Source organism: Numenius arquata, chromosome 12 (assembly GCF_964106895.1).
Source record: "Numenius arquata chromosome 12, bNumArq3.hap1.1, whole genome shotgun sequence".
Classification (NCBI taxonomy): Eukaryota; Metazoa; Chordata; class Aves; order Charadriiformes; family Scolopacidae; genus Numenius; species Numenius arquata.
This window is the reverse complement of record NC_133587.1, coordinates 32,481,072-32,625,250: the sequence shown is the minus strand read 5'-3', so window position 1 is coordinate 32,625,250 and position 144,179 is coordinate 32,481,072. Positions and strand designations below refer to the sequence as shown.

Genomic DNA, 144,179 nt, shown 5'->3' with positions numbered 1-144,179 from the left:
TTAAGGATTTAACTGTACTGGTAAAAAAGCAAAAAACAGCCACAAAAAGGTCTGAGCATTCTATATGCCTCACATCAGCATTTTCCTGCACCGAACACAAGCACCATAGTAGTCAAAATGCAGTATACAAAGCAGCCTGTAGAGAGCTACTAAAATTACGCATAAATCAATAAAAAGATAATAGATACTTCAGGTTTATGGCTATATCTTTAGTGTCTCCACAGGTTCTACTTTGATCTGATTTAAAAAGGTTTTAAATAATATAGGAAAATACTTAAAATATGCTCAGTAAAGCTATGGGAATAGGTTGTTATCTAGACAATTTCACCCATCTGCCACCCTAAAACCAAACACTTAGTCTATCATGGTTGGAAGAGGAGTGACCGATATAAATTCTTAGGGTCTTCTTTTAAAATTAACACTAAAAATATAAGTTCTAGATTTCAAACATGAAAACATACAAAAAAAGAGTGGTCTGACCAGTGGGTGGGTAAAGAAGTAGTTTTTGTATTTTATTACAGAACTGATAGCTTTGAGAATTTTTTTATGCTATAAATTATATTTCCCTACTACAACATCCTTTGTTTTCCATTTCAAATTTTGTTTTCAAATTTTCAATTTGTCCTAAGACAAGGAAAAACCCTAGACACTTTTCTTTAACATGTTACATGCTATTTTGAAGTCCAGTATTTTACACTTTATTTTTGTTGTAGACTGAAAAAACCAAAAATTTCTGTGAGAACAAAAAAACTCCTCCAGGAACAAAGACATATATGAACACAAAATGTGCATTATAAGGTATGAGGGTTCCCTCTGCTGGAATTTTAAGTTATTCCAGTTCTGAGATAAAATGCACACAGAAGTTCATACTGCATAGTTCGAACTATTTCTGAAGCATGCAGCAAAGAAGTTAATCTTTCTGCTAGTCTAATTATAATAACTCTTAGATTGTTGAAATGTGCGCTGATATGGAAGACAGTAAAACATACCACGGCTGTTTCTGAGGAAAATGTATCAGCCACATTTAAGCTATTGTACAGGCATTTAGATTTCAACTTCAGAAAAAGTTATACAAGTTGTAATACTTCTAAGCTACCATTCTCAAGGAATCCATGCTAGTTGAGCACTGAAGATATGCCAGTCAGGGATTTAGTATTCAGTTTTTCAGTGTTATAGAAGAAAAACAGAAAAACAGGCTCATCTGTCTCCTTTCAGACTACTCAAAATCTTAATCCCAGATGGAATTTCAGCATTAGGATGCTAAACATGGGGGAACTGGTGTTGTTTAGACGGGAGAAAAGGAGGCTGAGGGGAGACCTTATCTCTCTCTACAACTACCTGAAAGGAGGTTGTAGTGAGGTGGGGGTCGGTCTCTTCTCTCAAGTAACAAGCGATAGGTCAAGAGGAAATGGTCTCAAGTTATGCCAGGGGAGGTTTAGAATGAATATTAGGAAAAATTTCTTCACAGAAAGTGTTATCAAACGTTGGAACAGGCTGCCCAGGGAAGAGGTTGAATCGCCATCTCTGGGGGTATTTAAAAGATGGGGAGACATGGTGCTGAGGGACATGGTTTTGTGGTGGTTTTGGCAATGTTAGGTTGATGGTTGGACTCGAAGATCTTAAAGGTCTTTTCCAACCTAGACGATTCTATGAATCTATGAAACAAACAGTTCGGACAATAAAAGGGAAGAAACTTAGGAAATTTTGAAATGGTCAAAAAGCAATTATAACTGGAACACAGATGTGTAAGAACATGAATTCTTCAGAAAACATATAGAATAAGCAAAGTAAGGTAACATGGGTAAAGCCAATCTGTGCCAAAATTGTTTTCTAAGCACAATTGTAAAAGATATTATACTGGCATAGTGCTACACTCAGGATTGAAAATAGAAACAGAGAGGCTATACTGCCCATAATGCTACAAAACAGAGCAGTTCTGCTGGGAATTGCATCATGATGGGAGACAAGAAGACATAATAGAAAGAATAAACAAAAGTAGTCAAGTGTATAAGATTATTTATACATAATAAATTAGTTTATGGAATTAGCCAAACTATGGACTTCAGAAGCCTGAAGGTGGAGATATCTTGTAGTTTCTGTTAATGGTCTGGAATACACTAGCAACAGATCAAAAAAAGCTGAGAAGTGCTCAACTGCTATAGCATATGCTGCCCAATGTCTAAGAGTAACACAGGTACAGCACAGAATCAACTGACTCCCTGTAGTGAGGGTCCATTGCTAGCACTGACGAGTACCGGGAAGTATACACTGAAGAAAAAAATGAAAAAGTATGTACTTGAAGCAAAGAATCAAGAGGAAATTTTTAAACTGTTCTGTGCATATCTGAGTTCTTTCAGATAGTGCTAGTTCCTGAAGTGCTTCTCCACAAAAACCTACTGATCTAGAACAGGTCATGTATTCTGAATGAAATTTCACTGCAATAGGAACAACAAATTTCACTTGCATGTTTCAGCATACTAGGCTGAGGTTTTCCCTTTGTCCAGACAGCTCATTCTGTATATGTATAGCAGCTTGAGTCTCATTTTCCTCATTTTATCATGTCATTTCAGGGATAACTTGTTCTCCTTTAGAAACAATTTGTGTTTTCTGTGTACTGTAAGAAGCACAATGAAATATCTTACAATGTCTCATTTCCTGTTGGATGTTGAATGTTTTATTCATTTCAGCTTGCACAGTTTATACAAGAGAGACAAAGCGGAAAGAAGAGATGAACAGAAAACCTGCTGGATGCAAATGAAAAGCCCTAACTTAAGATGTGGACTTAACACCGTGATTCAGTACTATTTTGATGTCTTTTTATGGTGGTGTTAACTTCACATCTACCTGTTACCAACAGAGGTTTTTTCTAGGAGTCACAGTGCACGTGGGGAATAGCTCTATTCTGCCACTGGTGACGAAGTCCTTGAGAAAATGCCATTTAAGCCCAGCCTGTTGTTTCAAAAACCATTTTTCCTGGTTCTTATTTAGAAAGAAAATTTCCACTATTCACTTTTTCCTTTTCAGTGTAGGGCAGATTGAGAAAAGATTTGTATTTACATTGCATTCTTTGTAGCAAAAAGTAGCTTGGAGAAGTCTTTAGGTCAGTACATCTAGGTGTGCAATACAGGACTAGTTTAGAGAATAAGAAACCTTATTTGATCGAGCATTTCACAAAATGTCAAAAGGAACTTATTGCAGAAACAGTCTTGGCTGTTTGCTGGGCAGTTCTTATCTGGGCTATTATCAGTGTACCTGCTGAGGTTTAATGCAAGTTACTTCTTTTCCCACTTATGTATAATATGAGTTTTGCAATATTCAGAAAGACTATTTCATATTACAGTCTACCCTAACTTATTAGCCAAAATACATTCTTTATTAGATCTGGTCAGAAATAGTCGTAAGTTATTTAAAACAAACAAACAAACAAACAAAAAAAACCCCCAACAACAACCCCCAAACAACAACAAAATAAAAGCAACCAAAAAAACCTCCCAAACAAACAAAACCCTAAATGACAGGGAAAACTAAATTTTAAGTACTACTTTAGGTAAAAAACATATTTGATCTTTCCTATAGGTTAGTGGTTACCTCCCAAACAAACCTCCCAAACAAACAAACCCCTAAAAGACAGGGAAAACTAAGTTTTAAGTACTATTTTAGGGAAAAATATATTTTATCTTTCCTATAGGTTAGTGGTTACATATGTGATTTTACAGCTATGTAGGACAGGGTTGGTATGTCTTCTTAGACAGAGAAAGATCTTGCCTTATAGGGTTAAAAATGCCAAGTAAGAGCAGGAGACATGCTCTGACACAATAAACCATCACCCTCATGCAGCCTGTTAATGTCCCTGCATCAACAGGGCAAATAAATGCAGTTTTGAGGCATGCTGGATCCTCAGTTTGCTTTTAATGCTGTTTTGGCTTCTGTCAATGCATTTTCTTCAAATGGGAACAAGAATACAGAAACAGGAAGGGAAACGGTATTGCCTCATCCCAGCACAGATTCACTTCTTGTTCCAACATGGTTAGAGCATGCACTAAGAGGTAATAGAAAGTACTTACTCAGAGGTGTCTGAGCACAGCCTAAGAGAAACAAGAGTACAAGTTCTATGGAAAATTTATCCACTTGAAGTATAGAATAGATCTTGTAATTACTAAAGAATTTGCTTGTAAATTCAGTCTTGTAGTCCTAGTTAATCTGAGGATTTTTACTGAAACATATGGGACATTATTATGTTTTTAATTAATTAAATATAAGAATAAGAATATCCCAGCATGATGAGATTCAAGCCCTAATTCACTAGATCCAAATATAAAAGAAATTATTTCCTGACTGAAACTACTGTGCAGTCACCTGAAATGCATATTCCACCTTTAGCATATTCAGAGAAGGGAATAACACTCAGAGTAAATATTGGGAGCTGCAAGATGAGACAAGTATGAAGATGAATCATCAGGAATGTTTTGTTGAGCCTTTGTTGTTGAATTCCCACTTATCTAGAGCACTCAAATGGCAAAAAGCACAATGACCATGTGATCGGTTCAGACTCTGGCTAGTTGCCAAAGTTAAACTTTTGACCTTATATTCTGTAGCTCTCTCTGATTATGCTGTTGGGCTTGCAGAATCCCAAACCTTTGACTAAAAACTGTTTCTCCATGCTTTTGTAACTCATTCAACTATTTTTAAGATGTCAGCAAGGTTTTTGACATGGTCTCACAAAGCATCCTAATAGTCAAATACAGTTTCAATACATGGACTATAAGATGAGTGGAAAATTGGCTGGGCAGGCTCAAAGGGTTGCAATCGACAGCGTAAAGGCAACTGATAGTGAGCTCCAACAGTGTTCCTCAGGACTCTATGCTGGGGCTAGTACTTTTAACATCTTTTTTAATGACCTGAACAATGGAAGTGAAGATGCTCCCAGCAACTTTGTAGAAAATATCAAACTGGGAGGAAGGGGCCAGTACACTGGAGGGTGGAGGAATTTCATGCAGAGCAATTCCAACAAACCAGAGATATGGATGGATCTCCTCAGGTTCAACAAAGCTGAATGGAAAGTCCTGTACTTTGGATGGAAAAACCCCACTCAATTGCACACACTGCGTGCTACCAGCTAGAAAGCAGCTTTGCAAAAAGGACCTGTGGTCCTGGTGGGCCTGAAAATGAGTCAACATTGCACCTTTGCAGTGAAGAACACATACTGGACTCTATTAGCAAGAGCTGGCAAGCAGTTCCAAGGAAATGATTGTTCTCTTCTCTTCAGCCCTTGTGAGAACTCACCTGGAGTACTTTGTCCACTTTTGAGCTTCCTAGCACAAAAAAAGATATTGTTGCACTGAAGCAAATCCAGCAAAAGGGTCACCAAGATGAATAGGGGACTGGAGCACAAGATATGTGAGTAGAGGCTGAGAGAACTGGGTTTGTAAGCCTGAAAGAAAGAAATCTAAGGGGAGATCTACAGCTACTTAAAGAGAGGACATAGAGAAGATAGTCAGATTCCTCTTAAGAGATGCAAAGTGATAGGAAAATTGGCAATGGACGCATATTGCAATAAAGGAAATTATGGTTAATTAAAAAAAAAAATCCCGATGAGGGTAATCAGAAATTGAAAAAGGATGCCCAGGGTAAAACCTAAATTATTTATTTTTCAACTCAGTAATATACAAGGAATATGAAGAAGAGCCATCAATTGCAACTTGCAAGATCCCTCAAGATCAACAAGTGACAAACACATTAGTCCCACGTGAAAGACAGCATTTTGGAATGGAGCCTTGAAAGCAGGTTTGAGATGATCAGCAGAAATCATGTGTACCTTGTAATGCCACACCTTGCCACTCTTCCAAATGTATAGCTTCTCCTAAAGTATTCAAAAATATTCTCTGGGGTCTTGAATCCCTCACAGACCAAATCAAGCAGCTGGCCTAAGGGTTACAAGGTTTTCTCCCAGGCTACAAAGCCCAGTCCTTCCTTTTGAACTTGCAAGGAAACGGCCAGGGGTATAGCAAAGTGACTGTGTGAGACTTTATCCCAGTATAGTCATGAAGTGTGAGGTAGCTGTGAAATTCCCCAAGTCTCACTGTTAAGTCACAGTCAAAGAAGTTCCACTTACTGCCAGGAAACCCACTAATGGAATTAAGTGAATTTAAAAAATAAATCAACCCAATCTGGAATTGGCAGGAATGCAGTGTACAATTATCCATTTCAAGAAATGGAACTATGAAACAAAAAAAAACTGAACTGGGCATTAAAAAGCTTCTGCAAGTTATTGTAAAGTGAGGTGTGTAATCTGTAGGAAGGGTGAAGAGTATTTTGCAGCCACTGGTTAGAGTAAAGCAAAACCATTCAGTGCTACTCTGAACAAGAAAAATGAACATTAGAAATTGAACATTATGATTTTGCACAGTGAAAAATAAAGTCCGTTAGGCAACTGGAACAATCTAAAGTATAAGAAATTAGAAAGCTTGCTATATAAAATGTCTTAGCTATGTATATATAGTCAGATTGCATATAATTATCCATGTCACACGTGTGCCACTGCTCCAAAGCCCATGGTAAAGCTGACTAAACATTTATTACAGACACGTAAGTTTTTCTACTCAGAATTAAGGTTTTATTTTAAAAACTGATAGATTTTTCAGCCTTGTTTAATGGGTAACATTAACAGCCTCAGGTTGTATTTATCAACAAGTTATGACTTAATGATTTTTTAAGATCTCAATTTGCTCTGTAGTTCAAAAAAACCCAATCACTATAAAAGCTTGGTTTAAAAAATTATAACAAATGCCATTCTCAAATCTTCTTGCAAATTACTTATTTTTTCTGTATGGTAATCATCAGTGCAACTAATATCTTTATTAGTTTAAAATATCTTCCTGAATTCTGATAACAGCAAGAATGAAAATAAACATATCTGATCTTATCTTCAATTCAGATATATGTAAATCTACTACTTTATCCTGCTTTGAAAAAATCTGGGACTTGGGGAAAATTGTATTGGCACCAAACTATGAAAATCACAAAGCTTTAAAAACAGCAAATAATTAAACACTATTTCATATACCTCTCCTAAAAAACATGACAGACTTTGTGCTTAAAATTTAAACTCCTTTAAAGTACTTTTGTTATATATTTTCTATTCAGAAATAAAGGTTTCATACTTTTAAGTTTCTAGGTTGTGTGAAATGTCAGGTATAGATTCCTAAGGGCAGACCTTATAAAAAGCCTTTCTAACGATGGCGCCTTTTCCCCTAAGTACCTTATTTAAAAGAAGGAAAAAAAGAAGATGATGACACTCAAACTTCTCATTGTTACTGCAAGTCAAGACAGAGCTCCTTAGTACTGACAATAAAAAATATTAAGTGGACTATACATATCTTCTAAATGTCCATTTCTGGGAACTGAAAATAAACTGGCTTTATTCTCTCCACATTTCTTACCTCCACTTCCCATTCATTTTGCAATGAACTTAAGCTTTCCTAAAGTACAATGACTGCAAGGAAGCAGAAATTGCAGAGTGCTTAATATATGCAGCAATTTAAAAATTATCGTCTATAATTTTGCCATCTGCAAATGAATAACAACATTAATGTTTATGTAAATCTCATTAATTTAATTCATTCTTTTTATACAATCAATGGGCAGAAGTAGTCCAAAACCCCTGTATTAACAGCTCCCAAACTACCTTGGTTCACTTACCACATTGTGAAAAATCCGTTTTATTATACTCGTGTACTTGCCTTGAGTACATCACTCCTTAATTTAAGCATACTTGCACAAGTGCCATAAACCTAAAACAGTTCGTTACAAATGGGGTTGGCACTGTCTGGACTATGAGGCTGCACTATGTTAAGCAGAGAGTTCTGACCTTAGGTCTCCTACATTCAGGTTGCAGGTTTATTCACTGGGCTTTACATAAATATGAGCTACTTGCTATGAATTTTCAAAGAAATAAGTCCTCCTAGGTTTTCCCAGAAAACAAAATGAAGGTGCTTAGTCTCTGGAGACTTTCAATTACATGGCAGCAAAAATGAGGCTTTTGTTTTTTACCACGCACTCACCTAGCTTGTCAAATCTACAGATACGAATGGAAAACAGAAGCAGTCATTGTAACAGAAACCACTTCAGATGTGTCCATACTCTTCTGCCATATTTTTAGAGACCAAACCCCCTTCATTTCTGGAGATGTACTTGAGAACTGAGCACATTAAATTTTCACTGGAAAAAAAACTTTCCTTTTTATATTGTATTATCCATTCTTCCAGGTTGCCCCCTTTTCTTTTTTAATCCTCAAGCTTTTCCATGCAATAATTAGTAATTAACTACAAGCTTCTAAAAGGCTTAAAGTCCCCTGGACATTTCTAGTTTCATTCACTGTTTAAATGTCAGAAGTCATGTAATGAAATTTTCCTGAAAGTGGGTGGAATCTTGTGAATAAGGGATTTTTTTCAAGTTATAGGTTAATACTAATAGGACCGGCTATTACAGTGTACATTACATATATATTGGGAGGGGGGAAAAAAGTAGCTATAAATTGCTATAAAGAATTGAATTAATATTGGATTCATGCATTTTACACTCATGTTCAAAACTTCAATTCTGGAAGCCTTAGAGATGCCTCAATTTAATAGAACCTCATGTTTTTGACATTCATGTATTCCATCAATTTAATGCTTTTCTCCTGTGTTCTACTCAGTCTGTCCAGCCTCTATCTCATGTTTAAGCATGCCATGGATCTAGCGTCTGAAACTCTTAAGGGAGACAATTTAATACTTTGGGAAGACAAAATGGATCAGTTTTCTACAGAAGTCAACAAACTTTGCTTTTAAAGTTGGAGTTGTTAGAGAAGAGAAGGCTCTGGGGAGATCTTATAGCAGCCTTCCAGTACCTAAAGGGGGCCTACAGGAGAGATGAGGAGGGACTTTTTTATGAGGGAGTGTAGTGATAGGATGAGGGGTAACAGTTTTAAACTGAAAGAGGGGAAATTTAGACTAGATATTAGGAAGAAATTCTTTACTGTGAGGGTGGTGAGGCACTGGAACAGGTTGCCCAGAGAAGCTGTGGATGCCCCATCCCTGAAGTGTTCAAGGCCAGACTGGATGAGGCTTTGAGCAACCTGGTCTAACAGGAGGTGTCCCCTGCCCAGGGCAGGGGGGTTGAAACTAGACGATCTTTAAGGTCCCTTCCAACCCAAACCATTCCGTGATTCTATGATTCTATGTTGAACAGGACTGGAGCTAGTATTGACCCCTGGAGTACTCTGCTAGTTACTAGCCTATGACTAGACTTTGTGCCACTGATCACCACCTTCTGGGCCTGGCCATTCAGCCATCTTTCAGTTCACCTCACTGTCTGCTCATCCAGGCCACACATGCAGAGATTCTCTATGGGGATATTATGCGAGACAGTGTTGAAAGCCTTACTGAAGTTTAGGTAGACAACATCCACTGTTATCCCTGCATCTATCAAACCTTCAGAGTCCTTCCCATAGATTTTTAAAAACTGCCTCTTTTCAACTTATATTAACCTGTTTCTTTCTTTATATGATGGAAAGCAACAGAATTTGCTGTGTGCTTGGGAATCTAGCTGCACATGCAAGTGACACCTGTCCTCCAACTGCGGGAGTAACAGCACAGCTCAGTAAGTAGCAGACACTACCCATGTCAAGGAAGAAAGCACATATTTCCTTTTTAACTTCGTCTCTCAGTGTACCCAGTGTTTCAGATCTGTTTTAAAACATCTGACTTCACCAGGTACTGTTTCTGGAACCGCTGCGCCCACCTCAGGAGTCTAGACTTCACATTAGAAACTATGTAAAGGTAAAGAACATGATGAGGCTTAAGAAGTTTGCGGAAATTTGAAAATTGGTGTTTTCCTATTAATAGCTTTCCTCCTATTTTTTCTTCTGTTTCTGTATTTTATTGGCTGTTCTGCTCTTTATTAATTCTTTCCCAAAGCAGGAATTCATCTGCCAAACACAAATCACCCCTTTTAATAGTCCTGTAGGCCAGTATAGGTTTTTCATGTATCCTATCATAAATGTCTGTTATTTGTGCTTTCAACACTGAAGTACATGGCTAAATCCATCCATGTTTTAATTGCCTTTACCTTTAAATAAGTGCAAAATTCTATGGATTTTCACGGGAATTAAACAGTTAATTGAACAGGATTTTAATTTTAAATTTTGAATTATGAACTCTGAATGATGACACTACTGAACAGCTGATCTGTACAGCTAATCAATAGATTTTCAAAAAACATTTCTGTATTATTTTTTGACAGAATTTATTAATAAAAACTGTTAGCAGGCTTACTTTCATGCACATTTTCATACTTTCACTTCAAAGTAAGTTTTAAGAAAAGATGCAAGGTTAGACATGGCCAGAATTTTCAAAATAATTGGTAATTTTTGACATTTCAATTATTAAAAGCATGATTTTCAGAGCTTGGCTGATCAGCGCTTCCAGGAAGCCAAGCCTTTTGATAGTGCCTCAGTATGGATGCCAAAATGATGACAACTAAAGCACTTCCTGCTACAATATTGATAAAGAGATTATATAAACCACAAACTTCTTCCAAACATGAACTCAGGAATATCTGGCACATAGAGCTGGGCTGTTGCACGAAAAATTGTACACAGAGAGAAAAGAGTGAGAATTCTAAAACAGATGCATAAACTTCAGGAATAGAAAGCAGTGAGTATTAAAAGCTATGGAAGGAAATGATACCAAAAGTGGTAGGGATTAACAATTCTCAAATGAGATTCATGCCCAACCAGAATGTTTAACTAATCTGACAGTTTGCACAACTATTTTAATTACGGAGTGACGTGGTTGTGAGAACATCTGAAAAAGAGGCATCTTTTATTTTACTGCCATTTTCTGGCTTTTGGATCACAATTCAATCTGGCTGAGTTAAAACATTCTGAAGGATGTTTACTCAAGCCCACACCTTATTAAAAAAACATGAAGGCACTTCTAAAAGTTGCCAAATCCAGCCTTCAGCTCTGGCCCACATTGGATTACATTATACTTTTCATCAACTTATAAAACTTTCATGTTAATATAAAATATACTTTATCATTACTCCAATTAGAATATTGATCCAGAATCCAAGAGCTCCAGAGGTTGGGAACTTTCAGAATGACAATTAAGTATGGGCATGTTTAAAATGGTCCGTCTATAGTGGAGTATTTCTTAAAACAGCTGTGCTAAGTACATGGAAGACCTCGTGTCATGTTGAAAGAGCGTTAGTTTTGTTTCTGTTTCCAGGCCCTGCCATGGGCCTTCACTGAAACACTTCTGTTTCCGAGACGAGGGCTCTGACTAAGACAGCTCGGTGTCTGCCTGTCTCAGATCCTGCCGGAAGCTTTCAATGAAACACCAGCACAAAACTGTAAAGATAAATGGTTTCCTGTTTCAAAGCCCTGCTAAGGGTCTTCACTGAAACAGTTTAACATTTGACACTTTCAGAGCCTTGCAGATGATTTTCACTGAAACGGTTCAGTGTTTGCCCATTTCAGCATCCAGCAAAGGACTTTCACTGATATAAATTTGCGAAGCTGAAAAGATAAAATGATTTGTTGAAGTAACAGATATAACATTTAGAATTGCCATTGATAAACGCACTGGCTGCAATAGCGCTAATATACTACAATAATGCTAGCAGAATGGTTGCATCTGGGGTGCATTAAAAAGAGCGTGGCCAGCAGGTCAAGGGAGGTCATTCTCTCCCTCTACTGTGCCCTGGTGAGGCCGCATCTGGAGTACTGTGTCCAGTTCTGGGATCCACAGTTCAAGACGGTCAGGGAACTACTGGAAAGAGTCCAGCAGAGGGCTACAAAAATGATCAAGGGAATGGAGCAGCTCTCTTGTGAGGAAAGGCTGAGAGACCTGGGTCTGTTTAGCTTGGAGACGACTGAGGGGACCTCATCAATGCTTATAAATATCTAAAGGGCAGGCGTCAAGAGGATGGGATCAGGCTCTTCTCACTGGTGTCCAGTGACAGGACAGAGGGGCAACGGACGCAAGCTGGAACACAGGAAGTTCCATCTGAACGTGAAGAAAAACTTCTTTACTTTGAGGGTGACGGAGCACTGGAACAGGCTGCCCAGAGAGTCTTCTTCTCTGGAGATATTTAAAACCCGCCTGGATGTGTTCCTGTCCAGCCTGCTCTAGGTGAACAAATTTGCAGGAACTTCCACCTTGGGGAAATCGAAAAGAAAAATGCATACCATATAAACCTGTGCATATTTTACATCACGCTGCAGCTGTCTCCACTAAGAATGGTATGAGTGGTTAAATTATGGCAGGAAAGAGCCTATCCATGTTCACGTTGCTGAGTCTCCAGAGAACTTGCTGTTCCTGGCTATTATTACAAGCTCTCATTTAGGTTTTTCTGCTTTACTCTGTAACACTATACAGGTAACTTTCTGCAGACAGCCAAGCCTTCTGTTAAACTCCTCCAAATCAACACAATCCTAATTTTCCCTATGGACACTGTTCTAGAGATAAGAATTAAAGTACTAGAGAAAAAAGTGATTGCACAAAGGTCACCAAAATAAAAACTCTGGATGTCCAGATCTTCCAAGTTCCATTTTGGTACCTTAAAGATGATTTATAGCTTACATTTACACCAGGTCTAACAAGGGTTAATAATTTCTGCACTATCCATCTTGAACTAGTGAAAGTAAATTTTCTTGAGAGCTTCGATTTCATTTCCAGGACTCGAGTTTGAAATTCTAAGTGGTGAAGTCAGACGTTTAACTTCCGAACTTTTTGGATTACTTTTCCTGATCAGCAGGAAATTACTTTGTATCAGGTGTGGCTTTCACTTTCTGCAGATATGCTTCATGCAGTCAGGTGTGCCTTTCCAAAAAATCTAGTTCACACCCACGCTAAAAAAAAAAAAAGGGGCAGGGTGGAGCGGAAACACCTCTCCCACACACGTCAGTCCCAAAGAGTGGGATCTTCGAGCACAAGAAATTTTTGTAATTACTGATGGTATTCAATTACCTCACTTTGAGGAAACTACCTCTTGTTTCCTCTGGCAAACCAGCAGAAAGGGGCCAAACCACAACAAAAACTGTCGTTCTTATGTTCAATAAATATTCTGTGAAATATTTTTGTTTAGTTAATTCTTTTACAGGTTTTTGTTTGTTTGTTTGTTTGTTTGCAAATGTTTTAATTAAAAACACAGCAGAGAAAAAGTTTTATGACACCACTGCTGAGCACCTCATAAAAGGAAAACCACAATAGAGGGAGAAAACATTCATTAAAGCAAAAAAGCTAAAGCATTTCAGATGCCTAGACCTGGTCAATCATGGAGTTCCAGTGCACAAAAGGAAGTAACAACATTATGCTGAAGTGTGAAGCCTAATTTTGAAAGCTAAGCAGTGTAGAAAAAATGAAGTGGCAAATTTTTCAAACACAGGCATCTGTCAGTCATCTTTCAGACCAAGAAAAGTCTATCACTCTAACAACAAAGTGATATCTATGCTTTTCTCACTAAGACTTTCCAATTTTACATAGAAATAAATTGTAAAAAAATCTGGTATTGAAAGATTTGTAGCTTCAAGTAAGATTATTTAAACAGCCAGAAAAAATGTGATGTTTCCTCTCCTCATTTTGTTTGTTTGTTTGGTTGTTGTTTTTTTTTCAAAAGAACATATTTGAATTCCTATGTCAGATAAATGAATACAAGCACTCCCAGAGGTGAATTGCAGGCTCACAACATGGCTATTTCATCAGTCTTCTGAGAAAGAACCCCCATTAGCAAACATAACATAAAGAAACATCTTTTGAAAGCTGACTCATTTTAGCTGCAGCCCCACTGCAACCTTCCTTGAATATTCTCTCCAAAGTGGTCCAACCAAAATTATTGTAGGTACAATAAAATTATAGAAAGAATAGATATGATTTAGTCATGAGATACTACACAGCAATCATCATGCAGCTTCTATTCCACAGTCCTGATCTCTCAAGAAGCCACAATGGGAAAAGGAAGAAAAGAGAAGACACAGATAAGGAGCATAGACCATTTTCATGCAACTTTCCCACCCCTCCAAAATGCTTCTCTAAATTTTTCCTATGGGAAGACCATTGAAGATGTACTATATAACTTATATTTTCCAGTTTTTACGGATGTTGAATCAAAAGCAAACCTGAGACTAAATATTACATGAAAAATTTAGTGTTTAAATTATCTTGGTCTGAAAGATGAATGACAGATGCCTGTGTTTGAAAATTTGCCACTTCATGTTTTCCACCCTGCTTAGCTTTCCACTGTTTACAGATATTTACATTAACATACATAACATGTATGGTAGAACCTGAAACTCAACCAGCATGGTTCCCTATATATGGAGTAATATATATTTAGCACTATCCAGTCTATTTAAAACATTTTACAAATTTAGTTAGCTCAAAGGGAAACTAATATTTTTGATCTTGCAAACAGGATTTGCCATTTTAGAATTTCAGAGCTGTGGCTTTATATGGTTGTTCGTTGAAACTGAGTATCCAACTAGTAAGTAATTTTCTGCGCTGAATGCTAAGAAATGCACAGTGAGGTTTGCACACAACTTCAGTGGTCTAAAATTTCATTCTTGAAATTCAAATCAGTAATCAGTAAATTATCACCTTTCTTATTTTCTGTTAGGCAGTGAAAAGTCAACACATCTGAATATAAATGAATTCCTAAGATATAGGTCCACATCTGTAGCATCAAGTTAGGTAGCCAGACAGCTCACACTGAAAGGTGTGATCACACTGAAACAGACAATCAAGTCCAAAAATGTCCCAACTTCCAGCACTATACTGTTCCTGATGTCCTCTTTGTCCTATTACCACTGGTCCTATTCAATCCTGTCATGGCATTATGCTAAGAGACCAGTACCCTGAATGTCACCCTCCCCTAGGGGCTGCATGTATCTTATGGTAAATATTTAAGTCCTGCACCCAGAATCTACTGCTGAAAATATGTTCATGAAACATCTCCAAGACAAAATAAAATGAGGCCTGCCTTTCCAGACCCATCTTGCTACTTATCCTTAGAAAACAGTAAAAATTGCCCTTAATTCCATGTTAGGTTTCTTCTTACAATTCCTGAAGAGTTATGAATGGCACATAGAGAACAGACATCCATTAGCATCAGTAAAGTAAAATTATTAAAGATGAGGAGGCATTTTGTAAAGGGACAAGTTGACAAAATGGTACAGATGAAAGATACAAATATGATCTTAATGAGCTTTCCAGAAGTTGGATATTAGATATCGGAGGACTTTTAAAACTGCAAGCCAATCCATCTGAAAAAACCTTTAAAAACCTGGGGCAAAATCCTTTCTGTCTGCAAGTAACGTAGTGCTTAACAATTGGACAGACTATCACAGAGAAACATTAGGCACTGAGATGAAGGGGCTCAGACAGGTATGAAATATCAAGAACAGTACGTTTGGATGTTAGAGTTGCTTTGAGTTTTAATGGGATTTAAAAGCCCTTGGGAGAAAATTTAATGAAAATATAACATTTTTGAGACATTTTCTAATTTGGTAAGGGATTAGCTTTCTTGAAAGTTAATTCTCTTCAGTACCTCCAACCTACACTCAATGAAAAACATGCTCATTACTTCATAGTAACATGTATATGTATGTGTATGCATGTGACATGTACACACGTGTGAGCCTGTGAGTTTGTTTTACATTTGAAAGTAAATACAATACTTAGAACTATAAAGTTAGATGTTCACATAGAATGTAGTTAAACTTTTTTACTGTTATGTTCAACACTACTTATACAAGTATAAATCACATAGAGTATGTTATATGAAATTCTAACACTCGTAAATACAGAAGGCAATATTTGTTCATATCAAAGAACACTGTTTTATATTTTATCACCTATATCTGAATATTTACCAACAGTTAACTACAAAGTGATTGTAAAATAAAGTAAAATAAACATTAAAATTTTGTTCTACAGACTTCAGCCATCTAGTTTTTATCTGTTTAAATAAAAACTTTAAAATGTGGCCACCCACATATAACCTCTCTATTACCTGGAAATCAACATACCTGAAGAGATGGAATACTGAAAGAAAGAAGTTTCACTTTGTATCATCTGCTGAGAGGAGGTGGTCAGGGATTTGTAAAAGTGGGAGAAGAGCATTTAAAAGGGACTGAGATAGCTGACAGAATGGTACCCCAGGAGCCCTCAGAAGTGCAGAGTCAGGAGCTGAATCTTATCCACAAGGTAGGCTTTGATTTTATTGCTGATTTTTCTAGATGAGATTAATTTACCAATTTCTTTTTTCCTTTTTACTTTAGTACTGTAATGCCAAATGAGTTTTATGGAAACAAAATCTGACTAAAATATAACCTTACATTTAGAAGCAATTGCTTTAAATCTTGTTACAAGTTACAGGTAACAAGGTTACAGGTATTACTACACAGCAAACTGCTGAGGAAAAAAAATCTATTTTTTAATTCATTATTTAGTAGACAATAGTTTATATTTAGTCCAATTCACTAAAGCAAATAATGACAGTTTTCTAGATACTATCTGTGTTTATCCATATAGAAACAGTGGGAAAATCAGTATTTCAGAAAATCAGAATAGGATTTTTAAAAAACACAACGTTTACGTACTATATGAATAGTATCAAAAAAGGGTTTCTTATATGAATTTTTTTCTCTTTATGTGTTGGATAAACATATTTAACTTTCAAACGTTCTACCATAAAATCTGAACTCACTAGGCCTATTACAGCACATCAGTAAAAAAAAAAGAGTAAATGTGAACAAGGCGGAGCAAACAATCAGCTGTGCTTGTGTGACTTTACAAAACTGTAAAACTCTCCTGATTCTATTAAGCCTTCTGTCTTCTTCTTATTGTTCCAGAACTAGACAATGTATTGCCCTGGGAGCTGCTTCTTCCTCTTAACTTTCTGCCTTATTGCTACATCCCTTGGTAATCACCAAAGCAACAACCAACAGTGCTTTGAAAGCGTGCAGTGGAGTGAGCTTTTAAAGGAGATTGAGAAACTGGTAAGTCAATGTGTACAATATTGTCACAATCTACAGATGGCATTTTCAATCTTTCTTCAGTTTAGGTGTAAGAAATTCTCAAATGTGTAATAATTGCCTGATTTTATTTTCTTTTACATGATTAAAAATTATGAGCCAGATATTCCTTCTCTACAAAGCCAAAATTCTTAAATTTGGATTTTTTAATTCAAACTCAGCCTGTTAAATATATGACATTTGTGTGTCTTCCCAAGAAGAGCTCCATATCCTCCACAAAGAAGTCGCATATTTTATAATACAGAGTCATCTGCAATTCCTGCTAATTGGCATCAACTGATACCATAACACCACAAATTACTTTATCATGACATAATCCCACTCAAAGAGAAGGGAAACCACAGTCACAAAGTTTTTGGTGCAAATACTCTCTGAAGGTGTTTTTTGGAAATGAGCTATATGGAAAGCATGCTTCCTTTCCCAATTTGGCTTCCTTTGTGGCCTGCCCTCTTTCCTCAAAACCATATAGACTGAGCTTCCTGGAACATTTGAGAAAAGGTGAAATAGGTAACAAGCAGCTATTTCTTCCATTTTAAATAGGCTTGGGAACATATAATCAAATTAATCTTCTTCACACAACCTCATGAGATTATATATAGTGTTCTCTATTGCTGTAGTCATTCATAGACTTCATTGTTAACAGACCAACTGATTAGTGAACTCTTCTATGAATTGTTTCCATAATAAACCTGGTTTTGCACATGCTTAAAATTTCTATGTTGATATTTTCTTTAAGAATGAAAGAGGCTTTTCTTTGGAGTGTGAAGAAGTGAGCAATGAAGATTTGTGTTTCCCTAAACAGATGCTAAAAGCAGTAAGTAGAAAAAGATATGTAATTCACATTATCTCATTGCAATAGCTCTACCTCACACAGCTTATGCGCCTTGTCATGAGACTTTTACATTAGAATTATGATATAATAAAGTAGAGGTTTAAATAATAAATCTGACTGTTGACTTTTCAGTCCAAATTTTTCTCCCTATGAGGTTACTTATGGAAATTGCCCTTTTTTTTGCTTTTCTATTTTTTAAGTTACAAGAAAAGGGTTAGATACTTTTTTGTTAGTCTTGCTGTTTAAAGTGGAAAATTAGTTGGAATTAGTCTGGTAGCCTGGAAACTACCAGAACCACATGCCAACTTCATTTTCAGTCAGAAGTAGACCCCATAAAAGTAGTGCAGGGGTATTTTTATGTACCACTCAGCACATGCACACACTTTATGTGCACAGTTCACTTTCAGTTCGGGTTTGAAGTGCCACAAAATAGGAAGGTACTGGGTTGAGAGTGTGCTACTGCACCAAAGCACTTCATTCAGCTCACATCCAGCTCATCTCTTCAATGGAGCTTCCAAACTACAACCAGGGAACAAAAGGGACAGAGAGCATTATCAGTCTCTCTTGTATTTCCATCTTCTCTGAGACAGAGGGAGCTCCCCTTCATCACATACATACTGTGCTTGTGAGGAAAGAGCTGCAAATTCCTAGTCATCTTGGGTCTGAAATCAAAAGATCTGCTTTTGACTCCTGGCCTCTTATTGAATATTCCTCTTACATTGTATATATCCAAGAATATCAATGCAGACCAAAAATGCAAGATATATTTACATTACAAAATAGGGGTCTGCCTTACGAAAGCAAAAATTGCAACTGGAAATTGCACATACAATTCCTGATTTTCAAATAAATCTTTGCAATACATACTACTTTCTATACTTTTTGTACTAAAAAAAATTAAAAGAGCACAAGAAAGTGGTGAAAACTGTTTGAGAACTTATGATAACTGGATGAAAAATGTACCATTAACTGAAACTTAAGTTCAGAATTCAAATTTGTTTATACTTATTTTTTGTCATTGCAGGTTAATTATGATAATGCAGCCATTGTTCATATAGTGCACGAAATTGCTGAGTTTTTCAAGAGAGCAGACACTCCTTTTCAAAATAAGAACATTTTTCTAAGAGCAATGTATGAAGCTCATGCTCAGCTCAAGACTTGTGTAAGTATAATGGTTTTTTTACACTGCATGATATTCAAGTCAGATATTTGTGGTGAATAAAACTGATAATATGTATGCTGAAAATGTGACAGAAAACTTTCAAGAGTACATTTTCAAATAATGGTGCCTAAAACATCTGTATGCAAGTAATGACAGGCATCTTTCAGCACTTTTACCAACCTGTATGATGCAGGCAGTTTTAAACTCCCACATATATATCTGTGAGCTTATTTTGAGATGTGATGCCTAAAAATGTATTTAACTTGCTTCTCCTTAAAGACTGCACTAATTCTACGCAGATGTACTTACTATTCTCCCTAAATACCAATTTCATGTGCTTATTCTGTCAAAGACAATCTAACGTAAAGAATTACATCCAAATTGTACGCAAAACATTTCAGGAAAACATTTTGATCTGCATTCAACCTATTTCAGCTGAGTAAACTACTTAAACATATGTGCAAATAGTTCATTCAGTTGGGGTCTGCTTAAGAACTATTTACAGCGGATGAAGCTTCTTTGATATATTCATTTCCTGATCTCTTTTTAGACATAGCAAGTGTGTGTTACACTACCTCTAACATTGACACATTCAGCAGGCTTGCATATGATGGAAACATTACCATCCTCTCAGTCATGACCATGCCTGTCAGAGGGCACTGTTTTACTGAGTCGTGTTGAACTTCCATTTATTTCTCACTGTTCAAACTAACGGTTCCTTTTCTTTTCCATTAAAATAACAGCTGAAGTCCAGACTTAACATTATCCATGAATCTATAGTGAAAGACTGCTTCAAGAAAATGGATAAATTTGTGGCCAGGGTAAGTAGGCTGTTTCTTTACTTCCAGCTCACTTTAATGAATTTTAAAGATACAGAAGAGCTTCTTATACGAGCAGTCCCACTGCTGATCAAAGCTGTACAAACCTGCAGGATTGTGCTACATCACAGCACCATGGATTTTCATTCACACAAAATCCTTTGGCCCACATCCATTTCAAGGTGCTATCATCACAAGCTTTTAAAAAACTTTTAATTTTAATTCAGCACCAAAACCCATAGCAGTCTAGGCCTTCTTAGAAACACTTTACATCACATGGGTGGTATCTATTTCACCTGGAAAAGCAATAATTTTATATATGAAAGAACATTTTAACTAAGCGTCCTAAAATTATGCTTCATTTTTTCTTAAACTTCTTTTGAATAAATTATTACATGCTTGTTCTCAATTCACTTTTTGCTAATAAACACTTTCTAATAATCTTTTCTTCACAGTCAAATGAACACTGCACTTGGCAAGAGATCCATGCACAATCCAGAGAGATACTTCAAAGAATCGAAAACCACTCCTTCAAGAGAAGAACAACACACTAGCAAAGTCAGTTTCCATCAAATACTTTGAGGATCTACTATCACGTCAAGATACATTACGCTATTTTTCTAAAAATTAAAGGAAGTAGTATACACATAGTTCCTATTTAAAACTATAAATTGCTTAACTTATTTTTGTCAAGATATTTTTTCTAAACTACTGTGATAACTGTAGCCCTAATAAAAAGGATGCAAAGGAGCACATAAATATGTTTGTGTTTATTTGTTTTACATAAAAATGGATACATTTTTCATAAAATAGATATCACAGATATGGCTCTCCAAATCTTGTGTTCAGGCTAAAATGTGAGCATATCAGTTACACTACTTGATTTCACAGTACATTCATCAAGTTATGGGAATATGAGCTTGTGACAGCCTAATGCTTTTCCAATGCACATCTCATACCACATATTTGCACTGCTGCACTTTTGCCACTGCAGATACAAGGCTACTTAGCCGTTCATGTGTGAAAAGATATGCTTCCACAATGCCATGCTGACAGGCTTCCAAAACCATTCATGAAGAATTCTGAAATTTCAGTTTGATCATCCAGATGTAAATTATATATATGAGGGAAACAACAAAACAAATCTTTGCACTCCAAGATATAGCCAAGACCCTAAATAGTGAGACACCTTTAAATGCTTACATCGTATCTAATAGACACTGCCAGCACTGCATACTGCCACATTTCTCAAACAGCTCACTCATTATTGGAAAGGCTGTAAAAGAAGATAACATCTATGAAACTGATAGTTTTGAAGAAGAGAAAGGAGGGGTTCTGTGAATGAACAGTGTTTTGTAACATCTTTTGGCAGTGAGATAAGCCTTATTCCTGTGCTTCCAGATTTCTAGGCACTGGTTTTCAACCTGCCTCTTCAGAGAAACACAGATTTAAAACAAATCAGTAGATTTTGCAAGATTCTAATATTCATACTTAATTTAGATTTCACAAGGATGAACAGAGTAAAAATATTTGTAATACCATATCTGTCTCATTTCCTTACCATTCTTGAACCTTTTTGTCTTTTCAAAGCTGGTTCAAATCTTCACAGGCAGCCTAGCACCTCACTTTAATATGACTTTCCCAAATCCCCAAGATCCCCTCAGCTGTCCTTTCAAAAATGGCTTGGGAAAAAAACCTTATTTTTTACAAAATAAGATGAAGATAACCAGCTAATCAATACAAACGCTTTTAGATCTACTTCTTTTTCACCAAGTTTAAGAACAAACACAGTTTTGACGTTTTGATCACCTTTCATGGCATATCCATTACACTGCCTTATTCATGCATCACCTGAATTGGAAGCTGTTCACTCAGCTGAGACCTCTGTCACAGATCAGTGTGCAAAGAGAATGCAGACAGTGTTCCAGCAGAAAAAATAAGCCCTTGAAGTCACACACTAATCAATACAAGAATCAAACTTCAATGAACAAATTAAACTAAGACAAATAATAAATTAAAATAATGAACAAAATGCCCACATCTTTGAACTCAGGAAGTGCTTTTGCATCTACCACATTCTAAAGCAGATATCGATATTTGTTACAGTAATTTGGATGTGGATCCAACCTTTCCATCATAAAGGGTACATTGCCATTGTAAGTACACTATATACAGTGACGGCATTAAATATCTGAAAAGAAACTAACAACATTTTTTAAATTGTCTTATCTTTACCTTTCCAATGTGTTCCATTGAATATAGTTTAAAATATATATACACGTGTTGTTCTATTCTTTAACATGTAGACATCTGTAAATTGAGTTAGGGTAGGATTATTCTGCTAATACATCTGTCTAAGTATTTATTTTAACAACAGACATAACCTATTTGAATCAGATTAGAAAGGACATCAACTATTTAAAATATTCAATGCAGAAAATACAAGCACACAAAAACAACTTTGCAAAAATAAAGGAGCAAAGAAATGCACTGGGCTTTAAAGTCTCAACTAATGAATCATTTGATGAATGAATAATTTTTACAATATCCATCCCAATATCCTACCACAGAGGAAGATATATTAGGATTAGGAAATCTTTAAGCATCTAGCAGTAATATTGTGTATTTCTAGTAGTAGCCAAAGACAGACACTTTAATTCCTACAGGAAAAGCTGGTAACTTCTAATCTACTTAGATGTTCAATGAATAAAACAACCTACGTTCTCTTCATAGGAACATATTTTTCTGCGTATTCTCAGCTATGTGGGCAAGTTAAAGCAATATATGAAACTAAAAGTCTCTATCTTCTACCTGGAGGAAAACAATCACAAACCATGGCCACAATACACTGCGTAAGCCAGATAGTGACAAGAAGGTTGGACTAGCAGGTATAAGGGCCCCCATTAAGAACCATTCTGAGGACATCTCTCTACAGCACAAAGCAGTACAAAAATACCTGAACTAGCTTGAAAACATTTGGCCATAACATGACAAAAACTCAGGCTAGAGATAACAGTATTCGTTATTCACTTAGGAAGTGAAGAGCATATTAACAGCAATCCTGATTTTATACAGCAAAAATGCAATGAGTCAAAAAATGCCAGTGCATAACTCGCTGTCATGACTGGTTTATTTTAATTTTTTTTCCCGAAAAACAGCATCAGAATTGCTAAAGGGTTTTATGCTTTGGAAGAAAACAAAAGTTATTCAGCATCTTCTAAAACACTAATCATGTACAGAGGAAAAAAAGGGGGAGGTAGGGGAAGAAATATTTTTAAAAGGAAGAGAAATAAAAGCATGAAAAAAATGTTAAACAGCCTATACTTTGTCTCAGAAAGCTGTAGATACAGGATTATATATACGTTGTCTTATTAAGCATATCTTTACAAAGTATTTAAACATGAAAGTATTTCAGAATATAAATAAAACAAGCAGACTGTGTACACTATGTAACAGCACTTTTGGAATAGCCTAGATTTACTTTTTTCTCTATTTGAAGTCACTAGTATGCACAAGCTTAAAAATATTGTTTTCTATCACAACTATTTGAGTCCAGCAAACCTAATTTTATCTTCCAAGAGGAATTTGTAATAGCAAAATTCAAGAATAGTTTCTTGCACCAGTTTAGTATTCACACTCAAAATTTCACCTTAAAAGCATCTGTATAAAATCTCATTCCTAGTAGCCATGATAAATATAAGAAGCGTGTAGATCCTCAGACATAGTAAACACAATCTTTTAGGCAAAGAACATATTTCAAGGGATAATACTGAGTCAGAGTTGTATTACATAGCATTTTTACTGAGATTAGATTGATTAATGAGCCTCCAATTCCAACCTATGGAAGAGACAAAAGAGCTGTCACTCTTTCCAATATGTGTCGCTCCACAATGACTCTGAAGATTTGTATATCCTCATTCTTATTTTTGTAGGCTTTTTCCAATAACACACCATGCAATTTGATCCTAAATTCTTCCTCATTCTATATCAGATAACCAACACAACATTAAAAGTCTAATGGTACCCTCCCTATAGCCTGAATTAATTAATTTAATGAAGTACATTACATCATTGGCTTTGTCACTCGGATTCAGTGTGTAATTTTTAGTGTACCCAATATGCCAAGAGCTTGTAGCTGTCCTTGACCCAGCTATTACTCAGGAAAAAGGGGCCTGGTGGCGTACAGGAATGTCAAGAATAGCAGGCACAAGTGAAAATGGAGACATTTATGTTATTACTGTATAACAAACAAAAGATACACTAGTTAGTCCAAAGTTTTCAAATGTTCCATTTGCACAGAGGCATCTCAAGAGGGACTTGAAAGAACAGTATGAAGAAAAGTCAGGAATGGGAGATGTTTTCCTACTGGTGATTTTATCTGGCTACAGCAACTGAGCTGTTTAGGTGACATGAGGAAAACAGTAGTATATCCGCTTTTTAACATGAACTTACAGCTGAAAACAAGAATTGAGTCAGTTTCTAGAATGTAATGAGAATGCATGGCTTTCAGTTTAAAGACCTATGTAATGTTATGAGAATTCTGAGCTAATCACAGTGTCAGAAGAAAGCAGGTCTGCACTGCCATTTTATGTGATCTTCGCTCTGAGACATACACACAAGAGAAAAAAAACTTGGTATAGCAAGGACTGTCACAAGCTAGGGAAGCTATTTGTAGCTAATAAGAAAAAAACAGTTGCTCTGATTATACTCCAGAGAACCCTCCTTATCTGCTGATCATAACAGAAAGCCTGCCATTTAGTTTAAGGAGCTTAAGCTTGTATGAGTCACATTTCACATTGCGTATCAAAACTCTACAGTGCTTTGATGAAGGGATAATTTTGTATAGTTTTATTGGACTTTGTTAACAATACACTCTTCATGTGACAACCTTATTGCCACAACCATCCTAAAACAAAGTGTTTAGTTTACTTTAGATAATATAAAACAGAGACAATTCTAAAACATGTTGCTCCTTCCAATTTACTTTTACTACTTCACTCATTGTGATACTACAACATTATTAAATTGCAACGTCTTGAAACACCACTCAAGTTCAGTACAAGTTAATAGCCCCACTGTCTGTAGCTAGTGTGGAATATAAGTTTCTTTCTAATGGAAACTGTTCATAGACAACTCTTTCTGGCAAACTGAATGGCAGTTCTGCAGTAAAGAGGCTTTACTTTATGGTAAAAGCTCTTTTCTGTGTGGTTGTGTTTTTATATTCTCACTCCCTCTTTCCTCCTGCTTCACATACATTTTCCCTGCATATATTGCAACTGTATATTAGAAAAACCTAGAAAAGTCTAGCTTAGATGCCAAATCCTTTTCCAAGTAAGGCTCTTCTTGCAGCATGGAGTCTTGAAAAAAATTCTGTCAGCAGTGATCTGAGTTTGTAAGACAGTCTCACCAGAAATACTGAGTTTACCTGGAACTCCAGCTTTCCCCTCTAGGGGACTCAGCCTTGAAACTCTCATGGTAATAGGATACCTGGCTCTCAATGTCTATAAGGCTAAAATCACAAAGATAACACTTCCCTTTCCTTTGTCATGGAGCTGTTAATGTTGTTGGCTAGAATGAAAGTATTAGCTCAGATAATCCTCCTGATAATTAACCACTGTCCAAGTTTTTGTTCTGTGGATCACTCCTGTCTCTTAAGAAACAATATAGATAATAGAGATAACATCCTTAATGAATATTGTACATTACAGATGAATAATGGAAATACTAATAATTTACACTCTTAATATAAGCAACAGCCTGCTCTAAATTTCTAATAGGTTAAAAATTCAAATATAGACTGTGAATGTGAAGAGAAGGAGAAGTTTGTGTTGAATGTTGTTGTTATTTGAATCAGCACACTTAGCTCCAAAATGTGAATTATTCACAAAAACAAAACACTGTGCCACTTTATTTTTTACTGAACTGTCATATGATACCTCCTCAGATCTGAATTCTTGATTTCTGGTCAAAGAAATTTTCTCCCTAAACTCTCAACTCCTTGAAAGAGAAAATGAAATGCAATTTTTATTTTTAAGTACAATATCAAAATGGTAAAATAATTTAAATTTAATTTGGAAACTATTTCATGCCTCTCTTAAACCATAAAGCTGTGGTATACAGAAATTTTATAACATGTATGTGCATGTCATGGATTATTACTGGAACACAGTAGGCAGTCACAATCGGAACACAGGAGACAAAGCAAATAAAACTTGACAATGTGGTATTATTATCCTATTTCCATGTTTACATTTGTATCTTATAAAGGAAGTGGTGTACTTCTTGTCACATTTAATATACAATCAGCACTACAAATGAACACGGTGACTTGAAAATGAACCTATCTTGGAGTGATTCCACAAGGTCAAGAACATGGATGATGGTCCAGGTCACTGACACAAAAATTACAGAACAGTGGTGGCCAAGTGTACTAGAAACAATGCTTAGAATGTTTAAGCAGTTTTCAGTGAAACAGTAATGAAGACTGAAGACAGCTGCATCTTTTAGATGAATATAAATGATTTTATAGCTTTAGATCCAAGAAGAAATAAGTATCAGTAACACAGAACCTAAATTTACATATTCAAGTCACTGATAAAAACAGCCTTTCTTTAAAAATAATTTTTTTAAAAGCCCAGTTACTAGTTACTTAGCACTGGTAACAACACTGTTACTATTCACACACATCTCAAAGTAACAGTAACTGTGGGGATGAAAGATTACTATCAGTCAGTTTTAACAGTTATGTTTGTTAATGAAATACTAAGTTACTAGAAAATAAAGTATGGAAAATAATTTTGTAGTATGGTATCAGAGAGGTGGCCTAGCCAACCATTTCTACCTCAAACTTCTATGGTCTTATTGAAACTGCACTTCCATCATGAGTGGCACAGGGAAAAAGGAAATGAGAAAGATTTTATAACTTCCAAGGAACTGTCTGTTATCTCATGCAAATGAAGTTTAACTTGAAGACCTAACCCAGACCAGAGCAGAGTCTGTGCTGCAAATATGACCATGCCAACTCACTACAAGGCTGGAATGGCTGTAAAACTGAATTAGTTCCATTATAAAGGAACAGAGTACAAATCTCTCCACCCTCCCCTCATATGCCCTCTTAATGTGATCCTTGCTCTGGACACATGCTCATCTGTCTCTCCCTCCAACACCCACTTACGTCTTTCCTGTTAAGGACAGTTATTACACTTTGCCCAAGCGTTTGCCAACTGACGGCTGCTGAAGGGTACCATGTAAGGCACCGCTGCACCAGAATTGGCTGCCTACTGTCAGACCTACTCTACAAGTTACCCTCAGTTTCATTTTCACTACTGCCCTGACTCTATAGCAACATCCTATCACTTGATCATGTCATCTACAGTAGCACAGACTGTGGCCTCTTGCCAACAGCTTTCGGGGAAATTCTGGCCCTAACAATTACAAAGAAAATGACTGCAATTTCAGTTATTTTGGCCTCTCAATGCTTCTAACGATTCTTTACCCTGGACATCTTGGTATCCCACTGGGTCTGACTCTCTTCAAACTATGAAGTTCTCCCTGTTTGCTTATTAATCACAATCTTGCACTGACTTATGCTACTCACCCTGTCAGCTGCACAGCAAGAGTTCCCTCTCAGGATCCCAAGTTTCTAAAACGACACTGGTACTTTCTTAAAACAAAAATATTTTCAGAGCAGCTGCAACTTGGCCAGCAGTCTAATCATGTGAGTAATCTTCAGATGGTTTTAGCCTGTAATTGACATTCTTCCCTTCATGCAAGATGGTATACCATACCCCAAAGTACTGCTGCATCCTCACATGGACTTTTAGTCACGTGGACTTTCCAATACTCTGGGGAAAAAAAAAGTTGAAGGTGGCTGTACCATAACACTTGTGAAAGCAATGTTGTGAGACCTGTGCCAATCTTCCCTAATCAGAAAAAATTAAAAAACAAATCAGAGCTTCACTACCCCAAATCTCTGACACTGGTAGGGGAGCAACCTCCTTCTGTGTTGTCCTAGAGGAGGTTTCTCTGTGCTACACGGTTGTGGCACAGGACCTGATCCATGGCACTGGGCATTACTGTTAAGTAAGTACTGCAACCATGTTTCCAACTTTTACAGACACAAACCAGTACTTAATTATCTTGTGTTTAGGACCAGGGACTTTATTTATTTGCTTCTGACAATAAATTTTTATTTAAATTTTTCTGTGAAAGCATTGAGTCCAGTGACAGCTACAAACTGAAATCCAGTGAAACAACACTAAAAGGAAACTATTTTCAGAGGGAAAGTACAAATGACAAGAAACATGAAGAACACAACTATGAGCAGTAGTTTTCTGCTTGTTTTAGAAAGGATTTTCTGCACCACTGTTTTTTACAGCTACTTCTTCATAGTAGCACTTGAATACAATGAACTTTGGAAACAAGAAGAAAACAATAGCTTCTGAACACTTTTAAGTAATCAAAGCTTTTATCTTTCCAATTATTTGTAAATGCACTTAAAGATACATGAATACTTGCCTTCTAATCCATACTACTAAGAAGCTATCACACACATTCATCCGCTTAGTAATTTACAAAATTGAGTAAAAATTAGAATTATAGAATCATAGAATAATTTAGGTTGAAACAGACCTCACAAAACCTAAATTCAATCTCCTGCTCAAAGCAGGGTCAAGACTGAATTCTGGGCTTTGTCCAGTCAGGTCTTGAAAAATACCAAGGTAGAAGTTGCAAGAAAAGTGAGTATTCCTCATAGCAGTCCACATTCTTTTGTGATTTTTGGTGAATTATTTTTATTGGTGGCAATATGAAGGTTAAGAAGGCATCACAATGTTTTCCCTTGCAGACATTATCTCTGCCATCTTTGTTCCTGTCTTACTTATCCTTATGTGATTGATTTTGTCCTCTGTTCTGCTTATTTAACTTTCAGTAGTCCACCCCAGTCTGGCCCTACATACTGGAAAGCACCAGAGTTTCCTAAGGCAGCCACTTGCTTTATTTATATGGTATATGTGTGATCCTCAAGGACTTGTGGATCCCAAGATAAGGACAATGGCATTGCAGCAGAATTGTTTCAGGAATGGGATGGGAATTCCTGTCCCTCTCAGCCACCTAGCAAAAAGGAAGCACTTTCCCACAGGCATCTGGTTCGGGCTTGGTGAGCAGCACTTGTGCCACTAAAATGGAATGAAGGTTCACAGGAGCCGATCTTGGGCTCATGGAGAAATTAGACCGGCTATGGACAAGTGTATCGGGGACGAAGACTAGAAGATCTAGACCATAACTTCACAGAAGTAGCTAAAATACTACTCACTCTTCGCGAGGCTCATCCTGCCCTGGAATTCAGTTGATCCCCTTCTAGCACACCCCATATTATTTCCCAAACTCCCACTGACCTCTCCTACTCCTGTGTACTCCTTTAGAACCCATTCCAGCATGCCACAAAACTGAGCTAGCTGCACTGTGGGCCTAACTTGCCCTTTTGGTTTTGATAGTAAAATTTAATTTGATCAAGTTCTGAACTCACAAAAGCAATAATGAAGAGTAAATACCATGACAGATAAACTAACATGTTAATTAATGAGGTAATTTTTCATCTATGTAGAATATTCATTTTCCTTTGCAGTAAGGGTTTTCTTTTTAATGACTCCAGTGAGCTGCTTTTATTGTGCCTGTTCTTTCAGCAGTTGTTTACTTTTTAAAAAAAACCAACAACCAACTATTTAATATATACTATTCACATTTTAATGACAAGGCATTGTATGTGAGACATGCAGTCTCAGCAGCAAACAGAGGCATTCAACATCAAAGAAACACTGCTTTCCTGGAAGGGAAATTATGAGCCTAAGATAACTGACTGTAAACATTAAACATTAAACATGCTCCACTTATATCTGATCTCAATAGTCATCATTCAATTTATTTGCAATATACTGATTATTTTTACATAATGATCCTAATGGTATTACTCAAACATATCATAAAGGGACTTTGGTCACTTGCATAAACAATCAAATAAATCAATTTTTCCTTTATTAGATTTCTAAGAAATTCCAAGGAATTGTAAGATAAGTACAGAAAAAAACGAAGTCAGATGTTTAATATTCTTAACTGTGAGGGACGTGAGGCACTGGTACAGGTTGCCCACAGAAGTTGTGGATGCCCCATCCCTGGAGGTGTTCAAGGCCAGGCTGGATGGCTCTTAGAGCAACCTGGTCTAGTGGGAGGTGTCCCTGCCCATGGCAGGGGGGTTGGAACTTGATGATCTTTAAGGTCCCTTCCAATCTGAACCATTCTATGATTCTATAATAAGTTCTTAGCACTAGTACACACTCTTTAAGTTTACAACATTATTAATTCTGTAAATAAAATTAAAAATAATCTGGGGTTTTTTTTCCTCAGCTCTGTTCCATAGTTTAAACATACTACTTAACATCTCAGCTATGCCTGTCAAAGTATTTCTTAACTGTAGGTTCTGTTGTATGCAATGTGTTTTTTGTTTGAGATTGGTTGGGAGGGAGGGGGTTGTGCTACAGAATGTGAGATAAGACTTTTTCTCATGTCACTCTGAACAAAGGATGCATACAAATGCATTTTTACAAGAAATCAATATTAAATACATCTCTGCTAACTATTTAAATTTCACAGACAAGGAGAAATGCGAAGACATTATTAGTTCCCCTCACAGGAAGAGAACAGAGCAGGTTGCATAAAGTATCCAGACTGACTTCTTGCATATGAAAATGACTCTGCTAGCCATTAAAGGCTATTTTTTTTTTCCACAAACGGAAACATTCTATATTTTTCATCATCACTTAGGGTCTCAAATCAGTGTCATAAAAAATATTTAGAAGCAAGGATATGAAATTTCTACCTGTTAACTATATACTAAAACTATCAACAGGTGTGAAAAAACTCCTGATATTCTTTCTGTCTTCGGTGGTAAGAAGAAAGGAAGAAAGAGATGGGAAGGAAGTTGCAAGTAGTAACAGCAAGGAGGAGCAAAGGAAAATAGATGCTAGAAAAATAAATCAAAGTAAGAAAAGGAAGGCTGGAGTGGGGAGGAGAAAGAGTGAGAGAACAAGCACATGCTAGGAAATAAGAGGTATTGACTGACCAGGAAACAGCCTAAGTAAAAATAAATCTGTCCTCTTGAAGAAACAATCTGTGCTGTCATATATTATTCATGACACTATAACAGAATAATACAACAAAAAAAAAACCACAAAGGTAAAAACTGCATCTTGAAGTGCAAATTATTCAGACCAAATACCTAACTTTATTACTTTCTCTAAGTACTTGTAATCTCTCTCAGAAACTGCTGGCTGTTAACACACAAGCTCTAATGATGACCCCACTATCTGCTTTACTACCGAAATTGCTTTTCTAGTCTCTTCAGTCCTCCAAAAAGACAATTATGTAGCACTGTAACCCTCAGATAGTTTGTGGAAGAGACAAAGTTGGCCTGTACACTCTGGAATACATTCCATTTTGACCAGTTATGCTCTTCCCTCACCTCACAATCCCCCAAATTAATGTTTACATTAGGTTCAGGCATTTTGAATACTGAATCCTCTTTCAATCCAATAGTAAGACACCACACTGAATAACAAGAGCCTTTGAAGGACTAGGGTCATAACAGCTACAATAAGAGGTGCAGTCATATATCATTCTGTCTGTCTGAGTACTCTATGCTAATGGCTGCCTGAAGTCTCCACAGCCACCTACATTATTTCAAACCTTGCTGGAGCTTCCATTGTCAGGCAAGCCACAAAACTGAAGAGAAGAAAACATGCACAACCTCTATTGTAAAGAGCAAAATCTATCTTCAAAGGGAAAAGAAGTACGTGAGAAAAATATATCAAATCCATTGTTTATCAGTACTAATAAAATTAATATAAATACCATATATTATGCAAAAAATACAATAATTAGGAAGTTGAGTATTTACAATATAACAGAGAACAAGTTCCCTTGTTTAATTTTCATGTATTATAAAACATAAATATTGCAAATCGTAAACCACAGTTTCAACTAGTTTAATTTTAGATAAACTAGAAATCTCCAGTATCATGGGAACTTCTGTACATTTGGGGGAAATGCTACATTTACAAATATTTGGGGGGACTGCATTTTTAATTCATCTTATCAGTAACTGTGTAACTACATTTATATTGACTTAATTATACTGTCATGTTAATTCTGGATTACATAATTCAAGTCTTTGTGGAAGGGAACAACCGTTGTGATGTTTGTAGAACATCAGAGCTTACATTAAGAAATAAAGTTACACTTACCAAACTAATTGAATTATATTAGAATAGATCATTAGTAATAGTATCATTTCTTGAAGTATAATTAAGGGTACATAATTTTAAGTAGAAAAACATTTCTGTGGTTTTTGGTTGTTTTTGACATAAAAATGATCCCCAAGGTCATAAAATAGGGGAAGAGGTTACTCTTTCCTTAAGCAACCCTAAGTTACACAAATCTTATGAATTTTTCTTTATCTCTCATTGTTCTTTCAGAATTTTTTCCCTTGCAGTTATTTCCATCAGTTCTGCTGAGGGAAGAAATCAGAGACAGCTTCAGGCCAAATTGTCCATTTGGCCCCAATCCACAGAAGCACTTAGTTGATGTGTTCTGTATCTGTGTCTTTTCGGAAATGAAAGACAAAGCATTATTCCAACCAAACTGTGCTGAGGGATATGATATAACAAATCTTCAGAGAACTCCTTAATATCATCCACTCTTCAACAGAAGTGACCTCCATGTAGAACTCCACAGTGATCACCTTTTATATAATATAGCCTAACAATTACTGCATATGACCAGAAAGTGACGCTCCCAAGATCAGTTTTGCCTCTCTCCCATTGAAGCCTCACTCCGCAATTTGCCCTATCAGTCAGGAAGACATTTTTCTGGATGAGGGCAACCCAACTCTCCTGCTGAAGCTGTTTCGAGGATTCACTAATCCAGAAGTACTGTGCAAAGGATAATATCATCTAATAATCAAGTAGCTAGGGCACTCATCTATAAGAAAGAAGTTCTCCTTTCTAGAGAACGTTCTAAGGTTATTGTTCATACTTTCATATTGAGCACTAAAATAAACAACCATGTAATTCACATCCCATAAATAGTAAGAACTCTCCTCAAAACTTTGAGATTATTTGTACTACTTAAGAGAAAGCTGCAGAAGTACCACATTCTGAGAATACCATGATTAGTCTCCATCCTTTTAACACAGACTATGAACATGTATACATGGCCCTACCCATTTCCCAAACAGACATATACCTTTTGTGGCTCATAGTACAGCAAGCTTACAAATTATCCTGTGGCGCCAAACGATGGCTCACTGTGGAAATTTTCTAGGTGAGAATGAAAGGCTTACATATTTTTCTCCCTCAAACCAGGAGAAATAACTTAGTCAATTGTATGATTCATTAATAATTTAATTAGCGCAATGCTTCCTTTTAATGAAGTATCTTAGGCAGCTTTTTCCTGTTTCTGAATTTTTTAAACCTCTGAGCAATTATCATATATGTATGACTAGCATGGCTCAATTATTCCAAACCTCGTGTATCTGATACAAAGTATCTTTCACAATAACACAAATCCTCTTTGATCTGCAATATTTTTGGGTGGTGCTTCGCTCAGTCATGAATTTTTCTACCCAATAAAACAAGAAAAACATACTTTTAAATTACGAAGTGGACTCCAGGTCATGTCAAAAAACAGAAAGATGCATTTTAGTGGCTTAGGAATTATTTTTTTCAAGAATCAAAGTTTGAAATTTAGATAACCTAGAAATACATAGCATCTTAATAATATTTGTTTGATGGTGGCACAGAACAGTGAATTTAGCAGCTGGCAGCAGGAGGAATAAAAAACTATGCCATGCCACATAATGAACCTGCAGAGCACAAATTAGAAATTTTAGTACACATCATTTAAGAAAAGATACCTGAATTTACCATGGAAGAAATTATTATCAAGCCTAAAGAGCACACTGACACTTTTTCCACATAACTATTTATAGAACATTTTCCATAAAAAAATGGAGGCTTCAAAGATAGTAAGAGCTGAACAATACTTCTTGGTTTTGAAGTTAGATAACAATATTTCCAGTCAAAATAATTTTGCCAGGAATTAATGTGCTACTGCTTAATCATTATTTACATTTAGATTCTGAGATAAACAAAAACTTTGCGGAGGAAATAACTTCTAGAAAAATACTGCTCAATCATTGTCTTTTTTTCTTTTTTAAATAAAGAACAATTATAGTGAAGTAAACTTAGAGGTTAGATTTGTGCTTTTCTCTTATACATGGCCTCATTCAAGTACCATTAAAAAGTCTTGCCATTTGATTTTAGTGGGAATTTCATTAATGCCTTAGATGAGTACCTAAACTCTCAATTGAAGAGTCAGGTACAGCAAATTCAAAGCAACAGCCATTTGACATTCAAGAAAAAGTTGTAGCTGATGTTTAGTAAGTGATTTTCTTTCATGATGAACACAGTGACATTGTACACTATCATCCCTCACTGAATATAATAAAAAATCCTTTATATTTGACATATTTTCCCTTTCCTACTTCTCGTGCTGACTTGGACAGTTTAAATAGTTTACACTTCTATAGTACGCTACTAAGTATTTTTGCCCCTGTATAAAATGGACATATTCATAGACCAGTGATACGCTCCCTCTCTTTTAAAGGCTGATATTACAGCGACTCAGAATATTATCTATCTTTACAGTTAAAAAATATTTCGATGCATTTTATACGACTACTGGGAAGTAACAGATTAATATTTTTATTACCTTTTCCATAATGTCTGTATTGGTCAGAGTTTTAAGTTAAATTCCTCTCCAAGGCTGTCTTAACTGCTGGTCTCTCCTTAACAAAATCAGTACCAGCTAGAGATAAGAACAAGAAAAATCCGTTAGAAAATCTTGTTTGAATATTTATTAAAAGACTTACCTATTCTGGATACAATCATGTCCCCATCTCAAATCTGTGTTAGCTTTCCATTGCCCTCATCTCCTCTCCTTCCGCATCCAACCCTAATAGCAAGTCCCTTCTTCATATCTCTTGGATATTTTCCTATATCTCATCTCATACTAGTTCTAGGTTTCCTCTCATTTACACCCTATATTTCTAGCATAAAGAAAGCCCTGTGTACATTAGTGTTCCTAGGACCATCATTATGCAAGAGAGAAATGAAAAAAGTCCCCCATAGAATCCAGACCCTGTACTACAGAGTTTATACTGTTAGAACAACACAGTTGAAGGGTGAAAACAAATAGGAAAGAGACTAAGCAATCTAAGAGCTTATATGCAACTCGTAAGGTCAGGGAATATTGTAGTATTGATGGAAGAATGCAGTTAGTTCTCTCAAAGAAATCACTGTCACCATCTGCCCAGAGATGATCTCTCGATTATGTCCTCTTTCCTTCTTTTTATGCTAATCTTTGCATTCCATGACTAGCCTGTTTCATTTTAAAATGCTGGGATTTCTGTAACTCCTTCCATCTCATTATCTGTTTCCTGTCTGTTTTTCAATAATATTAAAAATTTGAATATGCAGTCCTTATGATTCATAAGTCTCATGAAAAAACGACAGCTGGGCAGAAGAGACAGCTCCTAAAAGTGCCTCAGACAAACTTGAAGTGTGGGCTCACTTACCACTAGATGCCAGAGAATCCATACAGGAAAGAAAGGTCTAGCTGTAGAAAATAGTTTCAGTTGGCTGGAAATCCATTCATTCAGCTCTGTTATTCATGCAATTGTCTCGTTCTTTTTGGACATGTTCTTCCTAGTTTAACTTAGTTCAATGGAAGATGTTGCGTCAAATGAAGTACTGGATGCATCTGTGATATTACATCCATGATATGAACTGTTTTATAGTTCAAAGACAGCATGTGTAATGATACTGGCATAGAAAGTTGAGGTGGGTAGGAATCCAAAGTATTTTTAAAGGGTCAATTTTTTAGGTAGTGATAAGGTTTAAAGATGGGCAGATCTAGATGGCACAGGGAACAAAGAGGCAATGGGAAAAAGATGCAGGAGAGCATCTGTAATGGTCAGTATCAAGGAAGAATCAAACCCCACTGATCTCTTCCTGTCCAAAGTAAACTGATTCTATTTAGTATTACAGTAAGAGGACAATTACAGTGCCTAATGAAGCGTGCAAATTACTTGCTGAGGTTTTATTCAGATATGCAGTTTCTTTATCAGTTTGCATAACTCAAAAGAGCCTATTCTCTTAGTGTCAGTATGATTTATACATGTGTACCTAGCTGCATTGCAACTATATCCCACAAGGTTAAATAAGACTCTTTTCCCCAACAATCTTCAATACTTAAGCCAAGAATCACTCATTTCAAGATTATAGGCAATTGTATTGCTGGAAGATATTTAAGTATATCAAGACAGCCTCAGGAACAAACAGTTCCACATCCTTTCCTCTCCTCCAACCACAACTTTAATGACTTGACACAGACAAAATGCAATTCTTTCCTGAGAGCTTTGCTGAAGAATAATGAGTAGTTCTAATAAATGATGAAAACAGTGAAATCATAGGTAGCTTCCCAGTTACACCGGGGGGGGGGGGGGGGGAGGGAGTTGTATACATCACTTGTAAATTCATTGTGTATCTTAAGGCAATTGGAGAAAACATACTTTCAGAAATAATACCTCCTTAGCATCAAGGCTGTATTTGGAAGCAAGAGGGACAAGTCTATTTTCATATAAAACATGAATGCTTTAGATACAGTGAATAAAACAAAGTAAGCCAATTCTAAAGCATGGCTGAGTATCTGCGCCAAACCAAATCAATGCAAAAGTTCCTCCATGCATTGCTCAGATGACAAAGTATCATTGCTCCATGATCTTCAAGTAGTCATAATAGCCTGTATAAGCCAAAGACCTTCCTACCAATTTTACAGGCTTTGGATCAAGCCCCGAATCACTCAAAGGCCTTAATTTAACTTTTGCAGAGCTACTCTCCAAGAAAGTAATGTGATTCCAATTCAAAGCAGAACCCTTTGAATAGAGTGGGACTTTACGGCGGTTTATATATCTCTATAACAAAAGTTCACCTGTGTTATAATCGATGATTCAGACCTCTCTTCAGATTCAGGAAATAATATAGTAAATTCCCTGTAGAATCACTGCTGTTCATGGTATGCAAACTGTTTGGCAATGTGTCTTTTCTACTGTCAAATCACATGCTCATTTTAGCCTCTGAGTAGATCTGCAAACGTGAGCTGCCCACATACCAGGTATAGCTATCTATTTGCAGGTATGGTTTCTTCAAACATTTATCTATGAGTAATTTTGACTGAACTACTCAAATGACTGTACTTCTGCATGTGTCTGTGTGAAAGTTGACAGGATGAGCACATGTATTTTTACAATGTGAGTTAAGTCTAAGACGTGATGAAGATGTTGAATAAAAACAATAATTATTACAGCAATTAAAATATAAAACTTGAGTCAGCATTTTGCTGCTGTTCCTGACTCTCCCAGACTTGCTTTATAATTTTGGGTAAGTAACTTAGCCCTTGATTCTGCAAGTACTTTTACTTATGCTAAGTATCACAAAGAACTGTATACGGGATTATAGAGCTCTATTTGCTTAAATTAAGAAAATCAGGGACTTAAGCTGTTACTGTGACTATATACATTGCTTTATCAAAAGAATTATTCTGTTGTAATCCAATGTGGTGTTAAAATACAGGGAGTTTAAGTGTGCAACAGAACAAAAGGGAAAGCAGAAAGACTGGAATTCCTACCTAGAGTAATCAACTGCTTTACCTCTGTTGCTCCCTTAGACTTAACCTTTGTCTCTAAGCTGTAAATACTTACAGGAAGTAACTTCCTTTTTCTACCTGCACCTGAACATCTGCTATGGTTTTGGGATGTCACAGCAGCAAGACACACCCGAGAAGGGATGAGAGGCAAAAGGACAGCGAACTGAGCTCTAGGCCTTTGGGTTTCCCTGTCTGACAAGGTAGACGTGGACCAGTCTCTGTGACCCAAACCCTGCAGAAGTAACTCTCTGTTTATTCTGCACTCACAGCGGGTGCTGCATTCCTCTCTCACTTCAGTCTTTTCAGCTACAGCTAAGCGTGAGAGGGCAGGCCAAGCCGCCTTCCAAGAATCGGGTGGTGAGCCACTCGCATGCTGGAGACAGATTCCCCTCTCCAGCCTCTGGCAGAGGCGGGTGGGCGCTCCCACCCGCACACCCCCAGCCGCCCGCCGGGCCTGCAGCGGGGCTCACTCGGGACGGCCGGGCCAGACACCCCCGATCAGCGCAAGGCACACTCCGACTAACCCCGGAGAGACCAGCCCCACAACACGGGACCCTGCCGCAGCCCCAGCAAGGCTCCGGGCACCGGAGAGCTCCCACGGAAAGGGATACCCAGGGCACCCACAGCTCCACACGCGGTGCTACTCCGCCACTACCGCAGAGAGGATGAGTTAACTCTGCCCGGCAGAACTCCCTCCCCGCTCTGTTGCTTTCCACCGGAGACGCCCGCCATGTTCCCCACATCGCCCCCGCCTCAGGCGCCGCCGGGGGAAGGGCGCCAAAGGGGCCGCCCGCCCCCTCAGCCTCGCGCCGCCTCGCACCACCTCCCCCACCCCACCTGCCAACTGCCTCCGAGCGTAACCGCCCCGCCCCCCCCGCCGCAACGGCCGCCGCTCGAGGCGGCAGCTCGGCTTCTGATTGGCCCCTCGGCCCGCCCGTCAGCCGCCGCTCGTGAAGGGGCGTTGGAAGGCGGTGCCGGGTGGCGCCGCGTAGCCCTGTCAGCGGGAGCGGGGAGAGGAAGCGGCGGCGGGGGGCGCGGCGGGCGGTTGGCTGCGATGTGAGAGCTGCATCTCTCCTCCGCTCTCTCCTCGCTGCTTTTTTTGAGGCGTTTTTCCCGGAGTTTTTCACACAGCCGCCCCCTCCCCTCATTTTTTTTTTCTATAGAAATATATCTGTCTGTAAAAACACGCCTACACTGCTTTTTGGGTTTTTTTTCTTTTTTTTTTTTTTTTTTTTTCCGGGTTCTTTTTTCCGCTGAGGCCAAATACTCGATCCAGCGGAGCGTGTACCTCGGGTAGTAGGGCAGAGCCCCGCGGCCAGGGGCTCCCTCAGGCACCTCGCTCCGTCTCGCCTGCCGGTGCCACCCCCGCAGCGCCATGGATCACCAACCCAAGTTCTTCGAGAACCTGTCGGGCACCGGGAAGGCCATCGGGGTGCTGACCAGCGGCGGCGATGCCCAAGGTAACTGCTCACGCTGTTCCCTCCGGGAGCGTGTGGGGAGAAGGAGAGGAAGGAGAGGCAGATGAGGGAGCGTGTGTGTGTGTGCCTGTGTAGGAAACTGCGGGCGCGGTGGGAAATGGGGGCAGCGGAAAGGGTGAGGAGCCCCTCAGGGGATGGTATGAGGGAGGCAGGAGCGCGAAGGGCCTCCCAGGCGGGCAGGGCGCCCATGCGGGAGGCTGGGGAAGGAGCCGGTGGGTGTAGTAGGAAGCATGGGCTGCCCCGGGGGTGGCTGCGGGAAGCCGCGCCGGTGAGGGGCACATGGTAGTGGAGAGAGAGAGGGCGTCTGGGAGCGGGCCACACCAGATCGCCGTGATTCTCGGGTTCCTCTTCCTGTGCTGGCCTTCGAGCTATTTCTCTTACTGTAATCATTTAAAAGATAATTTTTGCGAGGCCCGGGCGCCTAAGCTGCGAACATACCCTCATCCTCCCTCCCTTTCTCGTCACATTTCCTCCGAGCTTGTCTTGGCAGGGAAGAGGATAGAAACGCTCCAGTAACTTTTTACCACCAAAATGTCTTCACTGCTCGGGAGATGGTGGGGAGAGGAGAGTGAGGAGGGAGAGTGGATGGCTGCTGTGAGAGGGGGAGGAGGTCGTGTTGCCTTGCACAGCGGGTGGGAGGCTGCCTGTACTGCTGGGGCTCTGCCAGCCCTCGCTTCATCTGCTTTTCACTTCATTTTGGCACCAGGAATACTTCTGTGTTCCTACCCATGATTTAGAAAGCTCACATGGTAGTTTACTGTCTAGCTCCGTATGAGTATGTTGGAAACGTGTTTCACCTCCTAAATCTCTTCAGTGTAGAGGGAGTCCTGGCTACAGGACAGGATGAACAAAAGAGCTATAGACTTTTAAGAGGGAAGAAAAGAGATGAGACTTGAAAGTGCATGAAAACATGACTTCATGACTAAGTCTATTGTGATCATTTCCCCTTTTCTACCAGAAAATTTCATATATATTAATAGTTGGAAGCTTCAGTTAATTAAGATTTCAAATGTGCAATGCTCCATGCTGTTTGAGTGGACCCTTGCTCTGCTTTTGCCCGGAGAGTTGTTTACTGGTGATTGCTTTCTACCTCCTTTACTTAAATTATTTTATTTTTATTTAGAGTGTCTCTAAAGTCCTTTCACTTAAAGAAGAAACGGCACCCATTCGCGTTTGTGAAGGGAATAGAGAGCGAGGGGAAAAAAATGCCCCTCTTTAGTTGTTGTGCGGGCTCGGTGGTTTAATGACCATTTTCCCCAGCTTTTTACATGGGGACTCGCGACTAGGACGTTCCGTCCCGGGGGGCGAGGGGGTGCAGGCGGCCGCCTCTCCCTCCTCCCCTGGCTCTCCGTGGAGTGGCAGCGTGCGTGGACCGGTGTCTCCGCGCTCCCTCCCGCCGCCGCTGTGTACGTGATCCGCTGCGAGTCGCTGCAGATTCCGCCTCTTTGCGTCATCCGAGCCGGGAGAAGCATCCTCCCTCCCTCTCTCCCTCTGCCCGCTGGAATAACGGGGAGCCCCGGGGTTTACCTGGGATTATCTGAAACGCTTTCTAATCAGGGGTGGGAGGGATTTGATACCAATCGGAGAGGAAAATGTTGTGGTTTCGGAGAAAATGCAAGTTGATGCCAGTAAATGGCTTCTCTTTTGCCTCTCGCTTGGGTTACACTTGTTCAGCCCTTATCCACAGTTTGGTCTGTGTCATAAATCCCACTGCTGAATGATCCTAGGAGGGACTGTGAATCTAGGCATCTCTGTTTCAATGGTCTGGTCACCAAATCGCCATTTTAATTTTAAAGTGTGACAGGGCATTGCCTCAAGCAGCAGCAGCAGTGTGTTCAGCAAGAGGCTGAGCCCTGCTGCCTGCTTCCGTGTGGCTGGACATTATATAATGCAACAGCAGATGTATCTCTTTTTATAAAGTATTGATCTGCTCTTGCCACTGTGTGAATGAAAGCATTTAAAAGACTTGCAGAATCCACGGGTAACATTTAGACTTCATTATCTGTCAGACTGCAACTGCAGCCTGTTTACATGGAGGGGTGAAAAGTAACAGCTTGTGAAAGTTGCTGTCTGAGGAGTGAGGTTGTCACGAAGACCAAACAAAGTAAACTGGATGCCTTCCAAGTTGTTTTGTAGGCAGTATTGTCCTAACTTAGAAGAACAAGGGAAAAAAAAAACCACAACAAACCAACGTTTTAGAACTGATCGTTTCAACTGAATTACACAATGCAGTTGAGGTTCATAACCCTATACTGTCTTGGTAACATTATAGATGTGTAAAATATGCAACCTCAGGTCTGTTGGTGTGCTGGCTTAGGAGTTAAACAAGGGACAGAATGAGTCATGCCCTGTCAAGGTCATTTGCCTTCTGTAGGACAAATATGCAAGAGAAGTGAAGTTGTGAAGTATAAGCAGAAGGAAATATGCTGCTCTTACTGCAGAGCTGGTTGAAAATATATGTGCAAACAAACTGTGGGTGAGGCAAAACTATTAACTCTGAAGTGGGCCAAAAAAGTACTTATATAAATACGTATATATATATATTTAAAAAAAAGAGTTCCAGTCTGCTGTTTTTTTGTTTGCTTGGAACATTAGAAATCTTCAGAATATCTGTAATGCAAACTAAACTCACAGGAAATTGAGTGGAAGGAGCACCCATTAGTGTTGCAGTAAACATGTAATCTTCATATCAATAGATGACTTGATTTGTAAATCTTAGCCAAAACAAAATATGCTTGAAATGATTTTAAAAGTGCCTTTGCTCTTATTGTACTTTTTAACAATTTAGAAGTAGCATGTAAATTACACAAGCCTTTCTATTTATAGGACATATTAAGTTTTAAATTCCCCACAATTGTAGTATTTCTTTGCAAGGTTTTTTTTCCTGTTTTTCCTTTTTACTAACTCTGCAATATTAAAGACTATAGAAAGTGTAAATGTCATACTGGAACTATTACGATCTAGTCACCATATTTTAAACACAGGTATATTCTTTTGTTTGGTGGAGTTAATCAGTGATTTATTTCACAGGAGAAGAGAATTGTATTTTGTGCGCTTAATGTATGTAAGTACTAAACTTAGCAGTCCATCACTTTAGCTAACCAGCTCTTAAATTGTTAACTAAAACAAGTACTTTCCACCATAATCACAAGTTCAGAGGCAAAAGAAGTTTTGACAATTGATTCTCAAGATTTATGAGTTAGCTCAGTTTCTGGACTATTTCTAAGTTTTAGTGGTTGCAGCTCAGAAAGGTGGATTAATAACTGGGTTTTAAGTCATGCTTCTGTCTTCATTTTGTGGGACTCTCTGGCCATAGTCTGCTTCAGGTTGTGAAGTACACTGGTTATATTTTACACTGGTTGCCAGTGGCTGCCACAGACCATTTTGGCTGCCGTAGGTCACTTATCTTCATCCAGCCTCCAATGAGACTGCCTATTCTTGGGCCACGATAGATATGCTCAACAGCAGGATCAACGTCATCTGAAAGCTTCTGACAGAAGGCGATTGTGTACTGTTCGGGAATGATGTGTTTGTGGGCACTTCAAGCTGTTGCCCAATTTACTGGCTCAAGATTATTGTCTTTGAATGTGATGACATTATTTTTGAGATAAACTTTTGACTTTAGTGTTGTGGAAGACAGCATAAGTAAGGGATTTAGGAATTACATGGTAATGGTCTGGAATATCATAGACCATGACTGATGAAGTAAAGATCTACATATCTCTACGTTTGACTGTTGCAGGCTTCTCAACATTTCAAGGCATATTTAATTCAGTAGTGTAGATTTATTACTCTTGTCCTGGTACTTTTCAGTGGCAAAATATCTTCTTCCAGTGTACAAACAAAAAAACTTCCATGCCTTGAGCAAATATTGATCTTTGAAATAGCTAAAAGGAACCCTATAGTCTCTTGGATTTGAGAGTTTTGGAATACTACAGACCATGACTGTGGAAGCAAAGATCTACATACTTGTGATGTTCCTCGGAAGCATTACAGGCTTCTGAGGAACATCAGAAGACGTATGTAATATGGTAGTGCAGATGTACTGATCTTGTCCTGGTAGCATATGATGGAAGAAGAAATTTTGCCACTGAACAAGCAAAATAAAATAAATAAATACCTGCGCGCCCCTGTCGTGCCCCCCCCACCCCCCCGTACCCCACTGTAAACCAAAACAACCCATGTTCCTTTTATGTCTTTCAAATTACATAGTTTATTTATTAACACATAATTTGAAGGTAGTCCCAAGAAATTTTTGAATTCTATCCCTCCAAAAAGGCATCTTTCCAGAAAATAATAGCGTGTGTGTATAGTCACGCATATAAAATACATATATATGTGTCCACATATATAATATTATGATATAATTGTGTAAAATTAAGGAACGTAATTATTAATGAATGAGTTTAACTTTTAATGCATTTAATATTTTGGAGGAACTGATTCTATAATTAGTGGATTCTACAGTTGAAACTAGTTCCTTAAGATATTTTTTTAAATATTGAAGGAGGAGATATGTATGTAGTATAGATAATATAATATTGTATATATTTGTGCAGTAGAATGTTCTGATCTAATACAGTGTTACTGTTTAGAAAAATTTTGTAGTATTTTCTTCAGGTATCTAGAATCATTATTGTGATTACATGCAATAAAATCTGTTATATAATTAAAAGGAAATGGAACACACCCAAATTGTTTTCTTAACGATTTGTTCAGTACTTGAATTTGACTGCTTCTCATGTTTCCTTTTGAGGATTATAAGCTCTTACATCATTACTGATACATTTACATAATTGAATAAAGTCTTCCTGTTTGGTACTATTTAGACATTTTCCTTAGTTTGTGTGTTTTGCTATATAGTCTTTTAAGTCAGAATCTTTGTTCAGGGTAGCGCTTAAATGTATGTGCTAAGTCATTAAGCATGCATTAAAGCCAATGTTTATCTTTAAAATTGGTGGTGCTTAAGTATTTCTTGATGCTTGTCCAAGATGCATAGTTTTGATTTTTTCTTTTATATGGTTAGTGTTACAGTTACAGTTAGTTATTTAAAGGCCTGACTAGCTGACTAAAGTGCGGAAAACTTGGCTTAAACACAAAATAGTGTTTTAATTTTGCTCAGAGTCCTCCGTTTTAGTGGTGCAGTGTGGAACAAGATGTAGGCATGGGAGAAGAATTCTATTTTGGGGAAGGGAGTGCCTTTAAAATAATTTAAAGATTTCTGCAGTACTTGTAACCCTGCTGTGAAAATTACTACCTTTAAAGACAATTGAATAGACAATATCAAGAAGGACAGTAAATTATCAGCTCTTAAATTAATTTCAGACATTATGTGAAGCCGTGTAAATAGTTGCAGATTATTTAATCTTTGCTGAGTCCAAAAGAACAAAATAAATCTTTACCTCTGTCAAAGGCAAAAGGAAGTGGTAATTCAGAAAGATTTTAAATAATTCTTATGTCATAAAAAAATACTAGTTTTACTTGTGGCTTTCTTTTGAAGCTATTCTAATCCTCTATGTATATCAGGCTATATTTATTATTCAGGGCTAAATCCACAGTTAACCCAGTAAATCTCTTTTTCAGTAACAAGCATATAATTACATTTCATAGTCATTATGGTAATTCACAAATACCATTGTAAGACTCCACAAATAATCAAATACAGCAACATTTTGTTAGACAAGTTCCATGGAGACTTCATGAAATTATCTGAATTTACATACTTTGTCACTGCAAGCAGTGTATTCAGATTTAGGTAGCCGACATGTAAAAGTCTAAAGCTTCAGTGTTTTAACTGTATTTTGTAGGTATCAAATTATAACACTCTTAAGTCTTCAGCCCTTCTGAAATGTAAGCCACTTCTTTAGGAGCTTGCCAATAAGCACCCAAGCCCCTTTTCTGTATAAAGAGATAAAATATACATCACTAAATAATAGTAAACTGTATGTTGCATAAACTTACAAAGTTAAAGTGATGGTACTGAGAAGATGCTTTCTGTCTCTAATTCGTGGGGTTTTTTCCCTGGGCTTTTGCCCTTTCTTACAGGTAAATTGTGAATTTTACTGATTTTTTTTTTTTTTTCATGTAATACACATGGAAATTGGAAAGCATGCACTGAGAAAGTATGTGGCTGTATTATGAATATATTCACCTGGAAAGAATTAGTGGATTTGTCATTTCAAGAAATAAATGCTTATATTTTACGCTGGTTTAGAAGAAGTATGACCATTAAGCCAAGTCAACATTTGTAGGCTAATTTATACATAATGAAGGCATGACAGATCTGGAGGATTTGTAATAAGAACAGAGTAACTACCCTTCTTTAAAATATTCTGATACATGGATAGGATACATGACTGCTAAAGCAGAATGTGAGCAAGAAACAGATAAAAGACAAGTATGTGTCTTTGGTAGACATGAATGTTTATGTTTAATGTCTTCCTATTTTATTAATATTTATTTTTGCTGACAAAACTATTCTGCTTTAGCCTGTTTGGATCACAGATGCTTTTTCTTTATTCTAATGAGATATTTGGAATACAGAGACAGTACTGAACATATAGTGGATACCTGAAACAGTCTCTAGTATTTTTTTTTCTCGGGTATCAAATGGGTGAGGTGACAAAGCTGAACTTCAAGAACAGAAGGTTCTTAAAAGGACAGTTCTGAGTAATCCTCACCTGGTGAGGATGAACTTTTTCCCTTCAGAAAATGAACCTTTTAGCTGCTCTTCTAGAGTTCTGCAGCTGAATGGATAATACAAAAAGCTGTTTTTGTCTCTAAAATAAAACCCTTTCCCAAACAAAAAGTGACAACATTCCCCCCCCCAAAAAAACCCAACCAACCAAACTCCAAACTTCAAAACCCAAATTACCAGAAAACCTCTCTACCAACAAAACAACAACAAAAAACCTAAACATCCCACACATGTGCGTTAATAGAAGCAAGCTGTGGGCTTTGAAAGGAGTAGTTTGTGCTTGTGTCTTCCCTGTTTGAGGAAAATGGCAGTGTTGTGAAGAACTGTCAGTTTTATAAAGTTAAAGGTCTTTGTCTCAGCTTTCCAGGGGATGTTGTCTGTGAGGGGGATTGGTGAGGGTGTTCTTTTTGTTGTGACTGCTGTTTCACTGAGGAGGTAACTTTGTGTAGTGGGTCTGTTTTAATCTGAGACTTGGCATGCATGCTAACTTTCTTTTCAGTACAGCCAGTCAGATGAGATTCTCAGTTTTTCTTTGGCATCGTCTGGTTCAATGTCCAAAGCTGTGCTTTTAACTGTCTTGGCATTTGAGAACTTTTTCCAGCTCTGCCACAAGGCAAGGCTGACTCTGGCTGAGAGAATTCTTGCTGCTATTTCCTAATACAGAATTGATGTGAAAACACTGTTACTCATAATTTTGGTCTTAAGGCTAAGTGACATCTGTACAAACAAAAAGCAACTTATGATTTTGGCAAACTTAATTTTTTGTTTCACATTGGGCAGCTTCAGGGACTTTCTGGTATGTTCCCAAGTAATAAACCTTTGAGATCTCAGTCTCATTCTTGATTCAGGTAAGCTGTTACAGCTCAGTATTTTTTCCAGTAATGGTGGATAGTGTAGGAATAGATCTTTATGGCTCACTGTGTTGTGGGTTTACCCAAAAGTTACTGACTTTTTACATCTCCAGATAGGTGAATGCTTAATGCCTATGTCAAGCAGCAGAGCTGACAATGCTTTGCTATTTTGATATTAAATGCAACAGATTGGAAGAATCAGTGCTGAATATTTTGTATTGTCACGTTTCTGGCATCCCTCTTCAACTGATGTGCCGAGGCTATTTCTTTCACAGTGGCCTAATAACTTCTTCTGTCCTCATGCTTTGCATAATCTCTTGTGTCTAAGTGGTATGGAAGCAATTAGTTTATTACTTTCAGGAACTTCTGAGTAATGAGTAAGGTAATACGGTATCTGAAGGGATGGGTTATAACAGAAATTCATTTGATCCATGTAGAGGGACCAATGGAGCTTTCACTGTTGCTCAGGAGGTTAAGCGTTTGACCATTGGACTTCAATGGAAGATTTCACGCTAGTATGAATAGTCAGATGTCTGTGAGCAGAGAATTCCAATGTGAGGTTGCAATTCTGGGAACCAAAGTGGCATTTAGGCACTTTTCTGTCAAATGAGTCCATGTGGCATTTCTTGTGTTAATTTACTACTACTTCTGTCTTTTTAAGTGGGCAACCGTCCATGTCAGGAGCTTTGGCTGCGATCCCCACAAAATACTGTGTATACGTTACTTTGGAAAGCTCCAGAAAAAGAACTGTTACAATATTATTTTGCCGTTGGAGAAGCTAAATTTAAACTGGCTGATTATTTTATATTTCAGATAGAAAACTAAGCATTGTTGTGAAATGAATTTACTTTCTGGTTTAGTAGCTGTTACTTTTACAATGCTGTTCTACAATCAGCAGCAATTTAATCTCTGATTAACACACATACTGGCATCCATATAATTATTGTAGCAAAGCAAATAGTTCTACACCCTTCATATTCATGGGCTGATTGCACTGTCATTAAGCAAATTTCTGTTTTAATAGATGCTAATCATTGTCTTTGTTTAGGAATGAATTAATGTTTCCTTTTTTATAGTATTTATACTATACGCAAAATATTGGATAACCTGTAACAATGTGTCTTTGCTTTTTCTTCCCAGGTATGAATGCTGCTGTGCGCGCAGTAGTACGCATGGGAATCTATGTAAAAGCCAAAGTGTATTTTGTTTACGAGGTTAGTTTTTGTTCATTATGTATTTGTCTTCTGACTATAGTTCAGTTTTTGTGGAAAGTTCATGGAGAGTGAATAGTATAAATTAAAAAATGATGTAGATGTCATTACCTTTCATCATATTAATGTTTTATTCCATATTTTTCATTTTTGTGGAAAATACTTTTTACAATGTATGTGCTAAAACTATTTCATTTAAAAGTAATTTTTTTAATATATGGAATTCTTCACGTGAAGCTTGAAAGAAGTTTGAAAATACTGAGAAAACCAGAGATGGTTGTCACCCAGCAGTGAGCTATGTATTTGTGTACTTGTTAGTTTTTTAGGCCAAAATATTGTACTTTATAAATACCTTCCTAAACCTAGTTAAATTACTAATTCTTAACCATTTGACTTTCCCCCAGTTCATTTTCCTAGGGTATGATAAGGATGTGCCATTGCCCTCATATCGCAGATTACCCAGCTTGGTTTTGATCAAGAGTACTATCAGGCTGGTGCAAGCTTTCCTGGCTTATAGGTAGAAAGTTGTAAGTGAAAAAAACTCCAGTCAACAAACAAAAAAGACCCCACCAAAAACCCTGTATCGTCAGTAGAGTGTCCAGACATCAGAATTTTGTGGTTGAAGCATGTGACTGTGTGTGCATGAGGATTCTTACCTTCTGTAACAATTATTTGATATGAAAAAATGGTGAGACAAGTTTAATGTAAATGCCAAAATGATACTATCTGTGTATGTCTTATGGGAAGATTAAGTTATATTTAGACTTCTGCCTGAAGGAAAGTTTCAGTTTTTATAAAATTCGTGGATTAACAATGCAGTAAATATATTTAGCAAGAAGTCATTCTGTTCACACTGGAATTCCTGTACAACTCCTTAGAAGTTTGAGGTAATTACAAATCATAATAAACATTTGATATAGGGCAAACTTGGTAGGTTTTAATTATATTAAAATATAAAAATATGGAGTACTAGAATTCATAGAAGTGCTAGAAAGAACTTCAGTTTTAGTTTTGTGCATTCAAAATATACAATTTAACTTTAAAAGGTAGCTGTTTGTGCAGTTTCTTTCTGTGTCTGCTTATTCCTATAGTTCATTTACTAAAGAGTACCGTAGTGTATTGAAATGCAAATAAGCAGAGCACTGTGCTCCAAAATTCTTTTGTATTACAGTGCTACAGCAAGTAGCTCTGAATACTTAGTGTGTGCTAATTACATGGCCAGTGTCTAGAATTCCTTCAGTGTTCAGCTGTTTTGCAGGCTTGCTGAAATGGGTCAGACACTTTTCTGGAAATAAGGAGGGGTTTTTGCTGTGTTTAAAGGCTAGAACTTGGATTATTTATTTTTTTTAATTATGCTTAACTTTAGAATTACCATCTTTGTAGTTCATCTTACAGTATGTTTACTTTTGTCACCTTTTAAAAACTGTTTTGTATCACAAAGTGCATTCAATGATAAATTTCCAGAGAAATTTGGATATTTCTGTTTTTCTGAACTTAGCAAAACCTCACTATTTAAGTTGTTAGTTTCTCTGTTAATTGCTAGTTTGCCAATGTGAAGTCACAGCTATTTCAGAATGAAAATCAATTGTAAACATCAAGTCAATGTTGGCATTCTGAGTTTCCATTATGTATTGTCTTTCTATCTTAATTGTAACAGTGTAGTAGGAGACAAATGCATATTTCATTGGAAGAATGGGTAATAGCTTTGAAAGAGATCTTTGCTTCTAGATTAGTCCATTCAGGAAGGACCGAATGCCAAACTTTTCCTCTCTGACTTTGTGTTAATTAAAATATGAAGTCACTTTTCTTTCACAATGCATATAAGTACTTCAGAAAAACACTGTTGCGAGCTTTGAAATGAAACTACTATTTAATTTCAGCACTTTGAAGTAGGAAACAGATGCAGGGACAAATGTTATAGAAGATAAAAATTTTAGGGTAAGCCTTGTCACTAACGATCCCTGTTATAAGCTTCTGCATGATGTATGCAGAGGAGATGTACTTTTGTATATACTTGAAGTTACTTAATACTTTTAATAAGGTCTTTCTGAATTAGTGTTTATTAAATGCAGACTTCAGTGTGTTAAGCAATGAGAATAGTATATCTTTAGCCCACGTTTTGAGTAGGCATTTTAACTAGGCACACACATGTCAAGGTAAAGTGATACTTGTATTGAAGCTGCTCTGAAAAAGTGAAGAAAAAACCTGAAATGGCAACATCTGAAAGGTGAAAAATGTTTTCTTAATTGGACCCAAAAATGGAGTTAAAGGTCTCAGCCTTTTCAAGCCTACTTTGCTGCAGTTGTCATACACTTTTTCTCCTGTAACTTTCTCTGTCATAGGAACTTCTTTTTGCACTGTAAAACCATCTGTCTTCTACAGTTGTGGCCAAAAGTAGCTCCATATTCGAAGTAAAGCAACAACTCTATTTACCTTGTGTTTCCTAACTCCATTATGCTTCATTTTGTGATGAGAGAGATGTTACCAAGATAAATAAATGTTGACTACGGTCTATATATAAGTAATTTTCTAGACTTCTAAGTCAGGTTTATCAAAGACTGAAGAATGAAACACTTAGATCCGTGGGCTATTGGAACATATTTTCTTTCCCAAAGGGAAAAAAAAAAAGAAACCCATGTGAAAATTAAACCTATAAAATAGTTTATATAAAAAATATAATAAATTATATTTATAATATATAATTTATACAGAAACCTAATTTTGTAGCAATAAAATTTAAAGAAAAACTTTTATCTTAATGCATTGAAATTAGCACACTTGAAAATTTTGCAATTAATCTTACTCTGCAGCTGCCTAGTTTCATGGTTTTTTCATATTAACATCTTTCAGTATTTAATTTTAGTATATAAACAGTCTGTAGTCACCCTCAATGACTAGTGTCACATTATTCCTCAAATCTACCCCAATCTGAATTAAAATTTGAATACCTGTGAATTTATTTCACTCATGCTGTGCAAATCTAGGAGATGGAAATACATCTAAAAGTACCAGACTGCTCTAGGAGGCTAGTATAAATTTTTTCACTAATCAGAACTGATCTAAAAGTTATTCTTCATTTTCGTTTGTTTTTTATTTTTTCAATTGAGAATGAGAAGAAAAAGTGATGCCTGTCATTTATGGCAATTAATTTTAGAAACTGAGGTCTTAAATATAACATAATACAAATAACCTGCCCTTTTTCCAGGATTGAAGCACATAGTTCCCAGTGGATGCGTGCTCTTACTACTAAGCTATGGGACTTTTAGATTCTTCATCTTGATTAAGAATCTTTTTATCAAGAGGCCAGCATTGGAAATGCAATGGTACGGCAGTCATGGATTTCTGTGAGGAAAGCTTCATGTCTTTTACGTGGTGGTTTGTGCTCTCAGTGATGCTAGTATTTTATGTTGTTGAGCAATAGCTAAAAAACCTCAGTAAGTAAACTTAAGTAACTGTTAAGCCCCCAAATGTCTCGCATGTAACATATCAGAAGATGGCTTGTTCTTTTTTGAAAGCTTTTGTTTGTAGAGTTAAGATTGGAAGCAAGGTTTGCTGTCTCTGCCGCTCCCTCCAGGAGTTTCAGTGTAAGTGTATGTACCCTGTGAACACATGACCAACAGAGACTTCCTCTTGTTCATCTTTGAATATTCAGATTTTGGGTAGAGGAAGGAATAAGCATAAAATGGGGTTGATCTTCAAGTATAGTGCTTGCTGTATTTTTCACAATTTGCATTTTTCCATTCTTCCCCCATAATTTTAGTAAGTTAGTACCCAAGCTGCTATTTTTAGAATCTAAGTAAGACTATTTTTTTAAAAATGTGAATTGACAGCTCTCCTCTTCTTATTAAGGTCTGTATTCACATTTGCCAGTAATTTTCAGTAACCAAACAACTGAAACATTTTTATCAAATGGTTCAACACTGTTAAAAGTTAACTTCCACCTTTAAAATGGATTTTCCAGTCTCCAAGTTAGAATCAGTGATTAAATAACTAAAATGATGAATGGAAATCATGATCATTATTAATACTTCAATTATAATTGGTCATCTTTTTCCCTATAGATGTCTAGAAAGTTGTTTTAATTCTATGGCTTTTGTGTCTTTTAATGGTATGGAAGAACAGTATGGAAGTTCTAGCTACATTCTTCAGAGCTAGCTTACATATGCTACTTGGCAAGCAGAACTGAGTTAGGAAAAGCTAATGTAACAACGAACATGGATCAGGCCTGTTCCAAAAGCTCCCTGTCCTTACCTTGTCATGGGAGGAATTGTTAATACTATTGCTTGTCTACACAGAGACAGTAGGACTGATGTGGACTCCTGACCTGAGTGCATGAGCTCTTTCTGCATTAAAGATGTAGGGTGCAGGAGTCCTAGCTATTAGGTGTTTCAAATCTTACAGACAATTTCAAATAGTAGTTCACCCAATTTCTTCTTCCTTGTGTTTTAGATTTGTTAATACAATAGGAATTTTCATCCGTGAGTCTCATAAGATGTATATAATTATGTATATATTTACAATATATAATACCTTCTTGGATCTACTTTACTTTTCCTCTCTGTATATATTTTTGTCAACTTGGAGTACAGTTTACTAAAGTCAGTGTTACAAACTGAGTTAGAATGCAATATCACACTATTATTTCAGGATTTGTTGCCTGTGAATCTTTGTGTTGTCGTAGTTGCCAATAGGAACACTGATAGGAAAAGCTTTCAATCTATTACTGAGTTGATATAAGGAACACAATATTCTTTGCTTTAAAAACAAAAAACAAGCAAACTTTTGATAACTTACTGATTTATTAGCTTTCATCAAGCTCAGTTGGATCCACTGGAATGTTTCTGTCTAAAGAACTTTGCACTTTATCTGAGAAATCAACTTTTTAAAAGAAAAATTCTATGTAGATTAAGCATTACTTTTCTTCCAACTTGTTCTAATTTTGAAGGCATTGTGCAAATAATGTCTTAGCTTCGAGTCATTATGTGTATATATTCGTATACCAGACAGTATTAGATACATATCAGAGTTATCTGGAGAGTGTACATAATATTGAAAAGATCTGTTGAATGACAGAAATTAGAGACAGGTTGTTTTCCACCTAGCTGGCTCTTTACTGTTATTTGATGATCTTATATGTAAATTCATTAGCCAAGTCTCACTGAGCAGAAACTGTTACACTTTCTCCTTGGAATCTGTACTAGAATCCTTGAAAGCTTAATCTGAGTAACTTGTACTTTTGCTGAGTCCAGGTTGTCTTAATATTCTTATCCTATCATGCTAGTGAGGGACTCCAAGTATGATATAGTAATTCATATAATATATATGGCTTTTTAAACCAGTGTAGACTTAGTACATTTCCAAGTTACTACTTACTAGATAAAATCTGCATGTAGTCTAGATTGTGCCAAAGTAAGTGTCTCCAGTTTATGTCAGTTTTGCTGTCTTCTAAATTCTTAGATTTCTAGTTCCACCTGATTTATGACTGAGAACTCTAAAACTAAATATGTACAGAGTTGCAAGAACTTAATACAGAAGAAAAGTTAACTGATTGTTCCTCAGCATGATTATCCACTTGTACACATAGTCTAAAAATGGAGACGTAAACATGGTCATGTTTATTTTTGGGGGGTTTTTTGGTTGTTTTTTATGTTGTGGGTTTTTTGTTTTTCCTTAACCTAGCATGTTTTCTTCCCTTTGGATTTAAATGAATGTCAAAAAGTTTAATGGTAACTCCAATTTTATTCTAGTGTCTGTATCAGTTAGATTTTTCCAGGTGAGAAATTTGCAGTATTTTCTTATTTTTAAAAAAATCAGTGTTCACAGTATCACCTAATGGAAAAAAAAATCTGTAATTGTCACTGTCTTTCTGCTAGTGTTTATGAATAGAGTTAATGAAGCCAGGCATAGCAAAACCCTTCAGCTGCTCACTGGATAGTTTTCCTTCTTTCAGCTAAGTGTAGTTCTTTCTGTACTACAGCATGCATAGGTTTCTGAAGACCATTTGAGTTAAAGTATTAAGGATTTCTTAAATGCATGACTAAAAGTTGTATTTTTCTACTAAATTTCTTTCATCTTTTATTGTGTGACTGCCTTCAAAAAAGAATAAAGATTATATGACCTGATTTCTTCTTCCTTTATGAAAATTTTTTTTGTTGTTGCTCTTTGTTTTGTTTTGCTTATACCTGCCTTGGGGGAAAAAGTGTACAAAGTGTTATGAAGTCAGATATTTTTCAAAGATCATGACCTTAGATTGAGGTAATGGTTTTAGGAAGCACATTTTAGAATGCTTTTCAAAGTTCTTCTGTCTTTGTAGTTTTTCAAAAATACCTGTATATTTATTCCAAGAAAGAAGAAATACGTTGCTGTTCTAGTTTATAAGCTCTGTAATCTGTGTAAAGTATTACTTTTTCTTGAAGTTGCCTTTGGAACTGATCTTTTAGGAAGAGGCTTTGTTTGGCTTTTTTTTCCCCCTGCTAGAATTGTTGTTATACCTAGTTATACCTGCTAGAATGTTGTTTCATTTAAACTGAGTATTTTTTTTATTCAGAGTTTTTGATTACTTTGTTGCATTAAAATATACAAGGTGAGTATCACTGCAGCAGAAACATTACACAATTTTTTAAAATCAGACCTCTAAATACTTTTTCTGTTTCAGGGTTACCAGGGAATGGTTGATGGGGGTGATAATATTGTAGAAGTTTCATGGGAAAGTGTCTCAAGTATCCTGCAAGTGGTAAGTGTTACAGCGTGGAAAAGGAGACCCAAACCCTCTCTCTTTAAACAGGGAACCAAAATTCTAGGTCCAGGCAATTTCTGTAATTTTGCATTCAAATTCTGTGATGACTGAGTGACAAGCACATACCACTTTTAGCAGAGCCTGATTTCTACAGTATGGATGTTTGACACTTTCTAAAGATCTTTCTGTGGTCTTGTATTTGGTGCACAGAAATAATCATAGAGTCATAGAATGGTTAGAGTTGGAAGGGACCTTAAAGATCGAGTTCCGACCCCCCTGCCATGGACAGGGACACCTCCACTAGAGCAGGTTGCTCAAAGCCCCATCCAGCCTGGCCTTAAACACTTCCAGGGATGGAGCATCCACGACATCCCTGGGCAACCTGTTTCAGTGCTTCACTACCCTTACAGTAAAGAATTTCCTCCTAATATCTAATCTAAATCTCCCCTCTTCCAATTTAAAACTGTTACCCCTTGTCCTGTCACTACACTTCCTGACAAAGAGTCCCTCTCTGGCTCTCCTGTAGGCTCCCTTCAGATATTGGAAGGCTGCTATAAGGTCTTCCTGGAGCCTTCTCTTCTCCAGGCTGAACAACCCCAACTCTCTCAGTTTGTCTTCATAGGGGAGGTGCTTCATCCCTCTGATCAAATAATCTTGAAAACCTTTGTCCTCTAGGCTTGTCAACACATATTTAATAAAAAAAGACATTATAGAGCCAAAATATGAAACAACTGTGTTTTGTAAGACAAGTGTTTTCTTACAAAACCCTGTTGGCTTCCTCTGTAAGTAGATTAAGAATTGTAGTAATGGGTGTAATTACAGTATAGTTTTCCAGAGCTCAGATAATAGCAGTGACTTTGCCTGTACGTTTATATTACTACTTTCTGCAAGGTGGCCATTTGGATCTCCTTACAATTTTCCTTCGCATGGTAATGTTGTTACCTCTTCCAGAGCAGATGCTATGTTTGTCAAACAGGCCGTAGTGCTTGCCAAGCTTTCTGAAAACTACCTCTGGGTGAAGCATGGGTTTCTTTGGAGCTTTCTGTGGAGCTAATATTATAAACATAAAGCAGTTAGCAGAGAGAAAAATAGATTTTAAAATTTATTTTTAAACAAACAAATACCTTGGAATACTGTGATGTATTTTGTCCACGTATGTTTGAGTTTTTGGTTGTGGTTTGTTTTTTTTTTTAATCCCTTATCTTCTAGAATCTGTAATCGTGTGATTAAGAGAAAATTGAGATGTCATGGCCAAGCCACACAGGAACATAGGCAGGAGCAGGATGTAGACATCTTATACATGTATATAGCATACATACTATAAGAATAACGCCATTCTCAGCCTTATTGCTAGGAATTCAACAGACCAACAGTGAAGTTGAGGATATGTCTTGAAGAATGTGTTTAGTTGTTTTGATGAAAGATTTTTCGGCCCAACCTGTATTTCTGTTTAATCAGAACAAGTTGTAGTACATTGTTTCAACTAGTCCCTTTTCCACTTACAAGTATGGGGGTTTAAGCATGAAAATATCTAACTTAGATATTTTTTTTAGTCCTGATTGTTATTTTTAGAGTATCTCCATGCATACACTTCCACTTTTTTGTCTGTGGAGAAAGCTGAACTGCTTTTATTCCACTTTTTGTTTTTCTTCGGTAAGCAGCTATTTCACAGTGCAACGTAGACTGTAGAACAGTGCCTAGGACTGGCTTGAGAGCTGAGAAAATACTAATTTTGAGCTTTAGGGATACATCTTTTCTGTTATTGTTTATATATTTCAATATATTAGGGGAAAATGTCACGCCTCGAAGAAAATTCATCTAAATTCTTAACTACTCAGTATCGTATCACTTTTACTGTTGTCATCACATATAAGTAGTAATTAGATAATTAATTGGGATGCTACTGAAATTAATCCCAAATCACTTAACGTTTTCCTTCAAGAGTAGCTCTTTATCTGTCACTTTTGAGTGGTTTTTTTCCCTTTTCCATGGTGGGTGTATCTGCTCTTGAGAACATTATTTGCTACAGGTTTGATAATTCTTTGTTTTTCATTACTTCTTACTGTAAAATTAAAGACGGAGGTTATGCTACAAAACAACCATTCATCATTAATTTATCTTAGAAAACCAACCAACCAAACAAACCAAAAAAAAAACCAACAAAAAAACCAAACAGTAAAATACCGGATTGTAAATTAAAAATGTTATGTTTCCTGTTTCTAGGGAGGTACAGTTATTGGTAGCGCACGCTGCAAATCTTTTCGTACCCGGGAGGGTCGCCTGCAAGCAGCCTTCAACTTGGTTCAGAGAGGAATCACTAATCTTTGTGTGATTGGCGGAGATGGTAGCTTAACTGGTGCCAATCTCTTCCGTGAAGAATGGAGTGGACTTCTGGAAGAACTGGCACAGAAAGGTAAGTTTGTGTTTAGACCCTCTAGACTTCTAGTCCAATCTCCAGGGAAGTTATGTACCCTAACTATACATACACAAATTATATCCAGAGGATGTTTCTTAAGTTCAAAACTCAAATGCATACATTCTAGGAAATTGCACAGTTCTTCATAAAGTAATAAGCTTTTATTTCTGTACATCCTCTCTTTATACACCATAAAGGTTCACAAAAGGCCAAATAAGTTAGTGGGAAACTGTCTGTGTAGGTTTTTTTCCCCATTATGACTAATTTTTGGGGCCTGAACTTTGAGCGTTCTACTTGAAAAGCCCTTTGCCCTCAAATCCAAACTGAGATGGTAATTTCTTTCCTACAGCAAGCTGCACACTTGGTTGTTATTAAATTACGATGTTTTCCTGCTTATATGTCTCTCTCTGTTTAAGATCAGAATACTAAGTGGCTGTTGCTAAAAGTGCATCCAGCCCAGTGATTGTCTTTGATAGCATCCAAGAGAATGTATAGGTAAGAATAAAAGAACAGAACAGGCCTAAATAATGCTCTGTGGATGCTTTATGCTATTAATAATATATAAATACTCTGATAGGTTCCATCCATTTCTGTCTTCACGACTTCCTGCAGCAGATGCTGTTATTAGTCCTTAATGGATTTCTCTTCCAAGAATGTATACAGTCTCCTTGAAAGCACACAGATTTTTGCTGAAACCATTGTGTAGCAAGGAGTTATACACCTTCACTGAATGATGAAGATCATGAAGAAACTTCTCGTTTTGTTTGTTTTGATCCTGCTGACATCTAGTTTCATTTGGTGTCCTATAATTTTTGCGTTAGAACAGTGAATGATCAATCCTGCTTCCTCTCTGCTTGCCACGTGAGATTTTACAGCTGTCTTATTTTCCCTTCATCATCTCTTTTTCTAGATGGAAGAGTCCTAGTTTGCTTAGTTGTTCCTTATATGTAAGTTCTATACCTTTGATCATCTTTGTTGCCCTTCTCTGAACCTTTTCCAGTTCTACCATGTCCTTTTTGAGGTGGGGAGGACCACAACTGCACCCAGTATTCAAGATGAGGGCAAACCATGGATCTACACAGTAGTATAATGAACTTTTTGTTCTCTTCTTTTCCTAATATTTTCTAATATTTTTTTTTTTACTACTATCCAGCATTGAAGCTGATTGATTAATGAAAACAGCATTATTGTATTATTATGCTGAAAATAGCACTATTTTGTTTGTGATGTTAGGGGACATTTTTCATGTGTGTTGGTTTATGTTTATCTACAATGAATTCCATCTGATATTTTATTCCTCACTGTCTTGCTAGTTGTCTTCATTTCTTCTCAGACACTCCACACCTTTAGAACCAAGTAATTCAGTTTGATCAGTAAGCTTTGACGCCTTACTGCTCATTCCCTTTTCTAGGTTATTGCTGAGTACGTTGAGCAGCGCAGATTCCTGTAGAACTCCATTGGTTGCCTTCCTCAGATACAAAAAACTTGCATTTACTACTGCCCTCTGTTTCATATTTTTTACCCTCTGTTTCACATTATTCTATACAAAAGCCTTCTATCTTACGCTGTGGCTACTTAGTTTCCTCAAAATCCTTTGAGGACAGAACTTGTCAATGGCTTTTTGGAAATCTAAGTAGAATATGTCAACCAGATATCCCTTATTCATATGATTATTAAGTCACCTTTGGAACTCTAGAAAAGGTTTGTAATGCATGGTATACATCCATAGAAAACATTTTCATTCAGAATGCTGTATTTATCTTTATAGGCATTAGTTATGTTTTTCGTTATGGTTTCTGCTATTTTCTCTTGTATAGGCATTAAACACACTGATATATATGTATAGTTCTTGAATCCCATATTAAAAATTTGGCATTATGTTTATTACCATCACATCCACAGATACTAAGATAGTTTTAAACACTTAAGTGCTAAGGTATTTCATCCTTGAGATCCTTTAGAACTCTTGGATGGTTCAGTATTTTCACTGATGTCTTGGGAGCTTTTCTATTCTATATGCTTATTAATCATGAAATCAGAGCCTTTCAGTGTTGCATAAGTCTTCAAAAGTTTAATGCTGGGTTTTGATTGTTTACGTATGCTCATAATTGCATCCTTTTACTTCCTCATTGCACATCATACACTGAGACTACAATTTGACTGCTATTGTTTAAGTCTAAACCATCAATTTTAAGGTTGGTTACAAAACTTGATAATCTTTTGACACTGAAATGGACTGAAAAGCTCTTGTTTCATTCCTTACTGTAAGAAGTTCTGTGCAGGATTGTTTTGTTTGGTTGTTTGATTGGCTTCTGTTTGTAGTTTTGACTAACCTTGTTACCTAAAATATCTAAACATAATTTAATTTTTGGATATGTTTAATTTACAAAAGTAGAGGACTGAAGCAATACGTCTGAAATGTTTTTAAAAAAACTAACTCTTCCTCTGGATAATTCTTTACAGGAAAGATTGATGAAGATGCTGTTAAAAAATACGCTTACCTTAATATTGTGGGAATGGTTGGATCCATAGACAATGATTTCTGTGGCACTGATATGACCATAGGTACTGACTCAGCCTTGCACAGAATCATTGAAGTTGTGGATGCCATCATGACCACTGCTCAAAGGTAAATTGTGCACATTTTGGAAAACTATAACAAATATACCGTTGTTTGTTTGAAATCTTATTGCTTTGAAATTTCTTATTGCCGTACAATAGTGGAAGATATAAGTTAATTTTAAATAGAAGTTAGGTATTTGTGATATTTCTAGAGTGAGAATAAATGCTCTTTTTGGCTGCATCTTTCAAGTGTCTTAGTTTCTTTTTTTCTTAGTAACTGCTTTTCCATTGTTCCTGTCATGGTAGCACTTCAAGCATCTGATTGTAGAGTCTGCATCAGCTTTACGGGCAGGCTTTGACTTCTTAATATGTTTTGATCTTTCCCAGACATACTCTTCTAGAGAAGATCCAGATACACTTTGAATAGTACAAAGTAGCATCTGCTTGTATACAAGCTTTCCCTAGGTAAAATTTAAGCAATTAAATGATTTTTAAATTATTTTTTTAATACAGCTTTATCATTACAGTTCTTAGCTGTGGGTCTGTATCATTTACATTTCTAGTAAATAGTCACCTCTTCTCTCCTAACTGCCCTTATATATTTTAGAAGAAAATAGTAGTGAAAATGAATTATGCATTGGAAGATAATTTTAAATATGTTGCTTAATATTTTGTTAATGAAATCTGTGTTAGGTAAGCATGGAGAACACTGACGATTTCCGGATATTAGGTTCTGATTTCAAGAACTTGGACTGGACTTTTGAGTTGCAGTATTAAAGTTAACTTGTTTCTTTCTTTTACAGTCATCAGAGGACATTTGTTCTGGAGGTTATGGGGAGACACTGTGGGTATGTATAGTCTTCAGCAGTTTGTGTCTCAAACATAAATTATGAAAGGTTAAGAAATCTGAATGATAAACGACTAATTGTTTGTTATGTTTATTAGGTATCTAGCTCTTGTTAGTGCCTTAGCCTGTGGTGCAGACTGGGTATTTATTCCTGAATACCCACCAGAAGAAGGATGGGAAGATTCAATGTGTGTTAAGCTTTCAGAGGTAATCTATTACTATGTTTGGGATTTCGTTCTGTCTTGGCATATGTTTGTTTGAAAACAGTGGTTTAAACATGTGATCGGAACTTCCAGCAAGTCTTTGTTTCTGGTGTCACAGTGCTATTTGATTTTAAACAGTTCTCTTCCTGCATTCTGTGATTGTTTTGAAGAATTCTATCACTTACTCTAGGGATCATGTAAAACTATTCCTATATAAGCAGCGTGTGTACCTTTCCTTATTAATTTGATATAATACATTTCACTTCATCAATGATAAGATCTGTATGAAGATGAAATGTGTGAGAACTCTGATCAAGTATTAGAAATATTTCCTCAAATCCTAGCAGCTTAATGTATCGCAATCGATTATAAAATTATGCTGTAAATTTCTTTGAGTTTTTCTTACTACTTGTATGTGCTTTTATTTTTATTATAGAATCGTGCACGAAAGAAAAGGCTGAATATTATTATTGTAGCTGAAGGAGCTATTGATTGCCACAACAAACCTATAACGTCAGAGAAGGTTAAGGATGTAAGTATCAACATCCTTATGATGCACTTTGTGTTTTGTTCTTAACATTGGGCTTGTTACAATCAGTATCACTTCTGTAAAGTAAATCTGTTGCTGTAAAGTAGTTTATCACACAGTTTCCTGGTTGTATTTCATATTTGTGCTTTTATTATCTGAATCCACTTGAGGGGGAGTTATTTCAGTGGCTGTTAATTAGAACCTTTTCTCCTTGTAAAAGAAGATAACAATCCAAAACACCTACTTCATAGGTAGAGAGTCTGAAATCAGCTCAACTCAGTAATTGTAAGCCTATTTTACTTTATATTTCTTGTAAAATTTTAATAATAGTCTGTCTCACAGTGATATAATACTGTCTACTTTGGACAAAGTTTTGTCATTTTTTTCTAAATGGTTGCTTTGCCAAAAATTTCATTGGTGTCTAAGATTAAGAAAAGCTTTCGAGCTGAAAATATTCTGCTTTTCTTGGAAAGAGTTCCTTAAAAAAAGAAGTTGAAAAATAGTCGTTGGCAGGTAGGAGCTATGACATTTTGACTTTACCTGGGGTTTATCTGTGACTATGAAGACTTGTTTTCCCCAGCTGTCAGTTTGAGAGTAGTCTTTGACTCTCAATTCAGAATTGCAGTTTTACTTTGTAAAATTTAGCACCACATGGTGTTAAGTGTATGTACAGCAGCTATTATGCATTTATAGAAGAAACATTACTTGCTTGCTACAAATTTCAACCAGTTAAAACATTCAAAACTAAAAATACCAAGGACAGAAGATTTTGTAAAACTAAAGTTTTGTAAACACTAAGATTATTTATTTTTTCCCCTGCTTTAGGGGTATCCATACCGAGCAATGGTATCAATTATTTATTCCTAACTTTGTATTCACTGAAATTGTATAAATAAAACATGTCTTTCTGTAACTTTAGATTTGATACTTAACGGAGAAAATTGAAAGAATTACTGAATGGAATAGTTATTATAATACTTTTTATTGCAAGTTGTAAAAGCCTTGATGAGGATAAAAGTCATCTTCACTAAATTTTTGGTCAGAATCTTTTGGAATGTGTAGTCTTGCACATTGATGAAACATGGCGTGAATGAAACACTGTAGTTGAACTTCTTTCAAGTATTCTAATTACAAGGTTTAGACCTGTTTTTATAAGGCTGAGGACTGTGTGTAATGAACCCAATATAACTGCATTTAAAGCATTGCAATCTAAGTCACTGTTTTGCCATTAATAACTAGAATGTTCCTTTAAATTATGAACCTGGAGTTTAGGTTAGAAATAAACTAAAGACTGGCTTAGCTTTTGCACTGTCTTCATTAGTGTTGACATACTAATGTATAGTATTTGTAGAATTTTATTATTCCAATAGCATGTAAAGCAGAATAATGCTAACACATGCATATATAAAATAATGATGATAATAAAACCACTGTATTTTGGAATTCTCTGCAGCTTGTGGTTCAGCGGCTGGGTTTTGACACCCGAGTAACTATCTTGGGTCATGTGCAAAGAGGTGGAACACCTTCAGCTTTTGATAGAATTTTGGTGAGTGAACCTAAAGTAATCACTCCACGGTAAAGTACATTTTGATTATTTATTTGGGGGTTGAGTAGTTCTTTACCTGATTAGCTTGACAAATCCAATTATTATCTCCCACTGTCCGAATAGCTCAAATTCGGAATAGTGAAGGACTTCGCGTAAAGGAATCTATATTAGGAATAACAAGGAAAGCTGTAAGAACAATCATAATACTTAAGAGTATTAAACAGCCTGTGACATTTTCACCTACCAAGGAATAACTGATTTTAGCTTGATTTACAGAGAAATTGTGGCCATTTCTGTAATTGGGAGCCTTATGCTTTTAAGTGCTTGCTTGAACACTCAAACATTGTCTATTTTCAGGCAAGTCGTATGGGTGTGGAAGCTGTGCTTGCCCTTTTAGAAGCTACTCCAGCTACCCCTGCCTGTGTTGTGTCCCTGTCTGGAAACCAGGCTGTCCGTCTGCCTTTGATGGAGTGTGTGCAGATGGTGAGTTTGGCAAAATGCCAATTTATAGTTATTCATTAACTACAACAGACTACTGTGTACAATAATTATCTGTTTTCATTAAAATACTGGTGGGAATGCATGCAGCAATTTCCCACATTTGGGAATAATGAACTTCATGTGTGTTCTCTGTGTTATTACTTATTCGCAAACTACCGAAAACCAAGAAATATTTATATTTTTAATTTATTTTAAAATTAATCTCTCATCTTCTCCTTTTATTGCAACAACAAATTCTTCAGATGCTTGCATACATTTACATGCCATTCACAATAGTCAGGTTTCTGCACTAACACTGTTCAGCTTAAACAGAAAAAAGAAAGTGCAAAATAGATACAATGTTTGTTTGTTTGTTTTCCCAGGAAGGCTTTAGTAGTCTGCTTCTACTTTGCTGTTTCCCTGTCCACTGTGATTTATGCTATGATAAGTAGCTCATATACTAATGAAATGTCAATATTAATTTTTTCACTTTGGAAAGCTATTTCAGAATGATCTATTTACTGGAATATATTAAATAACCAACTTCCTGTGTTTTTTAAACATATTGAGTAATCAACTTTGTTTTTTCAAGACTCAAGAAGTCCAGAAAGCTATGGATGAGGGAAGATTCGTTGAAGCTGTGAGGCTTCGTGGAAGGTATGGCCAATAACTGGTATCAAGTTGCTTCCTTTAGAAAAGTTAATTTGCCTTGCGCTTCTGCTGGCACTTGACATTTTATTTAAAATAACTTAATAACTATATGGGTTTATACATTTGAGAATAATAGAGGAGACAGAGTTGCTTAAATAGAATAATTGAAATTCTTATTCACATAAAAACATGCGAAACAAAACTATGTAGTTCATTGCTGTGTCAGGCTGGTGACTGATACTGAGATAACTAGTCACAGAGCTGCTGTGCTGTATGAGCTGACATATGTTTGTTTGTTAAAGATTTTTAAGGCCAATCCTGTGAGTTCTGTTTGTAAGTAGCTGGTAGTTTTCCAACAATCACACTGGAGGGAGATATTCTACACTCTTATGTGTCAACAGAGCATTTTCTGTTTCAAGTCGTTTGATAATAAAATGCTTTATCACCAATCTATAAAACTCACTTGCCAGTTATATAGTTATTTTATACTTTTTTCACTATTATCTTACAGGATTGAGTATTTTCCAGTGTTCACTTATTTCTAGTTTTTGTTGTGGTTTGCATTTGTACTAACTTTGTTCCAAATATTACATACCCGTTTCTGAGAAAGTCAAGTGTTTCCTTAAAATAAGTATGAGTTGAAAAATTTACTATTTATTTTATCTTATTTACTTATTTAGGAGCTTTGAAAACAACCTTAACACCTACAAATTACTGTCTCACAAAAAACCAGATGCTGAGCTTCCAAAGGTAAGGGTTGTCTTTTTTTTTTTGAGTGTGCGATGTATGTCTGCTTTTGGAGTATCTTAATAAATAGTGTTTTTATTATTTTCTCCCCCTCATTCTGCCTTAATATGCCACAGGACATTTTATAAAATTAGCTAAATATTATAATGGCAGAAAGATGCTTGCAACACACAACTTTATTCTAATAATAACTAACATTTCTTTGATGTGAAACACCATTCTAAGTAGAAAATTTTGTGCTGGACAGTTTCTTTCTGTCTTGGATATATGTCTGGTCCCAATTTCTGTAGTGTTTGTTCCTAACAGTTACTGTTATGCCCTCTGTTCCTTAACATGGAGAGAAGGAAAGGTGATGCAATCATGATTGAGTCTAAAAGTCTTGAGATAAAGAAGGAAGAGTCAATATAAAAGACTTGTAGCCCTTCCTTTTGAAAGGCAAAACTGCTCAAGAACAGGGGTAAATCCAGGAATTCAAGGGATGGGATAGTGAAGACAGATGTATCATGTTTACCTGATCTAATAAGTCATTGTGCATAATACAGTGGTGCAGATTTAGTTCTTCTTTTTTGTAGTTTGTAATTTGTATATAAGGAAATTTGGATTTATTAGGAAGTAGACACTAAACATTGTGTGCAAACAAATTTCAGACGGGATTTTTTTGTTTTCATTAATGGTTTACTGAATGATTCTGGGTTTGACCATAGTTGGTGAGTATGTCATCTCACAGGTTAATTCCTTTCTTAGTTGTGGTTTGTGATGATTTGTTACCCTGTTTGCATGATTATGTTACTTTTATGCCTTTTGGATTTTTTATTCCATTTAAATATTTGAGTAATGATTAATAGTGTATTCTTAATATTAAGGAGAAAAATTGCATTAAAAATAGTAAAAGTTCATTTGAATAGCTGACATCTGTTTGGAAATTCTGCGGATAACAAGTAACATAATCATAGCTTGCCATTTTAGTTGACAAAAATTGCTGTGTAATGTGTCATGAAAAACTTCACAGAGTAAAGGAAACTTTGTTACAAATAAAAAGTTGTAGTAGAAGCTTTCAAGTAAACTACAATAACTCTAGTTATGCTTTTACTTTTGCCTAAATGTAAGTAAAAATAAGTATATAGACCAAAGTAATTTCAAACATATCTGCCAAAAAGGTAATTTTTTTTTCTTTTAAAAAAATAAGGACCTAATTTTTACATTCAGGAGATCAAAGAATTCAGTATTTTTTTGGTGGGTATTCAACATTTGCTTTTCCAGGTTAGGTATGTGTTTGTGGTTTTTTTTTTATATATGCCAATGCAAATTTAGGATTGTTAGCACTGGGCTTTTGTATTTTGTTTTAAAATAGTTCTGCCATACCTTTTTGTGATGGATGACATTAGAAGGAAATGTAGGTCTGTTGTATTTATTAATTACTTGGATTTGACCACACTAGCTAAATCTCTGTGCTTCAGTAAAATGGGTTGGATGGGAATTAAAAAGTAGATGAAATGTGCATGTCAAAGGAATTGAGCAAAAAGCTAAGCTGATCAGATCACTAGAGCTACTGAATGCTCTGCTTCAGCAGTGTTGCTGCAAACACGTATTTTGCAGCTTGTGTTGCCTTTGCATTTCTACAATCCTTTGATTGTGCCAGCGCTAAAAAAAAAACCCCACATGTTCTGGTTTGAGTCCTTTTTTATTTTTTTTAATTGGAATTGATTCTATAATCATTATCTAACAACTGTTCTGATTTGTTTGTTTTGTATTCCCATCTTCCAGAATACAGCTAATAACTTCTAGCTCTTCTGCAGTACCAAATTGTTACAATTCTGTCATGTCAATAGTTATAAACAATTTAAGGTCATCCAGCTGATGTGAAGCATGATGAATTTTAGTGTATAAGCTCAGGCTGTCATGTTTTGTTGCATTTTGCTTACATAGTTTTTTATAGTTTAAATTCTGGTTGCTAAATTCACACAGAGTGGTTAAACTTTCCTGAAGGTCAGGCATGTAAAGTTTTAATTCTTTACTTATATTTTGCTCTATTAATTTCAAAGCTGTAAAAATAAAACAAAATTACTAAATTGCAGTGCCTTCTTTATGTTTTGGTAATGAATTATATTTTTATCTGTTGTAAATCAACACTTATTGATGTCAGTGAAACTGTATTGATTTATACTAGCTGATCATTTCTTAATCAAAGACAGTGGCCTCTGATTTATCTGGAAATAAGCTTTCTGTTTCAAGGAATACTTCACGTACAGAAGATAGGCATTTCATGGTTTGCAGTTAAAATTTGATCCAAAGATGCTTACTAGCATTTTATACACAGTAGCATTCTTGCTTTGTTTACCCCTACAGCGCACACTTATGAGTAATTTTTCTGTTACATTTTTCATTTTAATGCAAGTATTGAAGTTTTTTCTGTGGGGAAGAATCCATGATCCTGAACAATACTGGATTTATCAGTATAAAGTAGTGATTCCACTGAAGAAAGCATTCCTAATTTGAATGCTTGTGGTTTTAGAGTTGAGTCTGTTATAACAAGACAGAAGTTTTCAGTAGTATTTTGTAGCTAGATTGTGTGTTTTTGGCCACTTGTGTTGTTCAGTCTGTAGTGCTTATATCCATTTCGATGTAGTTGTTTTATCTAGAGTACAATTGATAACAAAGCAATATAAATGGGGACTAAATGCATAGGTATGGAATACACATTATATAACAAAATATTTATTATTTCATGTTTTTTAAACAGAACCTTCTCTATTACATTACCTGTGATTTAAATTACAAATGTATATTTTGTGTCTCAGACTTTTCCATTAGAGTAGATTAGCCAGTTACCTGGAATACTCATTAAGCTTGAGGAGACACTGTATATAAGCACAGTTACTTTGAGTTGTTAGGAGAGGCTTTAAAAACTGCCATTATCTGAAAATATGTGGTATTGTGAAAGATGCTGAGTGCTCCCATTTATTACTATATTGTGAGCTGCTCTAAAAATCCGGCCCATACATAGATTTAAAAGTTGTCGTCTGTTCCACTTTGGTACTGATGATATGCACTTAACTGCTGTGGTGCTAGAATCAGTTCCTACTTTTTTCTTGGCTATTCTGGGTGTTTTTGCAAAAACCTACTGTTTTGTTAACATCAAACTGGTTGAATAATGCAGGGTATTTTATGTTTCCTTAATGTAGCTGAGCTAGAATATGAAAACCTGAATAACAGCCTGCAAACCAAATGAAAATGACAGTTTATGTGATATTCTGCAAATGGGAAACGTATGTTTATCTTCTAGTTAACTTTAAATTTTGGATGGTTTTAGGGTCTTTGAAATTTCCTTTCCTATATTCCAGTATTTAGCAACTGTGTATGATGGGCAAATTAGCCATGGTGTAGAAATTAAAGTGCTTATTAAATACTATTTTTCTCTTGCAGACTAATTTTAATGTGGCAGTTCTAAATGTTGGTGCCCCTGCAGCTGGAATGAATGCTGCAGTGAGGGCTGCAGTGAGAGTTGGCATAACCGAAGGCCATAAAATGTTTGCTGTCATTGATGGATTTGAAGGTTTTGCTAGAGGGAAGGTCAGTATTACATGTGTGGATTACATAGTAGTATGTACCCCATCCCATACCACCACCTTTGTTTACATACTTAGAAGGTGTGTTTTGTCATAACTGTTGTGGGAACTGATTCTGTAAGTTCTTTTATTTCATAAAGAGATATAAAACCCAAATTGTAACTGTATTTCTCAATTATTCAAGTCTATAGACTTATTTTAAGTATTGCTAATCGCATGCTGCAGAGCTACAAAACTCGTTCAGATGAATCCTACCTTCAAATTTTGGTCAGTGTTTAGCTTATGGTAGGTTTTCACGGAATGACAGAAGAATTGCTAGTTCTGTGCGATGAGTTGTTGCATCTGTGCTCCTTTGCTATAAGAAACTTTACAGTGGTGCTTGTTGAGGGAGGAAGCTTTTTTTTTTCCCCAGGTGCGTTAGATTCTTCTGTTCCTCTGTTTTAAATGTTAAGCATCAGTTGGTATACTGAGGAGAAACCTAGGATTTCTACGCCTAGCTGGAGCCATAGGTCCCAAAACTAACTTCAAAGACCTAGTTTTAGATTTTGTGTTTCACATTCAGTAGGAGAGCATGTGATCATAAGGTTATAAGATCTTATAAGAAATAAGATCATGATATGAAACAAGGAGGGGAGGGTTCATTATGGTCTGGAGGAAGAATGAACAAATAGAATGGAAAGGGATTGGTGAGAATCCAAGAGAAGTTAAGTTAACCTCTTGATGCTGTTTTCTTCCCTTGCCAAGTTCATTTTTGGTGCTGTCTGTGTCCAACAACTTATTCCAATAGCTTTACATAAGTAATACCTGGTGTTGCTGCATGTCAAGAGAAGTAATTGGGTGATTACTTAACAGAATCTCCTTTTTCACTTTCATTCAAAGATAAAGGAGATCAGTTGGGGAGATGTTGGAGGCTGGACTGGTCAAGGAGGGTCAATTCTTGGTACAAAACGGTAAGTCAATATTTTGCCAATTGATATGATGAATTCTAGTATTTTATATAACGAGTGTATGATTCCATGCTCTTTTCATCTGCAGACTGTTTTAAGTCTTCAATAATTTTTTTCTTTTTTAAATCATTATGTTCCAAATTGAGTATTTTTATAGTACTGTACCAGCTGTGAAGAGAGACTGAAAATGTGAGTCAGGACTTCAATTTAAAAATTGCCTGGGGTCCTTACACTTAAAAGGATTGCAAACCTGTAGTTTCTTTACAGTTGACATGATTCCTTACTGGTTGTTAGGAAGAACTATTTGTGTGGATAAATATGTAAAAAAGAAAATATTGCATTGCCTTCTCAGTTTACTGTTTCAGCTTAGTAATTCTTATTGCTGCAGAGTCTGTAAATTGTTTTTATTTTTCTTTTGGTTTAATAATTTTTAGTACTCTTCCTGCAAAGTATTTGGAGAAGATCGCTGACCAGATGCGCACTAACAACATTAACGCCCTTATGGTTATTGGTGGATTTGAGGTACACTGAAATGTCTAATTATGTATACGTAGAGTAGAATTCCCAACAACAGGAATAGACTGTTTTAATTTTTGCTCAATCTTCATGTAAAGTGCATTTTATTATAACTATTTTTGATACACAATACAGTGTTTAAGATCAGAAGTATTGTCAATCACTCATTCTGTGGAAAGCTGATATTCGAGACAGACGCTAGTAATTGCAAAACAGGATGTACTAGATGGATAAAAAGATTAAGATAGCATGATAGTGTTTTTGTATTAAAGAAAAAAAATTAATTACTTCAGTAGTGCAGTTCCACTCTATACTGTGTCAATACTTAGAATATACTTCCGGAAGTCCTTGATGTTTAGTTGTAATTGCACTGTGGTCCTTTATTTAAGCCACTCTTTCTCACATAGTGCATTTTAAAATCTGTAATTTATCTAGAGAAGTATTTTCTTTTTTTCTGTATTTCACATTCATTTCATTTTACCAGAATAATATTATTTTTGAAATCTTGATTCAGGAAAGTATTCTAGCTGTTTCTAGAGCAGAACATGCTTATTGCTTTTTGATAAGGAATGAAGCATCCAGTTTTTCGAATCTGTTAAACATGGACCTAGTTTAGTAATATTAAGATTTTAAATGAGGAGTACCGGTACCTGAAGATTGGGGAACTAGTTTGCAGTATGTTTGTGTTGTACAGAGCACTTTGTTATGTCTAAGTTATATATTCCCTTGAAAATTAGTGTTCTGTTTATTGTTTGTTTTCAAATGTATACCCGGTTTTAATGCTTTTTCTTTTTTGTGTGTATTAGATTTTAGTGGTTCCTTAATGCTTTGACTTGCTGAAGCGTGATGTCGTAGAAATGGCTCCCCCTGTGGCCCTTTCCATTTTAGCATTCCAACTTTGCCCTTACTTTATTAATCCTAATTTTTCACTCAATGCCTGTGCCCAACAGGCGTACCTCGGACTTCTGGAATTGTCAGCTGCCCGAGAGAAATATGATGAATTCTGTGTTCCAATGGTTATGGTTCCTGCAACTGTATCCAACAATGTACCGGGTTCAGATTTCAGCATTGGTGCAGATACTGCTCTGAACACTATAACTGATGTAAGTCTATTCTGGTGTGTGCGCTTACTAACAAAGCACCTCTGGTTAAAACTGACAAAATTGGCTAGAGCTGGATATTTTTATAGACCAGAACTTTGGAACTGTAATCTGGAAAATGATACAGTTACTATGATATAGCCATGTTCATGATACCTGTTTAAAAAAGAAGGTTTAGGATCCCAAATGCTTCCATTAGGTTTCCTCTGAAATTTCAATGACCTGTAAATTTGTAAACTGAAAAATGAGGTGGCATATATCTATTGTAGATGGAAGAAAGAAACCTAAAAAACCCTGATGGTCATTTGGTGCACTGTAGAGGGGAAAAAAAAAAAATCCCTATTATATGGAGAGTATCAACATACCTAGGTGTAACAAACACTGAGTGAATGTTGTTCTGTTCAGAAAGATCCTTACTTATGTAACATCTTTATTTTTCTAATAGAAACCCATATTTCTCTCACAGGGATTACATGAATTCTACAAATAACAGATTTAAGTAAAACAGTTGAGATATATTATGAAGTATCTTAAAATAAAATGAAATCCAGTAGTATGATATAAATTAGAAGTGAATTGATTAATATTAAACTCAGAAAGAAACCATTGTCAACCACCATATAAATTAAATTGTCAGGCATGTGCATTTACAGTTCATCTGAATCACTTAAGCATTAATCCATCACACTTCTGCTAAGAAGATAAATTACATTTCTATATATTCTGATGTACTTTTGTCTCTGAAACAATAGCAGTAATATTACACTCTCTTCAAATTTTTCTTCTTTTCAACATAATCTGCGGACACATATGTTGTAAATACAGTTGCACAGTGTCCATAGTTTGTTTGAAACACAGCAAAGACTTAAGACATTTGTCTTCAAAATTGAATTTGCATTTTCACTTAAAAAGAAGAAAGAGAAATATTTCATAACTTAGTGAATTACAATGAATTACCATATTATAAGTTCTGCTGTCTGATTTTTGCCATGTTAGAGCCAAAATGTAGAATTTTTCACTGATTGTAATATTGAACTACATTTTAAAAAATGAAAAATAAGAAGCATAGCACTCATGTAAAGCAGAAAAAGAATTTCAAATTGCTTTTGAAAAATAAATGTCAGTGCTTCTATCTCTTAGATGTATTTTGAGATTATGAAGATTATGTATTTGAAGATCATGATATTATTTTCAGAAATTTGAAGGATTCCTCAGATTCTATCAACTTCAAAAGCACTAACGTAATTTTCACCTGTTTTGCTTTTTTTTTTTTACCATGTCAACATAAATATTTTTATCTTCAGCAAATTAAACCCTTCAGTTAGGAAATTTCAGTTTCCTGAGCTATTGCCTTAGTTAGCTTACAGTCTTATTTAAAATTTATCTTGAACGGATTCTTTATAGACAGGTTAGGTTATAAGGGTTGATGTTGTTTCCAGTTCTGGTAAATAAAAATATTGCTCCAAAAAGATTGATCACAAATTAAGGTGAGTAAAATGATTGTGCATAACACCTGCTTTTCTTCTTTTCTTTTCTTCGTAAGCTTTTTTTACCTAACTGACTTCTTTGTATATGTTATTTCATGTAAGGGGGTATATTGTAGTCAGTTAGTCTGTCTCTCCTTGTTGCTGTGTTTTGCTTTATTTTTAGGTTTCTTAGATGTCATCTGCCTTCATTAGATAATAAAATGTCAGTATCTCCATACTTTCAATGTACTTGTTGAAAACTTTTAAAAAAGATATTTTTTTTCACTAATGGCTTCCATCTTGGTTTTGCATTTTATTTTGCTGAGATTTTTCTCTGAAATGAATATGAAATGTCATGGCTTTGCAAGATTTAGATTCAATCCAATGAGAAATTAAATTTTGTTCTTTTTTTGGGGAAGGAGCAGACTTTTGTGTTGCGGCAACATTTCTGCTTGGTATTTTTTTAGTTTTATGCTCTGACTGTTTGAACAGGATTCACTAAAACTGATAATGAAAATCCTTTCATTCCTGTTTTGTATGTTCAGACCAGGTTCAATAGTGATGATACCTTCTATTAAATGTAACTACAAAAGTCACACAACTGACTGTGGTAAACAAAAGTAGCAGATGGACATTCATGTCCATTATATTTAGTTTATAGCATCTTTATTCCTAGTGCCACTATTAGGTCAATAAATGCATCATAGTTTTCAATGCTCTGAGATTAGTACCTCCTATGAACACCACCTAAAATGTCATCATGCTCAGTTTTAATGTGATACTGTTCTTGACAACTTTTAGTAAGGTAAGTACATTTCTGCTGAGTAATGAGGCCTTGTTAGTGCTTGGCATTGGCAGTCAGTTGTCAATGTTTAGTTGTTTGAAACTTGTCAAGGCATGTAAATGGTACCTTGAGACATTTGAGATTAAAATGTGTTAAGATGCTGCATTTAAAAAGAAAAACAATAAAAACCAGCCCAACAAATACACAACATCTGAAAAGAGATTAGGCAAGAGTGTGATTTTTCCCTAAATCATAGATAGTGAATGGTACACTTCTCAATACTTAGAATTTAGATTCTATAGCCCTCTTGAAACGCTCAATTTTTTCCATTATTTGTTTTAAAATACAGGCTGGTAATCAGTTGAACAGTAGAATTTGGTTTGTCTTTCAGAGTGTTTCAAATTTATCTTATGCTGTATTTTTCAGTTCAGTTTTCAGAATATTAGTGAGAACAATTGTCAATGAAAAGGCCACAATATAAAATACCTGTGGAAAGCTGGAGGTTTCTGTACCTGAAAAGGGTATGCTTAAGGCCTCTATATCCAGATAAACAAAATTAATTAATAAGAATTGCATGATAAGAACATGAATTTTGACTTTTCTGTGAAAAGAAACATCAGTAAAATAACTACCATAATAAAAAATCTGTATTCTCAACTTCACGTTGCTAAGCCAGTGAAATGAATAGAATTATTATTTCAGATAGCAGACCTCTGGAATATGACAACAAAGAAGTGTTTGTTTTTCTCGTACATAATCATGAGGGACAGAAATTTCTTTTTAACTGAAAGTTGGATTACTTAATAGTGATCAAAAAGAGGCATTAGCAATACAGTTTGCAGGTGGAACTAAAAAGCAGAAAGCTATGCTCTAATTAAACTGAATAAATAGAAAGTTAGACTCTTTCAGCTACAGAACATGGAAAAGATGAAAACTTAATTTGGAAACAAAGCCTGCCAATGAGGAAACTGATGGAAAGATGAATAAACCAGAACAAGGTATGGAAGAATATTCATTTGATTTAAGAGATGCAGAAGTAAATGGGGAAATGAAAAGATATCAGCTGAAGATGGAGAAAAACAGAACCTGAAAAATGAAGATGCTGAAACTCCCTAATGTGTTTCTTTGAGAATTTCCCTTTTCCTTTCATCGTAGGGAAAGGGATACAGGGTGATCAGTTGATCTTGTGAGAAAAGGAATAGCAAACAGCCACAAGAAAACCCTTTCTCACTGATGAGCAAATAAAGCTACAGTTGGATTGCCTTAATGCAGTCTCTGTGCAGCTTCCTTGAAAAACACAGACTCCTGTACCCTCCCACTGCTGGTGGAGGCATATGTGCCTCCACATTAGCCTGTTAGGAAGATGACAATTAGCCTGGCTGAGATAGCTAACCACTTCAGTATCATCCAGTTCAGTCCTAGCTACAGCTGGATGTGGAGCTAGGGTGGGAAACGCATCCCTTTCAATGGCCATTTGCATTTAGATCAAATCAAGTCAACAAACCACAGTCTTAACTGCATGTATTTTTATTAAGCATCCTTGGTTTTTGCAATACCCTTTCTAATGACACAAATGTAATAAAAGGGTGTGAAATGATTAAATCATTTTATTGACATAGTACAGTATCCCTGTATGATCTTACTGTGGTACTTAATTTTAGAAAATAAGTGTAAATCAGTTATTAAATCCATCAATCACTTGTTTACCCTTTTATAATTGTGACCCTTTATTGAAAGCATTTTCATATTTTGCTGCAGTGATGTGAAGATGTTGCATATGATTATCTAATGCTCATGCTTGGTGAAGGTACAGTCTTTGGATATGTTTGCTGAAATCACTTGCATCAAATAAAATGACAATATTTAATGCAAGTAAAACATATCTTAACTTCATCCTAACATACCATAAATGCAGACTAACCGGTTGTGTTAGTTATTGCTCTAAATCTCCCTTCAGCTTGGTTTCCCAAAAGTCTCAATATAGAGCTTCTTAGAGAAACTTATGTTTTGCAGATCCCCAGGAAGTCACATGGTTTTATCACACCACTGTGACTCAGTGTACATCTTTATTTTTCAGTACGAATAAAAATGCAAAGCATCCTGACTGAGCTGAGTTGGGCTAGGTAATTACTGAAACTTTCTCAATGAAGTTTCATCCACTCAAAAAAAAAAAAAAAAATCCATTTGTTGCTCTTCTGGCTATACTGCTTCTCAGAGCTACGGGTCTGAACGTGCAGTCTTTTAGATTGTGTTTTAGACTTAAACTGGAAATGCATGCTGAGCTAAACTGAAAGTTTGAAAGTTGCACTTACGAAATACATGAGTAGAGATAGACTTTGGAAAGTCAGTTTGCACTTACGCACCTACCGACATATGTCCTGTTCTCTCACTGAACAGGATCTGCTTTATCTAGGAAAAAAATCTGTAGAGCAGAACTCTCACAGGTGAATTTTTTTTCCCATCATTTTCTCCTAAGTTATTGCTTAAATCAGTCACAGTGTAGATATTTGTGGAGATAGTTTGATAGCTATTTGATTTTGATCTGCAATAGTTTGCTTCCCTGAACTGATTTAAGAAATTGAAAAGATGAGACTTCTGTGAACATTAGTCCTTTCTGGGAGAAAGAGATTAAGAAAAACATAACATACTATGCAATCAGGCTTTCTTATCGACAGTCGTTACACAGGCAGTTTGAAAGATTGCCAAATATCATGAGAGATACAGACTAGTTTAGAAAGAATTGGAATAATAGAACTAAAAAATACTTTACTGACTTAAAACAGCTGCAAAATCTTAACATTTAAGTATTATTTTGACATATATTAGGAACACCTAATCCTTTTTCATATGGTGATTTATTTTGTAGTGTTTGGAATCTTCCCAAGGGCCTCCAGCTGCTTTTCAAAGAATCTTTGTACTCTACTTGCAAACTTTATTAACTCATCCGTTTGCACATGTTCCTGGATTTTCTGGACCTATGTCCTTTCTATGTGCATAGAGGCAAATGTGTGATACTGATAGAATTTTGAAAGATATAGGCAAAACTTTTTTCCTTTTTCTTGGTGGAAGTAGATGTGCCTTGACTTTATAGGATAACATAGTTTTTTTTAAAAAAAAACAGCTTTCTTTAAGCATTTCCTTCAAGTTGTAGGTGTTTTACTAGTTAACTTTCTACACTCCTTAACATGTATCAAACTTTGGTCTTTAAGTGGTTTCTTGTGGGGTGATTTCCGGTCTACCTTTATGCTGTCTTTTTCTGCCTGACTGCTTCAGACCTCTGTGCTCTGCACACTTCATGTTCACTCTGTATTAACTTGCACTAATCTTCTGCATTTCTTCAAAGAGCATTGTGCCAATGCAACCCCAGTGCACTGTTGTGGTATGTACAGGACAACCCCCACTCCCACTCCAACCCCAAATAATCTCACCAATTGTATTTACATGGGCCTGTGGACAGCCAAATTTACCATCACATGCAAGGAGTCATTAGCAGAGCAATCCAAAGCCAAGGAATGTATCACTCATACTTGTACCACTGCTTCAGGCCTATGAAAGTTGTCTGCAGCTACACGAGGCACGTTCCCGCTTTGAGGAGTTTTGCGTACCTATCTGTGTGTTGCCTGCTACTATTAGCAACAATGTGCCAGGCACAGACTTTAGCATTGGTGCTGACACTGCCTTGAATGCTATTGTGGAGGTAAGACTGCATATCTTTTAAAAGTTGAGATGATAAAGTGCATAAAATGAAGATACCTAAAGACCTTGAAATGTCTAGTTTTCTAAAATAATTCAGTTACTGTTAGTTTTTTATGTTTTATGGTTAAGAAGTTTTCCAAGACTGATCAAAGATTAACTTAATAAAAATTAATTATGTTGGATGTTTAACTCTTAGGGACACTGTTTCATTATCCAAGACTGCTGCGTTGGTGCTTAGGACATTTGATTTTACTGAAAATAAAATATTTTGCTTGCTATGAGTTTGTTTTTTATAGCCACTCAGCATAGCCACTTGCATAGCCACTCAGCATTACGTAGGTGAAAGAAGAAAGCACATAGTTTAAAAATGGGCTAATGACTGAGCTCAGTGCAGTAGAGCATTTTAAGTACATGGTTAACACTAAATATGTGAATAATCCCATTGACTGCATTAGGCTTAACACATATTAAGTGCATATAAATACATGCATAGTATAAGCAGTTAAGTCTGTCACTGATGCTAACTAAACAGAGGCCAGAACTTGCTATGGATGAGTTTCCAGCTCAGTTAGAACAGTCAGTTTTCTAATTTTAATCTGCCATAGCTTTTTCCCTTATGTATAAATGCTGTATGAACCCTTTAAATTCTTTACTGTCTTACTGAGTCTGCTGGAGCCACAGCAAAGGGAACTGAGTTGAAGTTTAACGCAAACAAATAAACCTCTGAACAGCTCTAGCTCTTATCAAACCCCACATTATCAATCCACATAACTAATTATGAAGTAATTAGCTGAGAAAGAATAGAGATCCAGGGCGTTGAAAAATGCAGGTTTGTTTTCCTGCTCTGATACAGCATTATTTATATAGAATGAGTAGAAAAGCTCCAGTAGATGACTAAAAGAGCTCTGTCAGAATATATTATGGCCTGGTCTTTGGGAGCTGTGATACAGCATCCCTGAGGTGAAGATGACCTAAGATGTAGTGTCGGTAAACTGTAGCAATATGTTTGTAGGCAGGATGCAGGTACTTCTACTGCTCCATTAGCTGCTTCCCCCTTACCTACATCTATAAATGTCAGGCTAAGTCTGCTAATTATGACTGATATCACTTCTAACAGTGATGCACCTGTAAAAATGAAAACAGGAAAACACAATGGGGGGAAAATAAGTGATTGCATATATTGCTGCTTCCTCTTATTTCAGTATTTTTATTATTAGTTTTAATTGCAATTTGTACAACTTTCAGTAATAATCTCAGTAAAAAATAAAATACTAATGATTGTATCTATTGAATTTCATTATTGTTAGAATGTTTAGTTTATGCTAAAAATAGAACACGATTCGGTGAAGTTTTAAATACTGGATTTTTCATGAAGTTGACTCGGTTCATATGAAGCTCAACTAGCAATGTGCTTCCAAAGAGTGTTCTGAAAAGAGTCACTGTGCCTCCACGTTTAAAACTTCTGAAACCTGCATCAGGTGTTTGAGCTTTGGCTTTTCCAGCCTATGGAATAGTGTATGAATTAATGAATCTTTAAAATCCATCTGTGTCATTTTTGAGTATTTCTGTGACAGTCATTCTGAGAGAGCAAGAATAGTAGAAAGTTTCTACTGTGTTTCTTGCATAGTCGAGAATAGAAACGCTTCTAAATAAAGCTGAAGCGAGTAATCCCAAAAGCAACTAGTGATTTACATCTTTGCTTAGGACTTCTCAAAAGGCAGAAAATTTCATTCTACTACCAGCAGCTGGAAAACTTCTAGAAAGCTTGGCATTCACAGATCTTTTAAGTCTCTCAAAATGAAGTAAATCTTTGCGTGTGTATTCATTCTTCAGTGTTTAAAGCCAAGATTTTTTTATATCATAATCTAAACATAGTATCTGCCCAGTTTCAAGTAGCTTTTTTAAAATGAGTTAAAATTGGTTCAGTGCTGCATCTGCCACTATCAAAAGTAATGGGGATTTTTATAAATTTGCTACTGTTTACCATATGCCAGATGCCAGTATTGTGCAAAATTCTTCTTTCCCCTTCCAGATGTGGTTTCAGTAAAGTGAGGACATTGTAAAATCCCAGATAGGTAAAAGACAGTATCATTTTGAAAAAACGATGGAGTTCAACATAGGCTTTTGTGATGTAGTTTGTTAAGGAATAATTCCTGCTTAGGATAATAGAATGTCAATCCATATTCTAAATAAATTCATGTGAGTTCTGTGCTTGTATGTATATATGTGTGTCGTGTATACATACACACATATGCAAATATATAAATAAAATACATATAAACTAAATTACACATCTTTTGGTAGCTGGACCTAAAGAAACGCATATGCTGTTTTTAGTCCTTCAGTTAAACTTTATGATGTCGGAAGTTGTAGTTTTTATTATTTTAACTTTTCTCACATACCAATTCGTTAATTGTTCTGCAGTCTGTTAGGTATATTTTTAAAGACCACATTGCTCACAATATTAATTTCAGCTTGAAGTATTACTTTCAGTTAGCTGAATGAAGGCCTGGTTGTAAATACCAGTGAAACAGAAATACCTCAAATATTACAGCATCTGCAGTTACTCATTCAGAAAATTAGAAAGGCATGGGAACTTTTTATCATAATTTAGGTTTCAAGATGACAACCTTCCCAGGTACTTTTATTTCTCATTTTTACTAAACAGAACTAGTGTAGGGACAGTACATCAGTTTTGCAAAATTCTTGTCACCAAGTGTGGTATAACCTATTTATTTATTTAAGACAAAGGAGGAAATAGTATCTTTTTCTTTCTATTATTTACTCTCTGAAAGGAAGATACATTATCTGATGCTTTTAAAATGATTTTGAAGGGTAGAAGAAGTCATTTGAGGAAGTAAGTTTGTCAAATAGCTTTTTGAGTATTTTTAAAACCTGGAGATACATATTAACCTGTTCCTGGTTCTACATTTTCCTAAGCTTCTATAACTTAGTTTCTAAGTTACAGAGTCTTATATCTAAGTTTCTAAGTTTTGTAGGTCCTACCACGCTGGAAATTTTCTCTATTATTTTCTAAATCTCTTAGGCAGCTCTAATAAATATTGGTGTTAATTGATGGCATGTAAGCAACAGATCGCTTTTTAGAGAACATTTCTTATGCTGGTCAGAGTAAGATGCAAGTGGAGATGGCAGTCTTTTTATAGTAAGTGTGTACCTATTAATACAAAAACCAAAAACATTTTAAAACCCCCAGCTCTGGTAGCATTTGAAAGAATTATATTTGTGCGGATATTATTATTGGAAAATAAACAATTGGGCAATACATGCTCAGGACTTATGTTTAAGAAACTGTAATTGTTAAATATTGTTGGGAATGCAGTGAATTTTAAAAACAGTACCAAAAAAAAAAATAAACTCTTAAGTAATGAATAGAGTTAAAGCAAAGAAGATAAATTTACTCATACAAGAGCTGATTAAAAAGCTCAGTTATATCTATTTGTATCTCTGTTAGAAAACTATTGCAACTTTTAATTCCATACAGAAACCAAAATTAATTCTTGTTTTAGTATTTGCAGGAAGCAAGTAAGTCTTGATAGTAGTAAAACATTTTATTTTGACTGTGGTGGTGTTCAGTGTATGATACATAAGAATTACTTGTATCTGGTAATTAGTTAAATGGGTTATGCTATGTTGGAATTTTTGAGGATATATTTTTATATGTTCTTTAAACGCTTTTACCAATAAGTGACATAAAATTGCATGACATATAAAAATATAGAAATTAAGACTTTTTAAATTTAAACTTTAAATATCTTATCTTTGATTAGACATGTGATCGCATCAAACAGTCAGCCAGTGGTACCAAGCGTCGTGTCTTCATCATTGAGACCATGGGTGGTTATTGTGGTTATCTGGCCAACATGGGGGCGCTTGCGGCAGGAGCTGATGCTGCTTATATCTTTGAAGAACAGTTTGATATTCGAGAGCTTCAGGTATACAGCATTAGAAATGTTTTCCTAATTTTTAAGTAGATCCTAAAATTGTTGTACATATATAGCATAATGTGTAATTTGAAGTAGATAGCTCATGTTACTGCAAAACTCAAATGTTTAGATTGTGTCTAAAAGCTACATCTGTCAGTAGCACTTTCATATAATGCCAGTTCTTCTGCCATATTATGTAAAGGAGCTTAGAACAGTTATTCGTGACATTGGGTTGAGTTAACTGAAAAAATTATTTTATTAGTCATAAAACACTACTAGGTGAATTGTGTCATTTTTATTCTTCTGCTTGAAATTCAAATTGCATGTAAATGAACAGACCTGAGCAGTTTTAACAGAAAAAAAAAAAACAACAAAAGGGTAGGGGGAAAATACCTTTTCATTGTGTTAGATGGCTATTCATGTCAGGAGTTGAATAGTATGTAATGTGTATTAGATACTGACTTCAATACCACAACTATTCAGAGTGTTCTTGGAGGTGTTACTAAAATAAAGATCTCAGGCTTTAAGGATTACAGATTAGGGTGTAAGCTGATATGGAACTTGTCTACTATGAGGTCTTTACACTTCTGAAGTAATTGGTGGTAGCTGCGGTCATGGACAAATACAAAGCTAAACAGATGGAAATTTCCTTAAAGGAAGAGAAATGTGAAACGAATCGCAATTCCTCCCTGCTCATGTCTTAGTGGCCTGTGCTCTTCATGTCGTATATGGGAGGCAGTCCATATATGGCACAGCAGTCCATCACTGTATCCATAACAGGCCTTTTGCAAGGACAGGGAGTAAGGGCAAGGTGCAATCTTTTGTGGCAATTTCTGTATTTTTATGTATGTTGATGTTATCCAATTTGGTGCTATAGCAGTATAGCATACAAAACAACAACTTTGTGTTGCTGTTAAAGTCAGTTATTTGTGACGTGGAGGAAGTTAGTTTTAACCCAAGATGAATAACCATACACAGTTTATTATCCTGGCTCTCCAAAAACCTGCTGATTATTTGAATTTGCGCATAATACTTGATGTGGAGTACTTTTCAGAAATTCTTAGGATATGTAGGCTCATTAAAGTTATTTTAGAGTTCTGTACAGCTTAATAAAAATACTTTTGTTGTTTCTAGGCTAATGTGGAACACTTGACTGAAAAAATGAAAACCAGTATCCAGCGTGGTCTGGTGCTGAGGTAAGGAAATTTTAATAGATGGCATCAGTGACACTGAGCACTTCCGGCCGAGTAGGCTGTTTGGCCACTTGCAAAGACACTCTTAAGTCTATATTCCTTATTATTCCTTTAGCATGAGATTCTTTCTAATAGAAATTGTAACTCTAGAAGGCAAGTCTGGGAGGTGTCTGGATGCTCAGGTCCAAAACTTTGTTCTTTCTAGGTAAATATATTTGCTTTACAGTCTAATATTTTAACCTATTTTCATCTTATTTTATCATCGGCTTTGTCTTTTGTTGTAGATTCTTTCTTACTATATGTAGTGTGAAAACTAGCATACATGTGTACACATACAGTATGGCCTTTATTATAAAAATCTTACTTAGATTTTAGGAGCTAACACAGAATAAAATTATCTTTCAAAAATCAAAACATTTCAAATATGTTGACTGGCATGTTTTAAAAATATACCTGCCTAGGCAGCATGAATCAGGCTATAGCTTCTCTCTTTCTTGAGCGTTTATTTTCAGCATGCCAAGTAGCAAAGGGCTGAAAAACTAATACAATAAATTGTATGGGGACATCATTATATTTGTTCAGGTTCTACCAGTTATATGAGTAGGGTGAGAAAATATCCTATGTTTACAATATTGGTGGTGAACAACCTAAGGTACTACTCATTATCCTTGCTTTCATAGAGGCAAAATGATGACACTGGGTGTCAATGACTATTTGTTTTAACTTTTTCCTCTGCGTAATGAACTTGTCACCTAAAATGGTATTTTTCACTACCTTTATTCAACATTGGATTCCATGTGACCTGCCAGTGATGTCAGTGTACTGAAAGTAAATAATGAGCGTGTTACGTGACAGTGAACATTCGTGATTAGATGATCCAAGCCATGATCAAGAAAATGGGAAAACATTTGTCGTTCAGTGGCTGTAAAGACATCCACTGCTTAATAGTAAAATTGCTAACTGTACTGGCCTTAATTGTTACAGAAATGAGAACTGCAATGAGAACTACACAACTGACTTCATTTATCAGCTGTACTCTGAAGAAGGAAAAGGAGTGTTTGACTGTCGAAAAAATGTATTGGGCCACATGCAGCAGGTAAAAATGATGTTAAAATTACAGTCAAGCTTAACTTTGTATGAACAAAGAGCATATGATATTTGAGCATTTCAAGCAACTCTGACTTGGGATTAAAGCTAAAAAAAACGTGTGTGTTTCTGTTTGTAGGTAACTTGAAAGTTTTTGTTAGGGTTATATTTTATTGTAATTCCTTCTTAAAAATCTAGAGGGAAAAATGCATCATTTTAATTTTTATTCCTCTCCTGTAATAAACAATTACACTTTTAAAATAGATAATACAGTTATCTTGCTATTATTGTAATATATCCTTAGAACACACTTTTCTGCCCATCCATAATGTATCTGGATTCTGAACTCTTCAAGAGATGAGATTTTTTTTTTACGAAAATATGTGCAGATAGATTGTAATAGAAGCGAGAGCGGTGAGCTCCTTGTGGTCTTTGTGCCTTACGTCTCTTTATCTCACTGTACTGCTTGTTAGTGGGCAAATAGGAAGTTTCTAATTCGGCTACAGTAACCACCAAGACTCAAGTAGAGTAAAAAATGCATGTGGAGCCAAATTTCTCAAGTGCTAGTAGTGAAACAACTGTCTTTCCTTTTAAGTCATTTCAAGTTGTATGTATATTCCCCTTACTCCTGTATGTTTTTAGATTATTCAACATTTGGCACTTTCTGCATAAAATTTCGCAAAGTTTATTTTGAAGGTCAAGACCAGCATCAGTCAAACAATCTGTTCGGAACTATCTGGAACTACTTCACAAATTATTTCAGTCCCATCTGCTGCACTGAAAATGGACAGAAAAGTCAGACTTTATGTAATACAGACAGAGGGTTCAAAAAAACCCAAACCAACACTTTTGTTCCCAGAGCTATATAAAAGCTGCTGTAATACTTGAAATGAAAGCAGACATTATATTAGGCTGGATGTAGGTTGCTCTGTGGCAGTGGTGTAGCTGGACAGTGCGGAATCATCCGCACCAAGGGGAAGTGGAAAAAAGGGAAAGCAGTGTTCACCATTTACTGAAGGGAAAAGTATTATTGATTACTGCTTAACACAAATTTTAAATGTTTTAGCTTGATTGGCATGGTGGGGTTTTTGGTTGGTTTGTTTTTCCAAGCTGGGGAATGGAAATAAGAGGTAGAGCAGGCCATTAACAGAGATGACTGATGAAATAAAGAGAGACAAATAGTGGTGTGTAACTAAACTAACACACAGTTAAATTTTTCACACAGGGTGGTGCACCTTCGCCATTTGATAGAAACTTCGGGACAAAAATTTCCGCAAAAGCTATGCAGTGGATCTCAAAAAAACTGAAAGAAACCTACCGAAAAGGTGCAGGAATATTTGGTGTTCTCTCTTGGTACTGGCTTTGGTTAGCTCTCGGTATATAAGACTACTTTATTACACAAACATACAGTAGTTTGTTAGTCAGAATACTTCTTTCCCTCTTGATCATGTTTTTATTATTCAGTACTGCCTTGCTGTGCTTCCTACTGTAAGAAGATTTCCCCTCAAGTGAGGTCAATAATTCAGATAATAGCTGTTTTCTTATCTTTCTTTAAAATATACTAGCGTGATTGCAGTTTTTCATGCATGAAGGAATTGCTGGTTATATAGTTACATCTGTTCTTCCTTTTTGTTTCATGGTGGCTACATGGGAGACAGAAGAAGGTAATATGTCTTCTTTGGGAATTTTTGTAAAGCATTATTTACTAAAATCTAATTTAAAACTTGATGTTAAAATTCAGTCTTATTGTTGCTTAATTGCACTGTATTTTCATTGCTAATCACAAAAGCTAAATTAAAAAAGTGAAGATCTCCTAACCCTATTAAAGTACTAATTGATATTTTTATCATTACATTAAATATTCAGTAATTGGAATTAAGCTACTGTAAGCTCCCTATTCAATTTAATTACAGAAAAAGGGCATTAGCCCTTAAAAGTGTGAGAGAGATCCTGAATTATTCCGTTCTTTTTAGGAAAAGTATTTGCCAATACCGATGACTCGGTGTGTTTGCTGGGAATGCGTAGACGCAACCTTGTTTTCCAACCTGTGGCTGAGCTTAAGACTGAAACAGACTTCGTGTACGTATACACTGCTGACATTTTAAACATCTCAACACTGGCTTCCTTTCACCACATCAAACCAATCTCTTCTCCGCAGTGCTGACACACTGCCTTTGCCAACTGTTTTATTCCGCTTCTGTCTTTGGCCTACATTCAGGCCGTGACTCACTTTGATTGTTCACTTGTCTTTCTTTACTAACAACTCCCTTCATGCTTTCTCTTCGGCCTCCTTATACTTGGGAGTCTCCTGTTAAGAATTCTGTGACTCCACTGTCCTTGTAAATAACATTCTCATAATTGTCTTTGCTCTGAAGTACTTTACTTCCAATAGTTTAGTGGGGCAGCGCTTTTGCACCCAATGTGGTATTACACTTACCTATAAAGAACATCTTTATTATAAATCTACTAGTTCCTTCAGTATTCTGTCCTTATTTCTCCCCATATTGGGTCAGTGTTTATATCCCACCATGAATGTCAATATCTGATTCTATTTATAAGGAAGGCCATTGCTCTTAGTGTTGTCAAATGACCTAAAAACTGTGTTTGTCTTAGCTACCAAGTAAATGACTATCTTTTTTTCTTCCCACCCCACCTCTTCCACAGACACAGGATTCCCAAGGAACAATGGTGGCTGAAGCTGCGACCACTGATGAAAATCCTGGCCAAGTACAAGACCAGTTACGATGTTTCAGATTCAGGACAGCTGGAGCATGTTGCTATGCACAGCCCAAAGGAAGCGGAAACCGGAGCCATCTAAAGACATCACTTTTAGATCCTTATACTAGATGCACATTGTGAGTAACAATGCTTTAGAATCGTTACAGCTTTGTTTTGTAACATTTAAATTATTGTACCAGCACTTTATGTGAAAGAAGACATTCAGATGTCACAGAGGTTTTGTCCTGTATTTGTGTTATGTTTGAAACAAACCTTAGCATCTAATAGGTAAGCACCATTTACTGATACTACCCTTTAACAGACAGTGCAACACCTGTTCTATGCACTCTGTAAGTTACTCATCTACTGCACTTTGTTTCGGAGTACTTACACCCAAAAATAAGTGTAGTTGCCTAGCTTTGTGTTGAGTTACAGGATGTGCTTAATGTATCTGAAGTGAAATAAAGTACCGTTGCAAACATCACGAGTTGTCAGAAATTGTATTCACTTGCTTTTAATCACTGGGAGGAATAACACTTCATGAAGGATTCTCTATACACTCCAGTGAAGGAAAAAAGCCACTGCCCTTTATGTTCCTGAACCTTCCAGGAAGTATTCAGTATTGACAAAAAGTTAAAACCGAGACTGCCCTCTCAAAGTATGACTGAACGTTGCCTGAGCTGGCAAGATAAGTTCAACTTAAAATACCTGATAAACTGATTGATTAGTGATTTGCCCGCTGCACCGCAGTTCACTACAAACTTGGCTTGATGTGAGGTGGAATGTACCATCACAAAGCTCCTCTGCCGGGAGGTGGCTTATGCAAAGGAAGCTGGAATTACCACACCAAACAATGACAGCTGTCAGTATGAGAGACATAGGTTTTTATACATCCAACAGCAGACATAATTTCAAACAAATGCCATGTAAAACTCTAGACTTTACTTATACAAAAATATTTAATTTATATAGTATTCATAGGTGATTGGAGCAGTGAGTCTCCAATAAAATATTAAGGTCTGTCTTTGCCATAACAGAGCAAATCAATCTTGCTCTCAAATACTGTATGGTTAGAAGTTTTTTCACACAGTTATCTGAAAAAGGACAGCTTTTAACTGGTTTCTTGGACACTGTTAAAAGCAGCAATGAATAATTAAGTTGGACCATGACACAGTTAAAAGTTACTACAAAAAACTAATTCTGTAGTCACGCAGGTTGGCTTGTTTTGTATTAGCTTGGATGTTCAGCAGCAATTCATCGTTTGACCCATGAGGGATCTTTCGTGATATCTGCATTTTCTGGGCCAAGTACAGCTTGACCACGAGTGCTCTTCCCAACAGCAAGGTACCTGCAAGAAAAAAACAGAAACAAACTGCTCCATTCAGGTATCCGTAACTCTGCTCTACAAGTTAGAACTATTCCCATCTCGGGAAAAAGTGCTGTTTGATACATACCCATTGTTTGCTTTTACAGCATCTTTTGGATTTAGTGTTTTTCACCAGTCTCTTAAGGCAGAGCCCTAACTACCCTATCTCCTTGTATTCTTCAGTACTGAAATTCTAAAGTCTAAAGAAACACAAGATATTAGAAGTCTAGAAGAACCAGCTCACGTAGCCAAGAACTGGATGCCTGACCAGACTCTTCCAAACTCTTGTGGACCCTTCAAAAGTAAAACAAGTCCCACAAACTCAGAATGTAGCTAAATGTAGCTAAAATGCAAGAGGCAGGATATAATGAACATCTCTCTCTCTAGGTTACAAAAGCAAATAGTGAAAGTAGTATGAAAGGCCACAGGAAGAAATCCCAAGATCTTTATTATGACAACTTTTCACAAACTGTTTTCTTCTTCAAAATGGATTTTTGTTTTATTTTTCAAGTAAACATTTTCCTAAGTTGAGCACAGACTTACTTGTTTGATACATCAACCAGGTTATCGCTGTTGACAGCAAAAAGTTGTTCTCTGTGCGACTGCTTCATTTCATCTGAAATCCCGTATAAGAAATGATTCATTCCTAGGAAAAAAAGAAAACAAAACCACACTTGCACTGGTGCACTCGAATCTCAGTTATAAACAAGTGCACAAACGAGTGCAAACTTAAGACAGGTACTTGTGCAGGAGGGGAAGAATAGAGACATTATTAGACCACTGTTTTGAGACAACACCTAACCGTAAATTCAGTATCAAAGGTTAGAACTGGGTAAATTAATTATCTGAGGTAGTAAGAATTTCTTATTTAGGAAAAAAAATAATAATTCCTATTCTATTCTGGCAACTGATTTAGTTTGTCAAAAATCTAAATGCTACGGTGGTCCAGAAAACCTACAACACCCTAACCATGATTCATTCTAAAGAGTCTCGGTACTTGGTAACATTTTAGCCAAACTGCATTTCATGAAGCTTCTATTTTTATTTATAACAACAAACTCTTAAAATTTGCAATCAGCTGTAGTATACGTGCAAGATAAACGTTTGATCACCTTTTTACTGGAATATTTGCCTACAGTATTTTAATGATAATATTAATATTATAGGTCCATGACCAACCACAGAACTCCAAAATAATCATAGAAGGGACAGGTGTTTCTCTCTGCAAGTTTCCAGGCCTGTTGAACGATGTTCTTCTATTCCATGTCTCCCTAGATCTGCCACAGCTCCATTAAGACGCATGTTCAAATATCAAAGAACGTAAATCATTATTCTCACAAATACCAACATCCAGTATGTTTGCGTTTCACTCATATGCACCTAAAATTGATTACTTCTTTTTTAAATTGCCCAGACCAAAACCAAGCTGAAAGTCAGCTTCATTTTTTCTTGTTTAGTAAGTCAGTGTTAATACAAGTGCATATTAAAATAATGCTAATTTTAACATAATTCCTTTATGTATAGGAACGTATTCTAACTTAGCAAAGTAACGCACAAAAGGTTAGTGACATTCATAGACAATATGCGTTCTTATTTCAGGAAAATAATCCTTCTAACTTTTTTTTTGAATCAGAAAACCAATATTTCTTTTTTATTTGCTTGCACTTAATGTCCTTGCCAAGCCTAAAATTACTTTTTTAATCTCCCTCCATCTCCCAGCTGTATTCACCTGCCGCCACAGAACAGTGCGAGCACAAAACCTTCGACAGAGAGACTGAGGGAATTTCTGAAAGGGAGCAACAGGAAATTACCTGCTTCGTTGAAACTGCAATTGTCTTACATCTGCCAAGTACAGATTTTATCATCTGATAGAGTTTAGAAAACCAACTATGTTCTTCTCTTTAAACTTAAATAAATAAAAAAAAATAGTACTTGCAGCACTGAGAGGCTGGTGAGAATGTACCTTTATCTGAAGGAGCTATTGGTGCATCCACAGCAGCAAACACTGCTAGCTTAGCTTCATCGATATCTTGCTGTGTGAATTCTCCAGATTTGGCCCATTCGACTGCTTTTTCAAATGTTTTCAAGGTGGCTAGTGAATTTGGGTCTCTGAGAAGGAAAAAAAAAAGTAAAATTAATTACTTTAGCCTTACAAAATGAAATACTGCAATTGCTTCATTCTCATTTCGTTCATAGTTTACTATGCATCACACAAACATACATCCATGGGGATTAAACCACATTATAAACTTCCTTTTTGTTTACAAGAAGAGGGTTTGAGGTTTTTTCCCAGAAGAAAGAAGTGTTACAAGCCAGGCATATTTGGAATTTTAGGTACACAAATGCAGCAAGTTCCAGGCTAAAAGTAGTTCCAAGGCAGCGTGTAGAGAACTGGTATTTAAAGAGATAGTAAACCAGCACCGTTTACAGTGCACTATCGATCTGCTGCACCAGCTTAGTAAGCACAACTGCCAGTAATATTTATGATATGCCCTATCTTCTCTAAGTTGTGTTTCCTGCTACACCTGTTCCTGGCTTTCTGTAAAACAGGTGCAACAGGTTAACAACCACTGAAATACTAACCAGGACAAGTCCCACCATGCTGAAGCTTCCCAGAGAGCTGGGAATCCCGACCGAGTACTGCGCTAGGCTGCCTTCAGTCCAGGGGAAGGATTCCAGCCAGGACTGTAGCCACGTAACATTTCTAGCGGGGATTATAACTAGTCTTTAATACCTCCAGTCCTAATTTAATCTGAAAGTGCTTTGGTAACACCAGTGCAAGGTAACTGTTCTGGACTGGCAAAAAATAAGAGGAAAAGCAAAGCAGGAGAAAGCAGTTGTAGCTCTTCACCAGCAACACTTTCTGCCAAACCTCTGATTATTCCAGCCACAGCCACAAAAGGAAGCTGCGTGTTTTCAAACCCAGGTCCTTAGGGAACAACGTTTCTACTTCCTGGTCTCAAAATATAGAATAGTCTCGAATGCCCTTTTTTAGGGCCTCCTCAATCCAGGAGGAAACAAGCGAAAGCCAGTTTTACAAAAATCTGTTACCAAGACAGTAAACACTTAAGTACAGAGACGCAGCGACGGTTGCTACCAGCAGAGATAAGTTAGGCTTTCCCAGGGACAGAAACCAGAGAAAGCAAGGAGGAGTTAATCAACACAACTCGTATGCCTTAAGCAATTAATCTGAACATCATCAGCACTGAATCACTTTCTTGTGATTCAACATTCTTTTTATTTCACTTGATCTTGAAAGAGAGCTACAACTAATTAAAAAAAAAATAAAAAAATACATATCTAACTGCAGTCAGCAGCCCCTCAGACCTGAACAGGAAAAGCGTGACCCGACTGTTACCTGTAGGAGTAGAAAGTGAATATGCCATTGTGGCTGAGTTTAGCACCTCCACCATAAGCCCCTCCTTTCTCTCTGATTTCTCTATGCAGGAATTTAGCTGTCATCAGCTGTGCAAGAATTCGAAGGCTGGAATGAGAGAAATAACAACAGCGAAAACGTTAAATGAATTGGACAACAATAATATTCTCCACTTCCTCTAAAGTTCACAAACATGCCCATTTGCAATGCACTGCTTCTTGTACTTCATCTCAGCATTAGTGCATTTCTGGACCTATTTCTGGACGTAGCCATGCAAAGACTGCTCCATAAAGAATTTGTTACAAATGCACTGCAAAGCATTTTCTATCCATGCTCCGCTTTCTGTGGTCAGCCTAACACTTTCCGTTTTGGTGTGTGCCATGCAACACACAGAGGAGGTCCCTGCTGATGCCGTTTCCCACCTTGCATAGTCTGCAGTGGCGTAAGGGACCGTTCGAATGCATTCCCCGACATAGTTCACTGGGAAGGGAAGTACGAAATGGGTCTTCATCTGGCATGGTTTGAAAGTGGGATCCTAAGAGAAAAATGTATTATTGTCACAATTAGCATAGGTGAGACAATTTACGCATTTGAGAACTCTGGGTTTTTTTGAGAACTATGAAATTTTGCCAAACATACAGACACACAAATGCTAAAGCTGCCCCTTGACCTACAATCACTGACATTTCGCTTGTGCCCGTATTAACAAGCCAGTAACAGAACTGCCCTGGGGAACGAAGTACGCGGACTCTGTACATCAGCTACCCAGCCTTGCACACCGGCGTCTCAGCTGTGCAGGCTTTGCATTATCACCAGGGAGTTCTGCCTGGCTGCCTCCCCTGCCACGGCTTTACTTTGAGTGAAACAAGTGTTCGTAACTCTCCACTTCTTCATCCACGTAAGTACATGGTCACCACATCGTATTTCAGTCCATCTACTCAATTTTAGATATTGAAACCAGACTCAGAAACTGAAATCCACAAGAAAAAATGCCAACTATTTGTGAACAGCAACAGTTATATGAATCCCTGCTCAAACATCCCCTGCAATAAATCCAATTCCTCCTTACATCCCCACCTCAAAACTTCCAGTCCCCTTCACGTCTCCAGGCCTCCGCAGCACTCGCTTCTTTGCCTCTTTCACACACAGACCCACTTGTGCGCTTACCTTAGCGAGAGCAGAGCCTTACACACCTCCAGTGGCTTTTCTGACCCCATTTCAATACTCCCAAGCCTTTCTTAACTCTAGACACCCGTTCCCCGGCCCCTCACACATCCCTGGCTGGTTGGGCCAAGCCCAGCAGCGTATACATCACTGGTCAGCAAGCACAACCATGGGCTGAGCTCTCCCTGCCGCCTTCTTGAAGGAGAGCTCAGGGAACGCTAAGCTCTTTTTCTCTCCTGTAGCCAAATACATATTTTCATTTTTCATGTCACCGCTGCTCTTGTGTCAGGTGTGATTCACATTCAGAACCACTTAGGAAGGAGAGGAGGAAAGGAAGGGACTAACTGGGAGTGACACCACACAAGCCTGGTTCTGAAAGAAACTAGGTTTAAAAATCAAGTAAGCATCACTTACAAGAGACAGCATCAGCAGGTATTTGCCTGCACGCATGGATGTGGAGTTAGCAAAATTATCTTCACACCAGAGCCACAGGGAAGATAACAAAGAGGATGACACAGAGGGATTAAGAAGGTTGATGGGTAGTTTAAAGAAACAATCCAGTCAGAGGGTGGAACTGAAGGGCACGCTGTGTGTGAGCGGTGAGCTTCTAAACAGCAAGAGAATCTCTTAACAGCTTAGGGTGGACCATTAGCATCAGTAACAGCCCTGTAATACCAATATCCCCAACCAATGATGTACTTACATTAACTAGCTTCCTTGTGATCTGCAAACCAGTAAGCATTTCACTTCCCACAGGTTTGACTTCTGAAGATTTCTACAAGAGACCCAGCCCTCATATTAAAAGGTGATTCAATAATTTAGACTAGTAATAGTACAGCTGCAACCCCTACCCTTCGGACCTCTTTGAAACCACCATCAGACCGTGTCTTCACAAACATAAGCTTCTTTATATTTTAATTTCTAAGCAAATGCCAAATACCTTTCCTTTCAAGAGTAATTTGGCACTGAAAGACACAGAGATTACATGAGGCCCACAAAGTTTCAGACTCATTTCCCTCATGGGTAGGGAACTGGGAGCTTATTCCAGTCTCATGAGAAATTAAGACAGATCTGCATATTGACAGAAGAGATTCTTTGTCAACTCTATTGAGCCAAGCACATTTTGTGCCAAATGTCCTGAACATCCAGATAACTAAACAAATTCCTACGCAGCTGAGGAGCTGCACATCATGCCCCATTTCCTTTTGGCCAACATTTCAAGTAAAGCTCAGCTAAAAAAGAAACTACAGTTTTATGTGACAGAGAAAGTAAGAATTTCTCTTTCCACATCCCACGCAAAAGCAGTAACCTCAGGGTAAGGCTTAAAGGCTGATCTGCAGGATTACTATTGTCTATTTTACTGAGGTGAAGACAGCCTCTCTGGCAAAACACACAGACCGCAGCTTAGCACAGAGCTGACTTGGGCAAATTTCTTCAGACATCTTTGTATGGACACGGTATCCGAGTTTAAACGATCCGCTCCTGATTGCACAGTGCTCTTTGTACAGGATCAAATCCCACTGCGTTTGATGCCCTAGTCACAAATGAGGTAATTTCTTACCTCAATCACATGGGGACGAACAGGTTTTCTCTCTTTTTTACTTCTAGCTATGCCCTTCAAAAATTTCTCTACTTCTTTAGATGCTTCTGATATCTGTTGAGGTGCTGCATTCACTGAACATCTGTTAAAAACACACATCAAGTTTTTAAGTATGCTTTTGTGTTTTCGGACAGCCCTTTATAATTTGCACCACTTTGTCTTCCTAAACATTTTCTATAAAATCATCAGAATATTAGATGTACAGTTACTGATAATAATTATCTCAGAGAAAAAGCAAAATGCTCACAATCCAGCGTTTGACATGCCAAAAAAAGCAAACCAAAAACCTCACAGTTCAACTACTTTTCCTTTGCCTGCCCCAGAACACCTTCAGACCCAAACTTCAGGAGCTGTCAACCACTCCCACACAGGACAGGACTACATCGGTTTTGCAAAATATAAATGTCTCACAAAGAAACTGATGTCCTCTGTATTCTCTCTTTACAGTCAGACTTACCACGGTTTTGAGCAATATAGAGACTTCCGCAATTTTATTCATCATTTCATGCTTTGCAAAACAAAACTTCGCAACTTCTGTCACTTGAAATGGATTTATTTTTGGAACTAATGTCCCTGACACTAAACACCTTAAAGTGATCTCTTACTTTTTCCAATATATGCATAAAGCAGATTTTAGAATGTCACTATTTTCCTTTTAGGATAAAAAAAAAATCCAAAACAAATTGCACTCTACTGTTACAGTACAATACGATACAACAGTATTTGTCTCCTGGGCACCTTTACGGAAAAATAAAAAGGCAGAATTTTGAGTATTTCTGTAAAATCCTACAGGCCATTTATACATTTTTGATACAAGTTACATATGAAATTTGCCCTGAGTTTCTCATACCTAAAAAATGAACAAAATAAGCCAGAGCTACTACTTTGTGAGCAAGGAGAATTTAAACTAGTAACATTTTTGTAGTTTTTCCACAGACCTCCCGTTTCACAAGACCCCAGTACTCCACCAAGCACCCTGAGAAATGGACAGTCACAGGCCGTGGCCTCTCTTTAACCAAAAAGCCCCTTTTGTTTTTAGCTGGAACTCACCTGATGTTATCACTATTTAATAAATACTTCTTAATGCGTGGTAGTTTGCGTAGTATTGGTTTAATATCGGACATTTCTGCTATTCTCTTCATCAACTTCACCTGTGCGGGAAAGGAAGGCAGAAAGACTACACATTAACCAAATAGAAAGAATTAGCAAAAAGGAGCACTGTAATTCCCAAGTTGAGGATTTGGGCCTCACTGAAGGGTGCCTTTAGCTTTTCACCTGATCCATCCCACCGAACATCTCTTGTAGTTCTCCAGAAGGCGTAAGGTTTTTGCTGGCTCTAATAGAAGCGTATAAATGCCCACAATCTGGAATCCCGTTTGACAGCTCCTGGGCAGTCTTCTTAACCAGCACTCTGAAATGTTCTTCCTCCTCAAACCGGGGGCTGAAAAAGCATAAAAGCAGGTCTCTAGGTCTCATACAAAAGTACATCAATGGAATTTATAATACTGAATCATTCATCATCCCAAGTTCAACAAAGAGCTTTCAGACTGTTGGTTCTCCATTTAATCCACTACACAGTTATGCAAATGATGGAATACTTAGGCTTAGAAACTGGGAGCCATACAAAGACACAGTTATAAAAAGAAATCCCAAAGTAAGATCTCTAAGAAGAGAATGGTTGGAGGAAGAGGGAAAAAAGAGAACCCCAAGACACATGCAAAACCACAAACAAACAAATGAAACACAATGTACTGTACTTGTTAAATATTTCACTCCATAAATGCATCATGTCTGGCAGATTTCTATCCAAGCATAGAGATGAAAAGAGCACACCCTGAAGGAAAAAAGAAAAAAAAAACACACACAAAAAAACCTTTACACAAGACAACCAAACCAATGGCCCGAGAAATACACAGTAACTTATTATGAAAGTGATGTGATGATGCCAACCTAATTCTACACATCACAAAAACACTTTAATGCAGTTTGTGCTACTAAAATCAGAGCAGACATGAAATGTGGTTGCTCTTTACACAAAGCAAGCCTGTCAATTCCTCCTTCTCAACAGTAAGCAGCAGTTCAGAAATAGAATTCCTTATTTTTCTCATGAAGTATAAATAAAACTGTTCTGGGGAAGCACCTTTCTGCCAAGGAGTCTCCCTAATTCAACTCCAGGACCCATGGGGAGCAAACCAGAGCAGCAGATCCCAGCAAGTCTGAAAGAAATCTTAAGAGGGTATTGCTAGGACTGCTGGGACCTTTCATGGTTCTGAACCACATTAAGACGACACACACAGATTAACAGCAATCTCTGTGTGTAACACTATGCCATTCTGTCCTCTACTCTCTGCTTCCAAAATTTTTTGCAGCACTCAAAAATATGATGACAGATGCTAGTGAAGCACTGCCTTAAAACGGGTAACCACATCAAGCACCTTAACACAAAAGACTAAGTTACTGTAACTGTCAAATGTATATCTTACACAAAAAGGCACGAGTCCTTTTATACACTAAGTTTTCAATCTACATGAGCTGACCCCCTACCTGGAAGCCCTGACTGACCTTTAACTACAGAGCTGTTATTGCAAGTGTAACATCTTGGAGTTTATGATTAATTTACCTGTTCATACACATCGAGGTGTGAATCATCTGGAATGATATGTGGGCTGACAGACATACCACCTGTTTTTAGCTCTATTTTCTGGGCTTGTTCCCTGTAATCAAGGGCTCCGCATCCCATCCTGCAAAAAACAATAGAGATTTATTTCCATTTTCAGTGTGTACCAAAACCAGGATCCATATGCCATTTGCAAAGGAGACTGTTTAGGCCAATACTAATCTTGCAGCCAAACAACTTAGGGTGTTATCAAGCAAGCATAATACTTCACACCTTATGAAAGAAAAAAATAATACACCCAGCTTTTCAATTAAAGCAACCTGTTAATTCTAAATGGTGTAGTAAGAAGCATGCTTTCTGTACAGGCTTGCTACTGACATCCGTATGGAACTACAGTAATAACACCACATAAGCCGTTATCACCAATAAATAGAATGGATCCCTCCCAGCTCAGCTGAATTGTTCTGCCCTGTGCCACTCTCGTCCCTGTGACAGTGTCAGCGTTCCCGTGACCACGTGGTGAAATTAGACCAAAAAAATTTATCTGAGTGAAAACTTTAATTTCTGCTAGGTTTTTTTTTTTCTAATTAATATCAATTTCCAAAACCGTTTGGGGAACGCTCGTGTTGATACTGGGGAACAAGGCAACGGAGAGACTTCTGGAGAAGGGGAAAGAAGTTGGCAACTCTGCAGGACACCAACCTACTGGCATTTCCCTTCTGTAATAAGAACAGTTGCTAACATTATTAAAAGCAATTATTTCAGTAAGCCATATGACATCTTATTGCTTTATCTTCTAAGAAAGTAAACCTCTCACTTTGTAATGACATTGCAGAAGAGCGGCACGTATGGTTTGAGCTCCTCGGGAAGCGTGTTCAAGCTGGAAACAGCTCTGAAATAAACCACCCCATTGGTTGGCTGAGCACAGTACTGGACAGGAATTTCATCAGCTAGGGATAAAAAAATAAAAATAAAAAAAAAAAAACAAAGAACAACCAACAGCTTCCTACTATAAACACATAAAACCAAAACAGTTTCTTACAAGAACTTCATACTAAGAGTTACTTTCTTTTGGTACTTCAGAGCCACGTCTTGTTTAAACTTTGCACATTGAACTGAATGCTGGACTGAAAGGGTTTTATTGTTTCTGTCTACGGTAAAGTAATGGAAACCTGGACAATGCGATGACAGAATTCTGTTGATAGAGGCCACATTTTCGAGGTATCATTCAAATAAAGAAATAGCAATATGTTTCTGAACAACTCAGGAAGTTTTTCTCCCTTATTTTTTGCATTCAACACCTCAAAAGCTGAGGAAAGTGGGTTCCCACACTGCACGTTCTCTTCTAAACTGGGGCATTAGAATATCAATATTAGAATTTTCACAAAACCAGGTCATTTTAGTATTGAAATTATACAGTACTTGACACTTGCTGGCAATTTTTGCAAGAAAGTGCCTGTTAGAAATACACTGCCGAGCAGTATTACCTGCAAGATTTTGACAGGACAGTATCAAAATTGAGAACTACAATTTCTTGTCTCCTGTCAATCCACAGGGTAGCCACTGGCAAAGCAGGGAGAAATTTGCATGGAAGTTATGAAGGATGACAATTATTACTATTTTTTTGCCCATGGCTCCTGTACATCATATTCTGTAAACGCCAGGGAGGAAGGGAAAGCAGCAAGGAAGGCTCACTGCACAAGCTGCCTGGAGTGCTGCACCCTGGAGAAGTCTTTGGAAGGTGGGGAGATTGCTCAAGAGCAGCTGAGGTTGGCACCAAGAGGCTCCTTTGACAGCAGGGCAGGGCAGGCGGTGAGTAAGCAGACAGCAGGCAGCTGCCATCAGGAGCGCTGCCGCCAGATCACTGGGAAAGGAGGGTGACTGGTTGGAGCTCAGAACAGCCCCACATCGCCCCTCTGAGGCGATGGCAAAAAGTCTCTGCAGATCCACCACAAACTGTCCACCACAGAGATGGTGGATGGTGGACTAGAGGAAAAGGACCATAACTATGGACAAAGACAGTACATAGACTTTGTAAAGAGCAAAAAAGCGCAACAGCTGGGCAAGCAGCTAGATAATAATCCAAGTGTTGCTCTTTTGAGGATGAAATAGTGGTTACACCAACCTGCGAACGCTGTCTCCAGCACAGTGAATGGGATTTTGGGCTCAATGTCGGACACTTTTAGAGCTGGGAGGCAAGAGGTGTCCTGGGGTTTGCTCTGAAGAGCAATTAATTCCAAACCTAGTAAGGAGAGCAGAATATCAGTTTGTCATTTCCAGCTTCTAGCGAAAGTGCTGTAAAAACCTACTGAGGTGAGGCAGATCAGAAAAAACAAGCGTTTTCTGAAGTTTAGCATTTTCTATCAACGGTTCTTTCAAATATTTTACTGAAAAATTCTGCAGATTATCACATGGCCACAGCAAACAGAACACTGTATCTTTGTAAATTCTCTTTCCAATCCCCCCTTCACATCCTGTTTACAATAATATGCAATTTAAACCCTGACAAAGTGGCATCTGCCAGCCTGGCCTGTCACCCACCTGTGGGCAACAACCCAGTCAACCCAGACCATGCGGGTAAGAAGCTTCTTTCTAACCCATTTCCCAGTTCTTACTCAAGTGCTGTCAGTAAACTGATGCAGCTAAATTATTGTCTTTAATTTTTCATTTCTGCCTCTTTCAGATTCTAGCTGGTTGCCTCCAAATACTCTTCAATTTATCTTCGCAAGTAGAAAGCCTCATCTGATTTTCTGCTCCCCTATTCCCCGCCTAATACCAAAGCTGCAGAAGATTAACACCGTTTTGTTGGAGGATTTCTGTGACTGGATCACTGTTTTCACAAATTTAGATGACTGCTTGGGGTTTCCAAGTTATTGCCCAGAATAAGTTAAACACAACATTAATTTTATATTTGGCTTTTTAAGTAGAAAAAGATAAGAAATAAAATTACAAAATATGTTTTACAGGAGCATGGACCAGACCTCATATGCTCAAAAATAAACAGTTTCAAGGAAAATGGTGGAATTCATCGTGTACTTAGTGCAAGTTAACATGGGAAAGAACAAGCACATTGATATTTGAAAACAATTCCCTTTATTTTGTCCTACTGGAGACATTGATCATTCTATTTTTTGAGTGTTGAAACTAATGGAATATACCAATCATACATCGCAGTGTAAACACTACACTGCATGGCCCCATAACACATACACAAACTTCCAGTAAAAAAAAAGGCATCCCTTTCAGAGCAAATACTGGACAGTGTCTGAAAATTTAAGATATTCTACAGAACATCAGCTTAAAAAAAACTGACTGTGCTTTTAAGCAGTTACTGAAATAAAAATATGAAAGAGCAAGTTTAACCTTTTTCAAATATTTGTGTTTTTTCTTCTTCAGAAAGAGCCTTGACCTTTTTTTCCAGCTTTTCTGCTTCCATTTTTGCTTGTTTATCATGATAGTCTTCCTCTGGACTCATTGACAGAGTCAATCTATGTGGATTATCCTGCAGAAATATATTCCAAAACAAAACATTATTAATTTTGAGGAAATTTTTTTCCTGTTTTGCCTCAGATTATTGCTTCATCAGCAGTAGATATAAACAGTTTGTGCATCATTTGGCTTGCATATTATCAAAAGTATCACGAACAGGCAATTTAAACTCTTCATTTCATACTAGTCTGCTACAAGGGTGGGGAAGAGAGGCAGCTTACCACAAGAGCAAGCATGAACAACCTTCTGTGAAATTTTAGTAGAGTTAGAATCCCTCAACAGCACACAGTACTCATTAGTTTAATTAAATCAAGGTTAAACAACTGTACATAACACTATAGAGCAGCATGCCACAAGTTTTATCTGGAGAATGTTCTAAGATAGGGAATCTGGTTAAGTGCAGGAAGGTTTCATTAAACACCTCTTTCAACCTGCCCAAGCTTGAGTGCAGAGAGATCCCATACGATGCAAAATGTGCATGCCTTATCCTGCTCAGAAATGCTTTACATCAGCCTTGCTGCCAGAGAACTCCATGCATTACGTGTCACAACTGCTGTTGAATTTCTTTTTGTTTATACCAGACTGTGGAATTTTAATAACAAAATTACTCAAGCAGCTTCCATTTTATATAATACTGGGAGGCTATTCAAAAGATAGTGACCTCAAAAATTGCCCATTTCAAAGTAGAAGTCAAAAAGCAACATCTGTCACTGGCAGATACTGCCAACAATTTGGGACAACATAAACTCATAAAACAGAATCCGATTATCTCTGCTGTGCTTATGTGGAAAGACTACAGAAACCTCATTGACTACAGATTAGAAGAGGGAAATGCAAAATTAACTAGGCACAGTAAAATGCACAGGATGAACAGCATTCTCTCCCTTGCTCCCGGCCTTCCTGCTTTATTAATCTCCAGGCACAATGTACAACATAATAATCTTCTGATATAAGAACATCCAACTGTTCTCATTATTTCCTACTGAGTCATGTTTTTGCCTTAGCCCCCTCAGCAGAACTACATAGTAAAGGGCATTCTCAAAAATACTGCACCTGTATTTCTTCCCTACAAAAGCCAAAACATTAACAGCCCCCTACTACTTCCAGACACTAATAATGCCTTTAGGAAAAGATATTTCAATTAATGCTACTGTCTCTTGTTGCCTTTGAATATATGAGAACCTGCATTTGCTCACTATTAAATCAGGTTGGCAGTTACCTGTAATAGATCTGCCTTTCAAAACAACTTGAACAATTTGGGGGGAAAAAAGAAAAAAACAAAAACCCACCAATAAAACAAACACCAAAAAATAACAACAAACCCAAACCCACTTTCACGCTGCTATCGCTGGATTTTTTCCTTCTGGCATTAGCTAATTCAGGGTTTCAGAATTATTCATTGCCTTTACTGCTTTTATTTCTTCAAGAACTCCAGTAAAACATATGGTGAGGAAAACAAGAAAAAGAGCAGAAAGCAATTAGCACTAACATGAGGAGCACCAGAACAATCTTTCTTATAACCAACGTCTTTTCAAGGAAGAAGAGATACATCTTGCTATGCCAATACTAAGGAACACATAACTAGGTCTGTCATTCTCTGTCTATGTTTGAGCTTCTCATTAGGAAATACCAATGTGTCTCTTCTACAGCATCAGGCATCACAGTTCACAAAACATTAGCAATTTATCAATGTTCTAATACGCATGTTTCCAAATGTCTAACCAACCAATTTTTCCAGTTTTGAAAAGTTCCAACTTCAACCACTTAAAATCAACATGCTTCACTCAAAAGCACTGCTGTTCATCTGCACCTAAAAACAGACCTAAAAATAGGTCACAAAAAATTAGCATTCAGTTTAATTTTAAATCCAAAAATCATAATTTAAAAATTAATACTTCAGATATTTTTCCATGAGTTTTCCTACCTTAAAATATGTTTTAACTTTTTCCTGAAGAAATGTGGGATTGTCTTTAAGGCACTGCCTGAACCGAGAGACTTTATCTGCAATCTTCAGAAGCTCCACTGGATCCCCATCTTGATTCCAGCAGGAGGCTATATACTGAATCGAAAAGAATAATTAGGTAAGCAGGACAATCCACCTGAATTTCTATAACTGACAGCATCTATGTTCCATAACCACCTTATCATTTATATTTGAATAGCAGACATATAATGAGTAGTTCTAATATATCTGGAGCAGAAAAAAAAAAAAAAAAAAGCTGAAATCTTTGTTCACGTTAAAAGACTATTCCATCATCATCTGTCCCATATTCTCACCATTCTCTCCTCTAATTTTATCATACTAAACCACCTTTTTTTTCCCCCCTTTCTTTTGCATAGGTGTGTATATCTATATTCTAGAAATCGATTGTAATATTCTTTCCCTTCTCCCATTTAAAATAAATTCATTTTTCAGCCCAAGAAAGAAGGAAAAAAGGAATAGGCAGTAGAGACAAAGCCGTACACAAATATTATAGTCTACCCATTTATTGTATCAGTCAGATGAAATGATTTATAATAAAGTAAATCAAACACATAACATAGACAGGACTTGGAAAAAAGAAAATACTAAATAACCAGAAATATCCCCAGGATATTTCTTTTGGAAGGATGTTATCCTACTTTTATTCTCTTGTTTGACACTATTAAGTTTGCCCAAGTCGCTATTGAAAGTTCTTCAAATACACCACAAGGTAAGGTATCAAAACCTCCTCTGTTTCTACTCTGTGTGAATGGCGAAAAAAATGAAACAAAGTAAAACAAAAAAATCCCAAGACATTTGATATAAAAAGCCCTTAAAAGCATGTAAAAAACAAATGCATCAGAACTGTCAAAACCACCTTCTCTTTTCTTACCTCTTTAATTACAAGCAGGTATCACAAGCCTTCCAGATTTTTTCAGTAATACCTATTATTATCTATTCTGTGGAAATTCCCTAATATGTTTTAAAGAGTAATACTCTCTTATAATATGCTCCAGTTAATTCTCCTAAAATAAGTCATTCCTTATCCGGGGCTTCCATGGGGTCGTTACAACTCAGTGCCGGTTCTCAGTAAGCAATCCAAAGGTTTAACCATGTATCTAGATGAGTTGCCCAAACGCTTCTTGAAAGCTAATAGGCTTGGGGCCATGACCACTTCCTTGGTGTCATGGTTTAACCCCAGCAGTCCATCTCCCCTCACAGTGGGATGGGGAGGAAAAATCAGAAGGGTCAAAGTAAGAAAACTCATGGGTTAAGATAAAGACAGGTAAGGCAAAAGTTGTGCATCTTAGCAAAGCAAAATTAGGAATTCATTCACTGCTTCCCACCAGCAGGCAGGTGTTCAGCCCTCTCCAGGAAACCTGGGCTCCATCACGCATAACGGTGACTTGGGACGTCCTCCCTTCCTCCACCTTCCCCCAGCTTTTATTGCTGAGCACAGCATCATAAGGTACGAAATACCCCTTTGGTCAGTCTCTTCCCAACCTCTTGTGTACCCCCGGCCTCCTCGCTGGCAGAGCAATATGAGAAACAGAGAAGGCCTTGATGCTGCGTAAGCGCTGCTCAGCAATAGCTAAGACATCTCTGTGTAATCAGCACAAATCCAAACCAGAGCTCCATACAAGATACTATGAAGAGATTTTACTCTATCCCAGCCAAAACCAGTACACCTGTGGACCTTGTCCCAGTGCTCAGCCACCGTCTCTGTGAAGAACTTTTTCCTAATACCTAATCTGGACTTCCCTGACGGAGCTTGAAGCTATTTCCTCATGCCCTGTTACCAGACACCAGAGAGAAGAGACCAGCACCCCCTGCTCCACTCCCCACCATGAGGCAGTTGTAGACAGCGATGAAGTCACCCTTCGGTTTCCTCTTTCCTCAGCAGCTCCTCGTAAGTCATGCTCTCTAGTCCTTTCAGCATCTTTGCTGCCCTCCTTTAGACATGTTCTAATATTTTTATGTCCTTCTTATATTGTGAAGCTCAAATACTGCACACAGTACTCGAGGTGAGGCCACACCAATGCTGAGTGTAGTGGGACAACTGCTTCTTTCAACCAGTTAGCTATACTGTCGTTGACGCAACCCAGGATATGGTTGGCCATTTTTGACTTTATGTGATTCGTATTGAGCTTACCATCAACCAAAACCCCCAGATCCCTTTCTGCAGGGCTGCGCTCCAGCCTCATCCCTCAGTCTTTATGTACATCCAGGATTATACTGTCCCAGGTGCAGAATCCACATCTGTCCTTGTTAAATTTCATACAGTTTGTGATTGCCCAGTGCTCCAATCTATCAAGATCTCTCTGTAAGGCTTCTTTACCTTTGCGGGAATTGACAACCACTCCTGGTTTAGTAAGCAAATGTAATTAACGTGCACTCGACTCCTGCATCCAGGTCATTGATAAACACATTGAAAAGCACTGGCCCTAAAACTGAGACCTGGGGAGCACCTCTAGTCCCTGACCACCAGCCAGATGTCACACCATTTACTGGTTTGAGCCCCACCCTTCAGCCCATGGTTCACGTATCTGTCTTTTAAATAAATACGTCACACAGAGGAAAGCCCTTTGAACTGTAAAGCTAGCACAGCACTGGAACACAGTATGGAAGTTAGGTAATTCTTACTACACGGCGTTAAAAATTGCAGTGTCATCTGTGACAGCCAGCATGGCTTCACTAAAGGCAAACTGTCCCTGATGAATCTGGTGACATTCTACAATGGAGTGACCGCACTGGTGCATAAGGGAAGAGAAACTGATGTCACCTATCTTGACTTCTGCAAGATCTTTTTCAGTGGTGCCCAGTGACAGGACAAAAGGAAATGGGCACAAACTTGTACATAAGAAGTTTCATCTAAACACGAGGAGGAACTTCTTCACTTTGAGGGTGGCAGAGCGCTGGAACAAGCTGCCCAGGGAGGTGGTGGAGTCTCCATCTCTGGAGACGTTCAAAACCCGCCTGGACACATTCCTGTGCAACGCACTAGGAGGACTTGCTTTCGCAGGGGGTTTGGACTAGATGATCTCCAGAGGTCCCTTCCAACCCCATATCACTCTGTGATTCTGTGATCTTTGACACAGTCCCACGCAACATCCTTGTTGCTAAATTGGAGAGAGACATTTGACTTATTCAATGGATAAGGAATTGGCTTGATGGCCACATCCAAACAGTTGCGGTCAATGTCTCAGTGTCCAAATAGAGAAGAGTAACAAGTCATGTCTGTCCCTCAGGGGTCTGTATTGGGACCAATACTGTTCAATACCTTTATTAATGACACAGACAGTGGGACTGAGTGCACTCTCGGCAAGTTTGCAGATGACACCAGGCTGAGTGGTGCAGTTAATATACTTGAGGGAAGGGATGCCATTCAGGAGGGACCACAACATGCTTGAGGAGTGAGCCCGTGTGAACCTCATGAAATTCAACAATGTCAAGTGCAAGGTCCTGCACTGGGGCTGGGGCAACGACCAGTAATCAGTGCAAATTGGATGATGAACGGTTTGAAAGCAGCCCTGCAGAGAAAGGCTTGGGGATATTGGTAGACGAAAAATTAGGTATGAAGCCACAATGTGCACTTGCAGCCCAGAAAGCCAATCTTATTTGGGCTGCATAAAAAGAAGCGTGGCCAGGACATTGCGGGAGGTGATTCTCCCCCTCTATGCCACTCTCGCGAGACTCCACCTGAAATACTGTGTCCAGCTCTGGAGCCCACAGTACAAGACAGACATTGACTTGCTAGAGTGGGTCCAGAGGAGAGCCACAAAAATGATCAGAGGGGTGAAGTACCTCTGCTATGAGGACAAGCTAAGAGAGTTGGGATCGTTCAGCCTGGAGAAGAGAAGGCTTTGGGGAGACCTTATTGTGGCCTTTCAATATATGAAGGGGGCTTTTATGAAAGAGAGTGAGAGAGAGTTTTTACCAAGGCCTGTATTGACAGGACAAGGGACAATGGTTTTAAACTGAAAGAGGGTAGATTTAGATGGCACATAAGGAAGAAATTATTTACTGTGAGGGTGATGAGACACTGGAACAGGTTGTCCAGAGAAGTTCTGGATGCCCCATCATTGGAAGTGTTCAAGGCCAGGCTGGATGGGGCTTTGAGCAACTTGATCTAGTGAAGATGGCCCTGCTCAGGGCAGGGAGGTTGGAACTAGATGACGTTAAAAGTCCTTTCCAATCCAAACCATTCTATGATCTTTAGTTATACCTAGATCCCTTTCAGCCCTTTTCAAGGTCAACTTCTAAGACATGACCTCAGGGAAACAAACTGAAATACAACCCTCCTGTATGGGAGTATTAACACCAAACACTGCATGACTGGTCTCTAAAAGCAAGAGCTGATTAAGAGCATTCTGTTCTAGAATTAAGTCCTAACAGTTGATTCAACTTCAAGACTTAAAAATATTGAAAGATAAAGTACCTGTGTAAATATTTCACCACAAAGAACTACTCACACAATCTGAAGACATGCTAGAAAGTATTGACTATCAAGGTTGGGCACATTTTGCCAGGTCCTACTATGATACATGACATGCAATTAAATATCCACAATTTGTCTGTTTTGCTGTATGGCAATCTGATTTAGAACTGCTCTGGGTTGTGCTCTCCCATTTACAAGTCTCATGTTAATCCAGGGCTCTGCTTCTTTACCTAACTTTGTATGCCAAAAGAATGACGCATGTTCTTCATGCTGAAGAACATACAATGCTTGAGGGACACAAAGCAATAACTGAAGTGGTTGCCGAGTAGAAAAAAAAAACAGAGGAGCCTGGAGAACAAGTGGCAGCAGGAGCCCCTGATCTCCAAGATGAACGCAAATACTGCAGTTAACTTGTTACCAAATTTACAATGACTTGCAGACTTCTTAAAGACACCACATTTTGCTGTGGAAAACATTCCGTAACAGCTTTGGTATCAAAATTATAAACCAAGAATTGAATTAGTGTAAATTCTTACTTGTGAATCTTGAAATTAAATGACAGCAGTAGAACCCTAAATCCCATAGAAAAACACAGTCCTTCTATTTGACTTTTAAAGATACATAGGCATCTGGCCAAAACATACAGTTCCAAGAGGCAGTATGGCATGCCTCTCTTACAGAAGTAATCAGGGCTACTGCAATCAAAGCTAGTATTCAGGCGAAGAAAACAGGCTCGCTGCCTGATTAAGTCATACAGTGTGGAGTGCAGTGGCAGTTTCAAGGCTACTGCAAAGAAGGAAGATGCATATGAGATGGCAAAGGAAAAGTCCTTAAGTGAAAAGTTTTACATACCAAGAGTCTACAAAATGACCCCATATTTCACAAAGATGTAGACAGTAAGTTACTCATCCATACCTAAAAAAGCACCACACAAAGGCACACATACAGACTTACAGATGTCAGGGCAAGTCCAAAACTCGTAGACTGATGCTTCAGCTGGATTTCAATTTTGTGAAGAAGAGCTTCAATCCTATCTTCCTCAAATCCTTTCCTTTGGGAAGAGGTGATGAGAGAAGGAAGTCATATTCATTAACACTAATCACTTTAAGTGAAGTTATGAAAATGAATTATAACATCGATAAAGGAAGCATTACAACATAATGTCTTCCACACCGAATTAAAATTGATATGAAATAATCTTATCATGCTGTGTCATTTAGTGAAACTGCACTAATATCATTAAACTCCTGAATGTTATGCTGATGAATATGCTACAATAGAGGAAGTAGCAGATACAAGTTTTAAGAGTATTGAACAATATTACTGCTTCTTTGGTGCATTTATTTTAATATAACTCAATTTTTAAGGAATGTTATTTTATATATATGCCTGCATTATTATGTCTATATATTATTACATTATTAATATCTAATTGTAAAAGACCGAATAAAGGAACAATATTCTCAAAAATTGAGCAAGACTCACGCAATAACTTCATCAACTGTTCTAGCAATTATCTGTTTCACAGTATCGATGTCTTTTTCAGCAATACCCTGTAGACCCACACTGAAATAAGCTTCTCTCGTTGAGCCATTAAACCTAAAATAAAACACATTCAAGTCAGTGACAAGTACTAGAACTTAACCACTAAACCTGCCAGCAAAGACAGAAGAAGAGGAAAAACACCCATCATTTCCACATACACACACATTGGATTTTAAAATAATTACCAAAGAGGCAAGAAGGAGAACTTAAAAGCATTCTTTTGTTCTATTGCAGTAGTAGTAGTGCACTGTTAGGAAAACATACAGCATATGATATTACAGAAAGAAAAACAGGTACAGAAGAAAAGCTGGTCTTTTCATCTTCCCATTAATTTGTAAGTTCTTTCCAGTAAAGAAGTCTCTTTTTTCAAAGTGAAAATTACAGCTGCCTGTAACACCAAACACATACATTCTACTTAGGCAGGTGAGTGGAATACATCTTCTAAATGTGTATTTTTAAAGCAGTATTTGTAAAGTAAGTGGTGAAGGTGAAGTGTTCCATGTTTGTTGCAATTATTTTCAATGATGCTTAAAAAAAAAGATAACTTTTTCCAAGCTGTCAGGCAGTTTTAACCATAAGAACTCATCTTTAGAGAAGCAAATTGACACTTGCAGAAATACAGAACACCTAGCAGTTCGAACCAAAGCCGAAAGCCAAAAAGCAATAGGTGCTCATCAACTCTGAACACCCACTATTCCATGCCTAAAAACCACAGAAGGAATTCAATGGCAGACTTGAGTGTTGAGCTCTGAAATTTGAGTCCAGAGATGAGTATTCTTCTTCTAGATTGATTCATCAGCACAGTCACTAAGGCACATTAAAGCCAACTCACTGTAGGGTTCAACACCATATTACTATAGTCAAGCTAGAAAAGGTCCAGCAGACAAAACATAAAAACAACTGAATCACTACTTCAGTGTCTAAACATGAGCTTCTACTGCCATGCCCTGTGAGATTAAGATGTCTGCATGGCACTGGCATGCATACCACAGGACTCGCAGGCAGCCCATGACTTCACACAGAGACACTTCAAGCCAGCAGAGTACCCTAAGGCATTAAAATCGTAGACAAGTATATTAAGGTTTCCCACTCAAACATCCAAGACAGCCAGCGGAGATGAAGGCATGATTTTTGTAATCCTCAAGTCTAAAAATCAGTCAGATAATCATGCCCTGAAAGCGCTTCTTTCTGCTGACAATAAAAGCCAATGATGAGCAGGTGAGTGAAGACACTTCCACCCACCCTCCGTCTGCAGTGCAGACAGAGCTCAGAAGACTGGCTGCAAGAGCTACAGTTTGAATAAGCGTTGGCAGAAATCACCTTTTGTACTGAGGTGACAGCAAGTTAATCACACCAAACAGCACAAGAGCACATTTGTGCCAAACCCACCTACCATTAAATCACAGAATTAACGCAAAAAAGCAAAGGTAACACAGCACAGAGAAGACCTAGCGAATTCTTCTGAGTAATACTAAATGGTCAAGATGAAAACCCTTAGTAAATTAGGACACTGAAGTTATACCATGTCTTTATCTACCAGTTTTTCTTATTCATAGGCTTTAAACAGTACAACTTTGTTTAAACTAACATAGCTTCTACTGAATTATTTTCACGAGCCAAAAATTACAGTTGAGAATGCTTTACAGTTCATCAGTAGAAACCCTTAAGATGTTTTAACATTAAAAGTAAGATTATTCTGGTACAAACTGCCTGTATGAGAGACGACTTCTCCCAACTTAATAGCGGTTTGTAACTTTTCTACTATTGCTTATAGTGATGAAATGTAAATTGGAACACTTACCCAACATCAGGAGAAAAATCTGTACCAACACCAGACTCAATTAAGGCTTTGTAAAAAGGAGAATTCGGCCCATCAACCAATAGTGAAGACAACAGGCTTAGTGTAAAGGTTTCAAAAGTGTCTGTAATGCTGAAGAAAATCAATAGCTCTTAAAAAAACATCAAGCAATGGATATGGGACACCCAGTATCATCACTACATTCATTTCAGAAGAATTACTTCTATAAAACAATGTAGAGGGAGAAATAATTGTCAGTTATAAACACTGCATGAAACCTCAGGGAACTAAAAGGGTCCTGTGTCTTTCACTTACCAAAACTAGTAGTAAAGCAAGTTTAATTAGTCTGCAAAGGTAGATAAAGTTAGTAGTAGGGTCATACAGAAAAGTTTGACATGGCAGGAAGTTGAAAGACAGGAAGCCAGCGTTCCCCTAAATCTAATCCACTGAAAAGTTCTGCAAGGTAATGGTGATTTTCCTTACGTCCATTTGCTAAAGAAAAAGACAGGAAAAATTCTGCTTAGTAATTAAACGTTCATTTACTACAGGATTTGTCTAGCTTTCCCATGGTATTATTTAATGTAAAGATGACATTTATGAGAAGGGATTGGGGGACATGAAATATGCCTGCATTTTGCTACAGTTCTAAAATAAGCCTTTGATTCAGAATTTCATTTTGATACACTTACTCCGTCAACAAGTAGCTGACGCTGACAGTTGTCTGCTTGGAAGGATCAGTAGCAAATGAGTCTAAGCCACATGTTACACTGTCTTCTCTCTGTGAAGTATAACAAATACCTTTGACGCAAACTAAACTCAGAGCAGAAGTTACAAATAACAAATGACTGCTTGTATCTTCATAGCATCTTCCTTCCAAAGATTTAAAGTAATTTTACAGATACTCATCAGTAAGTTCAATATTCATTAATACATACACAAACACAATTGGTATCTCAATTTTTTTACAAGTGGAGAATAGAGGAGAGGATGAAGAAAATCTGGCCATAATTAACACTCTGAGCTGGGTTTCAAAGAAATGCTTATGCTTCTGGACAAGCCAGGGAGAAGAAGCGGGAGAATGGAAAATGTTATTTTTGACACCATGGTTTGGAAATTTAGGTACCATTTCCTGACATTAAGCATCAATATTTTTAATAGTAGCACTAAAAGCTTTCCATTAATAAATGGTTCAGTGCTCCAAATGCTGAGGGACTTGCAATTGTTACATTACTGAAACTCAAAAGTAAATCTAGTTTCTCCCTGCTGTAACCAAAAATAAAAATATTTCAGCTCATTTACACACAAACACACTTCTAAACAAAAAAACAGAACTCCAGCAGGCTGGGCTAAAATGTTAACCTGTTATATTCAGTTTCTGCAATTCCAAGATTGGATGTGCATTGGGGTTTTTTAGTTGATTTTTTTGGTTGTTGTTGTGGTTTTGTTTGTTTGTTTGTTTTTTGTTTGGGTTTGTTTTTTTTTTTTTTTTTACTTACAGGCTTTTCCCAGAGTTTCTGTTTCGGGATATCAGTTTTTGATTCAATTCTTTCAAATTTTATCAATGCTTCCTCGTGTATTTGTTTCAAATGTTGCTCCAGTGGAAAGTTACCGTAAGTGAAAAACCTGCATTTCATATGAAAGACTGGGATTAAGCATCAGATTTGACATGAAATTTATAGTAACAGCTTTTATTATATCCTGAATTTCATGTATTTTTTGTACATATGTTTTGTAAGACCCCTGGGTTAAAGACCACCAGTTTGCCACATACATAAAACTCACATATCTCCTGGTGAAATTCCATATTTTTCCAGATTCTGTTTTATGCTTCAGAGGCCACAAAAAACTAGAATTTATTTAGTTGCAGCAATATGCAATGTTCCAAGAAAAACTATTAGCGATTGAAGACAGAATCCCAGTGCCTTAAAGTTTCCGAAGACAAAACTGGTCTTCACATACAACGTATAAAATATGATGATCCACATCTCAACTGATCTATAAAACATGTCTGGGTTCTGCGGGTCAGTCTACCAAGCACAGTCCCATATCTACAAGAAACACTAGTGACTTCCACTGGATCAAATACAAGAATGAGGCGTGTCTCAGGTAAATGTTATTCACCAATTAAAAACTAAAACACAGGTACAGTAGAATACATGCGATGATGAGAAAAAACAAAGAATAGCAAATTCATTATTGTGACACAAGCTTTATGTTCCATAACTGAATTAGCCAGACTAACACACTGACCACAAATTTGGTACAGAAGAAACAACGGTACTATAGATTTCCCTCCATATCACTTTCAAATTGACTTTTAGCTTAAACACCTTATTAGTACCAACAGAATTATTTTCTGACTCAAATGAATATCCATTGTTTAGAACCTGATACAGTAACAAACAAACGAACAGCCATTCATTTGTAACTTGTGTTTATAACTTTTAATCTGGGTTGACTTCAAGGAAGATAGGAACCCTTAGACTCATTTGCGCTACTTGTATCATAACTCCCTAAAATTGCCAATAAATACTTATTAGTATGTTCCATTTCCCCCCATAGCCATTTGAGTTCAAGGTGAAACATCTGTAAACAAAAATCCCCCAAACAAATGCTCATAATCAAGCAGGCAGATGTAGTCTAGAAAATCAGCCATCTCTCTGCTTCCAATTCACCCTTCACTTCTCTCCCTAGAGCAAACTCCTTGCCTCAGTGCTGTCCTAGCCGCTGGAGGGCACAGGTTATTTAAGTTGCTGGCCATGAGAACGGGAACACTGTATTGCTGGCTTTCCCTCATAAAAATACAAACACAGTCCTAACACACTATATGACCTAGTGAGCAGTCACAAATCTCAGATACCTGGAATTGCTTGGATGATAATGTGTGGCATGGAACCGTTTAAGCTGCTCCCATGTAAGATCAGGAATACATAACGGATCTCCACCAGATACTACACCGTAAGTGTGATCAGGAAGGATTTTATTCTGCAAGTGTTGTGCAAATATCCTCTCGTTATCTGTCTTAAGAGGAAGACACCACATTTCAGTAAAAGTCATTGAAACACATTTTAAAAATAAAAGGTGGTCAGTAATAAGACCTCAGAGCTCTAACTTACACAAGAGCTCCTCCTCACAGAAGCATTTTGTTCTGTAGTCCCATGTACTTAGATAAAACTAGCTACGTTATCATGTTAATTTAAAAGAAAATTCTACACTAAAATCCATTAGCAAGGTGTTCTTTCATATGTAAAACTTTCAACAGGCTAACTTTAAGAATAACCATGTAACTGATTGTTGACTTTACTCAGAACTTAAATTTCACAAAAGAGGAATGGAAATCTCCGGTGCAATAATGTCATTGATAACTCGCAGCTTAAGCCACTTCATCACGTGTAAGATCTTAAAACAAAAATTCACAAAACTTACAAATGCCCCTTTCATTTCATTAAAAACAACTCCTTTGAAGACTAGAGGTGTCTGAGGATCAGTTGGGTTCTCATGTTCTAACCTCCAACCTTCTTGCCTGAAAAAATTAATAACAGGAAGTGTTGTGAGTTTGAGGGCTTTGGTTTTGGGTTTTTTTGGTTTGTTTTGTTTTTGTTTTTAATTTAAGATTTACATACATCTCAAACTGTCCACATCTTACCAGAAATCTAGTTGCCGCAAACATGGAAAGAAAGCTGCATCCAGATACACCGACAGAAGATTTTGAAAATCCTTGGGATTTTGTGTTGAAAATGGATAGAGTGTGTAATCACTAGCTGTGTATAAACAAACATAAAAAGGTAAGAATTTTAGAAAGTCTGAGATGCATTTTGCCCTCATTTATTTTTAATCTCTCCTCGACATAAATAACTGGAAGAGAAGAAACTTACCAAATGACAAATTTTTCCTGAGGAATACACAGAAGTTTAACACTGCAGTTATTTTACTATGGAAACTTTGCTTTTGCCATATATATAAGTAATTAAATGCATTGTTGTATACTATAAAGAACCACCTCTATTGGGACTTCGTAACTGCCAAATGAACAAGATCTATTTTGTTGCCTTGCCTTGTTAGTTTTTTAATCTCTCACTCACAACATTCACACTTAATAATAACAGCTCTCCAAAGGGAAATTAAGGAGAGCCGACAGACAGCCCTACGGCAGTAAAACCTCAGGCATTTCAAGTGGTATTATTTACTTTGGGCTCACCTGTGAATGCATTCATGAACGTGGACAGCGACCTATTTAACATTTTAAAGAATGGATCTCTGCAGGGATACTTCTGAGAACCGCATAAGACAGTGTGCTCGAGGATATGCGGGACCCCAGTGCTGTCCATCGGAGTGGTTCGGAATTGTATACTGCAAGAGAGAGCACAGAGAGGCACGGGTTATTTGTGATGAGAAGTCCACCCACCTCCTGTCTGCAGCTGAGACTTACAGGAACATTAACACTGTCTAGTAACTAACAGGGCATATAGCACGATGCAGTTACTCAGTTCTTAAGAAAGATTCTTGAGTGCTCAAGTCACCTCTTCTAGAAGGTGTACAACCTCTGCACTTCCACTTCTGGAGGTGGTACAGAAGTTTTCAGCACATAACTACACACTTTCCTTTTTTAGCCAAAAGGCTCAGAAAAAAACTTCATGGCCCTCTATGTTAGAGACAGGTTTGAATGCCTAGAACTTAATAATGGGAATGACAGTATAGAGTGTTTATACGTTAGAATCAAGGGGAAGGCCAACAAGGCAGACATCACAGTGGGAGTTTATTACAGACCCCCCAACCAGGATGTAGAAATCGATGAAATATTCTATCAGCAACTGGCAGAGCTGTCGCAATCACTCCCCCTTGTTCTCGTGGGGGACTTCAACTTCCCCAGATATCTGCTGGAAATATAACACAGCAGAGAGGGAACAGTCCCGGAGGTTCCTAGAGTGTGTGGAAGACAACTTCCTAACACAGCTGGTGAGCGAGCCAACCACGGAAAGCGCCCTACTGGACCTGCTGCTAGTTAACAGAGAAGGTCTTGTGGGGGATGTAAAGGCTGAAGGTCATCTTGGGCAGAGTGATCATGAAATCATAGAGTTTTCAATTCTTACTGAAGCAAGACAGGGAGCCAGCAGAACTGTCACCTTCAGCTTCCATAAGGCAGACTTTGATCCGTTTAGGAGCATGGTTGAGAGTGTCCCTTGGGAGACAGTCCTGAAGGGCATAGGTGCCCAGGAAGGCTGGTCATACTTCAAGGATGAACTCTCAAAAGCACAGGAGAACGCCATCCCCAGGTCCCATAAAACGAGCCGACGGGGAAGACGACCGGCCTGGCTAAATAGAGGGCTTTGGCTGGACCTCAGGGAGAAAAGGAAAGTCTACGATCTCTGGAAAAGGGGATTGCTTACTTATGAGCAATATCAAGGTGTAGTGAAGATATGCAGGGGAAAAATTAGAAGGGCAAAAGCCCAAGCAGAACTTAACTTGGCTACCACAGTTAAAGATAACAAGATGAGTTTTTTTGAGTATATCAATAAAAAAAGGAAGGCTAGGGAAAATGTAGGCCCACCGAAGAATGAGGTGGGTGCCTTGGTGGTGGAAGACACAGAGAAGGCGGAGTTGCTGAATGCCTTCTTTGCTTCAGTCTTCACTGCCAAAGCTGCCCCCCATGAATCCCAGTCCCTGGAGACAAGGGGGAAGGTCTGGAGAGAGGAAGACTTTCCCTCTCTTGGGGAGGACTGGGTTAGAGACCACTTGGCCAAACTAGACATACATAAGTCCATGGGCCCTGATGGGATGCACCCACGAGTGCTGAGAGAACTGGCAGATGTTACTGCTGAGCCACTCCCCATCATTTTTGAGAGGTCTTGGAGAACAGGTGAAGTGCCTGAGGACTGGAGGAAGGCAAATATCACACCAGTCTACAAAAAGGGCAACAAGGAGAACCCAGGGAACTACAGGCCAATTAGTCTCACCTCTGTCCCTGGGAAAATAACGGAGTGACTCATTCTAGATGTCATCTCTAAACACACTGAAGATCAAGAAGTTATTGGAAGTGGTCAACACGGCCTTACCAAGGGTAAATCATGCTTGACCGATCCGATAGCTTTCTGTGACGTTATAACTGGATGGCTGGATGAGGAGAGAGCAGCAGATGTCATCTACCTTGACTTCAGCAAGGCTTTTGACACTGTCTCCCATAACATCCTCATTAGCAAACTGAGGAAATGTGGGCTAGATGAGGGAACAGTGAGGTGGATTGAGAGCCGGCTGTGTGCCAGAACTCAGAGGGTTGTGATTAATGGAGCTGGGTCGAGTTGGAGGCCTGTAACCAGCGGTGTCCCCCAGGGGTCAATACTCGGCCCAGTCCTGTTCAACGTATTCATCAATGACCTGGACGAGGGGACAGAGTGTATTCTCAGCAAGTTCACTGATGATACCAAACCGGGAGGGCTGGCTGACACTCCAGAGGGCTGTGCTGCCATCCAGCGTGACCTGAACAGGCTGGAGAGCTGGGCAGAGAAGAACCTAATGAGGTTCAACAAGGGCAAATGTACGGTCATGCACCTGGGGAGGAAGAATGCCAGACACCAATATAGGCTAGGGATGGATCTTCTGGATAGCACTACTGAGGAGAAGGATCTGGGAGTCCTGGTGGATATCCAACTTTCCATAAGCCAGCAATGTGCCCTTGTTGCCAAGAGGGCCAATGGGACCCTGGGCTGCATAGGGAAGAGTGTGGCCAGTAGGCTGAGGGAGGTCATTCTCCCCCTCTACTCTGCACTGGTGAGGCCACAACTGGAATACTGCGTCCAGTTCTGGGCTCCCCAGTTCAAGAGAGACAGGGAACTACTGGAGAGAGTCCAACGTAGGGCAACTAAGATGATTAAGGGATTGGAGCATCTCCCTTATGAGGAAAGGCTCAAAGAGCTGGGGCTCTTTAGCCTGGAGAAGAGAAGGCTGAGGGGAGACCTTATTAATGCTTACAAGTACCTAAAGGGTGGGTTGAAGGATGATGGAGCTGGACTCTTTTCAGTGGTTTCCAGCGATAGGACGAGGGGCAACGAGCACAAGCTGGAACATAGGAAGTTCCATTTAAATATGAGGAGAAACTTCTTTACGGTGAGGGTGACAGAGCCCTGGAACAGGCTGCCCAGGGAGGTTGTGGAGTCCCCTACTCTGGAGATTTTCAAGACCCGCCTTGATGCAGTCCTGAGTAATGTGCTCTAGGCAATCCTGCTTCAGCAGGGGAGTTGGACTAGATGATCTCTAGAGGTCCCTTCCAACTGACAATTCCATGAAGGTTATGGTAAAAAGAGCCAGTTTACATATTGCAGCTATAAGGCAATTTATCAGAAGGTCCAGCTTTCAGCTCACCAATACAGAAGAGATAATAATAAATTTGAAGTAGTGGTAGAGAGCCACAACGATGGTCAGAGGCTAGAGCGCATGCCCTGTGAAAAGAGGGTGAGGAGACTGGGCTCATTTAGCCTGGAGAAGGAAAGGCCTCAAGGGGACTCAATAACTGCCTTCCAATACCTACAAGGAGGTTATGATGAAAACAGGCTCTTTGAATAGATATGTGTGATGGAGGACAATATTTATAAATTGGAACAAGGAAGGTACCAACTTGATATTGAAGAAAAAAAGCCCACCATACAGTCAAGCATTGGGAACAGGTTGCCCAGAGAGGTTGCAGAATATCCATCTTTGGAAATTTTCCTCTGGATAAGTGTCTAAGGAACTGCACCTGAATTAAGCGCTGACCCTGTTTTGAGCAGCAGACTGAACAACAGGCCTCATGACACCTGTTCCAACCTGAAAAACTCTAAGGAAATTCCACAAAGGAAACACTATCCCCTTTTTATCACAGAAAAATCCAATTATGAAACTGGATTACAGTTTAGAAACCACAAGGTGATGCTGAGATGGAACGCGCTATACATATATTAGCGTTTTACCTGAACAGATTATTGGAGTCCTCTCGAGCCACATGTAGATACCTGGCTCCTGTACTGTCATGACTAAGCTTCACTGCAGTCAGGAACAGCTCAGGAACAGCTGACACCTGCATTGGAAGAAAACATTCGTATTACAGTGCGACTGCAAGTAGGTCAAATAAATCATGGACGATATAGCAATGATTAGTTTGTTCATCTAATACTGCCATAATACTTTGTTGATACAATACACTGTTGATATAATACTGCCATATACATTATTTAATAAGTTCTTTTGTTCCTATAGTTTGGGGGGGGGGGAAAGGAAAATAAAATTCTAAAAGCCAATTAAAATACACTACAACCAAAGAACTATACTCTTCTGGTATAGATATTAAGACCAGAACAATTCAATGAGAAATCCAAAGAAAAGGCGTATATTCAAATGCCAGTGGTTGGGGCAGCAAAAGAAAAATTCTACCACTAGCTCTGTCACTAGCAATCACTTTTTGCAAATTACCTTTACTCTCTGCTTCTGCCTTTTGCTTTAAAAAAGTGAAAAGAAATTCAACATATTATTTCCATGCAGGTTCTTTACGAAGGTATTAAAAGCAGCTTAGGAGATAAAATATTACTTGAATGTATTTCATAAAGTAGCACATAGTGAAGTTCAGTTATCTGCTGGGACTTTTTCGAAGACCACACCAAATGCTCAACATCTGTGGCAGACAAACAAACTTACTTAACTCTAGAAGAGTCAGCTCCCTAGAGAACATGTGTTAACGTTACCTAAAAAATTTGGTTGCAGAGAGATAACTGCAAGTAACCACTATAACATTTTTAACTGACCACCCAAAGCATCTGTGCAAGTATTTAGTGTGCAGCCTCCCGGCCCCTCTTAGGCACTTTCCAACCAAGGGAAAATGTATCTATACAAAGAGAGGGGAACTGTAGGATGATGCTCACCTGCTCCACAGTGAACCCATGGATGCGCTCGCCCACCCTGTACTGCAGCGCCCTTTCGTTCGCGGGAACGCTCTTCCACCTCCACGACTTCTGATTCAAATACCTGAAATAACACTTCCCCTTAAACCAAACAGGCTCCCACCAGAGACGCCGTCCCTCACCCCCGCCCTGGGGGGCCAGGAGCCCGCAACCACCTGGCCCCGGGTGCCGCCGGCCTCCAGCGAGGAGCTGCCCCCCGGGAGCGGGAGCTGCCCCCCGGGAGCGGGGCCTGCCCCAGCCCTCCCGGTCCGGGCCGGAGCGCGTCGCTCCCCGTCCTTCGGCCGAGCCCGAAGGAGCCGGCTGCGGCGCGGAGCCCGCCCAGGCCGGCGGCGGGGCCCGGGGCAGCGGAGGGCGGGCCGCCTCCCCCGCGGAGCGTCGGCAGCGGCACCGGGCGGGGAAAGGACCGGCGGAGTCCCTCGCTCGCTAGTCCCCGCACCCTGCCCGTCCTCACCGGCCACGGCTCAGCAGCCCCCCGGCCGCCCGGTAGCGGCTCCACATGGCTGGTCACCTCGGCAGCGGGTCGGGTCGGGTTGCGAGTGGGCCGCACAGCCGGGCCGGCGCAGGCGCCGCGGCCCCCACCACCATTGGCGGCAGCGGGAGGCTCCACCCGTCCCGCCGCGGCCCGCCCAGCGCTGCGGCGGCCGGGGCGGGGAGCGGGGCCGCGGCGTGGCCGGGCCGGAGAGCCCCAGGACGGCAGCGGAACCGGCCTGCCGAGTGCCGGGCGGGGGGCGGTTGAGTGGCGGGGGCTGAGGTTGCTGGGCCCTCAGCAGGGAGAGGCCTTGGGGGCGACGGGGCCCTCAGCGGGACGGCGGGGCTTGGCGGGGGGACACGACACAACCCCAGAGCATTCGCCTTTTGGGAGGGTTGACCTTGGGACGGGGGGGAAGGAATCTCTTGGAAGTGTCTTTGCCTGTTCAGGAAGTTCCCAGGAAAATCAAAAGCAGTGTTGTAAAGGGAGCGACCTTTGAGTAGAGCCTGTTTGCTTTTTCAAATTAAAAAAAAAGCCCAACAGCACAACACCCGAGATAAATATGTCTCCAGGGCTGTGTCTCTTGCCAACGCATCTGAATATTTTCATGCGGAGGTTCTGTGAGGAAAAGGAGCAAAGTGAACAGGCCTAAGTGGGAAACTCACCCAGGCTTTAACCCCGCCATTCCGTCCCTGGGTGCAGAGCTTTTACTGGCTGCACAGGGCCTTTTGCACGGGCCTTTCATAGAGGGCCTTTCACACAGGGCCTTTTGCACAGGGCCAGCACAGCGAGATGAGCCAGCGGGGCAGAGATTTGCTTCTGGTCAGTGTCCTCATGGGGACCTCGGTGGGGATTCACAGGACGTCATCATACCCACCAGCATGTGCTGGTACATGCCAAGGCTTTTATTCCTTCCATTTTGCAAACTAATACAATTTTTAGATAGTAACTTGCTAATTGATTTCCCATCACCCGTTCTTGAGGTTCCCAAAAGGCCAGCATTTGTGGAGTACGGCCACCAAATTATGAGTCCCTTCTTCCTGAACGTAAGACCCCAATTATCTAGACATAAGAGGTCTGATGCCGAAAGAGGAGACTACGTGGGATTTCAAACACCAGAGTGAACAACAGGTCCTCAGCCCATCTTTGGCTGTGATGTTAACTGAAGAAATTGGAATTTAAAGTACCCTGGGAATTTTTGTCTCTACCATCTGACCTCTTCCTCCTCTTCTCTGTCCGGCACGCAGCTGTCTGCGTCCCACTGCCACCCGTGATTGGCCACCTTAGGATTTCGTCATCCTTGGGTGACTCAACTGCCCTGCTGCCCTCCCACCCCTGCTGCCAGGCAGACGCCCTCGACCTCCCCACTAGCTGCATGGCTCCTGATGGCTCCAGCGCCTTGCCTTTCCTCTGCTCTGCTTATTTGTGTTTGCCATGTAATTTTCCCATTTCATTAATTTTTAAATTAAATAAAAAAGCCAATAACTTGCTGTAGTTAAAGTCGGGATGTTATGCATTAACCTGTATAACCTGTCATCTGTCTTAATTACATATCTTTCTCATTCTTTTTTAAGGCTAGTGAAAAGATCCAGTAACTTTCATGTAAAGCTTAGATGCTGTGTACTAGTAAATGCAATTTGTTTGCTTCCTGTTTTCATTATACCTGATTTCCTCTGTGCCTTCTACCATTTCACCTCCTGTGTTTTTTGTCCTTTTTTTCCTGTATTTGTTTCAGATTAGAATCAAGTCACGCCACTTCTAGAGGAGCTGCTTCCAGTGTATTTTTCTTTTCAGTATGTTTCACGTGTTTCTAGAAACTGTGTTTCTAACACTGCAAAGAACCAGTCCTGATGAGATTTTTACATTTTTTCAAGCTAAAAACAAACAATGACATAAACATAAAATGAGCAATGTTCTCAAAAGAATAAACATATGAAAAGAAGTACTTCTGAGACTCACATAGAACCATGAGTTTACATTGCATGGTTCAATTTTCAAATATTTCTAAATATTTTCATATATTCACTGTCTATTATTGGTCCCAACAAGGTTAACTTGCAGGAATTTTCATTTTAAGAGACTATACTGGTTTTTGTGTTGACTGTTCAGTTCCTTAGTTTTACTAACAGTTTCCTGATTTGACCATAAGCTACTGCCTTTTTTTACAGGTTTCTTGTCATCAATATTCAGTTCGCTTCATGGTTTATAACATTCATCTTAATGGAACATCAGGCTGGCATTCTGCTGCAGACATTTATTTATTTTTAGTTGATGTTTATATTGGAAAGATGATTTACTGGCTGGCTGTTTTCGTATCGCTGACATAGCGTTTGACAGGCAGCCTTTCACAAGCTTAGCCAATCTGAGTGGGCAGAGTTTCAAAGTACATCAAACATCATTCCTAAACTTAAATTTAATCACTAAATGGAGGTCTTTTGTACTGCCCCTTAGACAACTTTAAATATTTTTTCTTTCTCCTGCTATTGTCTTTGATGTATTTTGTACATCAGAGCTTTTCTTCTGGGAAACGGAACAGAAACTGATGTGTTACACTATTTTTTCTTCATTCTCTTGCAGTGTAAGATTACTGCTGCACTGGTAATATGAGTAGTACATTATATTTTTTGTGAATGTACAGGCACGCATACATGTGTGTATATGTATATAATTTTGTAAATATGACTTTTGCATCTTAAGAACAGCATAATTCAGAAGAATCTCACTGCCATGTGAAAGCATAACAGGTATAAAATGTTCTTGGTCGACTTGTCTTGATAAATCACATAAAACTGCTTGGGCTACCATGACCAAATTTTGCTTTCAGTTATTTAGCGACAAATTCTGTGTAACTGCAATCACTTCAAAGAGCTTTTCCACTGGTGAAAATGAGACGACAGTTGAATCCTGTGTTTGACTAGAGAGATACCTTTACTTACTGTTATTTTCCTTAAAAAGATTTTGTTTTCAATCGCTTACAAATTTATCTAAATTAAATTATTTGGACTAAAGAATCCCATGCCTGCACAAGAGGTTTCCTTCAAAAAATTCAACTAAGGCTGTTCAGGGATGAAAATGCTATTTTGTGTTTAACTAAGAAGTTTCATTCCTTATCCTCTGCAGCAGAAGTTGTTCCCTCCCACTTTTCAAGTACGTCTTTTCTTATCTTCATGGACAATAAGGCCCAATTTCTGCCAAGTTAAAATCTCTGAAAAATACTTAGTAGATGCTTGTTACAGCTGGAAAACTATATTTTCTGTGGTGTCCCCTATCAGGCACGCCTGGATCTCAACATTTCTCCCTGCACAGACCGTAGACTGTCCCTGCACCTGCACCTTTCTTCTAGGGTTTTCTCAGGCTAAAGTTAATAAAAATTATTTCCTCTGTGACTGCTTCAGCCTCCCAGGGGAGAGACCAGTGATTTTCTGCACAGCCCTGTACTACATGTTGTCAGAAGCAACATAAAACTTCTTATGAAAGTCAGCAGAAGTTAAAGGAAAAAAGGCTACCCTCAAGGTCTACTGAAAGATAGATATTTAAAGGAGATACTGTTGGCATGTCAGAAATGGTGCTTTGTCAGTGGACAAAATAATGAGACTATCTGCCTGTCAGCCCTTTTCTGAAGGCCATGAATAAAGGTTTATCTCAAGTAGACCAGAGTACCTGGCTACAGTCAAGATGAAAACCTTGCTTAATAGTTTACATTTCAAATAATTTTACTACCCTCCACATCTTTTCCTGCATCTTTATTAAAAGTTTTAAATATTTCAATTGCTTCCCCTGCTAACAAATAGTGTGAGAGCTCACACTTTCAGGGGCAGGAAGGAGAGAGGAAGGTAAAGGGGAGAGAGGAGTTGGGTTAAGTTTGACAAAAGTTGCATGGGTCTGTAATATTATGTATACATATAAGTGAGGAAAGCTGAAGTCACATCAGTATTATTTGTAAGAAACAGTATATTTCAAAGGATTATCACTAACTGTAAGGCGTTGCTACAGAATATCACAAAGGTATGAGTGGAAAGTTGCTCAACACCTCAGTTTCTCAGGGGTTAAGCAGAATTTCACGCACAACTTGTTGTGTGCTGCTTCCAATTGCAATTTAATGCTATATTCAAACTCCATACAAGTCACTTGTTAACAATGACAGCCGAAGGAGTATGAGTCTCAGGGATAACAAATACAGTGAGCTAGCAAAGTGGTAGCATTTTATTCCATAGAGCACGTCTGAAAAATTTATAACTTATTTTCTAAGGTAATTCTGTTTGGAAGGACTTTCCTTTGCTGGTTTCTTACAGTACCCAGAAATATTCAGCTGCGTGGCTTACGTATCTTTACCAGTCTTTCCATTCATCGTTGTACAAACACTTTGGGAATATCTCCACTTTCAGCATTAGCAATGTTGCGTGCTGTAGGAAGATAGTGATAACATAGGTAATCATGATTTACATCAGAGTCCATTTTTGCCCATAGGAGAAAACCAAAAGCCTCACTGCTGAGAAATTCCACTGTTATTGTTCTAGACCCATTCGTAACCTATGGTGTGCAACACCAAGAAGAGGGTAAACAAGTTCTTGATACTGCAGAGTGATCCACATTTTATGAATTTTCTTTTAGCCTTAGTTGAGTTATATTTCATTTCTTAACTTCTTTGTTGCGCCAGAGTGAGACAAGCCAGACTAGAGATGAGTGCTGTGCAGATGTGCTCTCTCACATAGCTCTGACAAGGCACCTCAGGCTTGCTCCTGTCACCCTGTTGACAGAGAGCCTTTATTAAGACCTTAACAGTGCAGGTACACGTATAGCGCAGATATAGGCCAAAGCGTGCTCTTTGTGTGTGGGAAGAACAACGTATGCGTAACGGAGTTGTGGAATTTATGTAGAGTTAAAGATTTCATTTAAGTGAGCTCACTGCCCATATCTGCAAAACCACATGCTAGATCCTGTGGAGCTGCAGTAATGGAAAAAATACATGAAATGTATGCCTCAGTTTACGTAAACTAAGTGAAATGTATTTTGAAAAGAGGAGGGATCTAGTCCATGCCTGATGCTATCTGGAATAGTTGGAATACCACTCTGCATCTGTTTATGTTTCAGCTGCCACATGCCGGAAAGAAGAGATTCTTGTTATCTCTTACCTTTCATGTTGGGGAGAGGAGAGAAGGAAGAGAAAAAATATTTACCCCTCAGAATTCTTGCATTTTTTTTACATACTTAAGTGTCAGGGTTGCAGGGCATCCCCATGATAAAAAGCATCTTCTTACTACAAAGCCAGAGAAGGTTCATAAAAATTAAGGTCCACACTTGGCCCTTGGTCTGCTCTGGTCCCTGTGTGGCCCTGAGACACACCTGAGGGGAGGGGAATTTCAGTTTAAATTACCTGAAGTAGTGAGAAAGCTGTAATACAGCTTACTGGGACAGTGATTTTATGATATGAAACTGCAACATGCCCCTGCGTGTGGGAAAAGAAAGGGCTTTGAAGAAATCCGAGGGTGCAAAGCCCCAGGATTACGTCAGATGGTTGTGTGAGGTGATAGCAGCCTAACCAGCTAAAGTCTTGTTCCAACTGCCTTTTAGAAGTGCTCTTTGAGCAAACTGTCTCCATAATCTTACTGATTTTGTTTCAGGACTAATGAGAGTCTGTTTCGCTCCAAAAGAGAGCCTGAGAGTGAGTTAATGTTTATGTGATCTGAACCAGCAGGGGATGGTATAGACAGGGCCTGTACTCCAATACCCAGAGGAGCAATTCTTTACCAATCTCCAACTTTCCTTATTTGAATGCTTGTTTGAACACTCAGTGTACTCAGTGGGATGTATTCTGACATGTTGAAGTAGCAGTGGTAGTAAAAATGCCATATTTGACTACTTTAGGTGTCAGAAGTTCGTTATGTGAAGACATAGGTGTTTAGACAAGTTCTTCCATAACCAGCAGGTATTACCAAATGTTGTTTCTTGTTTGCTACATCCATTACATTGAAGTAAAGCAATTTCCCATTATCTGTCCCTGCATTGCAATGCCCTCAGGAGCCTCTCATCCCTACTATGATTCTGCATTGCCCATGCCAGCAGTGTAAAGTCATATGCTGTGGCTGATTTGGAGTGATGCGCGGACAGATTGCTCGGCAAATTGAACATATAATGGATGGGCTCTTCCTGCTTTTCCCTCATCTGAACACTTAAGTTTTCCTGCTGCTCATCTGTCTCTTTTAACAAAACATGGAATGTAATATCCATGGGACTTCCGCTCTCTTCAGGTTCTGTTGCAATTAGTCAGTTGGTAGAGGAGAGGGGAACTCAGTGATAGACAGGAAAAGCATGAGCTGCAAGTCTAATTTTCTTAGAAACCCAAGATGTGCAAATGATAACAAGTTAAAGTAATCAAAACATTCTCCAGCTCACCGACTGTTCCTGAGAAAAGCAAAGCAGCATTATATTTTAAGTCACACTTGGTTTTAGATTTTCTACTGGGTCTTACACAGCTGTTTAAAATGCAACTCAAGATGCAACTTGACTTACACTTTATTATTACAAACAAATGCTAAGCAGAAACCATCTGTATCTTCCACTGTTAATGTCTGCATGATGCTGCAGTTGGCCAACTCTTATAATCACATTCTAGACATGAGACACCATTGTAAGACTTGTTATATGTCTGTTTTTCATGCCATCATTTTGTACCATTGAAGTTAAACTTTAAAATGTGGGTCGTTGTTCTGAAGATTCAGAGTCAAAACACTTCAGAAATGTTGAAGAAGGTGCATAATTTTAAAATTTGCTCAACAACCTTATTTTCAGTTAATCTTTAAGTCCCGTGGGTCAGACAATGCCTGCTAACTTCCATATGGTGTAGTCAGTCGTACTGAAGTAAATAACATTTCACGAAGCACCCAGGAAATGTTGCCCTATGGCTTTTGTTCTTCAGGGTGCTTTCTATTTCTCTGTAGGTAGAACACCTACCATCTGGAAGGGGAGGTGCTCCAGTGCTGTTACCACCACTCTGCACCCACGGAAAGGCAGAAAATCACAGGGGCTGATGGGCAGCTGCAGCTTGGTTGACCCTGGCATTTCTGGCAGGCCGCATGCAGCTCTCATTCCTGCAGCAGCGGCTTTCTGCTGTGTGTCACTGGGACATTTGCCTAAGTAAGGCTGCTGAACTGAGCACATTTTAATTTTACTTACAGTTTTCAGGACATGTAAGTCTCTTTCTTTTGAATAATCCATAAAGTCTTCAAAAAGACAATGTGACCTAATCTGCTGAATTATCTCGTACTTTGTCAGATGTAAAATATTATCCAAAGTGAATGAAATGAGATGGTTTGAAGTTTTGAAAAGATGTCTTTGGAATGTATGAACATATTTGTTTCATCTTCCACATGTAACCCAAATAAAGAGCCCATTATGATGTACTCCACATAGTATACAGTTCATTATGTTCAGCAACATGTCTCTCCCTTCTTGTATTAAAGCAAAGTATTCTCTTTCATCTCGGTTCCTGATAAAGACCTGCCACCTTTTACTGCTTAATAATTGAAGGCAACCTACTACAGAAGCTCAGTGTTGGATGGCTGCCTGCACCAATAATATGAAAAAGAATCGAGTTATTATTTTTGATGGCTTTAGTAGTTATTAAAACTGAAGACTGTATGTCATGACTTCAGGAATCTTTTAACTCTGACACTGACTTACAAAAAGAAACCCTGGCCTTGCTAAAGGTGAATAGTGACTTCTGTATCACTATAATCTCTACTTCAGTCATTGAGTCTCAGAGTTTCACAGTTTCTCAAGGAAAACATGAGTTGATATTGCTATTATTATCTATTTTACAGATAAGCTAATAGAACTTCATTAATTAATCGATGGCACTCTGGAACAAGATTAATTTCTTTGTCAGAATCACACAGCACCAATGTCTTGACATATACGGGTGAAACTTCCTCTGGAGTTCCTGTAGAATTGGCACACTTTTTACAGATACGCAAATTTATTTGTATATATATGAAATTCAAGTATGTGTTTATCTTAATCCTTCGTTATGAATTTCAAAACAAGGTAATTTTCAGAAATATTTATTTTGCATAAATGGATTTTCTGAACAAATGGATCTTGTTTGAACAAAGACTTCTCAGTCACGTTTGTGGTGGTTTTACACATTTTGATAATTTTTTTTTCAAGTTAGTTTTCTTGGGAGCATGATAACTAATTCAGGCATGCATCTTTCACAGGACCAGCGAATTCTCTAAAGCTTGCTTTTGCTCATTTTGACCAAAATCCTAGCAAAAACAGGGTAAAAAGAATTAATGAAATTAGCATTGTGGCTTCAGTTTCCTACCTTGTTGAAAAACAAACAAACAAATGGATGTAGAATGTTTGTGTCACTCAGCTTTTTATCTGTTTGGAAGGTCATTTCACTTGTCTTTCACAAATGGAGAATGAAGAGAATGTGAAAATTGCTGATCAAATCAAGGGCCACTCTGCAAATAGATTAGCACAGCAAGGTTTCATATGCTGGCTTTTCCTTTCATTTTACCAGGAGAAATGATACTCAGTACTGGACTGCGCTATGACTATGGGGTATGTACTCACAAACAGAAAAATTCCAGCATGTAGTTGTGAGGCTATGACAAAAGGGAATTAAAACGATATTGGAAGACTCTAAATGAAAATGTGTAGCTATGAATAGTGAGTGAATCCTTGAAGCCTCCAACACTTATTGTCAATAAAATATGCATAATATTTTTCATTTTACCCATACTATATATTTCACATTTCTGTACTTAGCAAGTCTGAAAGATGCACTCTGTTTCTGAAGCATCAAATATTATTTTCCAATTCACCCTATAAAATGAATACCTAATAAAAACCCTAAGGCCAGGCAGCATGTAAGTGGCAGAAGACTATATCCCTAGAGAAACAACTGAGCATAAAAGTGAACATGATCATAACTTTGACTTATTCAACTGTTAAACATAACTTAGGGTACAATTGCATTCGGATGAGACAACGTCTAACCTTGGCATACAGAAACACTGCTATGGGCCAAAGCTTTTGCCCTCTTGCAGTTTGTGTGCCATTATTATGATAAGCTTTTCCGTTGGGATAACTCAAGCATATGCAGTTTGCCATTCAAAACAGAACCAACAAAGCTTTCAATAAAAGGAATAATGTATATGCTGAATGTCAGATACAACATCAGTCACTAGAAAAATCACTGTACATGCAAAAATCATTGAACGTGTATGCCCCAGGCCTGCTTACAGATGTCTGGCTTTCAGTAGTTTACCTATTGCTAATAGAGCTCACCAAACACACATATTGCCTTCAGATAACCATGTTTGTCTAAGATAAAATATTTACCTGTGTGCTATGTAGTGTATCAAGTACCCATGTATATATCATACATGTGCAAACAATTTAAATAAAATACCAAACATGCAAAGAACACATGAGTTCTAGATTATACATTCTGCTGTCCTAATGTTGCCCCCAAACCTTCTTCTGGTACATCCACAGCTTTCAGAGGGAGACTTGATGTAATTAAATCACAAGAAGGGCTGCATTTATTTGCAAAGCTCAACAGTTACATTTTCCGACCCTGCTTAACACATTGTTCAAAATAGAAGATATTAACTCCAACTAGGAAATCAAATATATTTTCATTTTGAAAATAGCAATTTTGCACAAATAGGCTTTGGAATAATATCTCATGGGTAAACTTGTTTTGAGAGAAGATTAATAGGAGAATTATATAATGTTGTTAGTAAGCAATTAAAATTCAACTGAGCCTTAAAATTTAGGCCTTAGGGAACCCTGGTTGAATTTACACATATTTCAAAAATAAAAGTACAAGCTGCTTCCAAAGTGCTATTACATGTCATGCATATTTAAGAATTTTCTCTTAAATGATCAGTTTAGCCTTGCCTAAAGGATCCTGGGAACACTCTTTTAGATTACTGACTTTGGAACGATCGAAAAATGCTTTGTCCTCCACGACCAGCCTTAGCTTTTGTTATACCCAGCATGTTCCTTGGATGACAAATTTTGCTTTCTTCACATGTATTAATGGCTCGGTTTTTAGGGAACTGGTACTGGCAGTGGGGAATTTTAGGTCCCCATGATGATAGGTGTTGGATTAGTGAAAAGTTACAAATCTCACCCATCTTCGAGGCCTTTTGGGACTGTGGAGAAGGTAGAAGGAAAACTACAGAGTGCAACAGAAAGCAGGTGGAGATTTGTGCTACCCGTGGGGAGGTTAAAGCAGGCCAGGGAAAGGACAAGAGCAGAAGAGGCAAGCTGAGGCTATGCCACGGGAAAGAGTGACAACACCAGTTTAAGTGAGATTGAAGAGCACAGCATAGCTGTTGCTCAAGAAACGGTATTGGAAAGTGCTCTGATTTGTTCCAGGAAAGTCACAATCTGCAAGTTTATAGTTCCAGAAATATCTGAATCGTCTTCCAGACAGCTTTAGTGTTTAGACCAATAGTAGTTTTTCCTATGAAAGCTTCTGGAAAAGCACACCGTGTTCAGCCACCTCCTCTCCGGCTTCTCCAGAGCCCAGGGAGCGCAGCAGGGCTGAGGCCAGGGAGAAGGAAGAGCTGCAGAGGGAATTTTGGGAACTTGAAGCGTTCCATACCATTCACAAGCTGCAATAAAGGATCTGGGAGTTTGAAAGAGCAAGAGCTGGCTGTTGGTCACTAATCCTCTAGAGGGCGAGTGCTCCCTGTTGTATTTTAAAACCTCCTCGAAGCAGGATTTTGTCCTGTTACTGTATTGCTTCTACCCTTGTCTCATTTAAAACTGATGTTATCACCCGTTCTTATGGCAAAGCCTCAGCTTAACTCTTGCTTTCTGGCCGGTCACACTGCTGGTTTTAGCTTCCTTCCTTTTACCACTCAGATCGTCTTATTGATTGTGCCGCCAGCCAAAAGGAGCTTGCTGTTGACACAGTTGGCAGTGAGACAAGCCGTGCGCTTAGAGCTCATTAGGCAGGTGGGATTATATTCTAAAGCCAAAGTCTGACACTTGCTGCAAAATAATAAAGGTCCTCCAATGCTATTCACTCTCTTCTCTGAAAGCTGAGTGCAGTTATCGCACGCGCAATGTATAACTTGCTTTTTAAAGGATTTGGGCTGAGACATGGATTTCCACTGAAATAATACAAAATTCATAATATGTGGTCTAGGTTGGGTTTTTGTTGTTTACCTTTCCTCAAAACTGGCCACGCCATGATAGAGCTTTGACGTGAGATTATTTTAACTTGAAACTGAAAGAAAAATCTGGTGGATTTGCAAATAGAGCCAAAAGGAACTCTGGGTTAAAGTGCCATAAAAATGCTGACTGCTCTGAAAAATCAGACTGAAGATACTTTGAGATAGGAGCAAAAATGGACAGTCTTTTTCCTAAAACAGGAAGAAAAATATCTTCTTGTTCACAGCATAGTGAAGATAAGTCCATGGTTGTATGATAGAATACAACACTGTGTTCCAGATCCTTCCGCTAGCTTCAAGTAGTTTAGTATGGCTGAAGAGCAAAGTGCGTTCCCATGCAGAGACACTTGTCTGAGTCACAGAAACAGTGTGATTCTCATACCATGGCAGAAACATCTCCCTAGGACAAGATGCAATGTGACACTGATGCATTTATAATGCTACTTCTAGTTTTGTGAGTAGCTTGTCCAGCACTCCACTGCTTTGGTATGGACATACCTAGAGTTAATGAGTATTTGTGAAAAACGGAGCTATGACTATGAAGAATAGCGTGCAAAGGCCCAGGAAGAGATGAAGCATCTGATATACCCTTATGGCTTTAAACGGCACACAGTAAATAAAATCAAAATGCTGAGTGGCCTGAGAATTGCTAGAAATACCAGTTTACTGTGTACTATCCGTTCTCAGTACTAAACAACACTGTGGAAAAAATAGTATTTGTTAATTAACAATTAGCTAACAATTTTCAGTCTCATCTTTTCTGCGTGCTTGGTTTGGTATAGTGGTTAACAATCTCTTAACTTAGTTTTGTGAAATATAATACAAAGGTAGGTGTCTAGTGAGTATTTCTATAAAGAAGACAGGACCTATGAGAAGTGCCCTACTTGGCAGTCCGGGTAATTCCGAAGGAAAATGACTGAGTTATGGCCAAACAACCTGAAGAGTCAAAGCCAAAACTCAGAGTTATTGTAAAGCTGCCTGCTTTGGCTGTTACAGATCCAAAGGGAATGACAAACCAGAAGAGATCAGAGGGCGCTCAGCTTCAGATGTAAGAAGACAAAGTTTGGGCACTCACTGATTGGTGAATACTGCCCAGTGCAAAAAATGACTTTAATTAAAACTCTTCCAGTCTGCCAAGGGAGAGTGCACCATGTGGTTGAGCTGGCACCTAACTTTAACAAATAGATTGTAGGATTCTTTATATACAATATTTTCTTGAAGAACTGGAACATTGTGGTTATAAGGAATGAATGTTTCTGCCCTTTGCACCCTTCTACAGAGGGAACCACTAATTGTCCTATGAGGCAACAGCCGGGTTTTCCCATGTCCATTCAAGCCCTTACACATCTGCATAAAATCAAACGTTACAATTTACAGATAAATATATATATATGTATGTAAACTGTGTATTTATTAACTGTAGTTGTGTTTAAAGGCTGTGATTAAAGATCAAAATCTTCTTGCCTGAAGGACTTCACATGAAAATAAAAGGACAGTCCTTGTCCCCAGACTGCCCGAGTGAAATCCAATTAAAATAATTCCCCATCATGAACTATAAGTATGATTAAACAATGCCTTGAAATAAACATAATGAAAACATTATCCATCATTTTCAATTGTGGTTTTCCAATTAAATCAGGACATAACCTATTTGACAATTAGTATGCAATGATGTCTGTCCCTAGTGGTAAATAAATATCAGTTTGACTTTGGCATGATGAAAACTTTTTATTCTTTAACTGTTGAGGCATGTGCGTGTTTGGAACCAGGCTGACACCAGATACTTCTTACTGGAGTATATATCCCACTCACTGAATGGAAGCCTAGTGTGGGGTGTTTTCTGTGGGTGAAATTCAATACAAAGGAAAAGGGGCCAATATCGTGAGGGGTTTTGAGCTGCACAGGAAATACTCCATGTGTTAGCAACTGCAATTGCAAGGCAGAGTGCTGATTGACACAGGGTGGCAGCACAGATCAGCAATACTGGCTTCTGCCCATTGAAAGGATAATAAACCCCCTGTGTCGTCCTTGCAGAAATTTGTGATTTTTATTGGGGCTGGTTTGTTCATGCTTTATTGTCACCATGCGACTTCTCCTTAAAGGTCGTTCACCTTAAAAGGGATAGAAGTCAAGCTAACCTCCTCTGGCTGGGTCTTACTTTAAATGGAGTCATTAGTGGGTGAAGAAACAAGCTCCTAGAGAATGCTTGTTCTGGAGCGGGTAAAGTTAGACACCCCAGGAGAAATCCTGATGTTGAAATCAAATGAGTGGTTTGTTATTGACTTTAATGGGACCGGGATTGTGATGCTAGGCTAGGGTTTTCAGTAGATCAAAGAAAAGGACAGCAAGATTCAGGCATTTAAATAATTTGGTTTGAAGGCGGTTTTACAAAGGAGTGGTCTAACTTGTTTGAAAATCCTAATCCCAAATCCATATTCATCCACTTGTCTAACTGACCTGGTTGGTAGGGGTTTTGCATGTGTGCACTCCTTGTTGCAAATAGCTTAAGGAAGTGTGTAATGATACCTTTAGGCAACATTATTACTGGAATTTCTATACTCTAAAGGGTTTCAGTTTGTAAATTTAATATATTGCTTTCCTCTCCTTGTATTCTTGTTGCATAATGATATCCACAAGTTAAAATTAAGATATAATTTCCAGCAGAAGAAAATTTAATATTTATTTTTCCATAGCTAAATTCAGATTAATTTCTCTGTTCATATCAGCTGCCTTGTGCATCTGGGTTTCCATCCCACAAAGGCTCATGTGCCTTCTTACCTTTAAGCATGCCAGTTTGTCCATTACAGTCACATGAAATTACTTCCATGTTTAAAGTGCATGTTAGCAGGATCGAGGACCTTAGGTAATACACTGTGAGATAGTGCACATTCTCTAAATTCTGGGACTCTGGGGGGTGTAATAAATGCATAATGACCTTGCATTAATGAGCTTGCATTTTCATGTCACAATATTAGCATTGCTTTAATTTAATCCACTGTTATTTATTTTCTCAGAAACAAAAATCTCATTTAATAGTAATCTTGAAAAAGAAAAAAAAAAATGAGGTTTTCTTTCGCTCGCTTAGTCATTTGTTTTTCTTTTATGTGCATTCAGCTCTTGTCCATCCTGAAAGACTCTATGGTAACTGGAGATACAATGAAATTATGATATCTCAAGAGAAAAGAGGCTGAAATCTGAACAAATGAGAGAAGAAAGGATTTTTAGCCACTGTTCACAACTCTTTTCACTCATTTTGACTGACATCTACTGAGCAGCAATGTCTACTAAACATTATATGAGAAAATAGGTTTTAGTTTCTTGATATAGCTAGCACTGAAAATAGGTGCTTTTTTACAGATTTTATTTCTTGTCTTTTGAATTAAAAAATAAAACACTTTGCCCGTCCTTTAGATGCTGCAGTGAAGATAAAGGTCAAATGCTTTATCTTCATATAAAGATGATTACAGTAATCTCCTTACACATTCCCTTCAAAAAGCTGACTTTTCTGTGCCCTCCGTATCGTTCTTGCAGTCCTTCTTTGCTTCTGGACATCCTTGTTTCATTCTCATTTACTGGGAATGCATATAAGCACACTGCTTTGGTCCAAATGACTGCACATTGCACCCACTATCATTAGATGCAGTGAAGATAAATGAAAAAGAAGTTAGCTATAAGCAGGAAGAATTCTGCGACGAGTTGAGACAATCTGTGTCATTGTCAAAAGGAGGAAGGACATTTGCACAGCATACATTATGCAGCTCTAAACACTTTCTTGAATATACATTCTGAGCACATAGTCCTTATGACAGAGGTTGTAAGGGAATTTTTAACTTTTATTCCTCAGGGCTCCATCCTGCAATGTGGTGTTGAAAGGCTGCAGTTCCTTCTGAAATCATGAAAGTGGGGGCAAAATATTCGCTGATTAAAATAGCGTAGATCCACTGATGTTTTTCTGCTTATTTCAGTAATGGTTTACACCAGCAAAAATCCTAATCCTTAGAAGAAAGAACTTCGTGCTTCCAGAAGTTCTTCAACCAGATCAGATCGACAGACATCAACAGCACTATGAAATGTATTCCCAAGGGACAGGTGGGATTTCATACTTCTTGGATATCTGTAGGAATTCTGGTGCTTAGAAAGTAAGCTGCGTACTTCAAAGTGGGAGAAAAATCTGAGCAGTAACTACTTTGCTAGTAATAATAAGGTGGCAATAATATTTGAAGGTTTAATCCTGTCATATTCTGATGTTTTCAGATTAGACAGTAAATGAATTTTTAAAATCGCCAAGATGGGTAGGGATAATTACAACCAAGTTGTCTTCAGTATTATTAATTTTTTTTTAAGAATGGTTGATCATTAAAAATTTGCCCAAAATGGGTCCAGCTATATTATCTCACCTCCAAGTAAAAGTACCCAAGACGATTCCAACAGCACATCTGAGCACCGAGAATTTATGTGGAGATGTGAGGTATAATGGATAATCTGACAAATGTAACTATTATGGCTTGAGCACACCACCAAAATAGATCCCTGCCTTCTGGAAAGTAACAGTGCGTTTTAGAATAGCCCAGACTCAATTCATATTGATCCACATGAAGAATAATGACCAACCACACTGTTTCAGTAGAATTAATCCAATCTCTTTCCCTACTTCCCTTGTTGAACCCTCAAGAGAGAATTATAGATTTCTTGTACTGTTATGCTCATTCACTTACTATGTGGCAATGACCTACTTTCTGTTTAACACAGTGAACACAGGACTCTGAATGTACGAACGTACAGCATTAGGCTTATGCATATAGTGTTGTGATTGTCAGAGATAAAATCTGACATCCAATAAATCTTTGATCTTGAAAGGAAATGGTGCTTATTTGCATCTAAGTACTTGCAAGCAATTGCAGGTAATCCAAATGGAGAATCAAAGCCGGAGAAGCTTTTTGTGGGTAATTCACATTTAAAAATTCTAGGCAAAAAGCAGCTTGGGTTTGATTTGCTCAGAGAAGCGTGGGCACTGAATTTGCACAAGTTTACAAAAATGATGTCTTTCCAACTCCCTGTGACCTTGCCTTTGGTCATTGCAAAAGAAATGCTAATTAATGGAGCATAAAGTGGTATTTATTTGTTCCTTGTAAGTTTCTTCCTTGAGAAGGATGCAACCTGGAGGGGATGTTGATATCGGTTATTATAAAAAGCAAATAACATGTCTCCTCAAATGCTACAGCCGTGCACATGTACTGGAAAGAACGGAAAGCCAGGTAATGAATAACAGAAAGGTTTGGCTCAAAGGCTTGTGAACTGCAATGTAAACATCATACCTCAGAATTACAGGCACATAAGCAATAGGGTTGACACATGGTATGCTGGGCTTTATGTCATGACTGCTTTGGTACAGGGCAAAGATGTGATAATCTTGCATGGTTTTATGGCAAGAAGAAAATTGATTTGCTTGAAGCATGGAACCACTGTCAATGAGTGATGTCCTTCCTGCGAAGGCAGGGAGGATCAAAAAAATCAAAGAAGGATTTTTGAGATTTGAAAATTTGGCTTCAATAGAAGAAATCCAGCTGCAAAAATTCTCTGCTAATGGAATTTTCAGTGGAATATTATTTTTTTTTTAAATGATGGTCTGGCTTTTTATAGGAAGGTAATTTTAAAATAAAAGTCAGTATTTTGCTCGGAAGCACTGGGCAATACTTTGTGACATGAATAGGACTTTTTTTCAGTTTTCTTCTAATTTAGGTTCCTCAAAATGAATGCAGACTGTGACATATACAGATTTTGATAGAATTCATATTGCAAGGCAGATTTTCATATTTTTCTTTTGTCAGCATTCCTCCAGTGTCTTCATAATATGGTGAAGCTGGGTGTTGCCCACATAGATAAAGTTATCAGGCTGGCTCTAGGTGAGTAATTAGGACTTATCTACATGAGAACATTTAGCCAAAGATAGAGTTTAGCTACTTGTCCTAGTGTGCATGTCCTAGTTTTCTACTATTGTAAGCTTGTGAATCATGGCTGCTTGATGGTGGATGTATATAAAAAGTGTATAAATCAGAAGTTCCTTTATTTTCTACTGTAATTGTTTGAGAAATGTAACTTATTTTCATCTACACAAAAAGAAGGAAACTCTGAAAATGAAAAAAAAAATTACTTTATTTTTTATATAATCTTATGATAAACTTAAAATATCAACAAAAACGTACGTTTTTACAATTTCTGGAATCTTTTAAAAATAAATATTATTTTCTTTAAGTTGCTTCATTTCTTATGTTTAACAAAAATAAAGTTTTCTCTTGAAAATGAAAAAATTCCATAATAAATTAAAAGCAATACTACAAAAAGGCATTTTCGGTGTCAGATCCTTAGATTTACTTTTAATGTGCATATATGACAACACATTTTTAAAATTTCAGAGCTATGCCTCCATAGGTGCTACTTGCCTGTATTATTTGACAACCAAATCTTTTACAGTGTATCAAAGAACATGATCACTAGTCATTACTGACATGCCAAGTTTCAAATACAAGTTTATCTGATTTTTGAATGATCTCTCTGGGGTGAAAGATGCTCGTAACACTATTTTTCATAGTTCAGAAGTATAGGTTTTCACCTTCTCATAATTCAAAATACCTAACCAACTTTACTCATGCTGTAAAAGTTAATTAGCAGCTATTATAACATTCCTTTTACTTTCTGACAAGGCGTATATATATAATTATAGTTTTACATCCTTTCATTCAGCGCATTGCATCATCTGAACCTGCATGGTAAATGAGAATTATTGTCTCTGTGTTTTCTAGCGATGTTAGTGTTCAAAGTCACAGCAAAATGTCCTTCATATAAAGAAGTTTAATCCTAGAGTAATTAGGTTCTTCTTTCATCTTCACTCACAAGATGGAAAAGGGAAAAAAAAATTTCAAACCACTAAAAAAATACAGGCATTGAATAAGTCTTTCCATGATGACTGTAAGCGAACAGATAGACCGCAAACTTTTTGAAACGGTCAAAAGAAATCCTTTCATGTGGTCTGGATCTCAGAAACCATGTTTGAAAATATGTCATGTATGAAATGAATAATGTTGGAAGTAAGACTGCTACACTCCAGCAGCTTTGTTCGTAGTGCTTTCTAGGTTGATTGAAAACAATCAGCTGGAAAGACCTGCGTACACAGGGAAATGACACAAGTGGCCCTTACTAAGATGTGTAATTTTCCTCTTATTATGCTAATTAAAGAAAATTGCCTTCAATAATACAAAATGATATATCTATATTGGTTCAATTTAACTAATGTTCCATAGCTGCATAGGCAATCCCTGAAAGCAAATAAAAAGATATTCAGCTAAAATTTATGGAGAGTGTTCAAGCAGCTCTCCAAAAGGAGGGCTGGGGTTTACAGTTTCCCCGCTACAGGTCCCACTTTATGCTGTTCAAGAGATTTTCTACTTTATTTTTATAATCTTATGACAATTACTGACTCTCCTGATAAATCTGATTCGGTGGAGAGAATATTGCAAAGTGAAAAATGCAATCTTTCTCCTTTGACAAAGAGAAACCCCATATTTTTTGTAAGAATTATGTAATTTCACTTCCAATGAACAACTACAAATAATAATAAAATCTCTTTTAGGTTTGTTTCAAGCCACTCAAGATTCAGTGGTTATCTTTTAAGTTAACATTAGTAGAATTTCAATGTAAGCTGCCTTAACCCTGATTTAAAGTGAGTAAAATGAGCTATGCTGCAACTACATTATGCAATGTGGAAAATATAATGGCTGTGGTCAGAACCTTAATTTTATGTTTCCTGATTAATTTCCAAATTCTTGTTATATCTTTGTGATATACTTTCATGTCATTTCCATTTGTTTTAGGAGACTAGAAAACAGAGAAAAATGTATGGTTATTGAAGTGTTCCCATTTGTTTTGACCATAGAATCATTCTTTAAATGAAATGTAACTTCATTGATTGCAATGATCACAGTTTATGTTCCAGCGGTAACTATGAGAAATCAACACTTTACAAGTGCTGCTGCAGAATACTATCCTTTTTTCTCTAAATGTGGGTGATTGTGAACTTAAATAAAAAAGAGTGCAGTACCAAGTTTGTTGGTGCTGTATGATGACCTGGTAACTATTGCAGTGTAATTTGGCTATCTATGGGTGTGTTAAGTATAGGTGTGTTAAGTTTGGCAACCATAAAGCTTATACCATTTGAGGGTACATGTAAGTGTTTTCCTAGCACTATGTGCAGGAGCCTTAAAACACACCTATCGCCAGCTAGTGAGCTACAGCGATAAAGTAATGACACTATTGTTGTTAATAGTCCCAGAGGAACTGCTGAGACAAGTTGAAGTTAAGCTTTAACTTGTGAACTGAAGCCCATGTGGGAAGTGGAAGGACTCCTAGCGATTCCAGCTTGGGAGCTGAACCCATCATCTACAGCAGCAGATGGACTTTCTGCACTCTTCGACACTTGGAAAAGATTCCGTTTCCAGTCCTCTTAAATCTTAACTTGTTCTGCTTAGATGAAAACAGGTCGGCCAGTAAGCGCCAGTTACAAAATGGTTTCCTGTTCAAGGAATGACGTGCAAGGTGTCAATGAATTTCATAACCAGCCCGTGAGAGGTCACACTTTGATTAGGTTTTAACCAGTAGTCAAAGTTGAAAGATCCTGCCCACCTCTGAGCTAAACTTATCATCAGCAACTTGTATTTTAAGTTAAAAGAATATTTGGAAACTTAATTTAAAGCAAAGTGGCAGCAGGATGAATGAATTAATTTTGTAGTGTTGGCAGAAAAAAGGAAACTGGACAGTGAAACATTTCAGATTTGCTGGCAAGAGATTCGTAAAGGGAGACTGTGTTTTCAAGTAGTCTGGCTTTTAAATAATGCATGTAAACTGTACATTGGGTTCCAGTCAGTTCATCAGATTTTTCAGGCGACAAGGTTTATTGTAAAATCTCCTGCTTTTCAGAAGTGGCTGGCATTCACACTTTGTCTTCTGACTGTACTCTCATTGAAGCTTTATCTGCCTATATTTCTATACCAGCATTTATGGGGTTTTTGTGACCATACTATGAAACACCTTGCAAGATTTAATTTTACACTTAGAGCACTCCTATTAGAATTTTTTTTTTCAGAATTTTGCAAATATATTATCATAATACAGAATAAACATTTTCCAAGGTCACCCATGTTGTGAAAACATAAATTTCAAGGATATTGTATCACCTGCCACTCCCTGCCTATGTCATTAATACATCAAATCATTTATGGATTGTGATTCTTCTTTTTTTCTTTTTCCTGTGCAACGTTAAAAACCTTTTAGAAATTGACAATGGAACAACAGCTTCCTTTTCCTGCTCTCTTTACTTATAAGCAGAAGAGAGAAGAGGGCAGAAGAGCCAAATAGCAGAATAAAGAAGATTGCTGGCTAATCCCAAGAGTGGATCCAGACTACTATTGTGCATATATGCCCTGTCCAGTCAACTCTACATACTAGTAATAGATGCTGTTCTCTTTTGGGAACAAATCACTATGCTATTCTGGCTGCTCATGACTTGGATGGGTGTACACTTTGCTGGGTAAAAAACTGGCTGGAGGGCTGGGTCCAAAGAGATGTGGTGAATGGAGTTAAATCCAGTTGGAGGCCAGTCATGAGTGGTGGTGCCCAGGGCTCTCCTTAATATCTTTATCAACGATCTGGACTAGGGGACTGAGTGCACCCTCAGTAAGTTTGAAGATGAGACCAAGTTGAGCAGGAGTTTTGATCTGCTTGAGGGTAGGAAGGCTGTACAGAGGGCTCTGGACAAGCTGGATCGATGGGCCAAGGCCAGTGATGTGAGATTCAACAAGGCCAAGTGCCAAGTCCTGCACTTGGGTCACAACAACTCCATGCAATGCTACGGGCTTGGTGAAGAGTGGCTGGAAAGCTGTCCGGCAGAAGAGGACCTGGGGGTGTTGGTTGACTGTCGGCTGGACATGAGCCAGCAGTGTGCCCAGGTGGCCAAGAAGGCCAACAGCATCCTGGCTTGTATCAGAAATAGTGTGGCCAGCAGGTCTAGGAAAGTGATTGTCCTACTGTATTCGGCACTGGTGATGCTGCACCTCGAATATGGTATTCAGTTTTGGGCCCCTCACTACAGGAATGACACTGAGGTTCTGGAGCATGTCCAGAGAAGGGCAAGGAAGCTGGTGAGGGGTCTGGAGAGCAAGTCTTATGAGGAGCGGCTGAGGGAACCGGGGTTGTTTATCCTGGAGAAAAGGAGGCTGAGGGAAGACCTTATTACTCTCTACAACTACCTGAAAACAGGTTGTGGCGAGGTGAGGGTCAGTCTCTTTTCCCAAGTAACAAGTGATAGGATGAGAGGTGTCGTGGTTTCGGCCTAATTTACCAAAGCCAGACTGACAGATGGCCCTCCCCCCCAAAAAGAGGAGAGAGGAGGAGAAAGAGATAAGGAGATTCAGAAGTTTAGAATGAACTAAACTACTTTAATGAAGAATTAATATTAAAATAAAAATAAAGATGAAAATAATGAAATAGATACAATATATACAAAACCGTATCAAGCTCCCAGGATGACAGTCACGTCACCGGCAGGCACTGGGGAAGTCCCAGACTGGACTCAGTGATGGATGGGAACTGGATTCCAGCTCTGGAGTCAGGAACATACGGATCGGGATCAAAGGCAGATGAACAGACAGAGTCCTCTCTGGACGTCGGCCATCGCAGGAAGGGGGTTGACCCTTTGATCCCTCAGCTTTTATACTGAGCATGGGGCAGATGGGATGGAATACCCCAGTTGGTCAGGTTTGGGTCACCTGTCCTGTCCACTCCTCCCCACCGATGTGACCCCTCTACATTTTTTCCGTTTCTGACCCTCTAAGGGGGCAAATAACGAAATTGGCTGACCTTGGTTGTTATAGCAATAAGTATAAGCAAGGGCCTCCCTGCATACCATTCCTTGGTATGGAGCACAAACATTGGTCTTATCATTCTAAGAACGAGCAATTTTCTCCACAATATGCTGTTAATTTCAGAGAGTTAGAGGAGGCCTAGCTAGGATGTAAAGTTACAGAACAGAAAATTGGTTCGGTTTTACTTCAAACCGGGACAAGAGGAAACAGCCTCAAGTTGCACCAGGAAAGGTTTAGATTGGATATAAGGAAAAATTTCTTCACTGAAAGAGTTATATCAAGCGTTGGAACAGGCTGCTCAGGGAAGCGGTTGAGTTGCCGTCCCTGGAGGAAATTAAAAATGTGTGTAGATGTAGTACTGAAGGACATAGTTTAGTGATAACTTGGCATTGCTAGGTTAACGGTTGTACTTGATGATCTTAAAGGTTTCTTCCAACCAAAATGACTCTATGATGCTTTGATTCTATGATTCTCCAATTTCTCCAGCTTGCTTAGTCCCATCTCTGCCTGATCCATTCGGACTGCCCGAGGAAAATATTTTGCACCACGTGTATCCATGCTTTCCCCTTTTGCAGCACACGAGGCATCCAGGTAGGCTCATGCACTGATGTGTAGTGAACAGGTGAATCTGGGTCTGATGTTGGGTTGAGGCTGCACTCATCTGACCATACAGATGGCTAAGAAGGGAGAGAGGAGAGGAGGCGGCATAAACGGTAGCCACTGAACTGCTGTGTACTTTGGGAGAGAAAGCTAAGCCCTGGGGTCTGGTGGAACATGCACAGTTCTGCAAAGCCTCAAAAGGGACCGTGCTTACATGTGTATTTGTCTGGGGCTAACCTTGGCTTTTGCATGTGGTCATGCCTACAGGCACAAAGAGACCTAGGGATCTGAACAAGGCTGTGAGCGTACAGATTGAAGGGAATCTGCAGGAAAAAAATCAGTCATGAGATACAGCATAGTAATACCATTTATGCATAGTCTGTGGAGTTGATTCTACTCCTCATATTTTAAATTCTGCCAGAAATAAACTGCTCCAATGAGAGAAAAAATAGAAAAGGATACCGAAATTAAAAGCAAGGGATCAAAGATTTGTAAAAGGTCGTTTTGTGCTGAGAGAAGTAAATGATCTTATAGTGACTTTTAGGTCAAATTCTGCAAGCTTACTGATGTTTCCCTCAGAAGAGATTCACCAAATCGCTTACAAAATCTATTTTTAAGATTTCTCTAGATTATCTTTCTTTAACTTCATTTGGTGTAAAAACTAGTTCTGATAGATACCATGAAGACAAAGAGATATCAGGAGAGAAAAACCTGTGCTCTTTAGCAAGATGATAGAAATTCATTATTCACAGCTGCATACACACATGATTTTGAGTTCTAACAGCCAGCAATTAGTTTAAACACTAATACCACCAAGGGAAGCATAACTTAGTTAAAATTTACATTTAAATGAGATCATTTGGAGAAATCAAATGCAGAACAATCTGTTATTTTTATATAACATTTCATAGTAGATTTTCTTAGTAAGGTATTCCTCACAATATAGTTTTATTACTTACTGGTCTGAAATTACCATGATACATTTGTACGTGTAGGGAAAAAAAAGTTTCACTTACCATTTGTCCATTAACAACCTGATGCAGAAATTTATCTCTGTTCTGGAAAGCATATTAACCAAATTTAACATAAAACTCGTGCTTGGCCCGCTGAAAGCTAAGCACGTACTTAAGTGTTTTTGTGAACATGAATTGAAAATCTAAATGCATTTACTTGCTTTCTTCAATCATGTTGTCAACCTACAGTGATAGAAACTGTTTCTGTTATGAAGCTCTTTGAATTTGTCAGCTATTTTTAATTCTTGTAACCAGTTAAAAAACAATGACACATTATACATAATCCTGTAGTAAGACTTTGTGGAGACTGTTATGCCAGATAGAAATCTCTTGAAATTTAATTGTGAACTTTGAAATTAGAATAAAATGAAAATTAAATCTTCCTTCTCCTGCTCCTGCATTTCAGCCTTTTCTTAAACCTGATTTTTTCGGCCATTATTATAGTTAAAATTTTCCACAGAATAAAAAGTTTCTAAGTAGAAATTCTTCACATTCTGAAGTGAAAATAAGTCCATTTGGTTATATTTTGATGTTAAGCATTAAACTACACCCGCCAATAAAGGGGGAGTATTTTATAGGGTTTCTGGAATCTTTTTTTCATATTTTCCTCCATAGCTGGGCTTCCTGTCTGGATTTTGTAGCATAGAATATGTAATTTTTAGGGACTCTGGACAATAACTGGCTCTTCTCTGTGACAACAAAATCTCCAGCTGTTAGCTTAAATAGGATCCAGGCAAGGAGCAGGGGAAAGCTTTAGGGGCGTAGAACTCTGGAAACATATTTTCCAAGAAGGCTGACAGAATAGGAGCCTTAACTCTGAACTACTTGGACAGTGCTGCCACCCAGCCTGGGGAGAGAGGCAGGTCTCTGTTCTGGGGACTGGTTGCTGGAGTGCTTGCAGGATGCTCTGCCGGAGCTGCCGGGGGGCGAGGGCAGCCTGCAGCCAGCATCTGGGGGCAGTGATGGCAACATGGCTTGTGCAGTTTATTCTCGAAAATATCTGCAGCCAGGACTCTGTCTCCTACTGAAAGCACTGCAAAAGTGTCACATCTATGTTCATGAGCCACTTTTCCGCTAAATAAACCGAGTAACTCTGTCATAGAGTGGACCAGAAGCCCATAATGGATGACTTCGTTATCCATTCAGCACCTAGAATGAGAGTGTGTTTCATATAAGACACAGAGTAAGATGGGTCCATGACAGAAAGCATTTATATAAAGACATGATGGAACAGCTAATAATGAAAAACAGTTGCATACGCAGAATAAGAAGGCCCAGAACACAAAGGTATCTGAACTGAATTTATATTAACAGTGAAGAGCTCTGTAATCTATTTTATGGAAGAACCTCCTCTTTCATGTCTTATTTTTGTCACTATTATTTCTTATTTTCCTCCCTTTTTGTTCCATTGACTTAGTGCACTGGTTTTTAATACATCAGCGGCATGGTATTCTCTGACTAAAGGCTAAACTGGGCTCTTTGAGCTTTCCTCTCACCACTAGACAATGCTAATAAAACCTCCCTTGAAAAGCATGAGGTAAACCTATTTTGAGATGGGTAGTTGGATGGGGATCAATCAGGACTGTGCCAGCAAAAAAGTTAAAAAAACATAACAATGAATGGTCAAGGCCAAAAATGATGTAAATTAATGAAAACTTGGCCATCCTCAAACCCGAAACCCAGACTCATCACTCATTCCAGATCACTGCTGCAAGCTCCAGTGTAATAAAACAGAGTTTTAAACAGTCTCGTTTTGACATGTTTATGCATTTGTGATGCACTCTTGTCTCTATATGAAAACGACCCTCTGGCAATGTCAGCAGACAGAGAGACCAGCAGTGGGGTAGGCACGGAGGCTCTCCTCTCTAATGGTCATCTGTCTGCCCTGGTCAAGAGGGAGCAGGGCATTGGAGGGAGCCGGCTCTGAGACCGCCTGTGCTGGCCTCCTGCTTTGGTCTCCTTTGTACCCAGCCATGCCACTTACAGAAAGCACTAAAATTCATGGTTAAATATGTCCCTCTGAAGAATTT

General features: G+C 37.8%; 2 protein-coding genes across 9 annotated transcripts; one reads left to right on the top strand and one right to left on the bottom strand.

Moving 5' to 3' along the window:
- The first annotated feature begins 38,717 nt into the window (after positions 1 to 38,717).
- On the top strand, positions 38,718 to 86,159 carry PFKP (phosphofructokinase, platelet). Of its 8 annotated transcripts, none has more exons than XM_074157411.1 (23): positions 38,741 to 39,166; positions 47,873 to 47,946; positions 54,599 to 54,676; positions 56,903 to 57,092; positions 59,559 to 59,724; positions 60,461 to 60,505; positions 60,603 to 60,711; positions 61,144 to 61,239; positions 62,690 to 62,782; positions 63,140 to 63,265; positions 63,855 to 63,919; positions 64,594 to 64,663; positions 68,084 to 68,230; positions 69,106 to 69,176; positions 69,608 to 69,695; positions 70,640 to 70,792; positions 80,524 to 80,688; positions 81,814 to 81,875; positions 82,857 to 82,968; positions 84,184 to 84,283; positions 84,617 to 84,622; positions 84,932 to 85,037; positions 85,623 to 86,159. In XM_074157411.1, the coding sequence occupies exons 1-23, from the start codon at positions 39,082 to 39,084 to the stop codon at positions 85,774 to 85,776; spliced, it is 2,361 nt and encodes a 786-aa protein (XP_074013512.1). In that variant the 5' UTR covers positions 38,741 to 39,081; the 3' UTR covers positions 85,777 to 86,159. The 8 variants fall into 8 exon arrangements, with proteins under 8 accessions (XP_074013516.1, XP_074013515.1, XP_074013512.1 ...); XM_074157413.1 differs by lacking the exon at positions 70,640 to 70,792 and adding an exon at positions 76,584 to 76,736 and having other exon boundaries at positions 38,949 to 39,166; XM_074157409.1 differs by lacking the exon at positions 84,617 to 84,622 and adding an exon at positions 76,584 to 76,736 and having other exon boundaries at positions 38,949 to 39,166.
- Positions 86,160 to 86,538: 379 nt separating this feature from the next.
- PITRM1 (pitrilysin metallopeptidase 1) lies at positions 86,539 to 118,454 on the bottom strand. Its single transcript, XM_074157810.1, has 27 exons — positions 118,408 to 118,454; positions 117,918 to 118,020; positions 116,973 to 117,079; positions 113,231 to 113,382; positions 112,679 to 112,793; positions 112,459 to 112,555; positions 111,893 to 112,053; positions 110,529 to 110,655; positions 109,722 to 109,810; positions 109,036 to 109,164; positions 107,175 to 107,288; positions 106,644 to 106,740; positions 101,213 to 101,347; positions 99,163 to 99,301; positions 97,925 to 98,041; positions 96,617 to 96,749; positions 95,803 to 95,923; positions 94,940 to 95,016; positions 94,458 to 94,623; positions 94,233 to 94,333; positions 93,144 to 93,264; positions 92,286 to 92,357; positions 90,841 to 90,953; positions 90,401 to 90,526; positions 89,006 to 89,151; positions 87,586 to 87,688; positions 86,539 to 87,024 (listed from the first exon to the last, which is right to left on the bottom strand). The coding sequence occupies exons 1-27, from the start codon at positions 118,452 to 118,454 to the stop codon at positions 86,931 to 86,933; spliced, it is 3,102 nt and encodes a 1,033-aa protein (XP_074013911.1). The 3' UTR covers positions 86,539 to 86,930.
- Between the last annotated feature and the right edge of the window lie 25,725 nt (positions 118,455 to 144,179).

Excerpts from the sequence above, each read along its gene's own strand:
- PITRM1 (XM_074157810.1), bottom strand. The coding sequence starts at position 118,454 with ATGTGGAGCCGCTACCGGGCGGCCGGGGGGCTGCTGAGCCGTGGCCG. Across the intron at positions 112,794-113,230 it reads GTTCATGAATGCATTCACAG|CTAGTGATTACACACTCTAT; the intron begins GTGAGCCCAAAG and ends GTTTATACACAG. Across the intron at positions 94,334-94,457 it reads TGTTCGGTGGGATGGATCAG|GTGAAGTTGATGAAGAGAAT; the intron begins GTGAAAAGCTAA and ends TTTCCCGCACAG.
- PFKP (XM_074157409.1), top strand. The coding sequence starts at position 39,082 with ATGGATCACCAACCCAAGTTCTTCGAGAACCTGTCGGGCACCGGGAAG. Across the intron at positions 47,947-54,598 it reads AAGTGTATTTTGTTTACGAG|GGTTACCAGGGAATGGTTGA; the intron begins GTTAGTTTTTGT and ends TTTCTGTTTCAG. Across the intron at positions 63,920-64,593 it reads GCTGTGAGGCTTCGTGGAAG|GAGCTTTGAAAACAACCTTA; the intron begins GTATGGCCAATA and ends TTACTTATTTAG.